Source organism: Conger conger, chromosome 3 (genome assembly GCF_963514075.1).
Source record: "Conger conger chromosome 3, fConCon1.1, whole genome shotgun sequence".
In the NCBI taxonomy this organism is placed as follows: Eukaryota; Metazoa; Chordata; class Actinopteri; order Anguilliformes; family Congridae; genus Conger; species Conger conger.
The window spans coordinates 58,705,403-58,849,581 of NC_083762.1; the positions used below are offsets into that span (position 1 = coordinate 58,705,403).

General features: G+C 46.3%; 1 protein-coding gene across 1 annotated transcript; it reads right to left on the bottom strand.

Moving 5' to 3' along the window:
* Positions 1 to 294: 294 nt before the first annotated feature.
* On the bottom strand, positions 295 to 104,222 carry gli2a (GLI family zinc finger 2a). The gene is made up of 14 exons (XM_061234887.1): positions 103,691 to 104,222; positions 81,492 to 81,637; positions 43,288 to 43,393; positions 34,097 to 34,299; positions 31,720 to 31,899; positions 22,321 to 22,522; positions 21,580 to 21,778; positions 20,327 to 20,437; positions 16,921 to 17,061; positions 10,469 to 10,618; positions 8,979 to 9,143; positions 7,533 to 7,814; positions 5,037 to 5,379; positions 295 to 4,110 (listed from the first exon to the last, which is right to left on the bottom strand). The coding sequence occupies exons 2-14, from the start codon at positions 81,604 to 81,606 to the stop codon at positions 1,973 to 1,975; spliced, it is 4,335 nt and encodes a 1,444-aa protein (XP_061090871.1). The 5' UTR covers positions 81,607 to 81,637; positions 103,691 to 104,222; the 3' UTR covers positions 295 to 1,972.
* Positions 104,223 to 144,179: the final 39,957 nt, after the last annotated feature.

Here is a 144,179-nt window from a genome sequence, read left to right on the forward strand (position 1 = left end):
AATAATAATACTAAAAATACATATGTATGTATATAGATTTCTAACAAACAGAAGTTGTAGAGTGTGTTCCGCTGTGCTCCTATATTTCTGCATAAATAAACAGTATCCAGCAATGACACCATCTGATGCTTTTTAGATCAAGATGAATGTCTTTGAGCTGGTGGTGTGACATGGATGATTTTTTTGGTTTCTTGAATGCGTTGGGGTGCAGGGGACCTAAAATAATGACGCCTGCTTCCATGCGTCCCAGGGGAGAGACGACCATGTGATTTCAAAAGAATCGGCACACAGGACTCGGTAACAAAAAACCATACTGTATTTTATAAAATGTACAAAAGCTATATACACACCCAGCACAGCAGAGGTGCATGGTAGCAGGTACAAAAGACAGCTTTAATTCCAACGAACAAAGGAAAAAGAGTGTTGTTATTACACCGTCATTGAAAAGTTCCTCTGGTTGCCAGTCTTTTGAAGGGCAGAATCTTTTTTGTAAGCATTCTCAGTTCGTCATCCACTCGTGTAATTGCCTTTCAGTCTTCACAGAGTGCATTTTGAGTACTTGCATATTCCTTTGAACATAATCTGTGTCGGGGCACAGGGCTTCCAGTTGCAGTTCCTGCTTGAATTGCCAGGCTGGTACTGAGATATGTGGCTGTTCTCTTCAGTCATCTCAGTCATGAGATATCATTTGACAGACAGGCCCAGCTGATGCGACTCACTGCAACACAGCGCATTGGCTTCTCCGAGGCTCTGTAATGCCGTGCGCTGTCACTGTGTGTGCCTGCGTGCCCTTTCGCCCCGGTGGCAGTTGCATACAAGCAACTTTGCAAAAAAACCAAAAATAAACCACTGTAATCAAGTCATAAACATAAATGACAGAACATACCATGTATATTATTAAACAGGAAGTTAATAAAGAATGTAAAGTTTTCTAAATATCTGTATATTTTTTAAATCTTTTACCTGGGTTCATATATGTTACATGTCTGCTTGAAGTGTTCATATGTTTACGCTATTATTCAGTATCTCAAGGCACTTAGTAAACTTGGTTCAGTACACTGTCTCTAAAGGGCGACTCCACACACTGAACAGTGGCCTGTTTATACCCTGCTCTAACCTTTTGCTGGAAGTATGGCTTATTTTAACAGAAAGAAAACTGCCTACTCAATCTCTTGCCTAATAATATTTCTTTACACTGTAATATACATATCGCGGGAAAACGAGTGGAAACTACACGTGTTTCAGTGTGTAGCTTCTGCCCGATTTCTCCTGAACTGAGTCCCTATAATCCTGGCTGAGGTCAGTGCTTTTATTCTGTTTGCAGAAAAGACCTGTGTTCTTCCTCATTAGAGAGAGAGAGAGAGAGAGAGGGAGAGGGAAGGAGAGGGAAAGAGAGGGAGGCAGACAGAGAGACACAGAGATAGACCGAGTGAGAGAGAGAGGGAGAGAGAGAGAGAGAGAGAGACACCGAGCATGCCATTTGATCTTAGGACCCCACACTCCAAAAAGCCTATGTTCCATGAAGCTGTTCCTGCATGTTCCACACACACACACACACACACACAAACAGATGGTGTGCAGGGTTATCGCATGCAATTGCACCATGACATAAGATTCACAAGCAAATCAAATCCAGTTTAAATCACAAAAGATGTATTTTCATAACCCAAATGAGACACCATGCCCTTTTATCTTATATGACACATGTAAGTAAACACAGGCACAAGTGCGTTGGGTTTGTCAGATCTTAAACCAAAACCGGTGGGCGAAATCAGCAGGAACACGAGGAGTTGCTCAGCGAGTCACAAATCACGTCTGATTGGACAACGGAAAAACAGTGGCATGACGGGAGCTGTGTGCGATGATCCGGCCGCATGACCGATAACCTGAACCAGATGCCGTAGAAAGGCCCGGAAGAGTCTAGCTGCTAGTGATTCAGGCCGTGTAGGAACGGCTTGCTATGACGTGGCCTCTAAGACATCAGGTTGAGAAACCTGCTCTCCTCGGCCAGAGCCGTCAGCATGGAGGTCATGTCCCCGATGGCCATGTTGCCCATCCCGGCCGGAACCGGCGGTAGCAGGGTCACCGAGTTGCGAGGGGTGGTGAGCCGGGAGGAATTCTGGGATAGGCTCTGGAGGACGCTGGGGCTGAGGGTCCCCGACATGAGGCTGGAGTGGTCCCCGTCGTCCAGCATGGAGTCGAAGTCGATCTGCGGGTGCTCGAGACGCTGGGAGGTGCTGGACACCTGCCCCGCCCCCGGGGACGCCATGGCCACGGCCGTGGGCGTGACCTCTTCTGAGGGGCAGGGGGCGCTGTGGGGCGGCTGAGGGTCAAAGCTGGGTTCGAACATGTGGATCTGCCCCGTGTAGAACATGGCGTCCTCGTCCCCGGCTGGGTGACCGGAGCCGTTCGGTCGCTTGGGGGTGGCTTCCGAGGTGCCGTAACTGGGGCTGAAGTTGGACTGGGGGAAGGCCCCCGAATGCTGCCTGCTCAGGGATTTGGGCTCCATGGGCGGCCTCGGCTGAATTAGTCCTTGGTACCCGTTTTGGACAGACCTCTGGGACGGTATGGCCGGATTTTGTTGGTTGGAGTTCATTTGGGAGTAATTATCGAAAGAGACTACATGGTTTTGATTTCCCCCAGTCTGGGGGTGGGTCCTGGACCTGTAGTTCTGTGTTTCGGGAGGTTGGACCACCCCCCTGCCACTTGGCGCAAGCACACCCATGGAGCCGTCAGCCACGCTGGTGCAGAAGGGTCGAGGGGCGACACCGCTGTTCTGGGCTTGGCCCGCTAAGCTGCCAGGGTTCTGACAGGGCTGGGCGCAGCTCCTCTGAGGCGCCAGGCCCGAGTTCCGGCTCTGCTGGGCGGCTTGCGCCAGGTTCTGACTCATGTGCGCCACCTGCTGGTTGGAGGTCGTGCCCTGGAAGGGCCCAAAGTTGTGCCTCTGCTGAACCAGGGCGAGGTTTCCCCGGGGGTAAGGCTGCTTGACCTGTGGAGGTTCCACAGATCCCGAGCTCACCTCGTTCCACTGCACCGGCATGCTGGTCCTGTTCGGGAAGCGCTGCCGGGAAGCGGGGCTCGGCTGGCAAGCCGGGGGAGCGGCAGGGACATCCGCCAAAGCCATCCTCCGCTGCCCGTAGAACTGAGCCTGCTGGGGGGTAGTGTTCCCCCGGAAACCGTGCTGCTGGTTAGCGTACGGAGGAGCGTTAGCGTCCTGGTTCTGCGACCGTAAGTACTGCACCACGTCATCCGGCAGCACCAGCTCGTCCTCCCCGCCCTGAACGCCGGCGTCGTCCGCCATGGTCTCCATGGCAACGTTCTCGGAGATGCTGGGCGGGCGGGGCGCGAAGGGATGGCAGTGCAGGCTGCCGTCGGAGCGGGCGTGGTAGCCCTGAGGAGCCAGGCCCCGCCGCTCCAGGACGGACCCGGCCGGCGGAAAGGCGGGGTTGACGCTGCCCATGCTGCCGAATCGCTGCACCCGGGGCAGGGGCGGGAGGTCGGAGGTCAGCCGGCGCACGGGGTCGCTGGCCCGCCGGGGGACGTTGGCGGGGACCTCGTGGGGCATGAGGCCGGGCGCCCCGTAGCCCAGGTCGCTGCAGCGGCGGGGGACCGCGGCCCCATTGAACGGACGCAGCAGGGAGTCCCCGAACGTGCCCACCTGCGCCCCCAGGGTCATGCGGTCCATGTTGGGCAGGGGGGTCGGCGGGGCGCCCCCCGTGGCGGCGGCGTACTTGGCTTTGAGGCGGTAGTGCTGGGCGGGGGTGAGGCTCAGGAGGCCTGGGGGCGCCCCCCACCCCCCGCCGCAGTGCGAGGCTTCGCTGGAGCGGCGCGACAGGTCGGCAGAGATGGGGTCGTACGAGTCGGCCGAGCTGACGTCGTTGGGCCGGCCGAAGTGCGAGGCCTCGCTGGACCGGCGGCTAGAGCAGCAGGGCGAGATGCCCGAGGACCGGCGGCTCAGGGTGTAGGCCGAGCTGAGCAGGCTGGTGCCGCTGTCCCTGCGCTCGTTCAGCTGGTTCAGCATGGTCACCTCCGCGGAGGGCAGCTCTCCTCCGCCAGGGCAGGGGAACGCGGTGAGGGGGGGCCCGAAACCTGAATTCTCCAGTAAGGAACCTGCGGGACAGAGAGAGGCCATTACGGAGTGGTCCTTGATTCTCTTACACACACCTGAGAGCCATTTGCAGTGTGGCACCTGATTGGGCATCCTGTGTTTGGGCACCTTCCCTATTTGTGCTGTTATCTGAATAAATGGTTGAGTGGGCGGAACCAGAGACATGTCAACAAGAGCAGGTGCAATGGATGATAGCGTAACGCCATTGAGTGGCGCTAGCGTAGCATATCGTGACATCTCTTTCACTCCGTGGCTCATGGCCTGACTCATGCCGTATGTTGTGGTCTTCTGTTGTAAAATGTTTCAGTAGCAAAAGTGGAACATCATGTCAAAAACGTTGTTTTAGCTGGATAAATATTTGTTGTCACACTACATTCACGTTATTCACCATACATTGAGGTAGAGAATTTTCTTTTCATGCATAAAGAAGAAAAAAAGGGAAAAAAGGATTGTTATTGTCAGGGTTCAATTAGAGCCTACAATGAAATTAACAATTGACTTTCATTCATTGATTTAATGCTAGCATCTGACGCATCTCAGGTGGAACTGTTCTTGGAATAAACGATTGAGTGGGTTCTCTGAATGAACGATTGACTGGGTAGAGCTATATTCTGAATAAATGGTTCAATGGGTGGAGTTTGGATGGACAGTTCGATAGGCGGGGCTGTTCTCTGAATAATAGGTTGAGTCAGTGGAGTTTTTCTCTGGGCAGACAGTGGGTAGAGCTATATTCTGAATAAATGGTTCAATGGGTGGAGTTTGGACAGACAGCTGAGTAGGCGGAGCTGTTCTCTGAATAGCAACCGATCATATGCGAATTGTTTCTTTGATTCTTATCTGACCTGTTCAGTTTGTTCTGTTTTGTTCGTTGCCCTGGATAAACACGACTGCTAAATAAAATGTAATGAGTGGGCCAAGCTGCTCTGACCTGTGGCTGGGATGGGGGGCAGCATGGGGTTCCGGGCCGGAGGTGTGTGGTTGGCCCAGGAGCAGGAGTCCCTCACTGTTTTCAGCTTCTCCCTCTTGAGGTGCTCCAGCCTGTAGGGGGCGCCGACGTTCTTGTGCAGCTGCAGGCCGAGCGCCGCCATTCCCCCGCTGCCTGGGGAGACGGTGGAGTCCACCACGGGGGCGTCGTCCAGCCCGGTCAGGTCTCCCAGGCTCCCCCCGCTGTGATTGGTCAGCTCTACTCCACTGTCGTTGTTGGTGGCGCTGCCGAGCGGAGACGGCTCACTGCTGCAGGAGGACTGCCCCCCCGGGCTGGACTGATACATCTGGGGGGGGAAGAGACAGGGTCACGCAACCGTACCACACAGCAACATAACCACCTAGGCATGCCTGGGGCCTCGTGGCTATATGAAGTATCTAATCAGCCAATCATGTGGCAGCAACTCAATGCATGGATCCATGTAGACATAGTCAAGAGGTTAAGTTGTTGACCACACCAAACATCAGAATGGGGAAGAAATGTGATCTAAGTGACACTACACTGACTGTGGAATGATTGTTTGTGCCAGATGGGCTGGTTTGTGTAACTCTTGATCTCCTGGGATTTTCACACACAACAGTCACTCGAGTTAGCTAAAAAAAAACCCAGCTCTCTGGATGAAAACATCTTACTTATGAGAGGTTAGAGGAGAATGGCCAGAGTGGTCAGCAGACAGGAAAATGACAACAACTCAAATTGGGCTGACATAAGGTGACACTCCATCTGACAGCCCTCTCTACCATTCAGCTGTTCATTTAGCATTAGTGCTAAGTGGTATATGATACCCCACTTGTGTTCTCCTCTGGGCAAGAGTGTCTCCTAAATTAACGTAAAGTGATGTGATGGGATGCTGGTCCTTAATATGACTAATTATTAAAAATGTTTTTTTTCCAAGAAACTGCTTCAATGAAAAAATGCAGGGTTAAATGGATGGCAAACCCTTGCGAGGCCACAGCCACAATGTTTGTGAAGGTAATATGTAAAGGATGGATAGGGTGAGCCGTCTGCTTGCATAACCCACAGACTAAAGGTCTCTAATGACACTAATTCATCCTGACCCAAACTGAACTAAAAAGCAAGTTTTGATCACAGTGTGATCTCTGGAAATATTTGTTCAGCATGGCGCAGTACTAGCGGTTGAATATTAATGGCCCGATGGCTTTTATCCTTGCATGATGTGGATTACTGCCAGATCTCCTGGCCACAGTGAGAGGAGGGGGGGGGGGGGGTGGGGGCGATTGAAGGTGAATGTAGTGTGTGTGTATGTGTGTGTGTAGGGGGGTTTGGGACACCCAGCTGGTATGTGGTGTTCAGAATGAAAGCTCACACGAGAGACACAAATGAATCCCAGGTGCAAGCAATTTGCAGCTCTATATGTACAATATTTTGGTGATAATATTTTTTAACTGCTATTAAACCAAACACTTGTCTTGCATAAAACACGGAGTAATGCTAATTGTGTGATAATCAGCTGTAGGCCTTACTGACAGCATTAACAGTAACAGTTACGGTGCGTCCTGTGTTCATCAAAAGTGCAGTACACTCTCAGAAAGAAAGGTTTCTTTGGCTTGTCTCCATAGAGGAACCCTTTTTAGTTATTTATGGAACCCTTTATCATAGGTGTGAACTGTGAAAGCTCCCAGACAAAGAACCATTTTGGCCAACAAAGAACCCTTGAACTAGATATGGTTCTTCAATGGAATCACAGGGTTCTTTTTAGAACCATTTTTTTTCTGAGAGTGTATCATATTAGCACCACAATATAGTGTGAAGCCTAAATATGAGTCCATTAATGTTTAATGAATAAGTCCCTGAATGTGAAACCTAAACAAAGACAGCTTCATTAACGTTTTAAAATGAATTATGGAACATTGAACATTGAAAGAATGGAGGGCTGAACTGTAGCTGTGCTCACCTCAGTAAGGTCTGTCCTTAAGGAATGTTTTAAGGAAGAGAAAGAGAGACATTCAAGCAACAAGCAAGGAAGTGTTATATAAGCAAGGAAGAGTTGAGTTACAGGATGAAGACAGATCTCTGGGCTTAACAAGCACAACATGTTAGTGTTAGTACAGAAGAGTGAACAAGGCTCATAAATATACAGAGGTGGAAAATACAGGATCCTTTCTGATATTTAGTTTCAATTGCTGTAGCATAATTCCAGCCAGGAGGTAGAACTCATTAGTGAAATCAGCTGCCTGAGTTCATGGGTGGTAGAAATATACGGTAGGACTTTTATTTCCGGATCCTTGGACTTTCCACCACTGTAAATATATCTTAATTATTCATTTGCTGTTGAATTCATGCAGCCTAAAAATACCCTGCTCTTGTATGACTGTAATGATGTTATTTTTACTCAGCATCTCTCTCAGTACATCATAATGTCCTGTATAAGAACTGATTGTAACAGCGCGTGCGGACGGATTAGCCCGCGGCACTCACCACAGAGTTCTCAGTCTTTATGGATTTGACCTGCAGACAGTCCTCCACGCCTCTGAGGGCAGCGTTGCCCTCCAGCCTGTCCTCCGAGTGCCTGCCGCCCAGCTTGGCGCTGGCCTCGTTCTCCCCATTCTCCTTGGGGCCCTGGGGCCTGGGGGGCCCGTCGTTGCGCTGCTTCTTGGTGACGTGCGCTTCGGGGCCGTGGACGGTCTTCACGTGTTTCCTGAGAGAGCTGGGGTCCGTGTAGCGCTTGGTGCAGCCGGGGATCTTGCACACGTACGGTTTCTGCGGGGGTAAACAACGACGCGGTTGGCATCAGCTCGCGAGCGATAGCGCTCAAATATATGACTTTGAATTAAAGTTTCATTTTCCCCTACTTTATTCAGATTAGCTGTGACTTGCTCGTAGTTTGTAAATATGCAATTAGAAATATAAATGATCCGCGCCAAGCGATGACACGCTGATTTCGGTTACGGTAAGCGCGGGTGATTCATGAGCCCCGGCGTCGTAATAAAGTTCGAGTTACCGCTCCGTCCGCGGGATTTTTTCTTTACGATCCTACGCTCTCTTTGTCTGCTGATGGATGGTCGGAGGATTGAAGTGGTTCCAGGTTTAATTATGTATTCACCATCTGCAGGTGGTCCGGCTCCACAGGGGACGGGCTTGATTCTCACTAATGCATTGTGGGTCGTCGTGCTCTCTCGTTAGTCCCTGCGCCTCATTATTTACATACGCGGAGCCCTCATTAATGGGACAGGGGGGTGAAGGTCTGAGAGCAATCACCACGGCGTGGACCCATCTAATTTCTGCATTAAGCTTGAAGTCTTAGGGGGTCCTGCACGCCGCCTAAAATGCACCTTAAAACTGTAGCGCTGTAAGTGCCTCTGGGGAGCAAGTTAAGTTTTCTTCACAAGTCTGTAAGTTTACTTGGGTCTCTGAGGTTAATTTTCATGAGAAACTCTCTATATGTTTAGCGGCTTCATGGGTCTCCAGACGTTGTTCTTCGCTTTAAATGCAAATTTTATGTTTTTCCTCACAAATACAGTTTGCCTGGTTAATTTTGAAGACTTGCCAAATTAAAAAAAACAAAAGAAAAACGATTTATATTAAGAACATTCACAGTCATGTTTGTGATCTTACACTTCAGCGGATCAAACTGTCAATTAAAATCAATGGAGTTCTCGACCACTGACTTAGAATTTTGAAAAAACTATCCAACATTTCAAAAAAGGGTTAAAGCACAGGTGTCAAACTCCAGTGTCTGCTGGCGTTAGTGGTTCATTGAAGTCCTTGATTGGCTAAAGAATCCACACACCTTGTCCTCAAGGCCTAATTGGTAGCTGATTGTAAGGAAACCACAAAAGCCTGCAGACACTGTGGCCCTCTGGGAATTTAGTTTGACACCCCTGAACCTTCACAGGGAGTGTAGGACCCGGTCGGTCTCCGTACCTCGTTGGAGTGAGTGCGGTTCTGGTGCTTGGCCCGGTCCGAGGCGTTGGAGAAGGCCTTGTTGCAGCCCTCGTGCTCGCACACGTAGGGCTTCTCGCCTGTGTGGGACCTCAGGTGGGTCTTCAGGTTTTCCAGACGGGAGTAGGCCTTGGAGCAGCCTTCAAACTGCAGCAGAGAGAGAGAGACGTCAGCTTTGGAAACAACCCCGACCCACACTTTCCCATAGCTCCACCGGCGTTACATACACCACGCTGCACTCCATCTCGTTCTGAAGTTTCAGTTTTCCCCGACGTTATTTGCCATAATTTGATATTCTTTTAAAAGTGGCTAATGCAGAGTCGTACCACAGATCATTAGATACGCGGAAAAAGCCAATATAAAAGCAAAGGATCCATATTCCAAAAAAAAAAATCTTGTAAAAGTTCTTAAAGGGGAAATCTGTCTGATGGTGTCCGTAAGGGATATACAGGCTATGGCTCTTAATAAGGACCCATGGACTTTGCCACCCCTTTTTCTGCCTTTAATTGCATGCCCCCTTCCTGTCCGTCACCTTTGGGAAGTCGGATCAGAAGTTATTTTAATAGAATCATAAGCCTGGTAAATTAGCTTTGAAACGGAGGCCCACAGTGCTTCTCTGGAGCATGCTATAGATCTTTCAGTGAGTAAAACCCCAAACTATGCATACTATCTCTCTGCATAGTCAATCACCACAGCACAGACTCTCATGCTAATCTGATACAAGACTGGAAACTTTTGAAAGGAAATTGATTGTATCGTATATCTCACGCCAAATGTGATTCTTGTGCCTTTGGTGTGATAATCTTATTATGATTGTGTTGTTATAGATAATTAATAACTGAACTCCTTGATTATGGTTGGCATCCATCAGTGTTTTGCTTGGTTCCCTTGCTTGGATACGATGAGAAAACAGTGTGTTCATGACCAGTGAGTGGGTGTATAATGTGTGTCTGTGGAGTTAATTTTTTTAAATGCATACACATGCTGTGTTTTGCACCAAGGTATCCAAGTAGGTGTAAAACTGTAAAATGTTCCTGTGTTAAATCAACTCTTACAACATACATACGGGCCCTATTGGACTCATATGTACTCTTTTAGTGCTGAATTAACTCCAAACATTTTACTATTTTTGTACGTTTGTGTGTACTTCTGTTCTTATCCAGAGCAACATACAACAAAGTGCATAACCATGACCAGCAACAAGTGCACTGAAGAGGGAAGTACTGTTCCTAGAGCTAGGATGTACATACATGTGTGTGTGTGTGTGTGTGTGTGTGTGTGTGTGTGTGTGTGTGAGTGCATGTGAGTGTGTGAGTGCATGTGCGTGTGTGAGTGCATGCATGCGTGTGTGTATGCGTGTGTGTGTGGTCCTGGCAGTTGACACGTACACTGCCCTGCCTGTTCAGCAGAGAGAGAGCACTCAGAAGTGTGAAGACGCACACACGGGCCGTGTACAGGCGCGAGTCACTCACGGTGCACTTGTGCGGCTTCTCCCCGGTGTGCCTCCGCATGTGCACCACCAGCATGTACTGCGCCTTGAAGGGCTTCTGCTCCCGGGAGCACTCCTCCCAGCGGCACACAAACTCCTTCTTCTCCCCGTGGATGTGCTCGTTGTTGATGTGCTGCAGAAGAAGAAGAGGCACCCGCATCCTGTCAGCGTTCAGAGTCAAGGCCTCGCAATCAGCGACCCTCCAAAAAACCACTCTCACCTCCCAGCATTCCTCTGCAGAGTGAGACATTCTCCTCGCGCACGTCTCCAAGGATATCTTCTATTTACCCCCCCACACACTTTGGGTAACAGCCCCTAGTAACAGTGTGTTTAATCTCTGATTTGCCACGCCATTCCCCCCCCCGGTGATCTTGCGTTGCGTTAAAAGAGCTTGTAAGAAGAGATCCCGAGCCTACAGGCTCCTGCTAATAAGGGCTTGTGCAAACAACCTCCTAATTCCAGGTTCTGACAGAGCAGCCATTTATCTGCGACGTGAAAAGTAACGCCATCAATCAAAGCTGCAGGTATATTTCCATTTGTCACACTTAAATAAAAGGATGTGGCCGCGCTGTTTTCTCGGTGCGTACATCAAGAGCCGCGGGCCTGTCTGCTTTGATACGGAGCTCAATTAAGTTCCCGCGCTGCAATGAAAGGGATCGGCTGATAGCTGTGGTCTGAAACCCTCCCCCCCTTCCCCCCCAGACCTCCAATCAATTGTCTGCCAAATACCTCTCTCTCTACGTTCCGTCTGCCGGAACGTGAATCGCCGGCTTATTTTTTTGACGTAACGGCTTTGTTCGCTTCAAGCGGACCATTACGCGCAAAACGGCGGGAGAAAAAAAAAAGAAAAAGTTAAATGCTTGAAAGTCGCCGTCTCTTGATTAATGTAATTCACCGTTTTCATGCGGACTGAAAAAAAAAAGAGTAATTCGGGCTTTTCACGGAGCTGAAAGGTCGGTGTCATTAGAGTGGTTGTGTGTGGGCCTGCTGGAACGCTCGGTGGAAAGAAAGCAATGGGATTACCCATAACCCACAATCTGCTGTGATCCCTTAATTAGGCCCCTGCATGTCCAACGGAGCCCGGGAAGCGCCCCGCTCAGGCCCCTGATTGGAGCCTCTCGGGTTTCGCCTCGGCGGCTGAGACCCCGCCTGCGATCGACGGCAGCAACCGTCGCGGGCCGAATCCACGGCCGGTCCGTCAGCAGCCAGGCCCGTGACCGGCGCGTCGTTCAGGCCTAGCGGCCTCGTTAGCCGTCCGTTTTCACCGTGGCTTCGCTTTTCACTTTGAAGTGCGTGTGTTTGCGTACGGCTGTGTTTGCGCTCCTGTTGTCAAACATGTACTCCTCATAGTATAGCTAAGACCATAATGGAGCGTTACTGGGAAGAGGGATCGCTTGTACAAACAACCCCAGCTGGCGGCATCGTTCGCACCGCGGAAGATGAAGAACCTGTGGATCTCGCTGCGAGACGCCGTATCCCAGAGTGCAGCAGGGGGGAACCGTGGTCTGTGTGTGTTCACCACTCATGCTTCAGTTCTCAGTTAGCATACTTAATTTGCATTAACGCTTTGGTAATGATGCATCTTTACTTGCTGGTCTGTGACTGTTATTAGGCAGGTCTGATGCTATCAGTCATATTAATCAGGTGGCTGCACTTACAGTGCAGTCCGTAAGTATTTGGACAGCGGTACAATTTCTGTTCCTTTTTTGTCCTTTGGCCAACTGTCCAATTACTTTTGGTCCCCTAAAATGGGGGAGACTATGTATAAAAAGAGCTCTACTTCCTACACGGGTTGCCCAATATAAATGTAAATACCCTCAAATTGCAGGTGACAGTCTGCACTTTAACCTCATATTCATTGTTGCATTTCAAATCCAATGTGCTGGAGTACAGAGCCACCACTGTCCAAATATTTACGGACTGCACTGTATGTTCTTTTTTACCGTTACTAAGTTGCTTAGGATAGATGTAATGTCATGTGATTATACAGCAGAGCTAACGGCATAGGCCAAAGCCTGACCTCGCTGTGTGAAAGTGTGGCTCCAGTCACAGAACCCTCATTCGTACCCCCCCCACCCCCCAGCACCTCTCTCTGCTTCACTGCCACACTGGAATGTCCCAGAACTACAGGGCTTCCAACTGAGACTCCACAAGCTGACTGCTTCGCCCCCAAACAGACCCCCAGGTAAAAAACACCGCCCCCGTCCAATCGGGTAGCAGACATCAAAAACAACACATAAAACACAGGCCTTCATTAATTGCTTGCAAAAGTTTTTCCATTACCCTCCTAAATGCACTTTTATCAGCACTTGCACTGTTCTGAACTTCCTGTACTCGCACTTTCAATGTGCCTATTCACAAAGAGCTGCTTTGTGTTCGTAATGTTATATTAAGGGCAACCACGATGTCACTTTTAATGTAAATTACGTCAATTAAATGAATGAATAAAATTAATGCTATTAGCAAAGCCCTATTTCTTTCCATACAAGGAGACCGGCAGCTGACTGGTGCACGCACGCACACATGTACAAACACATACACACACACACACACACACACACACACGCACGCACACATGTGCAAACACACACATACTGATCAGTACTCTCATTCTGGTAGCCTGCAGGTACCTCCATGCCTCCAGTGTTATGAGTTGTGAACACAGCATAAAGTACAGTCCCCCACTGCTGTGGACCCCCCATCCTAGCCAGTGTATGAAACAGCCCAGCATAAACCCGTAGGGTAGCCTAGGGTACCCCTTTATTAAGGATTTTTGATAGGTTAAAACACAAAAATAACTTTTCAGCCGGTTCGACATTCTATACCAGTGGCCTTCCTCCTAAAGGCTGGTTCTGCTGAAATTGCAGAATGTTCATGAACGTTCTAACGTCGCCTGCCATTGACTATGGTCAATGCTTAATTGAAAATATATTTAATTTATGAAGTATAAACCGAATGTCAATACAACCAGCGCTGGTTGCAGCGACGGTCACCCGATGGAGTATAAACCAGCTTTAAAAACAGACAGCTTTGGTTGTGTATATTTATTATTATGTGAATGACTTCTCTGGAGGAGGCCCTGCGTATAATGAGCCCCGTAGGATGTGTATTCCTCCCTGTTTTGGAACTTGGCGCTGAGTTGTAATCCTCTTAAGCTCTCAGAGGAGAGGCGAGGAGATGGACGGGAGATATCCGGGACGAGTCGAGTCCCGGCTTGCCCAGAAAGAGCCGGAACAGAACGAGGGTGAGGGTTTCTCCTGCGAACGTTCGCGCCCTGCCGATCATCGCCCTGAGTTACCTGGAGGGGATTGAACGGGGGCCGAGACCCGCCCTCCCCCCGACTTATCCTTGACTAACACACAGGATGGCCAGAGTGTGTGTGTGTGTGTGTGGGGTTGGGCTTTCTTATTAATCCCACTGCAGTCTAAAATAAAATCTTTAAAATGCTCAAGAGCCGAGGGAATTTAAAGCTCCCCGCATGACGACAGGTTTACTCTGGGCCTCCAGGGGTCAAAGGTCAGGCTTCTCATAGAGGCGGAGGTCAGGGGTCGGTATGGCTTCTTCCCGCACAGCTGCGATGTCAGGGTTCTTCTCTTACAGCGAGTTTCAACAGGCACAATAACCCGCATGCATCAGCGACTGGGAGATATCAGTGAGATATCAGCTCTGTATCAGTTACCCCTCCTGCTGTTGCCTCATCTCCTCTTCTGAGCTTTCAACAGAAAGAAAAATAGGGATGTACCATGGATCTAAATTGGAAGGGTATTATATTTCTGCCAAAAAGTTGTGAATTACCTCTTCTTGTCTGGTTAAAAAAAGATGGGCACGGTTTTATTAATAGACGCTAAGAAGTTGATGGAGTTTCTCTCAGGAAGTGTGTCTGTGCACAGCAGCGTAAGCACGACAGATGATTTACAAGCGTGATTCGGGATCTTTCCGTAGCCGTTTCCTGTCTCCGTAAAGCCTGCAGCAGCTGCAGATTCACGCCAGGCAGTACCTCCTTTAGCACTGCGTCACTGTCATATTTTCACCAAACACTCACTCACCTTATCATTGCCTTATCGCCCTGTCACTCACCAAATTCACCAAATCACACTGTCCTTGTAACTCCATCACTCTTTCACTGTCACTCTCACCCTGTCACTGTCAATCTCAACTGTCACTGACAGTCTTTCACCAAATCACACTGTCCCTGTCACTGCATCAATCACCATATCATTCTTTCACCCTGTCGCTCTGTCAGTCTTTCACTTTGCCTCTCTCATCTAGGCATTGTATCACTGTCATTCAGTCATTCTCACTCTTATCACTCTGTCACAGTCATAGACTGTAGTTGAAATATGGACCAAGGGCCTCTGACATCACTCACTCACTTCCCATGGGCTTGTGAAAACTGTTTTAAAACTGCGTGACATTTTTGGGTGCCGCCATGTTGTACAATTTGGAAGCAGACTTCACAGCATTGAAACAGGAAGCCCTTTTATGGACATGAAGTCCAACAAGTGGGGCTCGTCTACTAAGTGTGTGTGACAGAGGGACTCGGCATTGACGCAGACTGTCCGTGATTCATCCACTAAGTATTACTGCATTGGCGTAATAACACAATGACTTTGGCACATGGAGAGACTAGATGAAGAAAAAACATTTTCTTTGGGGAAAAAATGGCTGACTTCGTATTTTTACTGTATTGTTACCATTGACTTACATTGAAACAGTGAAACACTTATATTGGACCCAACCGCAGTGACGCAAGTAAGCAATGTCTTTCAACAAGGCCAGGAAATGAGCCTCAAAAACGGAGTACGGTTTTGGCCGCTTGGTCACAATGTAGTCCTCCTACCCAGTTACCCTGTATCACTACAGCCCCCCTTCCCATTATATTTCCCAAATGCACATGACATTTCCGAAAGTACAGTAATGTTAAATAATAAATTAGTACATTCTCCAAGCAAAAAAGGTACAAATTAATTATATATTGCTGGCTAGGTGCACAATTTCATGCACCTATAGGGCACTCCCCGGAGACGAGCATTTGTACCTTTTTAAGCACTTTTTGTACCTTTATTTCTGAGAGTGTATAAGGCTTTCGCTCTGGCAGTGTGATGTATTGTGTGTGATGTATAAGGGCTTTCACTGTGGCAGTTTGATGTAATGTGTGTGATGTATAAGGGCTTTCACTGTGGCAGTTTGATGTAATGTGTGTGATGTATAAGGGCTTTCACTGTGGCAGTGTGATGTAATGTGTGTGATGTATAAGGGCTTTCACTGTGGCAGTGTGATGTAATGTGTGTGATGTATAAGGGCTTTCACTGTGGCAGTTTGATGTAATGTGTGTGATGTATAAGGGCTTTCACTGTGGCAGTTTGATGTAATGTGTGTGATGTATAAGGGCTTTTGCAGTGGCAGTGTGATGTAATGTGTGTGATGTATAAGGGCTTTTGCAGTGGCAGTGTGATGTAATGTGTGTGATGTATAAGGGCTTTTGCAGTGGCAGTGTGATGTAATGTGTGTGATGTATAAGGGCTTTCACTGTGGCAGTATGATGTAATGTGTGTGATGTATAAGGGCTTTCACTGTGGCAGTGTGATGTAATGTGTGATGTATAAGGGCTTTTGCAGTGGCAGTGTGATGTAATGTGTGTGATGTATAAGGGCTTTCACTGTGGCAGTATGATGTAATGTGTGTGATGTATAAGGGCTTTCACTGTGGCAGTGTGATGTAATGTGGGATGTATAAGGGCTTTCACTGTGGCAGTGTGATGTAATGAGTGTGATGTATAAGGGCTTTCACTGTGGCAGTGTGATGTAATGAGTGTGATGTATAAGCGGTTTCGCAGTGGCAGTGTGATGTAATGTGTGTGATGTATAAGGACTTTTGCAGTGGCAGTGTGATGTAATGTGTGATGTATAAGGGCTTTCACAGTGGCAGTGTGATGTAATATGTATGATGTATAAGGGCTTTTGCAGTGGCAGTGTGATGTAATGTGTGATGTATAAGGGCTTTCGCAGTGGCAGTGTGATGTAATATGTATGATGTATAAGGGCTTTCGCAGTGGCAGTGTGATGTAATGTGTGTGATGTATAAGGGCTTTTGCAGTGGTAGTGTGATGTAATGTGTGTGATGTATAAGGGCTTTCACTGTGGCAGTGTGATGTAATGAGTGTGATGTATGAGGGGTCTCGCAGTGGCAGTGTGATGTAATGTGTGTGATGTATAAGGGCTTTCACTGTGGCAGTGTGATGTAATGAGTGTGATGTATAAGGGCTTTTGCAGTGGCAGTGTGATGTAATGTGGGATGTATAAGGGCTTTCGCTCTGGCAGTGTGATGTAATGTGGGATGTATAAGGGCTTTCACTGTGCCAGTGTGATGTAATGAGTGTGATGTATAAGGGCTTTCACTGTGGCAGTGTGATGTATTGTACTGTAAATGACTCACATGCACCAGCTGGTCCTGGGTGTCGTACTCCTTGCTGCAGCCCTCCCAGTGGCAGTTGGTCTCGTACACCACCTCAGGCTCCTGCTTGCCCTCGTCTTTGTCCAAGTCCTCCTTCAGATCAAGAGTCCCGCTCAGATGTGCCTGTGTGGAGACAGTGTGATGAGGAACAACCAACTGAGCACACACTGTGTGCGTGTCCAACATATTTGTACCTACTGCTTTTCATCATAAAGCAGAGAATGATTGACAGACTCTCTACATCCCATTGATCTGTGAATGTCCAGGTCACCTCAAACCGTAAATCCCTTATTATGTGGGAAGGAGTGACAGAAATTCTGCATCCATTCCGAGCTCTCCCTCTCTCTCTCTTTTTCTCCGGAAGCCTCCGATTAGAGGGAAATTAGACAGCCGGGATGTCCGTGTCACGCAGGCAGGAGTCCTGATAGAGGAGATAATGGCGGCTCTCTCTCTCCCCGGCCCCTCCGAGAGGCGAGCTGACGGAGCCCCGCTCCCGAGGCGTCTGAGAGTGCCGCCCCCAACCCCCCCCCCTCCCTGCCCGCGGCGACGGCCACGCGGCTCGACGCCCCCAACGTGCTGACTGCAGCATGTTTATCTCAGCGCGCCGCACTGTCTTCATCAATTCTGCCGGCCCCTGGACGACGGCGGCACACCGCCCCCATGCATCATACCCCAACCTGCCTCGCAATCCGGAGAGGAGCCGCAAATTTGTCAAAAGGGAGAGAGAGAGGGAGAGAGAGAGAGAGAGAGAGAGAGAAAGAGATGGGGGGATAGGAAAAAAAAATTCCCCTCAGATGACAATAACGGCCGGCCGATATTTCATTAAAATGAAGTGCTCTGGCACACTTAACAGTGCCCGGGGAAGGAGGGTGATACAGAGCTCTTATCAGCAGGAGTTTTTCTTTCAGCGGCCCACGAAAAAGGGGGTCAGGGGACTCGGTGGTTCCCACGGGTCCGGTGTCGTGCCATTGATCAGGCAGGAGTATTTCGGGGGAAAAATGATTCTTTGCGGGTAAGAGCACGACCGGATATATAAAAAGCTACAGTTTTAGCGCCGCGGGTTTTTTTTTTTTGTACGGGCGGGCGAAGGAGGGCCCTAATATGTAAGTAATGCAAGACGCACGAGAGCAGAGTTCAAAAGAGCAGGATGGCGCGGAGGTGATTGATATCCTTTTCCGTTCGGCGCTGTTCTCCGAGCTTTCCCGAACTGCTACACATTAGCCGGTCTACTGTTACTGATAACTTGTTGACGTCTGTAATTTGTAACCATTTGTCTGGAATTGAGGAGATGTATGAAAAATGCCGCTAATTAAGTTACGTAATTTCTGCACACACAATCCGTACATAAATCAGAGGTTTATCACAGAGAGCTCATACTGTACATTATAGTGCTGTTTCCATGCGTAAGTAGCAGTGTTTCTATTTTCAGTTTAGCAAAAAGTAACATGTGTGTGTGCGTGTGTGTGTGCATGCGTGTACAGTAATGTGCAAAAGTCTTCCGGAAAGCAAAGATGCTTTTCAAAATAAGTTTTAAATACAAAAAAAATACTATAAAGAGTAGTGACGTTAAAAAACGAATTCAGTTTTAATTCTTTAAAACTGCATCAATTATCTTAGGTACACTGTCCTGCAGTTTTACCAGTAAACCAGCTGGTAGATTGTACCAAACGTATTTGGAGACTTGCCACACTTCTTCTGCAGACTTTGGCTGTCTTGCTTGCTTCTGGCTACCCAGCTAATCCCAGACAGCCTTGATTAATCTGACTATTTGAAAAGTGGTCTATTACTAAATATGTAGTAACATTACTTAAAGTGCAAACATTTCACTGTAACATTAAATTTTTTCCCAAGATTAATGATTGGAAATCTCAAATTTGCTCTCTTCTCCTGACACCAATGAAGAAAACAAAATAAATATAAAGATATCTACGACCAAATTTATATTATATTCAGCTTATTAGGTACATCTGTACACCAGCTCCTTAATGCAAATATCTAATCAGCCAATCATGTGGCAGCAATAAATGCATAAAAGCACGCTGACATTGTCAAGAGGTTTAGTCGTTGTTCAGACCAAACATTGGAATGGGGAAGAAATGTGATCCATGCGATTGTGGAATGATTCTTAGCGCCAGATGGGATGGCTTGAGCATCTCAAAGCTGCTGATCTCATGGGATTTTCATGCTCAAGAAAAAGCAAAAAACAAAAAAACATCCAGTGAGTGGCAGTTATGTCGGCGAAAAAATGGCTTGTTAATGAGAGAGGTCGGAGGAGAATCGCTGTAGGAAGGTGACAGTAACTATAACCCTGCGTTACAACAGTGGTATGCAGAAGAGCACACAACACGTTGAACCTTGAAGTGGATGGGCTACAGCAGCAAAAGTCCAAAAGTCTAAGAAATACCTAATAAAGTGCTCACTAAGTGTATATCCTTTAGGAATATAAATATTCTAGCATGCAAGGTCACCTTCTGGTAGTCTGCTAAAGCAAGGCTAACCTGTTGGAAACGGCACGGAATCTGCATTTTGAATTGTAGTATTTTTATTTTAATTACCTCCTTGCCTGGTGTAGCTCTGCCTTACATAGATTCCTCATTTCTTATCTATTTCATAATGTCCTCAGATTGATCATGAGCAGCCGCCCGGACTCTCCGGATAAGACCGTGTAATAAGTCACATAACGATAAGCACACAGTTTAGCGTAACGATTTGGCACTCTGGAGGCCGATAAACGCGTGGCGCCCAGATAAACACATCGGTATTCACAGCGCTCCTCTGAAAATCAATCCGGGAAAAATTGTAGAAACTCACAGCATCCTTGAAAGATAGCATTACATTCTTTGAAGACACCTGGTTGACCCTTTCTAGAATATGTTTAGTGCTAATTCCTCTTTCCACAACTGGTCCCTAGACCATCCATCCATCCATTATGTAATCCACGTATTCCTGGTCAGGGTGCTGGTGCCTATCCCAGCATGCATTGTGTGAGAGGAGTCCAGGACAGGTTGCCAATCCATTGCATGGAACATACACTGTTCACTCACACACTCATACATAGGGGCAATTTAGACCTCAACTAACTCCTAAACGGGAGTACTGGTCCCTTGTATTCAAAACTCTCGCATGCACACGATAACCATCCAACAAGAAATCACAATGTTCAAGTTTCGCATCTCATCTGCCCTGCTTTTTCGTTTTGTTTATCCTGTTGCAGTATACAAGTCGTGTTTTATATCCTTGCAAATATAAATGCATATGTACAGTATAATGAATGATGTATTGATTCTAAATCTACTCATGTTTATGTTGCACTTTATATTGTGTTGTGTACTGTGTTGTCTGATAAAAAATTAAAGAAAATCTGTATCCAGTGAGACGGGGCGTGTACCTGTGAGCAGGGGGAAGCAGGCCGCGGACACTCCCCCTCCGTCTTCACCTTTGACCTCTTGGTGATCATGGGGTTGACGGTGCTGCTGACGGCCGAGTCCCCTCCGGCGTTCTGGGGGGGGGGGGCAGAGGAGGCGGAGTTTGAAATGGGGCCGGCGGCAGAGTTTGGCTCGACGCCATTTTGTCTCGCCGTCCTAAACCCGCAGGGAGGCGCGCACCAGACGCGAATCCACCACGGAGGATAAACGGTGCGGGGCCCTCGTGACGAACGACCGGAGGGTTTCCAAAAAAAACGAGCGCGCGAGTGTGACTCAAGAGAGGGGACTTTGATCCTCTGATGAATTCTAAGCGGAACTGGGGGAACGCTGAGGGAAGAGGAGGGGGGCACTGACTCACTCACTCACCCACCCGCCCGTTCCCCCTGCACTGCCTGCTGACAGTGACCGTGTGTGGCATGTCTGGTTTGGGAGCACATGTTTTCAGTAACCCAGAATGGCATCAGCGTTAGAGTAAATGTGTTTCTGCTCAGCACAACCGGCCTTCCACCGCACGTCAGTCTCTCTCAGGGCTGGGACACCGTGGAAATATGCACAGAGATGGTGGTGGGTGTGTGTGTGCGTGTGTGTGTGCGTGCGTGCGTGTGTGTATGTATGTATGTATGTGTGAGTGTATATGTGTGCATGTGTGGGTGGGTTGGGGGTAGTGGGGGTGAGTGTGTATGGGTTAGGGGGTGGTGAGTGTGTGTGTGTGTGTGTGTGTGTGTGGGGGCGGTGAGTGTGTGTGTGTGTGTGTGGGGGGGGGTGAGTGTGTGTGGGTTAGGGGTAATCGGGTGGTGAGTGTGTGTGGGTTGGGGGTGGGGGGGGTGAGTGTGTGTGGGTTGGTGGTAGCGGATGGGGGGGGTGAGTGTGTGATTAGTTCATCCTGTACTTCTGCCTGAGGGGTTTATCTTCAGAGGCCTGTTTGCATACGCTGTGATAATAAAAGCCAGTGGAAGAACCGCAGCAGAGGAACCCTCGCTGTAGCGGAAGGTTATTCCAAAGTCCCCAACAGACCGAAAATACGTCTACCGGGGTTACAAACTCTACAGGGAAAATGAAACCGTGGGAATTGAGACTGCGCGTAATCCGCTTTAAATGAGCATTTCGCTGTTTTAATCTCTCCCTTAACCCCCCACCTCCCTCCAACCTCCACCCAAAGATGTCACTCTCTAAACGCCCTCAGTCTATTTCCCCACAGCGCAGCGTGGGGGCTCACCTGGTGTGACTCGGCGTGGTGGTGGTTCTGGGTGGCGGTGGGCAGGCCGGAGATGCCCAGCGGGTGTGAGCGGGCGGAGAAGGCCGGGGAGGGCTGCATGAGGGGGGGCGTGTGTCCGAACGCACTCAGGCCCCTCTGCTGGGACAGGATCTGCTGGTAGGCCATGGGGTTGATGGGGTGGGGGAAGGTGAAGGAGGGACTGGGGGGGGGGGGGGATGCAGAAATAATTTCACCTTTTATTTCAGGAATATACTTTCAAACGTAGTGAAACGGGCTAGCTGTGTGTGTTTAGCTGTGTGTGTTTAACTGCTTGTATCTCAGGCTGAGTGTGTGCCTCGAGCAGTGTTTGCTTCTCTAGCTGTGTGTGTGTGTCTAACTTTGTGTGTCTTTAGCTGCTTGTGTCTCTAGCGCTGTGTGTGCCTCTAGCAGTGTGTGTGTGTGTAGCTTTGAGTATCTGGCAGTGTGTGTGTCTAACTGTGAGTATCTGGCAGTGTGTGTGTGTGTGTGTGTGTATGTGCGTGTGTGTCTAGCTGTGTGTATCTGGCAGTCAGTGTGTGTGTGTGTGTGTGTGTGTGTGTGTGTGTCTAGCTGTGTGTATCTGGCAGTGTGCGTGTGTCTAGCTGTGTGTATCTGGCAGTGTGTGTGTGTCTAGCTGTGAGTATCTGGCAGTGTGTGTGTCTAACTGTGTGTGTATTTGGCTGTGTGAGGACTCTGGCGCTGCGGTTGGGCGGGGTGCGGTACCTGATGCCCCCGACGGAGAGGTGTCCGTAGGAGCTGCTGGCGGCCGAGCTGCCGCGGGAGTTGTTGATGTAGGCCACCAGGGAGTTGGGCGAGGTGCGGATCATGGTCTGCAGGTCGATGCTGGCGTCGGAGAGGGGCGAGATGGACAGGGCTCTCTTACGACTCAGCCTGGGGGTGAGCCTGGGGCTGGGGAACCGGGACACTGTGGAGGAGGAGGGGGAACACACAGGCCCTGTTACACCATGCAGGGGGGCCCGGTCCCCACAAACCCATTCCAGTGTAAAAACGGTCCTCACTTCTTCAGCGGTTTTTCCCCCCCTCCACTCCACCCCTTTGTAATTAGTAACATCCCCACGAAACAAAGAGCAGTCATTGATTATGAACTGTTGACCCTTTCCATGCCACAACACTCCTTTCTGCTCTCCTCCTGCACATGACTGGAGATACAGGTGGGCCCGGTCCCCACAAACCCATTCCAGTGTAAAAACGGTCCTCACTTTACTGTAGTTTTTCCACCCCACTCCCCTCCACCGCCTTGTAATTAGCAATGTCCCTCCCAAACAATGAGCAGTCATTGATTATGAACCGTTAAACCTTTCCATGCCACACTTTCCCTGCTCTCCTCCTCTCTCGCTCTCTCCGCCACACGACCGCTCTCCCTAAGAGGGTCACCCACTTAGCGCCGGGATTATTGATGTCGGCAACTTAAGATATCATTTCTGAAAAAAGCAGAAGTCTATGCAGTCACTCCGAGCCGTAGCACCGCGTCAGTCCCCCTACCTGTTCCCTGCGCCGGTGAGCTATTTCTGGAGCGGAGAGGTGCTGGCGGAACGTTCCAGACGGGACCGCGTGATTGATGCTCGCACGGACCCTCCCAGACACTCAAACCCCCTGGAAACAGTGCGGCCCTATCAATAAGTGCCCAAGATTGATTCTCAGCTGATACAGTTAGCGGTTTGTAAGGGGGATTGGCGGGAGTTCTGGCTGCCGGGAGGACTGTGAGGGCGAGATGATCTCATCTCCCGGGCGCTCGGCGTGTAGCGAGCCGCGGCCGCTGCGTTTGGGAGAAAATAACTCCGCCGCAGCGTCCGTGTGGAAATGTTCTGAAAGAGCCGTCCGGTTTCTACAGAGCCCCCCTAGACACCCTAGGTAAAGAAATAAATACATACATTTCAATGTGAAAATCCAAGCTTCATGTTTGCTAATCCGTACACTCGGTTTTGCAAACCTTGGGCTTGAGCTGCAGAACTGAATGTACAGACTGCAAAACAGAGTGCAGATTTTCACATTTAAATATTATTCCTTTTGTAACCTAGGTTGTGTAGGTAAGTTTCTGTCTACTGTAGAATTTACATCCTTTTAATCGTACTTTCTTTCTTTCGGGTGCCGCTCTAGTCCAACAAAAACGTGGTCACAAAGCTCGCTAAATGTTTGAACAGTCAACGCAAGGGATGACAAACTGCTCGTCAAAAATCTTTTTGGAAGCACAATAGCGAGGTTCTGTTTAAACGGGGATACAACAGAAAGGAGTAATTTTCACAAAGTCCACAAATAAAAGGGTACAAGCCATGGTGCCACACTTTCACTCTTTACCATCTGGGGAAAAACAATATTTACTTTGCTTTGTCGTGACAATGAATCATTCTGAGGATTTACAATCGAGATCCTCTTATCTCCAGGATCTTGCACATACTGTGTCCTTGTACAGATCCACATCTTCCGATGGATAATTAATCGCTCCCAATAATTTACAGTCATTACCGAGATAAGAATCATTCCGCGGCAGCTGTATTTCACATTGTTAAATGGAAGTAATTTACAGAATTGATTTCAATTAAAATTAAGCTAATGCAAAGATGGCGTTAAGCATTCCACCCTTCATGGTGGGCCTTTTCAGTTTTTTTAAAGCAAACGGCGTAAAAATGCTTTGAATTATTCATTCATTCTGTTTTCCCACTATTCTCCCAAGACTTTATTTTTGGACACTTAGTAATGCACGCTGCATTCACGTCTGTACATGTACACTGTGCATCTCCAAGGGGATTGTGCAAGAAAATATACTGCATGCTGTTTAGCTCATTTATTTTAGTAGCATTACTTTATAGCTCCCTACTTATTTTTAATCCTGAATCGGAACACCCGATCGTATGTGAAGGCCTGCCCTGTTCCCATGGCTGCGACCCGGGTCGGTTTGAGAGCGAGCCGAGTTAACCAGGCAAACGCAAAACGTCCTCACAATGTTACTGGAATGTTTTGTCAACGTTATATAGCATTGGCACAACATGACAACAACACTGTGAGAACGTTTTGTGTTTGCTGGGATGCAGTGCACATAACAGCCATTGCTTATGTCCACTCTGCAGTCCAGCAGCTGCCTGACCACTGTGGGCTGAACTGCCAATGGAGCTGGTGCAGTCCCCTGATCATCCAGAGGGGGTGCTCTCGCTCAATGAGGCAAGGTTCTACAACATGGCCTGGATTCAATCAATATGGTCTGTAATTTGTACCATTTTTGCACTGTTTTTCTTTTGTACCATTTTTGCAGTTTTTCTTTACAACAACAGAATGTTAACTTTTTCCTCAATTTGAAGTTTTACCATTTTCCTTTACAACAACTGTATGGCACGATTAACTTTGCTCTGTTATTGAAGCAGAAAAGTAACATTGGTATTGAAGTTAAGAAAAAGGGTCAACAGAATTCAGACAGATGGCCAATGACAGAGTATGAGGAGGTGCAAAATAAACCTATTTCAGCAGCAAATTATTTAAAGGAAACGGAGCTCAAATAAGATTATTTGCAGGTATGCGAGCACTAAACCTAGCAGTCAGCTATCACCCAACAGCAAGAAGGCTGCAACACTCTCCAGCGGAAAAGGAAGGGAACTGCAGGGAAACTCAGACGAGTATAGCTGACAGATGAGCCCTGCATCAGGCACATGGAGATGCTGAAAGTGCTCAGGTTCTAATTTAAAAAGAGAGAGTGACTTGGGGGTTGGGGACTGTGACAGGCAGTAACTGGAAGGGCTCTCCAGCTGCTTCAGGCCCAACAGGTGCTGAACATTAGGGCTGGTTTTAGTGGAAGCAGGAATGGGGAGGTGATAGGGAGGTGGCAGGGGGAGGGGTGCAGGAATGGGGAGGTGATAGGGAGGTGGCAGGGGGAGGGGTGCAGGAATGGGGAGGTGGTTAGACTCAACATTGGAGGGGGTATCTCCGAACCAGAGGTGCGGGAAAACGGAAGTCCATAACGATCTCACCACGCTTTGCCAATTCAAGCAGGTTTCCAAAAACCTTCTTTCCATAAATCGAGCAAAAAGCAGCAGACAGACAGACAGACAGCCTGTGATCCCCAGACTGAGGGTTTATTGGTTAATTAGTGGCCCTCCAACCCTGCGGTCTCCTGGCCTGTTATATTTATTCAGAGCTAATAACTCACAGTGACCCCTTATGTGTTTTCGGTTGTGGATACTACCCTTTTAGTTTTATATGAACGCTCCGATGGGTCTTAAAACACAACACACGTGTGCTCGTGTACTGTTCTGAGACAACTCCAGCCCTGCAGACACATGAAAAGATGTAAAAAGATATTTAAAGTTGGCAAATTAAATGAGCAGTCCCCTGGATTTTTCCAGGCCTTGAGACTATAAATACCCTTCTCATGTATTGTGGTTGTAGTGTGTGTGTGTGTGTGTGTCTGTGAGTGAGTATAGGTGTGTATGTATGTGTGTGTCTGTGAGTGAGTAAAAGTGTGTGTGTGTCTGTGAGTAGGTATAGACGTGTGTGTATGTGCGTGGGAGGGGGGTAAATAGAACAGCTAACTAGATATGGGTTGACAGTCTCCTTGAGAAAGCTGGAGTGAATTTAGCTCAGATTTGCATGGCTTTAATGGCTCTCTTTCAGTTGACGGGGAGGAGCCAGTCAGGGCCGAAAGCCTTATTTATCTCTGTTACACCCCTAACCTCTGGGGAGACGTGTTTATTAATGTGCCACTTCCCTTGATAAATGAGCAAATGTTGAGCCAGGCCTGGGCGTCTGCCTCACCCCCCAGACACCCCCCTGGTGATTTATGTCAGCAGCCACTGCTCAGCCACTGCTAACCCCCACCTACCCCCCCCCCCCCCCACCACCACTCCCCTCCAAAGAGTGCAGGGAGCAGTCGAGTCGCCGCTGAACTGATCGGCAGACTTGGTCTGGCCAAACCTGCCAATGAGCAATGAGGCTCCTCCTGCATAAGAAGTGCATCTCTGGGATCGTTGCGTCTGGCCTGGCTGGGAGGTCGCTCGTGTGCACAGGGATCAGACACCACGCTGCTCCACATTGGCTGGTTTTTAGCGTCACCGGCTTTAGGTTTTTGGCCACGGCAGGCAGACCTGGGTCAAATACGCCCTGGTGTAAAATCCAGTTATGACCTGCTTGAAATACCAGCTACCAGCTGTTTCAAAACATAGCTTAAGCTGGTCGAACCATGTTGAGTTGGAGCTGGTCTAACCGGCCAACCAGCTACCAGCTGTTTGAAAACATAGCTTGAGCAATTTTTTTCAGCAGGGCGTAAACGTCAAATACTTTTCTGCACTCGACTGATCTTGCCTGGTGCAACTGAGCCAACCACGACGACTAGAATGCGGGGTTTGCACTTTTTGAGAGTATTTCATAGGTTCCAGTACACCAGACTCCAGTACCGTTAAAGTGTAGAAAAGTATGCAAATCCAAAACGGTTAGGTATCTGACCCACGTCTGAGGGCAGGGGAAAGGTACGCGGCGAGCACCGCTTTGTACGTCTTGCTCGTCTTTGCGTCGGCTCGGGGGGAGAGGGAGCCGGGAATTTGGCGTGACACGGCATTATAATTACAGGCGCTCAGAGGCATACACACAAAGCGCTAATTATTACCTTAGACATCTGCTTCACTGTTTTAATTGGGATGGCTTTGCAGAAAAGCTAAATAATGTTGGAGGGTATAATCTTTCTCCCCAGCCCTGACCCCCGTACTGTGTTTTTACCTCCCAGGTCTGAGCCAGGAGAGCCCATTCTGACTTTCTGATCCGTGGCGAGTAGTGACACGCGCACACACACACACACACACACACACACACACACACAGACACACACACACAGACACACACACACACACAGACACACGCACACACACACACAGACACACACAGACACACACACACACACACACACACACAGACACACACACACACACAGACACACGCACACACACACACAGACACACACACACACACACACGCACACGCACACACACACACACACACGCGCGCGCGCCCTGGGCCCTTTCTGAAAAGCTCTGGAGCTGTCCGTCAGGTGAGCAGTGACACCTTCCGGTCCCACAGAGAGTCTCTGCTGGAGGCCTTTACAGCAGCAATCTGCTGGAATTTAACTATGAGTATATACTGAGATCTTCAGTGATCGTATACTATACTGAGATCATTGGTGATCATATACTGTACTGAAATAATCTACTGAGGTCATCAGTAATCATATATTGAGATCACAATGAGATAATCTACTGAGATCATCAGTAATCACATCCTAAGATCATTTACTGTTTTCATCAGATATCAACTGAGATCATCCCATACTGTACTGAGATCATATACAACATTTTCTTACTACAGTGTATATTCACAGAAAAACTGAACTAGCACATGCTTTAAAACTGTGGAGAAGGGAAAAAAAAAAACCTAATTTAACATGAGGTATATTTTAATGGGAAGAATGCATGTTCCATGCTGTAAGGGTTTGTCTAAGATTAGTAATCTTTCAGTGGGAATAAAGTGTGTTTATTAGCCACACACCCCCTTGCTGGATCTGGGCCTGGCAGGCAGTGCGGGGCCTGTTCTCTGGGTGCTGGAACCTGCCACCGGCACACCAATGTTTATTTTCCAGAGTAAATCTAACTAATGCCATGACTGCAAATTTTATTAGTGAGAGGCTCACGCTTCACGTCTCCAAGCCCCCAGCGTCTGACTGCAGCCAACTGTGTGTGTGTGTGTGTGTGTGTGTGTGTGTGTGCGTGTGTGGGTGTGCGTGTGTGGGTGGGTGTGTGTGTGTGTGTGTGTGTGTGTGTGTGTGTGCGCGTGTGGGTGTGTGTGGCTGTGCAGGTGTGTGTGTGTGGGTGTGGGTGTGTGCGCCTGTGTGTGTCTGTGCCTGTGTGTGTATGTATGGGTGCATTTGTGTGTGCAAGTGTCTTAATGAGTGTGTGTGTTTGTGGGTCTGTGTGCCTGTGTGTGCGCGCCTGTGGGTGTGTACATGTGAGCTTGTGTATGTCTGTCTGTCTGTATCCATGCATTTATAAAGCAGGGACAACCGGAACCCCCCAGGCCTGGTCCAGCCCCACGTCCCCCCCCCCCCCCCCCCCAAAAAAAAATCCCTTTCCTCAAGACATTCTCCTGTGTCTCGCTGGCCTACAGACACTTTCTCTGACAGCGGCTGTTGCCTTGGGACTCCAGGCGATTCCCGCCAGCCGCCTGTCCTCGATTATTCCCCCATCCTCCCCCCTTACATTTTCCCCAAAGCTACTCGAACAGAGACAAGGTAGCCTTCTTTTACCTGGACCTGAAAAAGAGGCGGGAAAAAAGTAGTGCAAAAACTTATGTAAATGCTGCGGTGTCTGGGCAGCATATAATCATGGTCTACTCTGTCCAGGCTGTGATTCAGAGGAATAGGGCCTCGGTCAGCGATGGCCGCCTTTATTTATTTACTTGTCTATCCAGGCCGCTGACCTTCAAGAACTCCCTCCTTGCCGTTACCGAGTGCTGAGACCGTTCGCAAAAATAAAGCGAAACTTATCTATCAAAAGCGCACAAAGGGTTTAGATGCCCCCTCCCCTTGAGTGGAAATCCCTTTTTGGGGCGAATAACGTGTCCGTGTTGTTTCAGCGATAGCCAAGCTTCTCTCGCGCACGCGGAGATGTCAGACTCAGGCGGTGATTAACACGTAAGAGCACGCCACTGGCAGAGACGTGCGACTGGCACAGTCTAGGGGCGACGCGTGTGGGGCCGGGGAACAGCCTTTTTATCGCTGCGACGTGTTTGTTTTTCAAGGCCCCGCTGGATTGTTTGAGCACGCCATCAGACGAGAGCAAATATTTGCGCGAACGCAACGAGCTGCCGGATTTGGGGAGAGAATGCCGAGAGGGAAAGTCTGACCGACGCGGAGCGGCCTTTCGCAGCACCACGGCGGGGTTTTGTTGTGGCCTTGATCTGATTAATTATGCGCTCCTCAGAGAGAGGGGAAGCGTTAGCCTAGGGGATGCTTCCGGCAACTCAAGCCTTTAAGTACCTTTAAGAACATGAAGATCTGGGCTTTACCCACAGAATCTACTCTTGTTTTGATACGGAACCTTTATGTTGCCATTGATTGTCCAAAATACTTTCGGTTATGATTAATACTGTCTGTCAGTGGAGCAGACTAAAGGACAGTTTAAATAAATATATATGTTCCTCTGGTATCTGTGTCTACAGCAAACCTTTGGTAGCTGATGGTTTGAGAACATCAGGCCTCAACTGTGTACCCATGTTACTCCTGAAGGTGGGTTTCAAAATGTTTCTTTCTAACGCTTCTCATTTTCTCACAACGATGGCTATTCATGGTTGACCTCAGACTTCCCCGGTGCGTCTGGTAATTGGCACGCAGGAATCAATAGAGAGAGAAAAAACAGCAACACGTCGGGGTTCACTGAGGACTCTTGTCTTGTGGTAGGTCGGAGGAATTTATTAGAGCATAAATTGATTTTAAATATGCATATAAATTTATCGGCCCTCCGTTCCAAAGAAACGAAGATCGCAACGCATATTTATCACCCTCTCTGCTAAATGAAAGCTTTCATTCGGGAATTTCCCCGCTCGGCAATTAAGCGGCCGGCTCTGTCAATACGGCGTCTGTGCGAGGGCTCGCCGCTGCGTCCTCAGAGTGCTTGGGCCCAGAGCGCCCGGCGTGCCAACCGACATCAAACCCACCAACAGAGAAAACAGAAAAACACGGGGGAGGGGGGACAGGGAACGCGCTCGGCGTGTCTGTGGGCGTTTGGGTAAACGGCCTCGGTAAACAGCTGCGGGAGGGAGACGTTCGTTTTCTTTTCCAGGTCTGCTGCGGTGGCGGCGGTCTGGGGTACCGGGGTACCTGGGAATGCTCGCCACAGCCCTGCCAAGCCTGTGGGTTTGAGTTTTTTAGTTTTTTTTGGTTGGGGGGGCGCATGGGGTTAAATTGAAACTGAATGTTGTCTCCTTGTTGGCTGTAGCCTGTTGCTGTTCTCATCCTTCAGGAGGGATACCTGCTTAAACATCACCCTGGGAAACACCATGACGGGGGTGGGGGGGATGGCACTTGGCGTGGCAGTTTTTTCCAGGCGGTAAGAATAACAGGGTGAAAGCGTGTGAGGTTTTAACGGGCGAGTCAGTGCCCCCCCCGAACAACACGACCGACTTGTCGGAGCTCAGCCCTTTCTGTGAAGTTTAGCCGCAGTACGGCGAAGGGCGGGGGATTTACCAGCGAAGCGCAGGGACAGTGACATTACAACACGTCCGCCCCCCCCTCCCCAAACCCGCCTGTGAGGTCATGTACCGCGCTGGATTCCCATGGCAGCTTCCATTAAACGGGCTCTGATCGATGCTACGGCTGTGGCGTTCGTCGCAATACGATCCCCGCAGACATCCATCTCTGCCCAGACGCGCCTACCCTTTTAAGGTGACGGAGGATGTCGGAGATGAAAGTCGTCCCGCGTTACAGTAAACACGCCGCCATCCACACACGCTCCAGCGGCTCTCCTGAAAGGACCGTCACCTCATAAATGTCACATCCTTCTTGATCTGTCTCACCGCTGTTTATGGGAAGTCTGTGTACCTGGGGGCCCCTTCTCCTTTATGAAGACGCTTGAACCCGAAAGCTTAAACCTCTTTACATTTTTCTGCCATTGATCTTGGGCTCTTTTCACCTGGGGTCATTCCATCATCTTTGAGTTATTAGAAGAGGAACGTTATTGCACAGAACAGCAGAGAGGGGGGCGGAGAATGTAAGAAAGCGGGTATTTCACTTGTTGGTTTAAAACCAGCATGCACCCCTGACTTTTCAAAGGGACTGTACACTCCAAAAATATGTGTTTACATAGAAGAACCCTTGTTAAAGTGTTCTTTGTCAGGCAAAAATGGTTGATTGTCTGGGAGCATTCACACTTCACATCTATGATAGGGGAACTGGAGTTCTTCCATAAAGAACTGGAGACAGGCCAAAGAACCCTTTTATCTAAGAGTGTTTGCTGACTAACACTGCAGTGTGCACACACCACCCCAGGCAAAAGAGACAGTGTGAGGGGTAACCTGAGATAACCATTGGCTCCTGGTACCCCGGTTCTCCCTGGCACGGAGCAGGGCTGTACTCACCGTCCACAGGGCTGATGTAGTCAGGGAGGTGGGCGGTAGCGGCTGCCCCGGTTTGCATGAGCAGGTCTCCGTAAGGGTTGCGGTGGCTGGCCATCAGGTGGTAGTACTCCGCCGTGTTGGAGCCCGGAGGGGGCGGGGGCAAGCCGAACAGCCCGCGCTCCTTCAAGTGCTCGTGGGTAACTGCGGGAGGCAAGCCAGACCAGTAATCAGAAAGCGTCCGCTATTCGGCCAGGGGAGTCTTAGCGGCCGGACGGACATCCCGGAAAGCGGTCCGATTTTGGGAGAGGGAGGGTTTGAGGTCTGCGCTGGGCTGTTTCGCTGTTCGGGACAAAAGCAGAGAGAGAGAGAGAGAGAGAGAGAGAGAGAGAGAGGAATGCAAGGCCAGAGATGGTGTGGTGGGGGGAACACTGCATTCCTGAATTTCCTCTGACCTGTGAAGCCCCCCCCCCCTCCCCAAGCGGCCTCTCAAAAACGTGTCCAGCGCCTTGGGGCCGCCCGCTACAGAGCACCGGGGTAATAATGATGTAACCGTGTTAACATCTGTACCCAGTAAACCCCCTTTAAACGTGTCAGGGGCAATAGGAACGAGATATGAATTTTATAGGGGCCACGGCATCCACCTGGGTTCCCCCTTTCTGACGGGTGCAGTGGTTAGGTGGTTAGGGGGTGACGCCCGCGCTGTTTAAGGTGAGGGGCATAAACAGGGGCCGAATCCCCCCCTCCGAAGAGCTTGCTTTAAGCACATGCCGTAAGCGACCTTTCTGGAACAATTACGCCCGGCCCTGGTAAAGGAGAACAGGCGTGTGTTTGTGCTGTTTCGTGGCAGAACCAGACTTCCCCAGATCATATAACCACTTCAATTGAGTCACTTTGTGTCGGCTGAAAGAGGAACATGCTAGAGAGTCCAGGACGGAGGCCCAGTGAAACAGGCTGTTTGGCCAAAAAGTACCCCAGCGGAAGAGGCTTGGATAAGGGCAGTGCAGTGCAGAGCTCTGGCCCCTGGAGGTGCTCCGTCCCGTCATTTTGGAGTGAAATAACATTGGCAAGGGATAGCGATAGAGACGTCTCATGCTACACAATACACTCCATCTGTGGCTGTTGCCAGCAACCTTGCAAAGAATTTCCAACAATGATTTCCAGATGATCATAATTATGATATATTAAAAACTGTAATTATTGTGAAGGGGGAAAAAAAGACTGTAAAACTAATAGTGTCGCCACTGTAATCAAGAGAGCAGTCTCGATCAGTCTACACCCCTTCCACACCAATTTGCCTTTCAAAATCCAGCCCAGGCTGCAGTGTTTGGTAATGGCTAGCTCCGATAGCGCTGGACTGAGGCAGCCATTTGTAATGTCTGACAGAATCCAAGGTTAGAAACCTCTTTGCCACCTCTGCCCATTTGCATTCACTCCAGCTCAAATAGGCTCTGTTTTTTTCCCCCTCTTCCTCGCTGTTTTCCAGGGCTTTATCAGGGACGAGATCTCCTGCGAGCTGCTTATTTAACTTTAAAAGCACAGACGCATTACTGCTGACAGACTGTAAAAGGTGATTTATTCTCCATTCTGGCTCCTCGCCTCAGCCTGTTACCGCGATGTGGTCCTGAAGAAAGAGTTGTCATCACGTCTAAGTAAATTTGGGGAATTCTTCTGGGCCTGCTTTCCTTTATTAATTTCCACAGCCTCCAATAACTCCCCCCCCCTCCCCTTCCCCTGACCCCCCCCTCCAATCCCCTCCCCCAATTCCCTTTCCCTTTCCCTTCCCCCGACCACCAACCCCCAACCCAAAGAATAAATCAAAGAGACAGAAGGTTCAAAGTTTCTCACAGGCTTATATGCCGTATTAGACAATGTGGTTTGTGTGTCGAACCTTGTCCGCCTGCACACATTTTGAGTGAGCAGAATTTTGAGAATTTGAGAATCATTTCTTTTCCCCTCTCTGTGCTCCTGGTTCAGAGGACCAAGCCTGTAATGCTTATTAACGTGTAAGATCCTGCGTAGAAGGATTGCGGTCTGTGGCCATGCAATTTGATATAGTGGTTATACGGTAATATATTTTGTTCAAAGGAGCTTGAGATGAAAACTCATGTTCATACCTACAAACAACAAACAACATTTAAACTAATGTATACAATGTTGACAATTATCAAGCGCTTTCACAATTTAACCCTTTCAACCAATCAAAACGACTGTGATTCTATTGTTTTGAGCCCCTATTAAAACCCAACTAAATTTCAACCAAATCACAACCAAAGCTAAAGCCCTATGGGATTTGGGTAGAGGCTCTTCATATTGGGTTGGGCCTGAAAGGGTTAACTCAGGGTTAAAGTTAGTATTCCTGAAGTGAATGATAAAAAGGAGAGGAGAGAGGGGCACTCACGCTCGGCAGGGCTCAGGCCCCGGGCAGCGGAGATCATGGAGAGGGTGGGGCTGCTGTGGACGGACCGGAGGTACTGCTCCATGTGCGGGCTCACGTAGGGGTGCGGGGGGCTGAAGGGAGACTCCCCGGTGCCTGCGGCGTGCGGGGACAGTCTGATGAGAGAGATGTCCGAGATGACAGGGCTCCCGCCTAATCCCGGAGGCCTGAGGATCACAGAGACAGGTTGAGAGAGAAGAGGTTAAACGGCGCATTTTCAACATAAGGGAAAAACATTCATCTGGCTGTAGTCAGGCTTGGCTGGACCTGTCTGTTATCCAGTCAAACACATAATTGTTTTGGATTTAAATACTTTTTCCGTGCTTTACTGAGCATGTCTGGTGTATCTGAACCTATGGAATACTCTAAAACAAGTGCAAGCCCTGCCTTCTGGTCCTTTCGGTTGGTTCAGTTGCACCAGGAAAGATCAATCGAGCACATAAAAGCACTTGAATCCGAATTACGTATTTCATCAGGCTAGGATGAACAGTTAACTGTTAACCTGCTCCTCTTCTAATGTTTCTCCCTGCTGGTCCACAATAAGTTCCCAGAGCTTCCATGAGGCTTACTGAACCTGCTTGGCCGGACATGATCTGTGTCTATCTGAGACTGGGATAAGTTCAGCAGCCCGGTAAAGATCAGGTCTCTGCCTGAAGCGACTTATCAGTGGATTTTGATACCAACTGTTTCCTTTGCCGGCATGTTTTTTCTAGTTCAAATGACAATGAGGTAATGTCTCCTTGTGTTCTAGGACCCGATTGGCTCGGAGAACATGAGCGAGTTGAGGCAGAGGGCAACAGAGGGGCGTGGACCTCAAGCAGTGCCGTATGGGTGGGCAGAGCATCGTTCACGGATGCCGCAGTAATGAGGAGATGCGTCCGGAAGTTAAAGCCTCCAGCCTCCGCGGTTCGGCTTGTGCCTCAGTCGAAAAAAGAGACAGAATTGCGCAAATTGGCCCGCAGGTGGAAAAGAGGATAAAAACGTGCGCTCTCCTGGCTGGCAGTCGGTCTGTCCACCCACGCTGGGCGACTGCTGTAACTGTAATACCTCCTGAAGGTGAGCGTGAGGCCCTTATCAGTCCCAGCTTCTGTCGAGAGCTGGGAGAACTCCCTGGCGACAGCCTTTGAAGGCATGTATTTGATGTCAAATTCAGGCCCGTGGCGGAGAGGAACCACCCGACGAGAGGGTGGCAGGGGGTGAGGGGAAACGCTTGGTGGTGGGGGAGAAAGGGGGCGAGTGCCGTGCCACCCAGAGTAGATCAGAGGGCCGCTGTCTGTCCGTTTGTCTACGGACTCCGGACCAGCTCTGACATGGGCGGGGGGCGGGGGTTACGCGGAACTCCGGCGGAGGTTCGGGAAGCTCAGTTCCCTTTTCAAACAGCGGGAACTCCGGCAGAGAGCACATTACACCGAGCAGAGCGCTTCGCCCGTTTCTGTCCTGAGGTTCTGGGAGGAAACGACCATGAGAGTGGATCTGAGCTTGATTTTCACTGTGGTAGGGAGTGTGTGTGCACGTGTGTGTGTTTGGAGGGGGGATTCGTGTAACGCCAAAAACAAATTCCCGAAGAATGTAGTGTGTAAGTACTCTTGCTCTATACAGATCCCAGACTCTTTCAGGGTGGGAGTGTTTCCTGCAGTGCTCCATTCATCACAATGGGAAGGGCCTACAGGATCTCAGAGCCTGCTCTCCCACTGCTCTCCGCCACGCAGATACTCGCTCTGCCAGCAGCAAGCAAACATATTTACCTCTGATCCCAGTTCTTTATGCCCAAACATGAAGAACGTCCTTTCTGTTGCTCCTTTTGAAGTGAAGTGGCCTGACTGGGTGTCTTAAATTCACCCAAAATCCATTAACCTGATGAAGCCGATAGCCAGCCCACAGTGGTTCTGGGTCTGAAAGGTGGGTCTGAGATCCAGTATTCCTGGGCAGAGTCCTGAGTGACCTCAATCTCTCATTTTTCCCCCCACTGTCCCAGGGGCCAGCCCTCCTGACCCAGAGCTCCACTCGGTTTCCAGTAAATGGCTGCAGACTGCTCGCCTTGTTCCGGGGCCAACTTTCTGCCTGTAACCCCCGCCAAAAGGATGGCCATAAAGAGGTCTCTGTTCGGGAGCCGAGTGGGAACAGGCAGCCCATACACGGGACACACCACCCTCTGCTCCTGCTGCACGGCGCGGCTTGTGCACGTTCGCCACATTGCCGTTCGGCCCAAGCGACGTGCCAGTTCTCACAAGCGGGCAACACAAGCGATCTTATCTGCGTGCAAATGGGAGCCAAACGCTCTTGGTGTGGTGGGGTTTGCCCAAACCCCATCCAGCCACGCTCTCGACCCTCACAACGGCCTTCCTCAGGCCCGTTTCTGGAAGGTTGTCGGAGTAACAGCAGTGAGCTCTGTACCCAGCACAAGCGACGCACAGACCCTCTCTTGGTCCAGAGCTCATTCGCGGTACCTGTGCCAACTACTCATGCGTCCCCAGGCTTTTTACTGAATGTTTTTACTCCAATGTTTTAATGGTCATTATTCACACACCCAATATTTGCACTGCAGAATTGGACCCTTAACAAATATTTACCACAATGTATGGAAAAGAAATATTATTAAAGTGACGACTGGCCAGTGTTTTAATGAGTGGTGTAGATGCACTCCCAGAGTTTTACAGCTCCTGGCACTGTTTCAGCTTGAGTTGTGTCCAGATAAAGCATTTAAAATGAATTGAGAGTTTTGATTGTGCATCTCGACGTGAGCGGAACACAGGAAACCCTCTGTGCGAAAACACCCCGAGGCTAGAGTGCGCATTTAGGTGCCGAAACCCGGGAGATGAGCCCCCACAAGTCTGTGTAAACTGCGATAACACACACACACACACACACACCCCAAAACACACGCGTTTCAACACCATACCCACATAAAATACACTTGTAATGGTATTGAAGATGGAGAACATCAGTGAACGCAAGTTAGTTATGAATCGCATAAATATTTCCGTATTAAGACAGCCAGCAGACATACAATATGCAAACCACTTTCTCAAACAAACTCCTTTGTAGAAACTACTTAAAAAGGTCTGAGAAGAAACCTTACTAAATAAGTAATGTGATATTCAAATTTCTGAGGCCCGGCTGGAATTAATAGCAGCATTACAATGGGGGTTCATATATACATGTGCTGCCAACAAAGGAGTCTAAACCGCTCTCGGAGCAGAGAGACCGTGAGATCTTTGAAGAGTAATTCTTACCTCAGCACCCCTGCAGGGAGGAAGGTCCTTCTAGTTGTGGCATGCTGCTAATACCAGAGAGCTATTATCTGTGTGTGGTAGGCATGGGTTCCCGAGCCTGTTTGCACTGTATGTGCTCATCCTGCTCAGTGCCGCTGCTTCCCACAATTTTCAAGGCTATCCCGATTGGTTAAGATACCGTGACTTAACGAGTGTCGCCAGGTCTAAAACTCCTGTTGCCACGGCGTACGCGATTTTGGCTAGGTTTATATTTTACACGGGTTGTCTCGAATGTATTCAACGATGACAGTGGAGACAAACCTGTCTTAATTTTTCTAAGTATGACATTTGAGGTCGTAAGTAAGTGTTTTGACATGTTTAATGGCCGACAATGATTTAACTGAGTGGCGCAGCAATCTGTGGTGCTTTGAGTAACACACCACAACAGAAGCATTACTTAATTTAACCTTGCCACCACTGCTACTTGGATTACTGTGGTTTTATACATCACTTCTGTCTTGATGAAAGTACATTTGAAGTAAGACATCAGAGGAGGCTAAATGGTGATATCCTTCACCTTTCAATGAGTACTATTGACAAGTTATACAATAGATAATATGATACTGCTAAATCTCACATAGTGTGGAAAATCCGCCCCTTCTCTTAGATTTTTGGAGTTCTGTTGACTTTGTGGTGAAAAAAGAGTCTCTCCCTGTTCTGTGACTGGATTGCGTAGAACAGAAGACACCAGGCAGTCCGTTTCCATGTAAAACATTCCTCTCCTCTCCAAGGTGTCCCCCTCCACCAACCTCCCCCCCCAATTTTCCCATCGGTCCTTTTACACCGCACGCACAGACAACACAATGACAGAATAAAACTCAAGGAACTTGTCTCGTTTGAAGTCGGGAGACAATTCGGAATAATTTATCGCCGCACACTTTATAGTTTGAGACACAAATAGGAGGCCTCCTCTGACAGGTACTATTATTGAAGACTCCTCGATCCGCCCTTTCTGACAAGACGTTACTTGAGCCGCTCTTTCAGAGATCAGACTCGGGCTGCTGCAGGCCTCTGAGCTAAGGAACCGGAGGAATCTATCTCTTAATCAGCACCTGTCATTTCAGAAGGCTTCCATCACATCACCACCATGGGTGGCTCAGCCCGTGTCAGAGGTAGCTGAGAAAGAGAGATGCTGTCTTTCATCGAGATGGCAGGGTAGGGAAAGTAGGGCTCTTGTAATGCAGAGGCTAATATTGCAACAGTATCCTCTGCTGTCCGACATAGAGAGCTTGCGTCAGATGCTCAGCGGTTTAGCATAGCTTCAGACGGGGGAGGCGCTAGCTTCCTGAGACTTGTCCTGTGAGGATGATCCCCTCTACACTGTGTTCAGGAGGGGCAGCAGAGGTGGTGTGTCACCCCTCATTATGCCACACAGTCACTGAAGCCGAACTAGGGAGAAATGGGGAAACCAGAAGAAATGGCGTCCCCCAAGGGTCAAGCACAGGTCCAGTATCATGTATTGTTTGCCGGGCCAACCAACAGATTTGTTCTTGCCTTTTTACCGTGGCCCCCGCTACTCTTGCACTGCAAGGTGATGCAGTCTTGTCCGTACCTCTGCATCGCTTCTCTTCATTTCTGTAAAACTGCATCTGCGGCTGGGCCTGAAGGCACTCCTCTGCTGCTTGGTTCGGAACTTTAAGCGAATTTGCTTTCGCACCCCGTCTTACGCGATAGCAAATTATATGCATATTGATCCATTTGTTTGTTTGATACTTTATTTGAATCACCTTTTTGATGCTTATTTTTTGATACATCCATATACTACTGATTACATTACAACACAATAGACAAAACCTGTGCATGTTTTTTTGCTGCTTATCTCTGGAGCCTGTGATCTACGACGACAATACAAGCAAAAGGATAACAGGTGTGTTGAAGCGATGCGTTCATAGCCTACTATTCCACCCTTGTAGGGCAGTGGCTAAAAGTTTGTTTTTGTTATTGATAGCCACTATAAGCAGTGACCCAGAAACAAACAAGTGTGTGAAGTCTACACTCCGCCTTTCCAGTAATGCGTTTTGGGGCTTTAAAGTTCTCCATGAGCACGGAGGGTGACGAAATATACAAAGAGCGGCAGTAAAGACTCTCCTGAGAAGTTGTGTCTCAGGTTGTAAATAATGTGCATATTCACATGATTAATATTTGATTCCTGCACGTGTCTGTTCACACAAGCATTATTGTATTCCAGGTGTATTGTGTAAGAATTTTTAGATCCTTTCCATTATTGCATGAAAAGAACGTTCCGGCAGGATTTGTGCCCACGGGGCATGTGCGTCAGCTAGCGCCTTGGCAAACACAAACTGTTGACATGGAACATGTATTTAACTAGCCCACTCTTAATGCAGCCTAAACAAAACTGATTGGCTGGTAGGATGGAGCAGGTTTGTTTGTTTGAAAAAGGAATGCAGCAGGCCACAACTACACTATACAAGACTGGGAAGATCTGAATCTCATCCCAAACAAAATGAGCGCGGTCCGGATCAAAGGGAGAAGAGGAGCTCTGTTTTCCTCATCTGCTCCATCTTCGCCCAGCTTCTGAAACTGTGGGGGAGGATTCTGGGTATTAATTACTCCTCTCCAAAAACATGTCAGCGTACATCCACGGGGAATCGTTCATCTGCGTGTAAACAAAAGTTCAGGGCCCTCCTGAGTGCGGTTCACCTCACTCCAGGATTTACTGAGAGAGTATCTGTTTTCTGCTTTCCGTTTATGAGTTCTGGCTCTCGGAAAACCTCTTGGACTTCTCGCCAGGTCTTCTGTACGACGCAGAACCTTTAACACCAGAGCGCGGTGTCTTGGATTTACTGTCCAATAAAACCTATCAAACATTGTCTCCTTAAACGTGGCCACCTGCGGTCACGCTTTTTCAAAAGCTCATTTGTGTGTGAAAATGTTTGTCATCGTCTTACTCACAGGTGCAGCTGTAGGTCCGTAGCTGTCAATCATTTGGAGTGGTATACGTATGTGTAACAGAGGGGTAGACATGTATGGTATAATAGGTAGGTACAGTAGGCAGTTCTGCGGATCTGCTCCTAACAGTGCACTGAACAAACAATGACCGATTGAGGGCCGGGCAGTATCATCTGAAAGCTCAGCCAGAGAATGTGGCCTTTGTTCAACACTTAGTCACAGAGCACTGGAGGCAGAAAGCGCAGATTTAGGAATTAATGGGGCACGATCGCAGTGACTCGCCCTCAAAGCCCCAGGCTGTTTTTCAGTCCTCTCAATGAGTATACTAGAGAGAGAGAGGGGGGGGGGGGAGAGAGAAGGATGAGCGGGAGAGGGATGAGAGGGGGGTGAGAGAGAGAGCGAGAGACAGCGAGAGAGAGGGAGGAGGGGGTTCTGTGGTCAGGTTCATGGTTATGAACTCTGTATAAATACTGAATGAAGCTGCAACTCGGATGAGGAGGTGGTTTCAGTTGAAATTCTTCCTGTTGTCCTGGGTCAGGCTTTAGTCTGAGGCTGACTCGCTCCATCTCACAGGTCATTTGATGAAAAGGTCATCAGGTAGTGCTTATGATTATGTGGCCACTGGAATATACCGTGCGCATTGTTTTTATGCATTTTTCGTATTTTTATTACATATAATATTCATAAAAGTATTATTGCCACTCTAACTGGCTGTTCTGGAGATTAGTTCAGCTCTTTAAGGTGTAAGATCACAAATAGGTGATAAGAATGTTCTTACCAGAACATTCTAATGCTGATATAACAATCACCACTGGTAATTCAATGTAATTGAGTTCTAGAACACTTAGAATGTTGAAGAAACATTCCAAAACACCTCCTCTACTCTTCAGAGGTTTAAAAGTGTTAGCGGTGCCTGCGAAAGTTTGCGGCGGTATAAGAAAAAAAGAAGGCTTTTCCGAGTCCGGCGTGCTGCTTAAAGTCACGTGACACCGCGCCGCAGACGGGACGGTCCCCAGTGTGTGGAAACGCAGCGCTCGAGGCCTCCCGTCATCCCGCCGGCAGTGAAGAAGCTGTCCCGCGCACTCGCGGAAAAGGAAAAAAAAAAGAAAAGGGAAGCGTCCCACTGCTGCTCTTATGACAGCTTTGACAAAATAACCTGCGCCCTCATTATGTTATATGCAAACAATGATAAAGGGGACCGCGCGCGGATGTCATGTTAAGCAATCGAGGAGGGGACCTTTGACACGCTGCCGCGAGCGGATAACAAAGCGCCGGAGGCTACCGACAAATGACACCACACTTAATTTGCTGCGCAATGTTCGTGTAATTAGATGAATTTGGCACAGGCAGAGCAAAAGACAGCTAGATCAAGGTCTTGATGTATTAGGGGTCCACTGTCAAGATCAAATCACATTAATCAAGGTGGCCGAGAACAGAGACGGAATTTTTTCCCGACTTTCCAGCCCCGGTGATGAATAGCTCTGCTTCTCCCCGGCACCCGGCATGTATCACCATCAAATCTGTGAATTTTAATGGAACAGCACAATTTCCACAACTCTATTGATTTTCCCCCTTTTTTAAGATAGAGGTAAACTCGGACAGGGGGCCTTCGAGCGGCTCCGTTAAAACACTGCTTCGGCGACTGCGTTGTAGCACTGGCAGTCTTAACACAAAAGCGGGATGGAGCTTCCCAGAATCACCCCGCAGACGCGCGTAAGTCCGTCCACCTGAAACCGAAGTGGGTCGAACACACGCTATTCACCGAACTGGGAAATGAGCCTTAATTACAGTTTTATGGCTTAGTAGCTTATTTCCATAATTGCTATTTATGCACAAACAACTCCTTGGTAGGATATTAGACTGTTGTAACTGGATGGGTGGATGGGACTAGGGCTCTGAGCATGCCCAGTAGGTCAGGGGTCTCTCTGGCTATACAGCGGCAGAATGAAATAATAGGAGGGGAGGTGTTAGCGTTCTCTTTTACCCAGATTAAGCTGCTGTTTATCAGATTTTTGTCTCTCTCTGATATCTGTCTGGTGAGCTTATCTGGAAGGGTTCTCTCTCATTGATATGTAATGTAGTGCTAGTTGACTGGGGTAAATAAATCTTATAATTCTTTTTTTTTTTTTAAACCCCACTGCATCTGAATTGAAAAAGGCTCTTTGCCTAAAATCATCCCAAAATTAACCCCACTTCCCTCTGTATCTTCACAGCACCCGAATACATAAACCCATACGACATACAGACTATGCAGAAATACATTCACAGACTTACACACTCAGAGATACACAGACCCACAGAAATATACACTCAGACACACTCACAGACCTGCTCTCACAGTAATACACTCACAGACCTGCTCTCACAGTAATACACTCACAGACCTGCTCTCACAGTAATACACACTCACAGACCTGCTCTCACAGTAATACACACTCACAGACCTGCTCTCACAGTAATACACACTCACAGACATGCTCTCACAGTAATACACACTCACAGACATGCTCTCACAGTAATACACACTCACAGACATGCTCTCACAGTAATACACACTCACAGACCTGCTCTCACAGTAATACACACTCACAGACCTGCTCTCACAGTAATACACACTCACAGACCTGCTCTCACAGTAATACACACTCACAGACCTGCTCTCACAGTAATATACACTCACAGACATGCTCTCACAGTAATACACACTCACAGACATACAGAAAGCACAATCTTCTCAATGCCTCCTGCCTACACCGGTGTGAAAAAGAAGCCCATTCAAAAGCGCCCACCTCAAGTGCAATCCATAACCTTCCCTTGAACCAAATGCTAAATAAACACCCTCGATTGTTTAACAACTAATAAAATCATATTTACTTCAAGTACAATTTACAAACTGGCAGACTGAGCAGGTTAATATATTTACATGAACTCTCGTGTCAGTTGAGCGCACGCGGCAGTGGGCGTGGGACTTACCCGTGCATGGCGTGCAGGGCGTGCGGCTCGTAATGGTACCTCCCCTCGTGGTGACGCACGTCGATGGGGATCGGCGTGTGGAAGGTGGGGAATATGTGGTGCGGGGCTGCGGAAGAGACAGCAGGATAGAGGGAGAGAAAAAGAGAGGGGGGGCTTTTAAAAAAAAGCTGGTGTTTTCAAAAAAAAAAAAAAAAAGTTCAAAGGCAAAAGCGCTACAATAAAGCAACATGAATTTCAGAGCGACCCGAGTCGTTTCGTGTAAAATATTGGCACTATCACACAAGAGAAGTGGAATAAATAAATAATCAAAGTCATCCTAAGAAATCCTACATCTCGAACATAAAAGATACCCAACTGGGCTTTTGACAAAGACCTGCAGCTAGACTAGTCTTTGAACTGGGGGAGATGATAGGGCCGACAGCGGCCCGACGCAAACGGGGGCTGACAGCTTTGGGAAAACCCCCTTCTCTGCCCCTGCTGCAGCTGCGCATCCCTGCCATTCAAAGCAGCCCTCCACAGGGGCGTCTGCGCAGTCACCTCAGCCCTGCATGTGCCGTCATACTTACTAACCCTTTATGGAGTACGATCAGAACTACGCGATTACAATGTTCTTAACTGAACATTCTAATGCCGATGTCACAATCACAGTAATGAACGATGAACGATTCCCCGTGGATGTACGCTGACATGTTTTTGGAGAGGAGTAATTAATACCCAGATTCCTCCCCCACAGTAATTCAGTAATGGAGTTCTAGAACACTGAAATAGAATGTTAAAAAAACATTTTGAAACACCTAACCTTCAATGGATTAAGATGTAATATCACAAGTATGTAATTGGAATGTTTTTAAGTGAACATTCTAATGCTGATGTAACAATCACTTCTGGTTCTAGAACACTGAAATAGAATGTTGAAAAAGCATTAAGCATTAAAGGGTTAAGATGTAAGATCACAAATATGTGATTAGAATGTTCTTAACTGAACAATTTTCTGAACTAAATGTTCTTAACTGAACATTCTAATGCTGATGTAACAATCACTACTGGTAATTGAAAGTGATGGGAGTTCTAGAACACTGAACAAGAATGTTGACATCACATAAAAAAATACAAATAAAACTCTTCAAAGGGTTAAATCAAGAGCTAATGGCTACCAGCCCCATAGCAAGCACCCTTTCCCCCCTCCAAACAAATGGCCCCCTTTTTTTGCCTGCTATCTGAGGATCTCAAACTATGTGGGACCAGGGGCAATAATTAATACTGTTCAGGCACAGGCAGGACTTCTCATATATGTCTGAGGCCTTTAAAATAAAACAACTGCTGCATTTATTTGAAGTTACAGCAAAGTAATTGGAACCTTTTAGTCAGCTGGTCTGCAGAACCTGTCTAATTACAACCTTCCACTTCCACTTGTACTGGGAGCATTTCTTTGACATTACAGCTTTCTCGCGCGCTGCTTTTTTATTTGTGAGAACCCCCCCCCCCCCCCGCAACAATCACCGTCTTCCCGTAAGTCGTTGGCTCGGGCTGTCTTATTAAAAACAAGCCCTCGTTAATTGCTGTGATTACAAGTAACTGCAGTTAATCTTTAGTATGCTTAAGCCTCATTTTAATGGTGTATGAAGGGTGTTTTTGGTATCAAAAGCTTATTTTTTTTTTTTTTACTGAGTTTTGTTTCTCATTAAGACTTTTTTCGCTCTTGTGACGCTAAGCTTTCCTGCAGTTTCCGACAGTGCCCTCAGTTCCTTCTCCTCCCTCGTAATCAAAGTGTTTCTACTGCGTTTGCGAATGTTTCTATCTGTGCAGTTTCACACGTCCTAATTGTAAACTCATGTGACATTCTTCTGCCGGGAGAAGAGGTGGCAGCAGATCTCTGGATCGTATTAAAATTCTTCAGCCGGCAAGTAAAAGCAGAGACCAGAGGGGTCAGTGCAGATCATTATCTGTACCTGAGAACTGTGCCTGTGTGTGTACGTGTGCGTGTGTATACTTTCTGTGTGTGTGCCTGTGTGTGTGTATGTTTGTGTACATTTGTGTATGTTTGTGTGTTTGCTTGGCTTTGTGTGTGTGTGTACGTTCTTTGTGTGTGTGTATGTCTGTGCACACGTGCTTATGTGCAAACACACATGACTGTGCATGGGTGTGTGTAAATGTGCGTGTGTGTGCTTGGCTTTGTGTGTGCGTGATTTCTGTGTGTTTGTGCGTGTGTCTGTGTGTGTGCATACATGTGTGTATCTGCATGCATGCTCTATGTGTGCTTATGTGCAAACACATGACTGTATATGTGTGCACACGTGTAGATGACTGTGTGTCTGTGCTTGCATGTGTGTCTGTGCTTGCTTGCGTGTGTGTGTAGATGACTGTGTGTCTGTTTTGTGTCTATGCTGGCATGTGAGTCTGTCTGTGCCTGCGTGTTTGTATGTGTGTGAGTGTGAGTGTGTGTGTGTGTGCGTGTGTGCATGTGCGTGTGCGTGCGTGTGTGTGTGTGTGGGTCTGTTTTGTGTCTGTGCTTGCGTGTGAGTCTGTCTGTGCTTGCGTGAGTGTTTGAGTGTGTGTGTGTGTGTGTATGCGTGCATGCGTGTGTGTGAGAGTGTGTGTGTGTGAGTCTGTCTGTGCTTGCGTGCGTGTGCATGTGTGTGTGTGTGAGTGTGTGTGTGTGTGCATGTGTGTGAGTGTGAGTGTGAGTGTCTGTGTGTGCGTGTGTGTGTGTGTGTGTGTGTGTGTGTGTGTGTACCTCAGGGGTCCAGGCAGACAGGACTTGTGTGTCAGCATTCCTAGTGCATTTCTTTCACTTAGCCCTGACAGAGTGACGGACAGGCCTGTCCCAGCGGCCGGGGAGCGGCCCCCTGTGCAGGCAGTCTGAGCGTGGAGTCTGATGCACAATCCCCACAGCTCTGTCTGTAGGTGTGCTCTTAGTCTCCAGGCACTTGTGCTTAGCATTTTTCTCTACTGTCTGAGCTTTATTTAGTGTTTATTTCACAAAGGGCCACCAACTCCTGTTCTCCCACAAATAGAGGATTTAGAAAAGATTTATAGCCAAAATACTATCATAGTGACTGCAAGGACATATATAAGTAAATATAAAAATAGTAAGTTTTATTTGTAGTTGGGACAGAAAAGCCATGGTCATGCCTGTCACACCAGTGTAGTGTATAAAATCGTTTTTAGTGTGTGACTCACACACCATTTCTTGCCTCCCTGGTCCTTTGTCATGGAACTGGCTGCAGGCTGTGTTTAACGGATTTAAAACATGCAGTGAAATACGCCTGAGAGACAAAATGCACAGAGTGCAACTGCTATACACACACTAAATCAGTAAATCAGTAACTGTAAGGCACACAGCACAACTAAGTTACATAATGCAACTAATTCACAGCACAACTGTAATGCACACGGCTCAACTGTAATGCACACAGCACAACTGTAATGCACACAGCTCAACTGTAATGCACAGAGCTTAACTGTAATGCACAGCACAACTGTAATGCACACAGCCCAACTGTAATGCACACAGCACAACTGTAATGCACAGAGCTTAACTGTAATGTACAGCACAACTGTAATGCAGAGCTTAACTGTAATACGCACAGCCCAACTGTAATGCACACAGCACAACTGTAATGCACAGCACAACTATAATGCACACAGCACAACTGTAATGCACACAGCTCAACTGTAATGCACAGCACAACTGTAATGCACAGCACAACTGTAATGTACACAGCTCAACTGTAATGCACACAGCACAACTGTAATGTACGCTGCACAACTGTAATGCACACAGCACAACTGTAATGCACACAGCACAACTGCAATGCTCACAGCACAACTGTAATGCACACAGCACAACTGTAATGCTCACAGCACAACTGTAATGTACGCAGCACAACTGTAATGCACAGCACAACTAATGCACACAGCTCAACTGTAATGCACACAGCACAACTGTAATGCACACAGCAAAACTGTAATGCACACAGCACAACTGTAATGCACACAGCACAACTGTAATGCTCACAGCACAACTGTAATGCACACAGCACAACTGTAATGCTCACAGCTCAACTGTCATTCACACAGCACAACTGTAATGCACACAGCACAACTGTAATGCACACAGCACAACTGTAATGCTCACAGCATTTGGCTTGTGCCAAACCCTCCCCCACCCGGGGATAAGAGCGGCTCCGTTTCTGAAACCCGTCGGAGGATGCGTCCAGGCAAACGGGCCCCCCCATTCTGCGACAGGCAGGCGGACATCTTCCAGGGAGAGGCAGCCAGCGGCATAAAGGGCCTCTGTGTGCGCACACGGGTGGTTGAGTGGGCGCAAGCAAAACAGCTTTATTCAGAGTCCAGCCCCGAGTTAATGCTCCATTAATAATGGGGCGGGAGAGGGGTCGGGGGGAGGCCCGGGACAAAGGGCTGGAGGGAACCGGGCCGCCAAAACATGACCGAGCGGATCGGCCCAAAACACCCCTGGAATTCTCCTCCGCTGAAGTCATCGAATGCCTACTGGTGCTCCTCCTCCTGCTCCTACTGCTAGTGGTGTGAAAATTCATTTCCTCAGAGAACCCCTCACTTCCCAATAATTTCCTCCCAAAACCTGAGATGTTTCTGTACGTTTCTATATATTCTAATCCCGGAACGACTTAGAAACGCGAGTAACCCACAAGTGCGTGTGAGCAACCAACATATCAGTAACTGTATGCGTAACATACCGTATGAATAATTTAACACTGTTCTTTGTGCTTAGAATTAACAATGAACTATTAACAATTCATATTAAAAACAGACAAAACTAGCCTAAATTAAAGAGCAGAAATGGATACGGTCTAAACCGAGGCCAGCAGTTATCTCAGCACTGCCGACTAATCATCACATTAGTGTATATTATATCTGTTAGTATTAGAAGTTTAAAATTTTCACATACCAATACAGCCCCACTGCAGTCCGCAAAACACACTAATTTCCCCATAAACACACTCGCCTCCCCCTTAAGTGCCATTAAAAGCATCCTCTACAGAAAAGAGCTGAATGTGTACTTGTGTAGCGGGGGGGTTTGCGGTCGTCGTATTCGGGATGCGGGCATGTTCCCACCGGCCCCCTCCCCCCGGGGGGGAACGCGGTTGGACCATCCCGGGCCGGTCAGCTGACCGGGGGGCGTTGGGGGGATTGACCGAAGCGGAGCTTATTCCATCACCCGGACAGCCCCATTGTTCCGACTTGATGGCGAGAACAAAAGGAGAGCGCTCTGGAGAGTTCAAGGAGGCCCGTTTACCTGATTTACTGAGCCCCAAGCCCCCCTCCCCACCTCCCCCGGGGGGCTGGCAGACCAGGGGTGTCCTGCGCAGGCCCACACTTCTATTAGTCTTTGGGGTGATAACATTTGTTTTTACATCTGGAGGAAGGCTGGAGGGAGACTGGGGGCTTTTCGCAGCACTTCCTCTGCACAGGCGCACAAACGCTGGCCTTCTGCTGTGGGGAGCTTTCGCAAGCACTCAGCCAGCCGGTCGGAAAACCGCCCGAGTATGATTACGTTTGCCGCGCTAATAATCACGTTAGCATTGGACCTGGGTCGTTGTTTGGGATTCAAATACTCTTCTACACTGTACTGAGCCTGGTGTAAAATCCAGCTATGACCAGCTTGAACTGAGCAGCTACCAAAACATAGCTTGAGCTGGTTTTTTTCAGCAGGGTGGAACCAATGAAATACTCTGAAAGTGCAAACCCTGCCTTCTGGTCCTGGTGCAATTGCACCAGGCAAGATCAATCGAGCACAGAAAAAGTATTAGAATTCAAAACATTTGTGTTTGGCCCAGGTCTGATTGGCATATATTATAATTGTTATATGCCCACTCTTAAATGATTCATATGCCAATGGAGGCCCGATGCAGTATCCAAAACACACAAATTTCTCCCATAAACGCACTTGTTTCCACCTTAATTGGTGCTAAAAGCGTTTGCTACGGAAAAGAGCTGAACGCTTGTTCCGCAAGCTTGCTCCATTCGACAGTGTGACGCAGTCACCTTTCCACCTTGCGGAACACCCCTCATAAAATGTTTGCTTTATTTTTCATCCATGATTTCTGCACCCTGCAGAATCTCCCGTGAGCCAACGAGGCCACGGTGGGAATCGTCCTGCCTCTTTTGTTTCTGACTTAAGCAGGGTTTGATCTCGTTAAGACAAAGCCAGGTGCTAAACGGCAACAAAAGGTGCCCTGAGCCTCGCGGCGAAGGGGAAAACATTCACTTTTCATGTCTGAGGGGAGCCCAGATCCGCGGCAGGCTTTGTAGTGGAGGGCTTCATCCTCGACAGGAAGTGCTCATCCTCGCAGGAAGTGCTCAATAGCAATAATAATATCCTGAGAAGCGAAACCCTGGGCTGTGTAATTAAAAAGCTTTTCTGTCTCCTTCAGAAAACGAGGAGGGGAGTAAAGGGGGGGAGGGGTGGGGGGGGGGGATTTAAATTCAGACAGGAAATTCCAACAGAATAAGCTGGCTCGTGTCCTAACGACACAGCGCCATGCCAACGGCGCTGCTTTGCACCCTGGGAAACCGACAGGCCGACCCGAAGCCTGTGACGGCCGATCTTTTTGGTGGGCTGCAGTTTATTACCGACTGTACAGCGAAATAAATGAATACAAGCGTCCAAGCCAAGCACACCCCACTGACTGCAGCTGAAATCCATATATTAGGTGGGTAAGCCTGTGTTTTCTTATGCTATCCTGTAACTGAGTGAGTTACACACTGTATGACATCCTTATTTAGTCTGCAGAGATAATTTTCCCAAGACTTTGGTTAATCATGGCGACAAAAGGGATTATGGTTTTTAGATGGATGCACGTAACTGCTCAGAGCAATGAAAGCAGGCATTAAGTGAATGGGCCTTTTCTTTGAATAGCACAAGGGGGTTTGTAAAATGATACATTTTTCTCCCCCCCCCCCATTGATGTGGGTTTTCTCAACAGAGGCTAAGTAGATTAGGTTTGGGATTCCCGTCTTTTAAATGGCAGGTAGAGTCGAGATGCTTAAGTCCGCGATTTAAAGTGGCTCCAACTTCAGTCAATCAAACTACATTTGTAAATGTTTTCAGTTCTGCCTTGGATTACAGTGTTGCAACACATTCCTGTTTTTAATATTTTAGTGTTTAGTATTTTAATATTTCAGTATTTTCAAATATTTTTTAAAGATTGTTTTTTTAATACAAAGGAGCAGATGAAACGTTGAGTTGAGTTAACAAGGCTGTGCCAAACAGTCTTCCACAAACAATGCATCATTTGAACTGTCAAACATGCTAATGTTTTCTTGCTTATATGACAGGAAATAAAATGTTTAGGCCTCAGAAAGTACATTTTCCATTAACTAATATTTTATCACTCCAAAAAGTCCATTAATTGAGTCCTCCACATACCGTTGAAGAAAGAGTTTCCTTCACTGTTGTCTTGGAAAGGGATTAAAAGGTCCTAAAGGTCTTGCCATCTTAAACGTTAATATGGGTTCAATGGAGAGGGATTTTACTGATATGTAAGACAGAGAAAATGGAGGAACATCAGTATTATCGAGAGGGAAAATCTTTCCCCTGAAGATTTGATTTGTTCCCAAAAACTAGGGAGAAGCAACTCCACAGTAGGCAAAACACGTGGAGCAGATGAATATGTGCAATTGCAATTCTGAAAAGTGTGTCCACCGCCTACATTTCAGGACACAAACGGCTCTAGGAAGGAGGCCAGGATAACATCTGTTGCATGCGAGCCGGCGGGACTGGAAGGCGAAGGCCCCCGTCCTCGCGTCCGTGGCGCGTTGTCATACACGTCTGACTCCAGATGGGGTCGATCTTCGTCCAGTTCCGCATCCTGAGTGCTTTCCTGTCCATGTTTACCCAGAATGGACCTGCTGGGCTTTCTCAGCCACAATCTGTTTGGTCTAACACCATTCATAAATCTGCCATATCGCACACACACACACACGCTCGCTCGTGTACACACACGCGCACACACTGACTCACACACACACACACGCTTGCTTGTGTACACACACGCGCACACACTGACTCACACACACACAGGCGCGCTCACACACACACAAGTGCACACATGCACACACACATGCATACACTCACACACACACATGCACACACACACACACACACACACATGCACACACACACACACACACACACACAGACTCAAGCACAAACACATGCGCACACACACACATACACACACTCACACACAAACACACACATGCGCAGACACACACATACAGGCTCATACACACACAGTCTCATGCACAAACGCACACACACATACTCACGCATGAGCACACGCACAAACACACACACACGCACGCACAGACTCACACACACACACACACACACACACACACACACAGCCATTGGAGCGAGCCGTGTGTATATGTGGGTTCCAGACGCTCTGTTTTCCAGCCTGTCTGTGGCGTCTCAGCCGGTGGATGTGATTCGTCTGCTCCAGACTGGGGCGGAGACTCATTTTGTTTGGCCAGGTTCCTGGATTTTCCTAACATTAAACCCCGGGCTTAGCTATGGCACTTTCCTGCTGTTTTACTAATATACACACGCAGTCGCAGACAATGCATGCACAAGCGAACGCTGTTAAAAAAAATACAAATTTCATTTTCGCAGAACGCTTGGCAGGCTCAACAAAGCTCTTGATCATGTTCGATTCAACACTGAATTATTGAAGTGTGAACTATTTCAAGCATTGTGTGTGGTAATTTGCTTTTACATGTAGAAACAGTAGATTGTCTCATTTATTTAATTGATTAAACAATCGTCTAGTCTAGTGCTATATACTTATTAGATTCTTAGGACAAAATGCAAGGTTGTGTAGCAAGGTAAAATGTATTTATTTCTTTATTTACATATCTATACATATACATGCATGTACCTGTCCACTCTTAAAGGGGCAGTGCATACTTGTTCACTCTTAAAGGGGCAGTGCATACCTGTTCACTCTTAAAGGGGCAGCGCATACCTGTCCACTCTTAAAGGGGCAGTGCATACTTGTTCACTCTTAAAGGGGCAGTGCATACCTGTTCACGCTTAAAGGGGCAGCGCATACCTGTTCACTCTTAAAGGGGCAACATGTACCTGCCCACTCTTAAATGGGCACCGTAGGGATGTCCACTCTTAAAGGGGCAGCGTGTACCTCTTCACTCTTAAAGGGGCAACATGTACCTGCCCACTCTTAAATGGGCACCGTACAGATGTCCACTCTTAAAGGGGCAGCGCATACCTGCCCACTCTTAAAGGGGCAGCGTGTACCTGCCCACTCTTAAAGGGGCAGCGCATACCTGCCCACTCTTAAAGGGGCAGCGCATACCTATCCACTCTTAAAGGGGCAGCGTGTACCTGCCCACTCTTAAATGGGCACAGGGATGTCCACTCTTAAAGGAACGGCCAGGGTCTACAGAGGGGGTGCACAGGGGGAGTTATCAGCTCACAGCAGCTGCGGCTGGGCCACCTGCTAATAACCCCCATGCATCATTCCCCGCGCGGCGACTGGCGGGGAAGACTGAGCGCGGGGCGGGGCCGGCTGACGGGCGGCCTCCTTCGTGCGCGGCCGACAGACAAGCCGCCGTGTCGTTAGCATGCTGTTCATGTAATTTGGGCACTTAAAGACGGCGAGGGTCCCCGAGACTGATTACACACCCCCGGAGTAAATCACCCACCTGGCCCACGGCTGATTAATCGCCCGCACTCTTAATGGTCCTGCTTACCGCGCGGGCGTGTCCGGATTAAGTAATTACCTTAAACAAAAAGTTTATTATCTTTAAGGCGCGGGCGATGATGAAACGGGAGGCGGGAGCCCGGGCCTGTGCGATCGCGCGGTATGCGCGCGGTAATTAACATACGATAAATGACGCCGTCGCTGGCGAGCCTGTCACCGCGGTTACATTCATATTACCCCTCCGGCACCCCAGCCTGGGGGCGGCTGGGATTACACCCCACCGGAGGGGAATGACACCACCCCCCTCCCCACAGGCCCAGTCCCCCCCGCACGCCTCGGGGAGCTTTCACAGGAAGCGCTGTGTTTTCTCAGGAGGGAGTAAAATGGCCGCTGTGGACATTAAGAGTAAAAGCCTGTGACAGTGACAGCGCCGGGGATCCTTATCGCGCTTCCTCAGTGACGCGGGGGGAAACCGCGGGACGAGGCCTGATGCGCCGCTACGCGGGGATTTTATCTCTGTCTGCGGGGTGAGCGGAGAGACAGGGGGACCGGGGAGAGGGAAGAACAGGGGTGAGGAGAGGTAGAGAAGAGAGGGGAGAGGGGTGAGGAGAGGAGAGGTAGAGAAGAGAGGGGAGAGGGGTGAGGAGAGGAGAGGTAGAGAAGAGAGGGGTGAGGAGAGGTAAAGAAGAGGGGGGAAAGGGGTGAGGAGAGGAGAGGTAGAGAAGAGAGGGGAGAGGGGTGAGGAGAGGAGAGGTAGAGAAGAGGGGGGAAAGGGGTGAGGAGAGGAGAGGTAAAAAGAGAGGGGAAAGGGGAGAGGAGAGGTAGAGTAGAGAGGGGAAAGGGGTGAGGAGAGAAGAGGTAGACTGGAAAGGGGAGAGGAGAGGAAAAGAGAGGGAGAGAAGCGATGGAAGAAAGGGGTGAATGAGAAAAGAGGGAGACAGGACAGGAAAGAAAGGGGTGAGGAGAGGAAAGAGGGAGACAGGACAGGGAAAAAAAGGGTGAGGAGAGGTAGAGAGGAGAGGGAAAAGGTGATGACAGGAGATGGAGAGAAAAAGATGGAAGAAAGGGGTGATGTGAGAAGAGAGGAGAAGGGAAGAGGAAAAGAGGAGAGGAGTTTATAGCCCGGCCCGCTCTGAATAATGTGCCATTCTTTTCCTTCTCATTGTCCACGCTGATGTGGGAGGGGGGGTGATGGATGGTCCAGGGGCAGAAATAGCCTCCACGTCCTGTGTCACGGCTCTTCACGCCCCCACTTCCACAGGGAGGTCAGATATGCCCCTACACTGGACTGAAATAGCACAGACTGGGTCTCAGCACTTCTCAGACCTCTGGCCTGAGGGGGGGGGGAGGGTGTGCGTAATGAAATGAGTTCTGCAACATCATGCTTCTGTGACGCCATGACATGATCCCACTTCGGCTTGCCCCGGGCACCTCACGGTTTTGCAAACTCCACAAATGGAAGACAAAGGTAAAAAAAACCAGGAGGGGCTTGTGGATCAGATCTGGGTCAAGTAAGTCATTATTTGGGATTGAAATACTTTTCTGCGCTCAATTGATCTTGTCTGGTGCAACTGAACCGAACAAGAGGACCAGAAAGCGGGGTTTGCACTTTCCATCACACCAGACAAGCTCAGTAAAGTGTAGAAAAGTATTTGAATCCAAAACAAATTATGTATTTGACCCAGGGCTGAGATGCGGACCTATCATCAAACCCCTGACTTTGATACGTCTTTGATTTGATTGGTGGATAAGGACGGGTTTAATCTAGACCTTTAAAACACAGCCCCAACAGCTGATAAACCAACTACGCCCCAGACCTGGCTCAATTTCTTTGGATTCAAATAATCTTCTGCACTTCTCAGAGCTTATCTGGTGTACTGAAACTCTCAAAAAGTGCAAACCCCGCCTTTCCGGTCATCTTGGTGAGCTTAACTGCACCAGGCAAGATCAATCGAGCACAGAAAAGTATCTAAATCCAAAACAATTACGTATTTGACCCAGGTCTGCTTTGCCTTCCCCACAGCGGAGCCGTGGTCCCTCAGGGTTGTAGAAATCGATTATGGGATGTCGTTGCCGGTGCTGTCCGCGGCAGGGTCAGTCGCACAGCTCCGGGACAGCAGTGGCTTGTGTCACCACATCAAAATGGCCGCCAATAAAAAGAACAGAACCGAGTACGTGCCCTCCGCCCCCGCCCTGTCTCCAGCTAACCCGGCCAATCAAAGCAGGGCTGCGGTGTCAGGCGCTCTGAGCGTCTCCTGTAAAAGGACCTAATTAAAGCGCCTGACACGGCCGATACTTCTGAACCTCGGGGGAACGGGATGTTCCTCCGCTGTCCGTGAGCTGTGTGTTAAAGAGCGTCTAGGGCCTGCATCCTGTGTCTGCGTCTGTCCTGGTCCTCTTTGGGTCAATTCCCCAGACAAAGTTTAAGCTTAGTCCATGACTGAATTCAATTGTGAATGGAGACTTGCCACAAACTCAATTTACTCAACTAAGCTTATTCGACAGCATCACTACTCAACTCCATGTCCTGCGGGCCACAGATTCTGCAGGCATTCGCTCCTCAGAAAAAATGTGATGCCATAAAACTAAAAACTAACTGAAACTAAAATAAATTAGATTCTGCCAAATAATCAATATTCAATTATTCAGTCCCATCTCAATTAATAAGATCAGAGATCTCTCTCTCTAAGTCTCTCTCAATCTCTCCCTCTCCCTGATAAAAGGCTAAACTCCCAGCAGCTGTGGGTGCACATGCCTCCAGTGAGCTGCTTGGCTTCTGTTCCCTGTGCAGGGGTTCTGAGGAGTCTATGCCCAGCTGGAAGCGTTCTTCCGCCTGCCTGTTTGGGGCCCTCAAATTTGTCTGGAGACGCCTGGAACAGTGAACGGTACACTCTCTTCATAGAGTCAAACCACGGGCATTGTTTTTTCCCCCCAAACATTTTTCCTTTTAGATACGAGGCAAACTACCATCTCTTTTTTCCTGGGGTTTCCAGCTTTTAACTTTTTTTTTTTAATCAAAGGGCTTTTCTATCTTACAATGTCTCTCATTCTGTGACAGCCTCTTCAACCTTTTGGAACCTTTTGGTTTTTTTGGAATGTTTTTTTCTGAATTCTAAGTCAGTGTTCTAGAACTGAATTAGCAGTAGTGATTGTTACATGAGCATTAGAATGTTGAGTTAAGAACATTCTGTTAAGAACATTCTAATCACATATTTGTGATCTCAGACCTTAAAGGGTTACAGAACCACTCTGTAATTTTAGTTGATAATCGAGAAATGCTACGTGGATGGCAACTAAGTACCTCATTGATCATGGTACTCATAGTTTTTAACATCTTGCGCTGGCGTCTTGGTAACCTGGGAAACAGCTATGCTCAGCCCTCTGGGCCTTTGTTACTGTGGCAGTTTGCATTAAAGCAATTTCCAGTAGACTGAGGTAGTTCGGCATGGCTTATTTGGCAAGCTCATTTCCATGGTGATAAGTTGCACAAGGACTACAAAAAGATATAAAAAACAGAAAAAGAAGAAGACGGAAAATGAATGAAGAAGTAGTTTCGGTCCAACCCTGAACAGTTATTTTCCTTTTTGAAGTGCTTTTCGCAAGGATCTTTATCGTTATTTCTATAAGGAGAATAATTCTGTCATATACTATCATATCTTTGTCTCTTTGCTTGTTGTTAGCCATTAGCTTTTTTTCGCAATCAAATTTAATGAATGGGCCTTTCCCTGAACCTAAACCTGCTATTCAGAATGAGCACGTCAGTCATTCACCATGCCGATCTGTATACAAACATCTAGCCAGCTGGTAAACTGTTTATCTTAACATCCTGACTTAAAACAGCAGGTAAACTTGCTCTAAACCATAAAAGAATATCACATACAGAAGCAGTGAACTGCTATAAACTAGACCCATAGATAATGTAGGGTGCAGAACAGTGTCCCAGATTAAGATTACAGTCTTAATTAGTGTCCCCATGGAAACCTGTTTTCCATGGAGACAGTTGAAGGAACTGGGCGTGTCTAATGCTCAGCAAGGAGGCTTCCCAGCAGTGGGGAGAGGGGATGGGGGGACGGAAGGGGGGGACGGAGGGCCAACAGGAGCTTCGCTGGACAATAGAGGTGCATTCTCAGTGGCGGTGTGATTAACGTGAGGGGGCGGTGGACAGACCCTAACTTTCCTGGCCAGCCTGTCCCCAATAGACAAATGACGGGGGGGGGGGGGGGGGTTGTGTGGGTCATGAGGGGTGATCATTAAATCAAACGCCTCTTACAATCACCTCAGTACAGCCCCCCCTCCCCTCCTCTGCCCTCCTCAGTTCAGGAAAAATAAACAGCCCAATTCACTGTGCAGTAAAGGGGCTGTGTGTAGTGGCAGGGTGAGGGGGGTGGGGGTGCAGAGTTAACAATGTCATGAATTACAAGGCAAACTTCAGCGGCTGCCAAGCACACAGGCATGAGGACGTTACTTTGTGTCCGCGGTGGAGTGCCGTTAGTAGAGTCGCCCGCTCTTCAGGAGGAGAGAGCCCTCAAAACACACACACGCACACACAAACACAGTCAGACACACACACCTTCCACGCTCTCACTGCTGAAGTGTTCGCATTCGCCTCCTATTTGAGCCTGTAGCTGGGCTGTCGTCTCCGTCTCCGGAACCGTCCAGGGCCTGTTTTCACTTTTTTTTCCCCTCTCACGACACATCACTCCCCGTATGCTAAAGGTTTGTAAAAATCACATATGTTGATTAGTATGTTTTACTAAATGAAACAGTAAGCATATGTATTTTTACATGATCTTGGCTCCTTTTATATAGATAGTGACATATTAGAAAGGATTGTGAAGTGACTTATATGTTAAAAACTAGTGAATTAATGGAGGAATTGTATTTGCCAGTTTTTTATTTTGCTATACTCCAGATTGCACTTTTTGTCTCATGCAGGGGAGCTCACATAAGCCATAGTTTGGGTGTGTTTGGGTCACGGTGCGTAAGGGTTCCTAGTGATGTCATTAACACCTGAGGAATGCTGGGTAACCACGCTGCCAATGCGCACCACGGAAATAATATGTGCTGGTTGGTCCAACTAAAAGTACTGGAATTCATTTTAAACTCTAGTTTTTAAAATGAAAATTCAGCAAGGATAAAGAGAATGTCGTATTGTTCAAAAATGTTGAAAATTACAAGGCAAACAGAGGATAAAATCAGTTTAAAAAATCAAATATTTCGTTTGGATTTCAGACATGGCCATAAAAAGCCTCTCCATACACAGATAACAGGGCCATGAACATCCCGGTTTTCCCGACGATGTCATAAATTGCCACGGCAACCCCGTGTCTTCCTGTCATTCTTCTACTCTCAGCGGGAGTCTGTCACTCTCCCTGCTGACTCCTCCCCCTCATCTACCACACATTACCACCCCCCCCTCCACACATTACCCCACCTCATCTACTGCACATTACCAGCACAGAGCTTTAGCACACACCAGCACAGAACATCTCATAAAAGCACATAATCATACATGTTTGTACTTCTGCTGTTACTTCTGGCCCCCATAGATGAGCTCACTTTACTATAAAAGTGATCATATTGTATGCATTGTGGAAAACATCAGATCAGTATTATGCTGCTATTGCATTGAGCTCTATTGAATCAAAACAGGCTTCTACTGAGGCACTGCACTGCTATAGTTCTTCTGATTCAATGTGGACCTTTTATATGTGGAGATGAGCATAGTAACATGTAAATATAATTACTTGGTAACACTTTAGAATAACGTTACATGAATTGACATTAACTATTGTAGTTAACTAACTAACTACTGAGAAGTAAATCTGTACTGCTTTGTTTATGTATGTGTACATCATTAATTCATGTTAACAACTACTTTGTCATTCCATATGAATTTGCAATAACCAAAAACAGATAATGTATTTGTTAATTGTAAACTAATTATAAGTTTATCCTATGGTTTGCTTATGTATAAATATTCATAATATATTAGTTAGTAGTTAACTTTTCATTAGTTCATGTATTTGTTAAGTTCATGCTTAACTAATGTATTTGTATGTCAATTAATTCATGTTAACTACAGTACCAATTGGACATTATTATAAAGTGTGACCAATTATTTTTAAGCTCATTTTTCCAAACATGTAAATTGTAACAGTTGAAAATTGTGCAGAAAATCGTGGTTAGGATAAACATTTTTCTTAAAAGCTTAACTCATTGGAAAAGTGAATTGAGTATGTGTGCATATCTATATGTGTCTTTTATGTATTTCATCTAGGGCCCAAGTGACGGGGGCAACACCAGGAAGGCCCTGTAATCGTGAAGCAAGTGTCCTCTCCCTAGCAATGAGGCCGGCATCTGTTTGGTGAGTTTTTGGTGAGAGAGTGGGAGGGGGTTGGGGGTGTGACTGAAGTGTTTACTTGGCTGTTAATCAAGTATGAAACAAAAAAAGAGCTTTTTGGGTAAGACGCACTGCTTTCTCCTGGTACACACTGGCAGCGAGGTCAGACCGTTTAAATAAGACGCAGACGGCTAACGAGGGGGGGCAGGAGTTGTGTTATTCTTTATGTCTGTCCTCGTTAGCCTTTTTATTTACAAGAGGCAGCAGCCATCTTGACAGGAGCGTGTTTTCGTACACCTTCGGTGACTGAGGTTATGATATCCATTAACGCAGAGGCGTCTAATGCCTCAGCTACCGGGCGGGCTCAAAGGTAAGGTTTCTCGGGTAATCGGTTCTCCAGCGCACTTCGCATACGCTATTGCACATTAACGTTCAACCACGTGCTCATGTCCCTGTGCCCTTCCACAGCATTGTGAATAAAACTGAGTGAAGAACACATCATGAGACCACAAAGTGCAACCATGTGCGAAGCATTTATAATTACTCCGAAAAAGATTAAAAGGAAACTCTGTTCAAAAGAAAAGGGAAAATTGCGTACAGGTAATTTACAGCTGGCGGTTCGTTCATGTTGGGCGTTGAGCAAATATTTATATAACAGTGACAGCACTCAACCAGCATGGGCGGAATAAGAGAGTGTATCGCAGTGACTTCACTCTGCCTTCTTGCATAGAGAGTCAGACTAAGGCATGAAACCAAAATGGCGTCATAGAGTGAGGAATCGTAGAGTGTTTTGCAGAGAATGTCCAGTTTGATGGTTGTTTGGTATTGGTACCAAGTGCTCCTAACCCACAAAATGGAGGTGCAAAGGACTGTTGGGACTGCACAGGGACAGGAAGATGAGTTGTTTTACAGCATAGAATGTTTTTTTATTATCTTAATTTGATAATTTAATATCTTAATATTTAGAAGTGAAAATAATGAACTGAAAGTGAGCAGGAGAGGAACAGAATGGGAGAGTGACAGAAATGAAATGCTTTTAAGCTATTTGGGATAACTGTATAGAGGGCTTATTGGCAGTTTGAATTCTGGGAGTTGGAGTTTGTGCAGGAAGCAGGCACTGCTGTGAGAGCGCACATAATGACTCCGGCTTCAAGGAGAGGACCTGCTCTCTGTCAGACCTTACCCAAGAACACCGACGCGAAAGCGTCTGAGGCAAGTCCCCCCCTCCGCCACCCGCCCCCGTCAAAGGGAAGGAGAGGAGTCAATTCCCCACTCCTCCCGAGTTTTGTTCGCACACTGCTTAAAAGTCTCTTTAGCGCTCTGGCAAATATTGTCGGACAAGCCAGGGCATACCCACGCTGGCCCTCCAAGCCCCCTCAGCAAAGTGTAATATTGATCTTAGAGCAGGCTGAAGAGGCAGCCTCGGCTGGTGGAAGGTGGGTGGGTGTAGTGGGGGGGGGGAGGCTGGACAAATACTGCCGTGGTTCCCCTGGTTCACTCCACAAGAGGCTGCGATGGCCCTCGAGCGCTTCCCCCAATGGGCCACCTCCTGACCCCCACAATTCAGCCTCTGAATACCAGCGGGGGGCCCGACAAAACCAGGCAAACACTGCGCTGTTTGATGCTAAAGTGCTTACTAGGGAGAGCGCTGGGGTGGGGGGGGGAGAGAGGGGGTACACACAATGACAGCAGTGTACGGCATTACACAGCCACCCTAAACCTCACGTCACGAACCGAGGGTTAAGGGGCAGAAGGTGACGTAGAAGATGTGGGGATTTCCTTCAAAAGCAAACAATAACCCCCGGCTAGGTGTGGCTTACATTTGACTGGAATAAGAAGCGTTTCATAGAACATTCCAGAATTACAGCTTATAGCACTTAGAATGAGAACTACTTAGAGGTGATTTGTAACATTAATTTTGCGGGTTAAACCCGCTGTTATTCTAAATGAATGACAATTACTCTACAAGTACTTTGTGCCAACGCTGCTCTTTATGTGGGTTAGGTGTCAGATTTTGAAGAATATCCAGGGCTGCCCAAATTGAAATATGTTTAACGCTTAACATATTATGCGTGAAAATAAAATGACTGAAGAGAACATACAACTTTTTCGAGGTATTCTATTATGGAATATACAAATTTAAGAACACGTTGAATTGAACTAATTTGAATTTTTACCTGTGAAATTCCTAAATTTTTAAAACTGTGAATTCAATACATTTGAATTTATTTACTTAGAAATGTATAGTTTAGAATTAAATGTATTAAATGAATGAGCATTAGCTAGCTAATATCTTACTTTACTACATGTTAATTACCTAGCTAGAATACATAAATACATACATAAAGTAACAGAACCAGCTCGATGGCAGTTAGCTAACAATCTGCTGAACATGGGTCTGGTTAGCTAGTAAGCTAACTCAATTTTAGAATGGTAGGCTGTTTGCTGGCTGACTCATTATATCATTTACACACACAGTATCATTCTAGCAATTGAATGATAGACTACAATATTATAGTCTAGACTAGCTACAAAAGTGCAGGACACATGTATAGATTTCTAAGTTAATAAATTCAAATTTATTGAATGAACAGTTTAAAAATGCTAATATATACATTTTACAGCTACAAAATTGAAATCGGTTAAAGTCAATGTTTTTTCATTTTTTTATTTTTTTTATTCCAATCTTTTAGAACCTTATTTCCTTCCAAATTGTATCAAACGGTTACCAATTTCTGGAAGAAATATGTCATCACCTTCAAGGGAAAGGACATTTCAGATTTGATGAGGCGGTGACTTTTATCTTCTCAATAAAACAGTCTTTCTGAGAGCAGAATGCTGTGGTCTTTACATCGCCATGGCTTCATGTCGACATAATCCAATCATTTCTACTCTGTCCTTTTCCCAGAATGCGGGAGCAAAAGATGCATTATGGGGGATTGTACTTTTATTAAGTTGAACATGAAGCCGCAAAGGAATGTGGAGAAATGTAGGACAACACATGACTAAATTCTCCTTTAAGACACTCCGTGCTTTTCTATTGTCCCGGGGGGACAGTTCAGCCCACCTCAGGGTTTCACACACTATGAAAGCAAGGGGTCATCAAGGGTCATATCACAAGTCACGTGACTCAAAATATCCTATCAGGTGTGCTCTCGCCCATACCACACTCAATTTTTCATTCTTCTACTTTCCCTCTTATCATGTGAGATACTTGCCATTATAACCTGACACAATTCTAAGGAAAATAATGGGATGCAATTTGGATTTATAATTAACCATAATTGGGGTTGAAGTTTAAGTGGAGAATCGCCCCGAAAGAGATGTACCAGGCCGTACAATGAGAATGTAATAAAAGTATATAATACATTCTGTCTTTGTTAAGTGGAGGGTCATTAAAGCACAATACCGACAGATGTCACTTTGGACATCTTCCTTTTAGGAATGCCATTTTTAGTGACAGGTGAGATTACTTAATGGGAGAGGGAAAGATAAAAGGAAAGTGATTACAACGTGCACGGTTACGCACACGCCTGCACTCTGACTCTCTTTCATTTGTACATACGTCTCCTGGCCTCTCTCCGTGCTGTTATCTTCTTACTCAGTCAGACGCAGAACACGGCACACGCTAGCACCGCCCCCGCGAGGCCTAGCCGCAACGCTCGCGAGTAGGACGCGCCGTGCGATTAGCCGCTATCCTTTTTCAATTCATTTATTTAGCATAGAGCGCTACAGAGATGCAATGAGCAAACTTTTCCATCATCACACGAGCTGTCCAAGCGAGACCGGCCGAGGCGAAACCGAATCTAATGCGGAACGAGAAAGAAAAAAAGAAAAAGTGGGCAGATAGCGGTGCTGTCGGGGCCGAGGCTGTTTTGAAGAAGGGAAGGCGTGGGTTTTCTAATTAAGCCTCAAAGCCGAATCCCGGCTGCCTGTAATCGTAGCCGGCAGGCAGTGGGAGAGGCCGCAGTTAGGCCGAGCCGAGCCCGGTGATTACGGCGATTCGGGGAAACGGAGACCTCCCCCGGTTGCGATACTAGCGCCTCTCGGCGCGTGAGTCCTGCTGGGGGGACGTGGGGAGAGCCCCGCCCTGGCGGAGGCGCCCCCGGAGCTCTGGAGCGGCGCGTGGGCACCCTGCCCTCTTTCGGCTGTCAGACGCACGCCTCCGAGCCTCGAAAAAACGGGGCGCGCCGGTTGATGGAGTTGCGCTTTAAATGAAAAATATGTAATTAAAACCCACAGCCCCGAGTTCTGCTCTTCCCGCTTTCTCTCTTTGTGAAATTTGCACTTCTCCGGGTTTCGAAAATGTCTGGCGCGCAGAAACTTTGTTCGACGGCGGATTGATTTCTGTAAAACATGGGCGGAGATTTACTTTACCTAAATGCGTATGCTGCAGCTGAACTGAACGTCTCCGAGGGAATACGCTAACGCTCGTATGCGTTTACGTGGCTTCTGGTGCGCTTTTCAGTCCTAATGTATGGCAATAACTAACTCACTGTCTTCACTTTCTGTTAAGAATTATGCCCCGCTCGCACCTAAGTATGGAGAATTAGAGTCGATTTCTCAACTAAAGGGAGAAGAAAACTGAGATGAAAGAACGCATCTGTACAAAAAAAGCATTCATACTCTAAAAAGAGAGTGCAGTTTCTCGACCCACGGGGAGCTATTGCATTGGCGCAGGTCATTACAGACGGAACTGCCTTTCGGCTCGAGTTACAGTGAACTATACTGCTGCTTTTTTAAGGCTCTGATTAAGAGGCTTTGTTCCCCTGGAACTTGCAGAAAACCACAGGCCCAGAATGCACTGCAGTTAACGATTAGCCCGGCCTTGATAAAGACACACATGTGCCACAGATGTCGGTAATCATAACTCTTATTCTTCTTGCGGGCAACGGGCGCCACACACAGCCCTGGCCTCTAACCGACCGAGGCCGATACGTATGCAAGGCGCTCCTACACGCAGACACGCGCATGCCAGACATGCGTCAAAAACACCGAATATTAGCTAACGTTAGCTAATGTCCGGCAACACATTCAAACTTTTTTCTGTTCGGCACAAACGTCAGCTAACAGTGAAAAGGTAGTGAACAAAAATAGCTGCTGACAGGATCAATCATTTGCCTGTTATAATGCACTTTAATCAATGTAATATTAGTTAGCTTTTTAAAAAATCCCAGCTAAGCAGCTAATCAGGTAGCTAGCCTTGTTTGACCGTCGCATCCATTTGTATTAAAAAGGCGTTAGTGGTGAACTAAATGGAGTGTTCATTTGAAATCGTTCAACAGCATCTGTTTGATGCAAACACAGTCTACAACATTCGCTGTCTTGAACACACGTCAGGTCTTAGTGTGGACTTGTGGGAGAGTCGCCGGTGATGTCTAAAACAGTGTGCTAGTGAAAACAGATCACCCCCCCCCCCCCTCCCTCCAGTACCCCTTCTCTTCTATCCCACTCCTGACCCCTGGTCCCGAGGGGAGGGGGAAGGGCTGGGTGACACGGCACAAGGAGTGGTGATGGGGATATGGGTGGGGAAACCCCTTTCTGACTACACAAAGGGACTCTTTTAGAGACAAGCCTTCATAGAACTGTGCGTGGGAGACGGCTGCAGCTTGGAGCTATGCGACTCCTCAACATGCCCCCTCCCTAGGGGGTACCTTCAGCACGCTGTAGCGGGGGTGCAATTCTCCAGAGAATCCCATAATCCAGGGGTAGGCAACCCTGGTCCGGGAGTGCCAGTGATGTTTCTGGCTTTTGTTCCATCTGAGCTTGATCACAAGAGTCTGATGAATAGCTAAAAGGCTGAGCCTGAATAGCCTAAATTCAGGCTCATGTAATGTAATGGATGGAGTAAAAACCAGGACCGACTCTGACACTCTAGGAACAGGGTTGCCTACCCCTGCCCTACTTTAACACTGGAGCACAGGACCCTTTCGTAGGCTCAAACTCCCTGCAGCACGAACATGCTAAAAGAGTGCCGCTTTACAAGGTAACGCAGGTCGCAGTACTCGTTCAGCCTTGGTGGAGTGGACCTCGACATGTTTGATACTGTGAATACATCAGGGCGGAGCGCTATGACAAACAGCCATCGTTCACCGAGGGCAAAGGCATTTCCAGTCATCCAATGAAGCTGGAACGAGGAGAACAACCATTAACTCCGGTGTGTTTACGGACAAAACCCTCAGTAACTTTTATGTGGAATTGGAGAATAAGAAAACCACCTGCTCTCAAGTGATATTATTTTATGATTATTATTTATTGTATTTATTTATTTTTTGAGTGGCGCGGGTGTGTAGACGGCGGGTAGAAGGGTCTGTTTTTTAATAATGTCACAGGAATCCTGAGCACCTCAGCTTCAAACCAGCGAGCGCCACAGCCGACAGCTTGTTATGACGCCTAATAACCGCCCGGAATGCACACAGCTGTGCTTTTCAATCACAATTTAAAACGCCATGGGTAAAACTGGATATGAAGCTTCCGGTTTTTTCCCTTTGTCCAACGGTGTTTTCTTAAGCAGTTACAGGGAGATTACTCAACCTTTACATTCAACTTCCTCAGAACTGACTCAAAGAACTAAACCAGGGTGGCCCAACCCTGTTCCTGGAGGTATACCGTCCTGTCGATTTTCCCTCCAGCCCTAACAAAGCACGCCTCATTCGACAGCTGGGGATCATTCCAATCGCTCTAACTGACGTGTCTTTGAACTGACGTTTGAAGGAGCAAGGACATTCCATTTGCCTAATTCACGTTTTCTCAATTTTCCAGTTTTTTTCTTGCCGCTTTCCCTAGCCTGTCACGATGGATGGAGCAAAGAGTAGAAACAAGAGCAAGAAAAAAAAGAGAAAAATAAGCAATTGGAATGAGCCCCTGGAGATGGCGTTTAGCTGCTAATTAGTAGAATCAGGTGCTAAGTAGTAGAAACCTCTGGGATGGTAGATGTCGAGGTACAGGGTTGGGCTGTCCTGGTCTAAATAGTAGTGAGGCTGACTTAAAAGCACACACTGGGGCAGAAGCTTACGGAGACTCCTCCTTGCCGTTGCTTCCACACAACTGCGTGTGTTTTCTGACAGCGGCGTGGCTAAAAAAAGAAAGCCCAAACAGTGGTTTCAGGCGCTCCAAAAAAAGACCCTTTGCGGTTAAGTTAATTCCCTGCCTTTTGCAGTGGACCCGGCAACTGCAAATAACAAATGTCCTCAACATTTGTGGCTGCAGTAGGACCTAATTTATTGTAATATCAGATCAGCCTGTAATAACTCATTTGTTCTGATAATAAATATATAAAAAAAGACAAATTGCTACACAGGGTGTACATTTTCCTCAGAGCATGTAACCAGTGCTCCAGGGAGAAAGTTAACCAATAGCAAATCCTTTAGCAAATCATGTGTCATTATGATGGACAACTGAAGCAGAAGGTATAAAATAGATTTTGGGGTCTGAGGTCTCTCCACAGAGCAGTGCTCGGACCCCCAGTAATCACTATACACCCCCCCCCCCCCCATATCCAACACCACCCCCCCACCCCCCACCACAGCTCTCTCTGACTTTTTTTCTCTCTCAGTTGGAACACTGAATGTGAAATGGTGGCCTTGAGTTCGGGAATAATTTCTTCACCTGCTCGCTGTGCCAGTTGGCCCCATCCAGTTATTTCATGCAATTGCCCTTTATAATTTATTTATAATTTTTTTTAGAGTAACTGTCATTAGACCTGCATTACATCTGAGGGAGAGATGCTTACAGTGCTTACGGTACACAAATTAAGCTTTTAATTAGAGTTTCACACCAGAGGTCTCTGAGCATTTTCATATCATAAACTAGCGGTCTTTGTGAGCTGAGTGAATCTGTGGGCCGCTGACACACTCATCAGACCTGCTTCAAATACGTAATCGTTTTGGATTCAATATATTTCTACACATTACTCAGCTGGTCTGATGTAATGGAACCAATGAAATTACTCTCAAAAAGTGCAAGCCCCACCTCCTGGTCCTCTTGGTTGGATCAAGTGCACCAGCCAAGATTAATTGAGCATAGAAAAGTATATGAATCCAAAACAATATATTGTACCCAGATCTGACACTCATAAAGTAGCCACAGGACAGTGGGACCTGAGCAACCCTGAGAAAGTCGGGCTCACGGATTTTGACGTATAAGGGGAGGAGACTCCCTGACAAGGTCAGCCTGTAATCGGCTGCCGGACGTCGGGAGAGGGGGAGGGGGGTTGTTTGGGCTCCCGGCAGGCCTGGGCCGCGGTCCTGTCGGGCTGCAGACGGCTCGGCGTCTCCCCCAGCGAGGCGAGGCCTGTCTGACGGAAGGAAACATTACCTGGGGCACGGAGCTCCCTGGCTCAGTCCCAGCAACTAAACTTGCCTACTCTGAAAGAAAAAAAACAAAACAAAAAAAAAACACTCCACCCCAAAAATGCACAAAGCCTCTTCTCCGGGGCTTTTCGCGGTCTCCCGCCAGCCAATTGCAGTGCCCGGCGCACGCCCCTTATTATTCTTCGACCGCGCTTCATGCAAATGCGAAAAGGCGCGGCGCGGGAAAGCAGACATACATCACGGCGGAAGCCCCTGTGATTTATTAACGCTCGATAAACCTTGCGCTATTTGTGTGAGCGCGCACGCTCGACAGTGACCGCATTAATGCACGGCCTGTCCTGTTGACTGATGCCGCTCCGCTGATGACTAATGTCCCAGGGAGCCAGCAGACATGCGCTTGAGGTCGCCGGCGCGGTTCCGGCCCACGCCTGGCGGGGCGGGCCCTGAAGAACGTCCGCCGCGGCCCACGCTGTTGGTTCAGCTGCCTTGCGGTGTTGGGACCGGGCGGGTTGGGCTGGTCTGGGCGGTAACGGGGCGTTTAGCGCTGATTTAGGCCCGGGCCCAAACCCCGATCGTTACTGGAGCGTGTGTTCGGCCCCCGCTCCAGGACTGTGGGAACTTCAGCAGGCTAACCCCAGGAGCCGGCGCTAGCTGGCACGACCCCACGGCCTTCGTCCGGGAAAACGCGCGTGTCGGCGCACGGAGTCTGGAGACACGCGGTCGGGGGAGCCCGCTCCGAACTCATGAAGGGGTTTAGCCCACACAATAAAACTTAAGCCCACTGTAAAAACACAACGAACCTGAAGAGAAAATGATTGTTATTGCGCGACGAAATGAGCGGCTGCAAACACAAACACGCAACTGCGCCTTAGCTGCGAGTCTCTCCTGAAAGAGCCTGCCTGTACCGTGGGAATCGCAGCCCTGTTCCTCTGACCACAACTGCGCTGAATAAAGGGGACTTAGTGGGGCTTTCTCTCTTAAGGACTTACATGAGCGAAACATCTGTCTGCGGAGGGCAACAATCACACATGCATGTGCTGCGTCGGGGTATATTTAGAGGTTAATAATTATGATTATAATCTCTGTCACAACATGTTAAAACCACAGTTTATTACTTCATAACTTTACTGCACCTTTCGGTATTCCAGGTATTCCTTGCCTTGTCAAATCGGCCATTTTGTATCAGTCCTGCGGATTTTTGTCTGAGTGATTGTCCTTCATTTTGGAGCACTACTGCAGATTTTCTTCTGAGTGATTGTCCTTCATTTTGGAGCACTTCTCCAGACTTTCCTCTGAGTAATAGTCCTTCATTTTGGATCAGTACTTCAGACTTTCCTAGAACTCAGTGATTGACCTTCATTTGAATCAGTACTTCAGATTTTCCTGTAACTCGGTAAGTCATACATTTTGGATCAGTACTCCAAATTTTCCTGTTACTCAGTGAGTGTCATACATTTTGGATCAGTACTCCAGATTTTTCTCTGACTCACTGATAAGACATTGCTCATTTAAGATCCATTTCAGGAGGTCTCCAGGGTTTGAACATGGCCCCGAAGGTCTTTGAAGCGGCTGCCAAAAACGTGCGTGCAAGAGAGGGCCCACAGACTCATCCAGGGTCTTTTAGCTGATGACGCCATGCATCTTTTCATCTGCGGTAAAGCAAAAGCATATAAATACGCGCCTGGAAGCAGTGACGGGAAGGAATCCTCCCAGGGTGTTTAGACGTTGGCAGTCAGGGAGTCGTGTAGAGCACGTCAACCTTCCCTCGTCGTCGCTGAAAACTTTGTTGTTGTTGTTGAAAAAATGCCAGTTTGTTTTGGGCCCGCCCCCCTCTTAAAACCACAGAATGAATCTGTCAGTACAGACGCATGATGAAACTTCAAACAATGGCTGGTGCTGCGAGAAAGTTTGGCTTCCAAACTGAGAACTTGTCAGGGTGGAAAAAAACATTGCTTCCCATCTAATATTTTTGGAAGAAGAGCAGGCTTTTTGAATTTCCTTAAGGGGAAATTATTGCATTTTTGGCGTTGTCTTGGAAACCGCTCGCGGGCCACACAGAAGTTATGCAGTAAGCACATAGCAAACTGTAACATGAGGCTAGTGCAGTGGACACAATGACTCTTATGGAGCCTACTATGGGGCTCCAAATTTTCTCATAAGTTCCTGCAAGCTATGGTTTGTCATTGCCTCATAGCTATATGCAGCCTGGTTTTCTCAACCTGGGTGCTAACAGATGCTAAATCAACCCCTGGACTATGGATGGTAAGAGCTGTACTAACAGTAGTACAGACTGAAGAAGACTTAATTTACTTCAGGGGATAAATATTTAGAGCTTATTAATCACTGATTATTATTTTTGTCATTCCTATCTTATCACTCGACTATCAGAATTGGAAGGGGTTCCTCTGCAAAATCGAGCTGGACAAGCTGGTCAAAAGTTGATCTAGCTGAGTATGAGCTGGTCAATCAGCTACCAGCTGTTTCAAAACATAGCTTGAGTAGGTCAAACCATGTCAAGCAGGTCTGAACTGGTCAACCAGCTAAACCATGTCAAGCTGGGAGCTGGTGTGAACTGGTCAACCAGCTAAACCATGTCATGCTGGGAGCTGGTGTGAACTGGTCAACCAGCTAAACCATGTCAAGCTGGGACCTGGTGTGAACTGGTCAACCAGCTAAACCATGTCAAGCTGGGAGCTGGTCTGAACTGGTCAACCAGCTCTCAGCTGTTTTAAAATCTAGTTTGAACAGTTTTTTTCAGCAGGGACCGACTCTCCAGCTACAAGCCCAGTCACCTGGGACCCACAGCGAAGGGTGTTTCACCATCTATGGCAGCAGGAGCTTCAATATTTGTTATCCCTGGGTCAGCCATTTCTTTGACAGCAACACCCTTTTGCTTATTTTGTTTGGTCCCACGGTTTACTACAGCCCGTCGGAGCCTACTTCTGGAGCGTGTACAGGAAGTGCCGCCGGGGTCACGACCCCCTCCGTCTATATTTAAACACAAAACAGCCTAATTGCACACAAGCGTCCAGTCTGTGGGAAACGGCGAATTCTCTAAGCGCCCCGCTTTCCCCTCCCGCTGCGGCCGCCTCTCGCTCCGCAGACGCACGGACGTTTTACTGAAAGACATTTTGCATCATTAAGCTTCGGATCTGTCGTTCTACTGCGGGTGCATCGCGGGCGCTAGGAATGACGTTGTTGTCCTTTCGCGGTATGGATCATTCGGTTAGGCTCGCAGGTGCAGGCTATCGACCGGGCAGCACGCTGCTGCTGCTCCAGCAGCTCGATAATTACTTTAATTGCTGATAGCTAATACTGCGCCGTAGACTGTGTTACTAATACAACCTTAGATCTGTAATTACCGGCAAACTGCCTCCCAGCGGGAAAACTCCGGTGTCAGTAGAAATCAATTTCTCCGCCGAACCGAACAGCCGCTACAACACAAACAACAACTCGAGCAGGCCCGTATCGGAAGAGGTTTACGAGTTCATTCAAGCGTCTTCCAGCACAAGGTTACGTTTATTTCAAGCGCCTGCCTGCCAGGATGAACCCGTCTGGAGTGACGGGTGGCCGAAAGTCTGCCCGTTCTTCAAGACCCATGTAACTTGTCAGGAAAGATAACCGTACATGAGTTTCTGCTTTGTGTCACTGCAGGATGGTCTGTGTCAACAGTCTTTGCTTACATACCTTTCCACACAAGGAAGGACCCGCGCACTTGGGTCTATTTGTACTGAGGAGGAAATGGCTGATGTAGCACTTGGGGATTTTGTCCCTTCTATTTTGGCCGCGTTTATTCAACGCTCAGATGACTCCAGACATGCACTTCGACTCACGGCTAATCGCCCTCGCGCAAGCCGCTGCGTTACGCACTGGGATAACACGCTGCGGGCATTCGGTGTTTTTGTTACAGCGGGTGGGGGGATAGACACGCCCCGTTCTCAGCCGTGTTCCCAAAGCGGGGGGACACGTTTACATACGAGGGCGCTCCCCGGTCCAGCTGACGTTTTTGTTCTTTTGCATGTTTCTCCTACCGCCATCTGTTTATTGTAGTTTTCCTCGGTCAGCGGGCCCTGTTGTTTCAGTGTCTGACTGCAGACTAACACTGCCGGGGGGGTGGGGGGGTGGGGGGGGACTCCAACTAGGAACCGCAGCTGAGGATCTCTGGCACTCCGCTGGCCTTCCCGTCTGGGCGAGCCTGGAACTGGCTGCTACTCGGGGGGGGGGGGGCCTCCATCCAAAAACTCATTCCTCTCAAAGGCGAGGCCTAATAACGTAGCCACGAAATGCGAGGGGGTAGCGGCCATGCAGCGGAGCATGCTGGGAATGGCGTGCCGTTCCTTTGAGAAGGGAAGGAAAAGAAGGGGAGAAGGAAGGGGAGGGGAGAGAGGGGCTCGGCTAATCCCCTAAAGCATCCATATATCCGCTTCTCTCCCAGGAATGCAACATTGTTTTCGAGGCCCTGCGTCTGCAAACACCTTTTTGGCTCCGAGAGATTTACGTCCGAAGACATCGCCTAACGCTCACTTTATTGCCTCTATCTGCAGACTTTGCGGTGGGCGTGGACTGTTCGACTGCAACAAATAACATGACAGTTGTATTTTCTTTGAGAGTGACTCAAGTTTTGAATTGGGATTAGAAGTTTTTCCTCAGTCTTCATGAATGATATGTACTTTGGCAGTAAGAGAGGAACTGTTTCAGTAACATCTGAACGCTTCAGTTAAATAAGACACAAGCAGCATCTTTTCATCTTTACTGAATCATAAATTGGAGAATGAATTTCCCCCCAAATAGTTTCAATTATTTTTTCTAATATATTTTTTTTCCCCTTGCGTATGACTACAACTGCAAGAAGCAATGTTCTCAAATATTCCTTTGGAATATCCCTTTGGAGTTTTCTTCCATGCATGGCTTCTTCATTATTTTTCAGTGATTAAAAAGTAAAAATATGTTCTGCGATTTTTTTCAGCAATAACTTCAAAAATATAAAACCACTGTGATTCATTCTAAGTAAAGTCATAAAAGCACCCATCCAGCCCCCAGTTCCTGGAGTATCTAGGCCGTTACTCAGAGAAGCCAGAAGTTTCGTTAATGACTGAGCACGCAGGCAGAAGAGACGACTACTTTCACAAGGACTGCTTTTCCTCGTGTGCTTCTAGCTGATTTCATCCTGCGACCAGCTGCCTATAAATAGAGTGAAAAACTGGAATGTTCTCTGTTTTCGGTTACTGCATCTAATGCTTAAAGCCCCCTTTAGACCAGCCCGTTCTCCCCGAGTGAAACTGAATATAAAGGGAGGCGGGGATCTTGGGGAGCCATCAAACCGAATGTTTACAAAAGCTGCGTAAATTAATGTTAGCGTGAATCTCGTTAGTGCCATTACTTTACGAACGGGAGGAGCGTTTCCCCTGTGGGAGAGGCAGAAATTGAGCGCTGTCTCAGCCACCTCTGCGTTAACACGTGGCGGCTCGGTTCTAATAACTGGAAGGGGACAGAGGTTCAGTCAATAGGCCTTCCTGTAATATACTTGCATCTCAGATATCGCCTCACGCTGGACATTATTGATACGCTGACATGAAGCAGCCCGTAGTGGAGACAGAGGTCATCATCCAGCCCCATCAAATCCTGCTCTTCATCGAAAAATTGCTCTGAATCTATCCGCTGAGTGTGTCACGTCCCGTGCATTACCAGGAATTTAGGGGTTTGTCAGCGAACCGGGATACTGCATGAAGCGCTGTGTGTACTGCGGTGCAGGACGTAACACACACTGTCTGATTTATTGGCTTTTAATTATTTTTACCTTCATTTATTTTGAGTTGTTATTTTTAGGGCTGTTTAGCTGACTGCGTATGCTCACAACACAGATAAGTAAAAACAGAGCTCTGCTGTTCTTTTAGATAAAGTATCCATCTATCTACTATCTACCGGCGAGAAATTATAAGATATATGGACACCTTAATTTTCATTATTTAAAAAATGGTACTTTTTTAATTTAAGTGATAATTGCGATATTTGTCAGCCCACACATCCTGCTATGCCAATCTTTACACATTTGACAAAGAAATAAGACGCAAGAGGTCATTAGCTGGAAGCAGGTGTTTCCTGTGCGAGAAATCCCTGCTTGTGTGTAACTAGCCTTAACTAATGAGCGGGAGAGAGCGAGGGAGAGAGGAGAGAGGAGAGAGAAAGGGAGACAGAGGGAGGCAGAGGGAGAGAAAGAGAGAGAGAGAAAAAGAGACGTACCCCCCCCCCCCCCCCAGAGCCTGCAGTCTTCTTGGGGAGGGGCTCATTTAGAGAGGGGGGGAAACGAGAGGAGAGCCTCCCCCTCTCTGGAAGATTAGTGGCCATCCTTTTGGAGTCGGGTGGTGGACGGCGGGCTTTTTGGGCTACATTTTTCTCTGCCAGTGGCCTGACCCTGGGAGCGCTGCCTCTGTAGCTGGCGCGCATGCAGCCCGCGGGGGCCTGCCGTCGGGCCCCCGTCCATTACTCACTGTCGTCCGCGAAGACTTCGCCCCAGGGTGATAAAGAAACTGCCCTTATCGCTAACTCGCCGCTCTTAAGAAACTATTTACACAGCGCGGCGGCCCCGCCATCCATCTACCTCCGCCCATTGTCCAGGCCTGTGACTCCGCACAACGGCTAAACCGCGCGGTCGCTACGCTTCGTACGCGCCTCCGCTAACGCCGCTACGTAGCGGGACTCTACGTAGGGACTGGTTTGAACCCCTGGTTTGTTTCCCGTTCGGGCACGTTTCCGTCCGCTGACCGAAGTTCCGACGGTTATTACACGTGTAATATGCGTGATGAATGAGGCTTGTAAATCTGTGGCCTTGTTGTTAATCGTCAGCAGTAAAATTATTACCTGGGGGCTTGATGTGTAATTGGCCTACCCCCCCTGTGTCAGTCAGTGTGTTTGGACCAGGGGCTTGGTCCTGGGGGGCAGACAGGGAGGTGTTAAGTACCTGCCGTCGTCCCCCACGCCACCCCCCCCCCTCCCCACACCCACAAGGGACGGCCCGACCCAGAAGAAATTTGTCTTGGGGAAGCAGAGATGCTTAGCGCATAGCATCAATCTCCCCCCCTGCGTGACAAACTCACTTTCAGCAAGATATATGTGATGGGCCACCAAACATAGTTAATCAAATCATTACCAGGACTCGCTCCGATGGCCTAGTTTACGTGTAGGGGCTCGGGAAGAGGAGAGGGAGAGAGGGAGAGAGGGAGGTGGGGAAAGAGAAAGAGACAGAAAGAGGGGGGGCAGAGAGAGAGAAACAGAAAGAGGGGGGCACAGAAACAGAAAGAAAGGGGGAGGGAAAGCAACAGAAAAATAAGGAAGATTAAAAAAAAAAAAGAAATAAAGTATCATTTTAAAGATCTTTGCACACACACACAGGTTATCTGACAGGACATTTGTAATTAAGATTACATTGCGTGTAGGACATTCTCTAGTGACTGATGATGCGAGCAGAACTCTCCGGAACACCTCCGGTGTGTGAAAAACACAATCGTCATAAAAGGAATGGTTCTGAATTACAGTATAAATATATGTACATTTTTTACGACTGCAATATCACAATACCTGAGCCGGGTCCGTGCCTCTCCTAATGCTGAACACAGTACGGAAAGTGAAATAGGCCAATAAACCTGCAGACCGGGTGTCTTATCACTGTGAGCCTGTTTAAGCCCCTCCAGCCTGACAGATGCGGGCTGTCAGAAGAAATACAGGCGGCCATTTAAATTCATTAATGAGACGCGGAGTCCAATGCATATTGAGGCCGAACTGCACCCCACCCACCCCCCCCTCGAAACCCCAGCAGTGTGGGGGCTGGCTTCTACAAAGTGGGCTGTGGTTCAGGACTCATTGGCCGCCACTTTAAAAAGCCCATTACATCACCTGCAAGAACATTAAATAAACAAGCTACTGCTACTGCTAATATAAAAAAAAACATTCCTTTCACTGTGCTGAAAGCACATCTTCATATGGAGAGAGAAAGAGAGCGCGAGCGAGAGAGGGTGAGAGAGAGAGAGAGAGAGAGAGAGAGAGAGAGAGAACAAGAACAAGAAAAGGCACCTGGTCTCATTTTAATTGACTTGAGCATTGTTTTCACTTTTAAACAAAGTGACTCTTTCACTCGAGTTCATTATATGCACCTCCATTTCCATAGACCTCAGGGAACAAGACCCTGGCTGCTAACATAAAACAAATGACCAGACCATGATAAATGGTTCTATTAGCGATCCAGATTGTTAAACTCTGATATAACAGAAGAGAGGGAGAAGTGGCCCATTCATTCTCCCTCCGCAGCCGGAGATGGCTGTAAATAGCTGTTTTTTTATGTGTAAATAACATATTAAAAGTCTGCATTAGCCCCGTCCTTTGATAGAGAGGAAATTGTTCCGAATAAATAACGGGGGACAGGAATGTAAAAAGAGGGTAGGGGGGTAAATAGAGCCGCGGCTGTTCGCCGAGGTGGCCCCCGCTCAGGTGAGGAGATTTGGGCGGCCTGTCGTAAACAACGCAGCGACAGCGAAGCGGCGAGTAACGGCGCCGTATATTACAGGCCTCGCTTCCGCCCCGCTCCTCCCGCTCCGCCAGTTCAAGGGCCCGCGTCTCCCCCAGACCCCAGCCGACTCCTCTTCTTCTCGCTCTTCCTCGCCTGTGTCCGGTGACCGGGCGCGCTACAATAACGTGGCTTACGCTGTGGTGGGCGGCTGAGGACAAGGGACTCGATTCGGACCCCAAACTTTCCAAGTATCTCTAACGAAAGGCTGTGCTGTTTCTGGGATTTCCGGTTATGAGCCAGCCCCTTGCTACTTTTCATTGTAGATGAATAATAAAAAATATATATTTGTAGATATTTTGCAAGTATGGACCCTGTTGTAAAATCCAGCTATGTCAGCTTGAAAACTGAGCTGGTCAAGCTGGTCATGAGCTAGTCTAGCTGGATATGAGCTGGTCAACCAGCTAGTGCTGCTAGCTTGTCTGAGCTGGTAGCTAGTCGTCCAGCTACCAGCTGTTTCAAAGCATAGCTTGAGCTGGTCAAGCCATGGGGAGCTGGGAACTGGTCTGAACGGGTCAACCAGCTAAACCATGTTGAGCTAGGAGCTTGCCTGAACTGTCAATGGTCAACCAGCTGTTTCAAAACCTAGCTTGAGTTGTTTTTTTTCAGCAGGGGAATGAATGTAAAAATGCTGTTTTGCCTGATTGCAAAATCACCTCCAGTTTGAGGACCCTCAGTTCTTCTTCCAAACGTATTCTCCAATTCACCAATCAGATTCCAACAGTGTTGCCTGTAGTACTAAACAGCTGGTTGTCCGAATTAGAAAATGAGTTGTTAAAATGTAAACGGACACATTTGTGGGCACCAACGATTTTCCCACTTGATATCTTGATTGACGTCGATATGACATAGACGTACCTCCAGAGAGATTGGGGCGTGGACAGCAGAAAACAAATCCAACTTTAGAGGTCAGCAGAAGATGCTTTTATAACAGTTTTTTCTGTCAAAATGACATCATTGTTACGATATTCTAAATTGTTGCATAGATTAAAATGTGTCGCTATAAAGTAGGCGTGTAAACAGCAATGTTTCCAGCTAAAAAACACAATCTAGAATTTGATTACCCTTTAAGGTGTAAGATCACAAATGCGTCATTGAAAAGCAATGGAGTTTCGGAACATTCTAAAAAACCTACTCTTCAAAGGGTTAAGCGACTTGCATTTCTAATATGGCGCCAATCAACTTTTATCAAATAAACCACCATTTCACATCTGAAATATGATCTCTTGCTGAAGAAAATATTGTATTATTTTGTTTTCCAGTTGGGAAACTATTCTCAGAACTATTTTATTGGCAAATACGAGAAACTTAAATGTTCCAGAATCAATATGGATGGGATTCACTGCTTTTGGAAAGTAATGGCCTCAATGGTCAAGGTGATTTTCATTGACCAATATCATTCGGTCCTACTGCCCTGAATGGCTAGAGAAGGGCATTCTTCCTTTCTCACATAATCTCTCTTTGCCTCAGACAACTGGTTTTTATCTTGAGAAGTTCAACAACAAAATCAGCTTAACTTAAAATGCTGAAGAAAGTAAATCTAAACAATCAGGTGAAGATGATGCTTCAGCACATTATTAGACACTCCGGGAGGAAAGTGTTTATTTTTAAACTGAATTATTTATGGATTTGACAGTCTTGGAAATAAAGTTGCCTTTTTTACAACTTTCATTAAAGTCTCCATTTAAGGAAACATGCAAATATAAGCTGGAACAGAAGGCATAGATTATACTTCTATCTCACAGGATGTTATAGAAGTGTGAAGATTGCTCTACTTACATATTCACTTGCAGTTCCCCAGCTATAATGTGCATACTAATTGCAGAGCCACAAAAGAGGACACGCAGAATCTTAATTACAAAAAGTTTTTAGTAAAATAGTGTGGATGCCAATGTCCTATTTCTTTAAAGTTTCTTTAACAATTAATGATTATTACTTTATGATGGCAGGCCACCAAGCCCTTCATTAAGCGCCACAATATGATATGTCCCATTACCATTTCAAAGGTAGCCTTCAATCGCCATCTTTGTCGATCTCAGAAGGACCGTGTCGTCCACTGCTCAACCAGCCATTTTAAGTAATTCATTACTTTTATACTCTAGAGGTAAGAAGAAGGTCTTTCAACCTCATTATGCCAGACTTTCATCACACGTTCACTGACATCTTTAAAAAACATGCATTCTCTCTCTCTTCTCTCTCTCTTTCCCCCTTGCTCTCCGTTGGTTGCTCCTTCTCTCTCCTTTGCTCTTGCTCTCTCTCTCTCTCTCTCTCTCTCGCTCTCTCTCCCTCCCTCCTTCCCTTTCTGGGCCCTTTCTGAACACACGTGCCTTGGTGTCATGTCAAAGACGATCTACTTTAAAGAGTACAATCTGCGCAAGGTCTCTGACATCAGCACAAATGTACTCCGAAGGTGTAAAAACCTACTGCTGCCACCATTTTGATCTCTGCAGTCACACCTTACCAAGCCACACTTGCCATTTTACACGAAGCAGAACAGTAAACAATGAATGCACTGCTGAGCTGGACAGCGAGCCCTTTGGCTACATTCTCAGAACTATTTTAGTGGCAAATTTGAGAAACTTAAATGTTCCAGAATCAATACTATGGATGGGATTCACTGCTGTTGGAAAGTAATGCCTTCAGTGGTCAAGGTGATTTTCATTGACCAATAGAATTTAAATCAATGCCTCATTTACAGAATCTGCTGTACTGAATGGCTACAGAAGAGCATTCTTCCTCTTGAACAAGACGTAGCCGCAGTAAGGCTGTACATATGTGTGCAAACCGTACTCTCTAACAGCAGGCAAATACCACCATGGAATAACGCCACACACAGCCCAGACAGCCAGAGCTGCAGACTGTAATGTCCAGTGTTAATTCAAGACTAGTAGAGTACATATGACTCCAATAGAGAGCGTACAGTATCTACTCTGTAAGAGTCTTTTTAACACTGAACATTTTACTGTGTGATCATGGCTCTGATCAAGGCCTTCAGGGCCATGGTCTTTCCTTCAGTCTGGGGAATGTCTGACCTCTCCACTGCTAAAAGAAAACCCATCCATTACTACTGTTCATCTCTCTAATAAGAACATGGCACACAAAGAAGTGTTTTTTGGCTGAAGAATGCAATGAAACTTTTTAGCCACAGTTTGTTCTGTTGCCAATAGGGGAGCTGTCCTATTTCCCACCCAATTATTTAACAATTAATGATTATTACTTTACGATGGCAGGCCACCAAGCCCTTCATTAGGCGCTAAAGATGCCACAGTATGATATGTCCCATTACCATTTCAAAGGTAGCCTTCTTTGTCGATCTCAGAAGGACCGTGTCGTCCACTGCTCAACCAGCCATTTTAAGTAATTCATTACTTTTATACTCTAGAGGTAAGAAGAAGGTCTTTCAACCTCATTATACCAGACTTTCATCACACGTTCACTGACATCTTTAAAAAACATGCAGTCCCCCCCCCTCTCTCTCTCTTGCTCTCTATCTCTCACTCTCTCTGGCTCTCTCCCTCTCTGCCCTGTCCTGGACACACGCACTGAAGCCACGCTACCCGTCATTAATATCAGCGCATTTAAAAAGCATTAAACACCCGCGCGCTCCGCGTCGCCGTAAGCGTCCGTTCCTAATGGCAACCCGCTGCCCCGCTGTCCAAGCCAGGCCGCTTCCTGCTGCACTGCCACTGTCCGACAGCACCGCCTCCATATTAATGCGCCAAAGTTACATTACCATTCCCATCAGATCTGCACTGTAAGTCACCTCTGACTGGGGCAGGGGACACTTTGGGACTGGCTTATCGGAGGCTGATTATAACCAGGGGCGTCTCATCCCAGGTCGCTGTTTTATCTTTGCGATGTATATTTCATGCGGCCGTCCTTTCTTCTGCTCGGTCGGCCGCCGCTCCTGTGGTATGTGAGAGTGGAGTGGCAGCTACCTACCCTAGCTTTCAAAACTGGCCACCTGTCACCAAGGTGACATTGTTGTATCAGTCCCTTCCCCCGTCCCAGACGGTGTCAGACGGGTGCGTGTAAAGTTTGGTTCGGACCGAAGATTCACGACGAGCTGCGACTGCCGACTCTTGCCTAAAACTCGCCCACCTGAGATTTGGTGAGTTGAATAGCCTGCAATAGCAGGGCCCGCTTGAAAAGTTCTGAGATGGGGAGCTCACAGTCTGCAACTCTTCTCTGTGACGTTCTAAAACATCGCAAATATTTGGTCTGAACTGGGCATACAAGGTAGTGGGTCAGCTATGTGAACAATGGGTTGGAGGAAGCTTTCGCAAACCCTGCCTTTGTAAGTTAAGTGTTCCTCAACCCACTGCGCATGAAGGTTTTTGTTGCTACCCTAATAACAAGCTCTGTATTGCTCTGAGCTGCTGGTTGTTCTTAACCAAATACTTTTACAGTCGATTAAAGGAATATTTACCCACTCACAGCCACACAGAAATAGCTAGTTATGCCCGAAAACATTAATGTCCCATGTTGACAACCCTGGAATGTGAAGGCAGTCAAGTCAGTTATACCAACTTTTGCTTTCACTTCCCTTGCTATCTGTACTGTATGGCAAATAATTCAAGTTGAAAGAGGCTCCATTTTAACTGATTCAGTTGCAAATTTACAGGTGAAGTCAGTGGGGCCCTATTTCCAGAGAGTGTGGAAACCTGAAACCATCAGTGTAAAATGGAGTTCACTGACGGCAAATGGCAACAAGCCAAACCTGCATTGTGTTAAAAGATGTTTAACCACACAATTAAGGTAGAAGTTAAACAACTTTTCAGCAACCTTATTTGATTAGGAGATTGGCTTTGACAAAGACACCGTAACAAAATACACAGTGGGTCCCCAGGCCCGAGGTTGTGAAACTGTTGTAAGCAGCGCTGGTGCGTGAGCCCTGCATGGACCTGAACGCACCTTTCCTCAGGTGTTTATTCAAATACGACATTTTAAAGGAAACATGAGCATAGCTACGTTATGTCAGGGGTGAGCAAGGAAGGCTATATCTGCTCAAAGACCTCATTGCAGCTTCAGTTCTTGGGCCAATCATAAAAGTGGTCTGATATTTTGGTTACATTCACTGATGAGCTTGTCAATGAGACCTGAAGACTCTTGTCTCCACCTGAAATGCTTTACTTCAACCTAATCTAGTGAAATTGGAGTTGAGGCAGGGTAACTGAAGGGGTAAACCTCCTTGCTCTGGTTCTCCAGAAGCAAACTTCCCCACCTGTCGATAGGTTCTTCCCACCAGGCCTGACACAGGTGGGTCAGTGGGTAATGGGGCTCACCTCGTGCCAATGTGGACGGAGAGGGCTTCTTGGGGAGGTCGGAGAAGCTGGGTCCTTCTGAGGCTGACATCTTGCACTCCTTTTTCTCTGTGGCAGTCTGGGTGGACGTCTCCATGGCGAACAGCGATGACTGGGGGAGAGAAGACCTGAAAAAAACAGAAAGACTGAGTGAGTGAGTGAGTGAGTGAGTGAGTGAGTGAGTGATTATACATTATATATTTCTGCCAGTAAAGCAACTTCTCAAGACTTGAATACACACTTGTAAGGAAACCAGCAAAAGTGTGTATTCACGATGCACACTGCAGTCACAGGAAAACAGCACTTGCATGAAGTGCCTCTCTCTACAGGACGGATTCCTCATTCGCACATTCAAATCTGTACCACTGCAATGCCCCTGGCTTCCAACAGAGGGAGCACTCCGTAGTCATTATCATAACACCTGATAAAGTAAGGCAGGGTCCTAAAAAGAGAAAATTAACGAGGTAAAATTTACAGGCGAGCACCTCCACCTCTCTGACTGATAATAGCATTAACTCAGGTAATTAGATCAAGTGGAGGCATGCAACATTGTTCAGCAAAGCTATTCAACCCAGATACAATGAAACATTTGTAACGCCCTGGACAAACTGGCTAATTCATATATCTTAAAAAACATAATTATGCTAATTTTAATAAGTGAACCTGTCCTAAACTGGGTCAGTAACCTTGGAAACCACCGGCTGTTATTACCACAGAGCCACTGTTATAGAGCGAATGTATCCAGACCAAACAAATAAAAATAAAAATAAAAACAAAACCCTACACCAAAAAGGAAAACTTGATGCTTGAAAAATATTTACATTTGCTGACTGAAGAAACACACTTATGGCTGTGAAAGTTATTGTGCTTGTGTAGGTTGAACTACTTTTTAAATGCATCACAGCCACAATACTAGCAGACATTTCAACTTGTTTCAACTTCTACTATGAACAACAGATTTATGTATTCTAAGTTTTCTCCCTCGATACCCAAGGGAAGAGGTTAGTATTTTCTTGCTAGAAAGTGAAAGGTCTACATGAAGGAAAGCTTATGCTCCTGCTTATAACATCTGTTCTGCTTTCTGATTACTTTTACTTCCTTTGCATTCTCCATTTATTGTTTATAACTCGACTGTCTGTCTTCCTGGGTGACTTTTTGTTTCATGTCAGGTCCCCCTTTCAAAAGAGACTTCAATCTCAATGGGGTATTCCTGGTTAAATAAAGGTTAAATGCACACAATGGAAATAAGCTTTCAAGCTTACTTGTGTTATCCTTTGTCATTTCTAATGACAGTTCTTGGATGCTGTTCATGCTTGAAAGTTCTCCTTGTATTTTTCCTGATGATTATCAAATACAATCAATAAATCCTCTGTGAGGACGTTCAAACACTCACGTTAAGTGTAAGATGGTCAGGCAGCACACTGCTTGTTTTGCAAATACAGATATTAGTACCATTATACAGCTATTAGTACCATTTCTTCAGTCAGCAAATGTAAAAATCTGTCTGAATTTGGGCCTGGTGCTGACTAGGCCCTGTCTCGCCTGCTCCTCCACGTTCAAACACTGGAGTAAGCGGGAGATGGCCTGGCAGCGCGCCGCTTGTTTTGCTTTGAGGAAACCTACGAGATTATCCTCAGCGCAGAGCAAACACGCGGCGGTTTGGGGCTGAAAGGGCCTCATTCCGGGCCTTTCATTCGCTGATCCCAGGGAAGCGGGAGGGGTTTGCTCTTGGGCGACCGCTTGGCCTCCAACGTAACCCAGAGCCGCCGCTTTCCTCGCCTTTTTATCGCTTCTGTTTGCGCTCAACCGCATTTGTCATTGTCTAACCTGAAAAGAAAAATAAAACCTGAAATTTAAAGTGTTACAAGCTCGTGGCGGATGGGGTCTTCGCCCCCCGAGACCGTGTTTGGCTTGTACCCTCGGTTGGCGTACAGCTGACACTCTTAAAGAGCTTACGCGGTAAGCTTTATTTTCTTTTTCCTAAGTGTTTGAACCTTTGGCCACATCATCAAAGTAAATAAAAGCTTTGTGAAGGTGCCTTTTCACTCAGGGAAGTAAAGAGTACAATGACATTTTTGAAAGATTTACCGATACTTTTTCAGCAACTCGGTTTTATTTTACGAGATTTGCGTTTAGTTTGTTTTTATTTGTTTGCTCTGGAATGTTTTATGGGGTGCACTCATTTTTATTAGAACTGATTTTGAGATGATAGTGCTTTACACACTCGCTTGTTGCTTGATAAATACCTTAACTAAGGCCATAGTCAACACTTTCAGGCGTAAACATTCTCTTCAAATTCATTCGGTTAACACCTCACACCTGCCTTACAGCTGTTGCCGGGTTGTACTTACGCCTTAAATTGAGACGCTTACAACATTTAATTACTTTTATAGACGTTGGACTTGGACACCGAGTAGGTCTCTACCCGCTTTACTGTCATGACGGTTGCAAGAACAAAAGACAGAATAAAACACCGACACATTCCTCCAAAAATCTAACAACCCGATGTGTAACCGCGTTCAGTCGGATTTCAGGAGTGTGCATTGGACCCGTCCCAGCACGTGGATCCTAATTCGCAGTGCACCTGCGTCTGGAGAGAGGGCCAAGAGCAGCGCACGCCAGCAGCTGAAACGCAGGCAGCGGTAACGACCGTGGCCTCGCCCATAAGAGCGGGAGCAGGGCGTCTTTAAATGAGAGCCAAACCCAAAGTCCACAGGCCTTCATTTCAGGACAAATGTTTGTTTTCCTTTACAGATACTGAGTAGCACACCTGATTTCAGTAATGTATAACAGCATCTATTGTGGAAATGTCTCCCATAGCGGTTACTGTTTTATGGTGAACTGAGAATGTAAAAAAAGATTTAATACGCTGGCAATACGATGGTCATTAATAAGGGCAACTTAGGTTGTTACACATACGCTCAGTTGTTACATATACACTCAGAACCACTGAGTGTATATGTACATTTCTTCCCCATTCTGACGTTTGGTCTGAGCAACAGCTGAAGCATGCATCTGCATGCTTTTATTCATTTAGTTGCTGACACATGATTGGCTGATTAAATACTTGCATTAACAAGCTGGTGTACATGCCTACCTAATACCAAAAGGCTATGCGCTGCGCTGTTTGGGATTCAGTTGTAAGACTTCCATATGATTAAAAACAAAATTAAAAATAAAAGCTTCATGCTCTCAATTTTTTTTGAGCGGGATCGTCAGATGATATGTTGTGATACGGTGTAGCTGCAGTGTTCAGAGTACAGTCTGTTGAGCTGTGAACTTACAGCAGTGATCCCCCCCCCCCCCACCCCCCAGACCAGCTCTGCCAAGGTAAGCCGATTAGCAGAGAGATGCTAACAGGGGTACAAGGCATCTGTTTCTGTTTTCCTCCGCCAAAACTGAAGTCCATACCCCCCTCAACTCCCCCTCCTACAAAACCACCGCCCCCTTCCTCCATTCTGTCACGGGCACCTCCTTCACCGTCCTTACTGAAAACTTCAGCACCTCTCCCAGTTCTGTTACCGCGCTGTTACTGTTTACACGTACGACGCCCCCCAGGGCTGACCCTGTCAGCACCAGGTCACAGAAACCCCTACACAACTTAGACCTGAAAGACTCACTTTGACCGTCATCCTATTTAGAGAGAAACGCATTCGTTATGTGACGCGAAACGTTTGTATTTCTAAGTGTGAGCCATGTGTTCTTTTTCTATCATTATTCTCGGCTTTGGCACACGGTCACAGGGGCCAGTGCCCAGATATTGTTTTTCCTGCTTCTTTGCCATGTTGTTATTAGAAAACAGGGGCCATTTTAATATGCAGAACCGAGTCTGATTAAACGTGTGGCTCGGAGAAAGCAGCAGTGTTTTATTAATGTCGTCCTACTCCAGTGCCTTGTTAGTTCTAATGCGGTGCCCTCCTCCCTTTCCCAGCTCATAGCCAGTGAATAATTCAATAAAAAAGTGTGTTGAATAATTTATTCAAACAACATGGTCATTTGTGGGGGGAAAAAAATCAAGGTACTAATAGCCGTATTTGCCTGTAAAGAGCAGGAAATCGCCGAACGTGAGGTCAAAGATCTTTCAGCTCGCAGTACTGACAGTGGGAAAGAAAGTGTGTCTTTGGGAGGGAATACCCCTATTTTTTACAAAAACACTGCCCCCCTCCCCTCCTTCACACCCCTTCCTGTCTGAGTGGTAGCCCCCTCCCAGTGACAGGGGGGCCAAGGCCTGATGGGCCGGTACAGGTGTCCAGAGCCCGACAGACAGATGGCGGAAAACGCAAACAAGCAACAAGAGGGGCCCTTCTCTCCTGCCAGCCAACAGGGCTGCCAGCACAAGCAACATCCCGCGAACGGGATCAGAACCACCTCCCCCGTACGTGACAAAAGGTGGCGGTGGGGTGGGAGGATAGGGGAAAAGGGAGGAGGGGGGCACAACTGGGGATAATCCTATCCCGACCCCTTCCTAATTCACCGTCCCAAACCCCCTGGCGGAAGCACATCCATGACCGAGGCCCGGATTGGCCGAGCTCGCGGGGGTCCTCCTGTGTCGCCGGGCGGACCAGGCTGCCGGTTACGGAGGCTCTCTCTCTCTATTCGCCACCACGGTCCGAGAGACGTGGGGCTCTCTCCGGAGAGGGGGCCTCTTCAAAAGGCCGTCACAGCGTGCGCTGCAGAGAAATCCTTCCTTTTTTCTTCTTCTTCTCACTAATTTACTCATCAGAGCGCCTCGGAGGTGCTGTTCACATCGAACACTCCTCCATGTTATTGGTCTGTAGCTTAGCTTAGTTTAGCCAGGCAGTTGAGGCTAATCTCAGAGTCTTCTTAAGGACACAACTGCCTCCTTGGGGTTAGGCACCTGGCTGTTTCACTGCAAAAAAAGTCAGTCTTAATAAGACTTAAGAACTTCTTTTTTCTGTCAAATAAAAAATATCAGCTTGATCTAAGTTACTGTCTGCTTCACAAGTGAAATTTTCTCCCCATTGGCCAATCTTGAAACTGTTTCCCTCAATGGCACTATTTTTGTCTTTTTTAATTGAAATAAGATTTAAAATCTCGACGTAAGGCTAAAATATTTATTGGTATTGACGTATTTTTTGTTTTTTTGCAGTGTTACTACGTTACCACATCAATACCGGCAGTAAAAAAACAGATTTTCTCTGCGCCATGCAAATATGAAAACAAAGTTGTTCGAAAAACAACTTGTGAAGTACTGGATAAGATACTGAGGCAGAGAATACGCAATATACCCGTAAGTGTCAGCTTGCATCGTGTAGATAACATCACTAAGTGTTGATAACAGCTCAGAAAAGTCTGACCAGGTGTACGGGGCTGTTGGATAGTTCTTTAATGTTTAAAGTGAAAAGATGAAGGACGGAGAATATAAAAAACCTGGAGTCTGGCAGCTATTAAAGGAATTTGAGTTCTACCCCCTCTCACTGTGGTTCCCCCTCCTCTTTACCGAGCACTTCATCTGACTCACTTAGTTTCTTTTCTTTATGTTTCGAAGCCATAAACCCCCAGAATTATTTCCACATCAGATAATCCGAGTAAACCCATCAATTAAGCTTTGACTTTGTTTACATGAGTGCCATTTCATTCAGATTCCAGGGGAAAGACATGCAGTACCGCCTCTGTGCAGCATGGTCAATACACACACACACGCACACACACACACACACACACACACACGCAAATGCACAAATACACGCACGCACACGCAAATGCACAAATACACGCACGCACAAACTCATGCACACACACAAACTCATGCACATACACATGCATACATTCACACACACAAACACATATATATGCGCACACACACACAAACCTATGCACGCACACACAACACACACAAACTCATGCACACACACACGCATGCATTCACACACACACAAACACACATATATGCGCGCACGCACACACACACAAACCCACGCACGCACACACAACACACACAAACTCATGCACACAAACACATGCATGCATTCACACACTTCCTAGACACGACAACACAAACATATATGCGCGCACACACATACTTTCACAAGCACACACACACAACACACAAACTCATGCATACACACGCATGCATTCACACACACACACACACACAAACTCATGCACACACACACACACACAAACTCATGCACACACACACACACACAAACTCATGCACACACACACACACACACACAAACTCATGCACGCAGGCACACACACAACACGCACAAACTCATGCACAGACACATGCACACACACAAAAAACAAGCACATTGACACTCAAGCACAGACACACGTATACACACCGGCACACACACACTCACACACCTAAACTTGCCCAGAGCAGGCTAACATGACAGCCTGACTGCAGACAACCGCATTTCATTTGAATGATAAAAATCTGATCTGTGCACAGACATGAACAAGGCAGAAAAAGCCTTTCTTTTCAAGCGTTTGTTCTTCCCTCTCCTTCTCTCCCTCCGCAAGGAGAACTAAGTAATTACGCTCCACAAAATTGAAGTCAGATGCTCCAACTGCACCTTTTCCCATGCAATTTCTCCTTGAATTTCTTTATATGTAGTTAAACACCCCCGAACCTAAAATGACTCTTTCTAATCCCAACCCACCTCCTTTACTGTTTTCAGTCCGACGGAAAACAATCGCATTTTTCTCGCATTAGGTCACGACCGTGGCGCGAAACTGTGGGGAAGATGAGTTTGTTACAGCATTCGCTCTGGGTTCTGCAGCTAAAGCGCACGGAGGCCCAACGCGTGACGGACAGCTTTGTGTGTTTCTTTACAGCCGCGATCACTTTGAGGAGGCGGAACAGGTGTGAGAGCTCCTTCTCTTTGAAGGTGATAGATGCGGCAAATGAATGTAGTGTCATTCAAGAATGCGCCTACACCCACCCCCCACCCAATTCCCTGGCCTATCTGTGAGCTCGTTATTGAAGATCAGTCGTGCTAATGTGTTTGACTGTTAAATCTCTAGTTTAACGACACCTCTGAAGCCCCAGTTGGCCATTCAGAGGTTCTTGGCCTGACACAGAGGAGGGCTGCTATTCTACAGAGGTAGCTTAAAGATGAATATGTAACATAAATATGATCTACGTAAAAGGCAAAGGAGAATTACACCTGGTTCATTTTACCTCTGTCCCACTGTCTATGTTTGTGCATTTGTGCTTCAATGTCAAATTACAGACCTAAACTTCATATGTAATTATTTTGGATTAAAATACTTTTCTACGCTTTACTGAGCTTGTCTGTTGTATTGGAACCTATGAAATACTCAAACCCTTCCTGCTGGTCGATTGCGCCAGGTAAGATCAGTTGAGCTCAGAAAAGTATTTGAATCCAAAACAATTACAAATTTGACTCAGGTCTGACAGGGAGTGGATGTGTAACTATGTGATATTTATGACCAGTCAATGTATATCTTAGGTAAGGATGGAAAAGGATGGTCTTTAAAGTCTCCTTATTTCATGCTATTGAAAGCTTGCGATCTGCAGGAGAAACTAACTAACTAGCTAACACAAAACAGTCGCTGCAATGTTGCAACATTCACAAAACATTGTGAGAACATAACAGGGTGAGGACGGTCACCAAAAACAGGTGCGATGAGACCCAAAAGGTCAGGCAGCTACAACACAAACGCTCCCCCCCAATCACATTCTCTCTCTCCCTGTCGGCCATTGTTGTTTTTCGGCAAGCTGGTGAGGAATCGCCACGCTACGGCGCCCGGCCATACGGACCGAGCCCCCCGAGAAAGTTCATCAACAAGGACAACAGTTCCTCAAACTGCCCCACTTCCAGCCCACCCCCTGCATCATTGTATTGAAATCCGGCATGTGTTTGTTTTAGCACCCTGTTCTACTGAGAGTGCCCCTCCACCAAACACTCCCCACCCCACCCCACCCCGCACTATCGTTCCCCAGCTCTCCTTTCCCCGGGACAAGACAGGAATGCAGACAGATATCAGGCCTCCCTGTACTCCTGGCTCAATAACAACTCCTGCAGTTTGATGCAGGTATGACCCACCCCCCCTCCACAAACACACACCTAAAAAAAGAGTTAATGATGTCAGCACTTTCACAGAGTTCTGTGTTACTGCCTCTGTGCAGTCTTCAAACACAGAGTCTTTTTTTTTTTCTTTAATAGCGTCTCACATATCAAACGTTTGGATGTGGTGACCGAGGTGAGCTAATACACCCACACCGACGGGATACAGGTAACAATGATTTATGCCGGTAAATAACAAAAATGTCATTAATTATACAGAAAAAGTGAACAAACTGCAAATGTTGCGGTGTCCCACAGCCTTCCCACAGTTATTTTATAGCTTCTCAGAAGTCGTATTACTGACTCAGGCCTTTAGCTGTTTGGGACGTCGACCGTCTGTGGAGATTTGTCGTATTTCGTTTCACCCGAACCCTCCAGCCTTGTTTTTTCGTTGTCATTTCTTTCCCAGAAAGGCCTGATTTACAGGAAATGCATTTGAAGCTCCTTGTTTATTTCAACATTGATGTACGTTTACTGAAATTACCCTCTCGGATCAATACCCTGGCTGCTGTGTTTTTTTTTGTGGTTTGTTGGATCTTCAGACCAAGACAGGAAATGGTCGACAAAAAATGGTAACAGCAATTGGTTTGCTTTTGAAAATATGATACGCCGCAGTCCTGTACTCATTTGCCGTCACCACGGCCACCGGGGTGCCCGGCAGCATACGAGCCAATGGGGTGAAAGGAGCTCTGTCTTTCACGCTAACAGGGGGTGGAGGGGTGGAACATTCTTTTAGGAGTGGCTGGAAACAGCAACAATTAGCAAACCCACTCTCAACACATGACTGGATCACAATGAAGACCCTATACAGTGCAGGAAGCCGGTGAATAGGGTGGATTTAGTGGGAGATAAAGCCAGTGGGGGCCTTCCTCGACCCGCGCCTCTCGCATTCTGTCCCTCCACCAGCGCGTTTCCCGCCAGCTACACCGGGCTGGCGGAGTCTCTGATGCGTTCACTTCACGGCGCGGCACTCATATGTCGACGCTTAACCTGAATTACATAGGCCCAGGGAAAAACCTGCATTTTAAGAAATAATCGTACCCGTAAAATATATATAGAAGCCCACAGTATTTATAGAGCCTTACTCGAGTTCCCTCGTTCCATAGGAAAAAGTGAACACCCAATTAAAAAATTTAAACATTGCGCTTTTACTGTATTTGAAGGAGGCTCATTTGCACAGGAAACAGCCTCTTATAAACCCAGATCGCAGATAAGCCCGTAAATGGGTGCGCATGACAGGCGGTTCCGTACGTTTGCCGCGCGGAGGTTTTTCTCTGGCCTAGGGGGGAGAGGCTTGGTTTAAGAGCTATTAGTCAGTCCCCACATGGGGGGATTCTAAGGTCAGCGCTATTTAATTTGCAGGTGGACAGCTGTCGGGTGTTACGATACTCCTCGTCCCGTTCCCCCGCAGACGGGCTGCAGTGACTGAGCGCCGCTATTCGGCCTGCCCACGGTCCAGCCCATTTCCTGTGTGAAAAAAAAAAACCCCAGCCAGTTAATTCAGACAAAATGCAGCTGGTTTTTCTGCAAGGCCAGGCCTAACCGCTGCGGCTAGACCGATGTGGACTTCCTCTCAGCTTTTTAAGAGCGCCACGAAAACCTTTTCGTACGATCCTAGTTTTCACAAACCGCTATTTTTATTTATTTACTTATTTTTATTCCCAAGGACGAAACTTTGAAACCATACATCACTGTCAAGGCCTCTGTGAGGCCGTGACAAAATTATCGCATCCTCCTTCTCGGTGGAGTGCTTTGGGGAAAACGGGCGAAAGTTTTTTAGCGGAAAGCACAGAACGCACGGCACTTCTGCTTTGAAAATAAACAAGACGGCGGAGTTGTGGGCCGTGGAGATCCGGACAGCGATAGAAAAGGGGGCTTCCCTCCTCTCTGTCTCCGAAATGAATGCCTTGGCAATCCGGGTGCAGCGCTTTTCCGAAGAGCCGAACGGCTGTGTCACACGCTGAAACATCCCGCTATGAGTAATTACACGGCTACCTGTCATACGAACAAATTACTTTGAGTGAGCTCTGAAAGGTAACGTTGTGAAATCATCCGCCGCACGCAATGCAGATTCCTCAGCTCTTACTACTCTCTGATAATCCCTGCATAGTTTGTCCCCCATTAAACTAGTGTAAGTACATGTAATGCCGCATCTTATTTCGGTTTAGATTGAGGTTAAACTTCTCCTGCCAAAGAGCACAGTGTGCAACTTAGTGTTTTTATTGGAACAGTAATATCGGAAAAAAATCTAACCTGGTCTTTTGATTTGACATCATTCCCTTAAATTCTGCCATATGTGCTTTTAAAAAATGAAAACATGGAAATATGGTAAATTTTAACACCATAAAAGGGCTCAGATTTTATTTGGAAATGTGTTCTCTTCTTGTGTAAAACTAAATTATTATTCAGTTTTACTACTGTTAAAAGCCATTGTCATACATTGTGAAAGTCTGTGATTAAAGCTGCTGGTATTTCTGAATGAACGGGAGAAGAATCTGCCGTTAAGCCTCGGAATGCGTCGAGGGCATTGTCTTCAAAGTTGGCTAGCGCCTGATTAAACACAAAGCCCACGAAGGTGTCCAGGGTTCAACAAAGCTTCCTTAATGAATTTAAATACAAAGGTGGTTGGATTTCCTGGAACCCGGGCACCTCCTGTGTACATGACTCGAGTTACATGGGGGTTCTGGCAGACAACAAGTTGAGACGCAGGCAGACAAGAGTCTGAATGCGTCTCGGGCGTGAATCAGTCTTCCCATAAAAAACATCCCTCCTGTGATGCTGGCTTTCGAGGGGGCCTCAGGTTTCTGAAGGAATTCAGTTTCTGGACAAAAAAAAAATGGCCGGTCTCACGTTAGTCAACGGTTTGGCACGGACACGGAGACGTCTGAGAGGAGACACTCGCCTGCCCGAGTCACGCGTTGTCAGACGGAGTCGACCAACTGACGAACGGTGACGAGAGAACATCCGAGGTGCTCTTCCTCAGGGCTCGACCTGTGCGAAGTGAGGAGGGTGGGAGGGCAGTGTGGGTGTTTGGGGGAGTGGAGGGCCCTGTGGATAGGATCGCACCCCCTGCCTGCAAATGCAATATCCTGTGGGTGAGCTCCTCTGGGCCCCGGCGATGTCAAACAGATGTGGAGTTCAGAGCCCTCGGCCCAGAGCAGGAAAGAGCGCGCTGGCGGTAGGATTTAGCCTGTCTCTCTGAATCAGGCCGTGGAGTAATCGCCGCAGACACACGCCAAAGCTCGCCTCCCCGGGAGACTTCTGGACTTCGCTCCAGCCCAGAGTAATGCGATAACCCACAGTAATAACACAAAATATATAATTATAATAATACTCTGTAATAGTCTTCTCAAAGGACCTTACAGTGAAGGAAAAATATCAACTCAATCACCACAATGTCACACGCGTACGCCACCACCCACCCACCTACAGTCAAATTTGATACGACTGATTTAATCTTTGTCAATCTAGACCGCTAATGGAATTTACTGGAATTTCTGCATGGCAGCAAGGAAACATCGGTCAGAAATGTACGTAACACGATGTAGTCGCGGCGTAGTTATTTTACCTCTTCAGTTTACACGTTTCAGTAGTTTAAAAGGCAGTTTCCGTGGGAGAAACCTGTGCTGTTCCTGGAGGAGGAACTGGGTTCAGAAAGGGTCTCTGTGAAAGTGTGAAAAACAGCTGCCGTCTTCACCCCACACCCAGGATTCAATTTCCACTGATGCCATTTGGTTGTTCCTAGCGCCATTTGGTCAGGAGCTGGTTTATAGGTTCTCTGGTTGGTGTCATTAACACAGAGCTGCCTTTACGGTGCAGTCCCTAAGTATTTGGACAGTGGTGCATTTTCTCTTGGGTCTGTACTCCAGCACATTAGATTTGAAATGAATATGAGGTTAAAATAGAGACTGTCACTCTGATTTTAGGTTACTTACATCGATCTGCGTAGGAATTTCATCCCTTTTTATACACAATCGCCCCATTTTAGGGGACCAAAAGTAACCGGACAGTTGGCTTCTTAGCTGTTTCTCATTAGTCAAATGTATTCAATCACTTCCTTAGTGCAGGTATAATGAAGCTTTCAGTTCTGGTCTTGATTCTAGGAGTACAGAGCCACAAGTACAGAAATTGTACTACTGTCCAAATACATACGGACTGTAGACCAGCACGCTGTCCAAAAGCGCCCGTGGCTCATCCACATGATGAAGACAAGAGACGGTTCACTCTCCCATCAGTTGTTGTGTACTGGAAGAGCGCTTTAAATATGCACTTTAATGCAAAATGAATTTTTGAACACTTCCCACTGCTTCATCTGGAGTTATGTATTTGGTCAGTTACGTTAAATGTTAAAACATCGCTCAGGGCGCTGAAATGCGTGCTCTGGAAGGCGGCTGCCGATTTCCGCGCCTCTCCTTGTATTTTTTATTCAGTTTTTGCCTCTGGTTCAGTTTCCACTTTTTTTCTTTTATTACATCACTTCCTGCCTGTAAACTGTCCGGCTCACTCCTCCTCATGCTTTTGTGCTCTGATTAAAGTGCCAATTGGCTTGATGGGCGCGTGTCTTTCCAGACAACTAAAGCACTTCTTTGCTGTGGTACAGACATTTTTCGCACTACACTAAATTTTGGATCACGCTCACTGCGAAAGCGCAGTCAGAAAGTCGTAGTCCTGTCCTTCATTTGGAAACCCTTTACCCTGTCTCCATATGGAGGCTTGGTTTCTACTACTCGCTTTCAACTGTCATCTGCGCTGCAGTTGGCGGTTAATTACGTGAGCGGGCGTGACGTTGGCCCTCTTCCTCCCAGTAATGTGCGGCTGTGAGTGTGATAATGGGGAGGCCCCACCCAGCGTATCGCGCCCGTGTGAAGCAGAGCCGGGGTGTGAGGTGACGGCCGCACTCAAAAAATAACGTGGGGCAAGCCCCACTTCACCAAATTACAGATAAAAGCATGTCTCCCCCCCCACCCCATTTAGCACCAAGTTAACTCCTTAATTAAGCTCCTGTCCTGAGCACCAAGTAGTGGTGTGTGCCGGGCTAACAGCAGCTCTGTTCAGGGACACACTGCACAGGCTACAAAAACAGAACTGCCTATTGGAGGTTGGCTTAAACCACTTCTTAAGAAGTCGGGCGGAGCAATATTTGAATAGTGCTGCACGTTTCCCGTTTGAATATTTCCTTTGTAGCAATTTGATATATTTAATTTTTATTGGTAATGCTTTATTTTACCGCCAGTTAATAACCTAGTATATACTGGGTACGTACATAACTACTTGTGCAATTATTAGGTAACTACTTTGATATCAGTGGTACATACTATGAAACAAAAAAGTCAGTAAATACCATATGCAAGCACTATGTAAATACTTTTACAGCCGGTTTCATAGTGCTTACCTCTGAAATCAAAACAGTTACCTAATAAGTACCAGGTATTTATAGTAAATACTAGGTAATTAACAGGCTGTAAAATAAAGTGTTACCTTTTTATCTGGTATATATTTAATATTTAATTACTTGTACTATTGTAAGTGTATTTGAAACAGTGTGATGAATATTCAAATATTTGCCCTTCACAAGGCTATTAGACTGGGATTTTAGCCTGGCCTGCACACCCATAGCAGTAAGGCAGTTTGCACCGCTACATACAATACAGTACTGAAGCGAGGGGGTCCAGGGGGGCTGGGGGCCTGCAGTCATGATTGAGATCCTCATCCTCCTCTTTGAGGTCAGAGGGGTCTCAACTGAAACCCCTGCCTGTTCCTGACAGCACCCCAAAAAAGTCATCAGCGGGGGTTTAGTGAAGCTGAGGCCAGGACTTTGTGTCTGGGGGAAGAGGGTGCGTGTGGGGGGAGAGGCGTTTGATTGCTAAAGACTAACACATGGCTTCTTAAGTACCACATGTTAGATTGGTCGTCCTGTCTGTTAGCGAGTCTGTGTTAGGAGTCTGCGGCCTGGCAGCTTTTCAGTGCTTTTTCAGCGGTTGGCGCTGGGTGCACGCGCGCCATGAGGAACACGTCCCACGCGTGCAGGGGACAGGGCGGGGCCGGGTGCTCTGGCGCTTTGGGGGCCCGGCTTACTGTAAGTTTTCACTTCATGAGTTTGCCCGATATGAATCTGGAATTATTCTCAGATATCTGAATCCCGTTGGTGATGCTACCAAGGTCCCCACTGACTGCTTTGATTTGGGAAAACAAGTTAAAAATCAAAGCTTGAAAAAATGTGTGTGTAATTATCTGACAATTCTATTTATTTTTTATTTTTTTATATGAGTTTGTTTGCTCTGTGATTGTCTGGTTACGAAGTGCTTTTCAGGAATTAATTGACTTATGAATCGCTGCCAAACAACAGAGACTGCCACTATGAACACCGACTCTAACTCTTAACTCTTAAAGGGCCAGGCCTAATCAGTCCTTGATTCTTTTGATTCTTTTGAATCTTTTTGATTCTTGTCATTGCATATATACTTACTGAGTTCTACAGGCTGGGGACCCAGCGAATCCACCAAAACGTGCAAGTTTGCAGTCTCTCCTGCATTCTTGCAGTCTCTTCTGCACTGAGCAGAGCAGAACAACCTGGAGGCTAGGCTAACTGTTCTATGAATTAATACTTTATATACCAGAATTTGATGTCTCCCAGCAATGTAAAGTGTATGCGTGTTTGAAGAGAGAAAGAGACCAGGTTACTGTTGAGTCATGTGTGGTCAGTCTCAAGCCAAACAACTAAGCTGAATATGTGCAACCACAGACAGATAAAACGGTGAAACCCCCCTCCTCCCACGTGTCCTCACCCACCACCATTTTCCTCTTCTGTTTATTTTAGATTAGGAAATGAAATAAATTAAGAGCTCTGTCCTCAGCAAACTCTGAGGCTGACCCCTCTCTGACCCACTAAATCACTGTTTGAAGCAAAGCAGTGCGAGTCAGGCAGTGTGGAGGTGGACTGCTGATGGTATGCATTAAACAGCGCGTAAACTGTGTACGATTTCATCTGTTTAATTCTCTCTCTCTCCTCACTGGCATGGGTGTGGGTGGAGTCAAAAAGGAGACATTGTCCGTCTACCGGAGTGACTGCGAGAAACAGGGAATGCTGTTGCTCAGCCCCTGCCTGTCTCCTAGAGTAACTTTCTGGTTTATCTTCCAGGGTCACATAAAAATGTAATTATTAAATTATTTGTCCATATTCTGAAAAGTAAATGCTTCCATTTCATTAATTTAATAAATATTTATGTTTAGTTTTGGATTTACAGTACTGCACATACTTGTTAGACATAATTTTTTTAACATTAATTTTCTTGTCACCTGACAATTATCACAAACGATTGTCTTAAGCAAGCAACATTATGCTGAAGTTATGAGGTTATCCAGCACTACTTAATGCACTCCTAGCTGTATGTAGGGCAGAGAAAAATAAAGCATTGTTTAAAGACACACCCTGCTTATGAAGAGTACAGTACATGTTTGAACTGAAGCAGATGTATTTTATTTGTTGGGATGATGGGACTACATTAGGATGATATCCATCCCTATCTCACAGCCAAGCAGGATGAGTAATGCAGTTTACACAAAGGTGAAAAATGGCGGGATTAAACGCTGCCAGTTCGACGCTCGCCAAAGTTTTTTTTGCAAAGTCCACGCAGCTCTAACAGGCTTTCCCCCGCCCATTTTCACCATGTCTCTCTCTCTCTCTCTCTCTCACTCTCTCTCTCTCTTTAGTGAACTAACATCTCTCACTCCGCTCACAAGACACAAAATTAACATAATTCATTATGCCTCCTTTTGCCGTAGCAACCCGTTTGCATAACGAGTTACATTAGCACCAGCAGTCTCGTGTTAGAAGCAGCAACCCACTGGACAATTTTATCAAGCCCTGTCTGTGTGAGCTTTTTTCCTGGAAATACAAAACTGTAAATGAAATCCCCACCAGTTATTTTTTGGGTGTAAGAAGGAGAGAAAAGCCGAATAGTGTCTGAGTCAAATACATAATTGTTTTCGATTCAAATACTTTTCTACAGTTTACTATGCTTGTCTGGTGAATTGGAACCTATGTAATACTCTCAAAAAGTGCAAACCACGCCTTCTGGACCTCTTGGTTGGCTCAGTTGCACCAGGCAAGATCAACCAAGTTCAGAAAAATACTTGAATCCCAAAAGAACAATGACATATTTGACCCAGGTCTGGTCTGTAGAGCTACAGAATTCAGACCTGTTCTACTCAAGGATGAACCACACCTTCAAATCCAAACCCGGTTCTCTGTTTTTTCCAGGTAATTAACTGAACAGTTAGTGCTCCTGATTGGCCAGACTGTCCTCACTCCCAGGTAAAGCGAAGGTGAATAACCAGCAGTTCTCAGCCCTCGTGGACCATGATTTGAGTAACAGGGAGCCAGACCATGGGTATAGAGATGTGAAGTCCAGTGATGGGTTTTTAGATGCTATGATGATACCGAGGTGGGGTGGGGTCACTACCTGCTGAAGTTTCAGTAGACAGGGTGCCTCTACAGTCACATGTGCTCCTTATATATTAATATCCTAATATATTAGTGTAGAGCCCTGATAGACTAAGGCAATGTCATACTTCTTCTCTATTCTACAATTGAACTGTGGAAAATCCCTTTTCATAGGATTTTATATATTAATTTATTCATTTACTTCTTAATTCTAGCTGGCAGCAATGAAATCACATGTGACTGGTGTTCAAGTGTTGTGCCGTAATAATTACTTTGACATTTCTTTAAGTCTGCCTTTTTTTTTAATTGAATCAAGGGTTTCAAGTTTGGCAACCACCTTGCTAGAAACATTGTTAAAACTGCACCACGTCTGCTGTCTGCTGTCTGTGAACAGTGCTTGGGAAATGTTTCACACCACAAAACCTCATACAGATGCTTCTTCACTGCTGTTTATTGTAATTAGAGGCCAAAATAAATGGCAATTACTGATTCCCAAAAAAATGTTGACATGAATATTGGAATATTCTGACTCATCTCTACTTCCAGCTGGGCTAGGCCACTTCTCACAAAGTCCAGTGTCATGTCAGAAACTGACAGTGTAGACCCGGAGGTATCTCAGCATTATTTAAACACTGCATTTTCATTCTTAATATCTTCAGATTTGTCTGAATCTGGGGTTAAATAATATACACAATGAATTGTTATTAATGACACAATATTTTCCACTACAAGACAAATGAGGTGCTCAAACCTTGGGACATGCTCTCAAAGCTAGGAACTTTAGCATACTCCCAAAGCTAGGAACATTCGTATGCCCACAACTATGACAGGAACCACAGCTTTTCCACATTTTCCACAAGTTAGAGTGTGTAGGCCCAGCAGACTGTATGTTTTAACTAAATCAAACAAAAATGTACAAGCAATCCAGGAACTCCCCAGAAGACTGCTATCCTATATCCCACACAATCTCCGTTCGGTTCACGGTGGCCTTGTGAGGACAAAAAGGCACAAATAGTTCATGCTGTTCGCATGAGTTCATGCTGTTCGGCATGGGACCTATATTTAATGCGCACAGTATCAACTGAATTCAGAACAAGTTTTCCTTGCATGGTATTGGTTGAGAGTGGATGCGTGATGTGTAAAAGGTCTTGAGGTGCCCAGGGAGAAGCCCTCTCTCGCACTGAGCCTAATGATGCTCAGTGTGGGACCGTGTAGGACCGTCTGGGACCATGTAGAACTGTGTGGGACCGCTTGGGACCCTGAGCTTGGTGAATTCTCTCAGAATATGAGAAAAAAGGGTAATGGCACTCTTGTCATACAGTTGTGACTGGAGGTCTAAGCTTTGTAGATGGAAAACGCCACACAGGCAGGAGTATGGATGAACAGAGTGGGTTTCAGAACGCATTGGATCTTGCCGATTTTTAGCCGGAAACGTGGAAAAGTCGTTTCCTCCGAGAAACTGCCTCAACATATGCTACACTCTCTGTAATTGCGCACTTTTCGTTTGAAAAACTTGGACCGTTTCAAACGACTAATGAGGTCGCTCACCCCTGGCGGTTAATTCTTAGTTACTTTGGCGTATGTGACTTCAATTGCTTTTTAATTTAATATTCCGGTCTTTTTATTTTAATAGACAGGGGCTGTCTTTGATAAAAGAAGTAAAAACCCAGCCCAGTATGACATAACTCTGGATAAAAGTGCTCAGCTGTAAGACAGTTTGGCCGAGAAATAAAAACCGCGAGGTGTGTTTTTTCCCTTCTCTGATTTCTCAGATATGAAGTGCCGCTAATTACCCACAGACGCGCGGGGCCTTGTGAGGCCAGCTAGGAAAAATGCGGCCGTCCAAGTCAAGCTCAAGAGATGGGGGTTTAAAGATCGCTCTTTGAAATTGACAATGATTGTGGCAACTGCTGCTCTGAAACATCTCTCCCTGTTTTTTTTTTTTTGTTTTTTTTCCCTCTTTCCACTAGAAGACACGCGAGACAAGCTCCAAACCGCACTGCTTTTCACAGCCACTAAATGGCCATTAAATCTCAATCAATTCAAAACCTGACACAAGTGTACTTCAGCCGTCCGTGCAGTTCCCTGTGCGGGCGGAAAACCGCGAGGTCCCTGCCGGCTGACATATTGCATTGTCCCGGGCAGAAAGAGGCCTGGACACAGATCGCTGTGCTCTTTAGGGACGATGCTCTTTTTCACATGGCGCACACATCAGTGTGTAAACTGCTCAGATAAGGGTTAATTAACATAGCACTCCGCACACAGGGCAGCGCTCACGTGTCGTAGTGAACTGCAAGCCTGGGCTCTTTGCGCCCGGTCTCTTTTGCCCTCTGAAAAGTGCCTACAGTAGTGTCCTGTTAGAGCAGTTCTCTCACCAAAGTGTGGATATTAATTAGAACTATTTTTTTTGGTTGTTCACAAATCAGTCACTTGTGAGATTCTTTTGTGCAAGTGAATATAGATTATTAATTGCATGTGGTCTCTGTACAAAATAATATCAAAATGTAGCGATAAGAAATGTATTTGAGATAGAGTGGAGTAGTGTACCTTTGATATATACATTTTAAAGGCAAACTGAAATGTTTGTGTGCATCCAAAGCAATTGGATTCAGCTACATTTAGGAAACAACAAACTACACACAGTGTTTTATGGAGGTGGACAGATTTTCTTCCCGCTGGTTTACACTGCAAAGAGAATTTCCAGATTAGCTGACATCATTGCTATAACACACATTATAGAAATATGTATTGCTAGTATTTATAGCTTTAATTGCCAGATTTTTATGCACGTCCAAACTGTGAAACCAGCAGGTCAAATAAAGACAAGCAGTATTTTTGCTTCTGCTCATGTTCAAACATTGTGGAAAAAATGCAGTCTTTTCCAGTTATGCCAATGGGGACCATATTATATTCAAAAGCGTGATTTATAGCCCTTAAACATAATACACAGATGTGGCAAAAATATTATTTCAAAGTGGCCATTAACATAAAACAGATTTTTTTATTTTTTTATTTGAATGTCTATTATTGCCTTAATATCCTCAAAATAACCAGCCATCTCTTCAAATATCTGAAGTCCACATGCAGTCCTGACAATCAAGACCAACATCTAATTTTAGCAAACAATACCAGATTGTGAAACATATACTACAACCACACAAAACACACGCACTTTTGAAAAAATATGAATCGGGAACCTGATCTCTTGAAAACATGCAAATGTGAAAAGGCCACAGTGATCAGGTTGCACTTTTAATGCATGTGGCATTAGGCGGTCTGTCTCTCCTTGGGGTCAGTCTGAGAGGGGTTTATTATCTCTGGCTGGACTCTCTAAATGACACCCAGTGTTAAATAGCTTAATTGGTACAGTGTTCATGCCCGTAGGGGCAGTTTAGAATCCCGTCCTTGTCTTAACTTTTGAATCAACCCCAGCAGGGAGTATTAACTCACTTCTCTTTCAGACTTTCCCAATCCCTTCTTCTTCTTCTTCTTCTTCCCGCATACCAGGCTTCATTGGTATTACTCCGCTTTTTTCGGACACTTAAAAAAGCCGACCCCCACCCCTCCTTTTTTTTTTTTTTTTTACAGCATTTGGTTCATTAAATTTTCCACAGATTTCCAGAGAAGAAAACCCCGATCAATAAAGGCTGGCTGGAGGGGAACGTGTGAAAATGGCGGTAGAATGGCGGTTGGGGAGATGAAAGTGACATTCCCATCACGGGTCCCGGGCCTGATGACCGCAGCCCCGGCCTGCCTGAATAATCTGAATAGCCCATCATCCTCTCACATCTTTTCACTCCCTCCTCCCTGACTGCTGGAACTCTTCATCTCGCACAATGGCAAATGCACTAAAACTTTTTTTTTCTTATGCTAATGGCCACAGCCGGGCTGTCACATAAAAAAAACACACTTCCCACCAACTCTCTCCTTTTTTCCACAGGAATTGAACTGAGCTTTTCCTACATCTCCTTTTACTTCTTCCCCCCTTTTTTGTATTTTCTTATTTTTTTAAGCCATTTGCACAGTGATTAGAAGGATTTTATGCACCCAGAGATTATACAGGCCTACTTATTTTTTTCATCTCTTGTTTAAGATCTCCATATAATTAGTTGTTTAAAAAAGTAATGAAACTCTCAGAAAAAATTTTTTAACCAATGAGCTCTAAATGTATTTTACTTTTATTCATGCATTGTTCACCTTAAATAAAGATAGGGATATTCTTGCTTATGTGTCCACTAAGTTATCCTCAGTATTATTTATTAAGACGAGAAAAAGTTTTTAAATGTTTAAAATGCAGGCAGTGTTCATGATTGTATAAGCCAATGTGTGTGTACACGCGGGCGCAAATGTTACAGGCAGCTACAGGCTTTAAGATTTTCTCTCATTTCTAATTTAACTGTGGTGTCAAATATCTAGATGGGATCATTAATGTTAATTCCCGTTTATTAGGACTTTAAAGGAAACCCCTACAGTAAACATGTCAGTAGGCGCACAAAAAACGGATGGAGTATTTGTTGATTTTCGGCCTGGAAATGCAAACAGTGAACCGATGGCGAGCCCACAAACTTTCAACAATTAGCACGCTACCTTGCTGACCCAAGAGATTTAGAGCCGACCGCTTTAACGCCACTGAACTCCGGGCACTTAGGACATAATTGTTGGAATCTTTATTTACATAATGAAAGTGGCTGAGCGCCGTGTGTCGTTATGCTGGATGTGCAGGGGGTATCCTCAAGTACTCTCTAAAACCTCGATCTTAGCGCCGAGGAAGAGATGTTTCCGTTTGTTCTGTTAGTTACCACAATACTTAACATTGTTCAGGGCAGAAAAACGAGCGTGCCTTCCACAAAAGTTGCACGACAGAAGCCGTTTCCCCATTTTCAAAGAGAATCACTCACTCATTTCTGAAATTTAATTTCAGCAGTAATAAATGTTTTTGTTTTACAAAATTACAACAGCCAAGTCAGCCATGTCATCGAACACGTTATCTCCAAATGTTTGCAAACAGAATGTAACTTTATGGAACACCTGAATTGTCCTTGCGTTCCTTAAAAAGCATTTTAAAAACGACTAAATCTGTAGCCTAAACCTGACTTGACGCAAGTTTTGTGTTGCATTGGTAAATCAGAGGCGACCAAACATTTTATTCTTACAGTACATGGAAACGGCCATGTCTGTTTACCAGTAAATGGTGTCCTACGCGTGGGATTGATCACACTGTGCGGATCACAATCTGAGAATCACTGAGAAAACTTTTTGGAGCACAAGCCGTTAATGGGATTGGCGCACAAGACCTTTTTGATCAAGTCTCTTCACATATGGATCAAGTTGCATGACAGAATTTTTGAAATTCCAATGTCAAATAAGTTGAAAGTGCTAATAAGATCTGAAAAGTGACCAGAGGCTTCACCTCTACTCCAACACAATTGACCGCATAAATACATCGACTGCTTACTGGCAATAATATTCAATCAAATGTATTCTAGATTATAGCCTATTGCATAAAATCCGTAAAACGCATTCCAGTATTGCATTTTTGACGTGCAAAAAGTGATAGCTAGCCTACATATTTCCTTTAGGGTAATAACAGTTAACGTTGGCTAAGTTAGACCATCGTACTAGCTAGACAACACAATTAACATAACATTTTAAAGATAATCGTTTCGTTTATTTACCTTTGAGTAGATGTGTCCTGACGGCAGCAATTTGACTTCGATGTCTCTCAATTCCGTCCAATGAATCTTTACTCTGGATTCTTCAGGCGAACTCAAACTCTTTATTTACGGGATGTTTTCTCGATCAAAAAGCAGCAAGAAACATGTCCCCTGGAACGTGATGAGAAAATCCATCTACTTTTGAATCGAAACTAAATATAAAGAAAAAATACGATTTATGGTATACTTTTAAAACTTCGAAGCAACTTAGTGATTTTTCGGAGATCATTCATATAGTTCACAACAGCGTCTAATGCGTCTCGCGCTAACTTTTGCAATCCATCATCCCGAATTTACAAAGTTTTCTAACCGTTCATCCTCAAACAAAAAAACTCACGGGTTATACGTTTACAGACCATAAAACATGGATAAAAAGGACAGAGACTATTTTTACTGTCGGTTGCTATTTGGACGTGCAGTTGTGAGATCTTCAGGCTGATCTGTTTTCAGTCCGGTACCCCTCTCTCTTTCTCTGTGTGTCTCTCTCCCCCTCTGTCTCTCATTCCCCACTACTTCCCTGGTGAGTTCAACCATTTGCTACAGCAGATGGGCCGGGCTAGCTGAATTCAGCAGCGAGGCTGGGGGAAAAGTTAGCTAAAGTTTCATTATTCTTCCATTTCAGGGGATTTGCTGCGGCTGGAGTGGAGAGTGTAGCGTAGACTAGCCCCTTTATTTACGTACACACATAGGCTAAAAGCTATATCATTAAAGCGATATATGTGAATCGATTCCCTCCTCTCTTAACAGGTTATTGAAATACACACGTGCCGTTTAGACCGTTATGCAGTAAGGTTCTTTAAATTCGTGAATACATCCTAGGCCTGTAAACTATAGGCTCTATGTTTTATTTTAAACCGTTCTTAATACAGCCATGTCCATATATGCTATACATTAATTGCTATTAATTATATTGTATGATTATTCACCAATTCTATTGATTTGTAGCTATACCAAATCCTGATTTTGGCTAATGACTACTGTTAAATGTTGGCCTAATTTTGAGTAGGCTAATTAAGCCTGTAATTGATGGCAGTTTATTACAGTTCTGATTACAAACAGCATGAATTCGGCTAGGCTATGCTGTATAAAAAAATTTATAATAAACATGACAAAACTTTAAATTAACTCTGTTTAGGAGTAGGTTATTATAGGATATTGTTTTTATTAGTTATTAGGCCTAGTGATTTTCAAAAAGCAGTTTGAACATAGGCTACAGTTTTCCAGGAATCTATGTTTCACAACAATAAGGCAAATTCTATCGTAACTTTGACATGTTTATACTATCTGAAAAGAAAACGCAGGTAGACCTACATGACATTATGAGTGAAACTGAATAGGACTAATGATATTCTTCTGTATCCTCCGAAAATAAAATAGGCTATATTTGCTGGGACGTTTAAATAATGAAATAGTGTTATAAATACGGCGATTAGGCCTATTTAGGTTAATCAAAGTTTGAACTAGGCTATAATGTGTTATAGCCTACGGGATTGCTGCATGAGTGCATTAATTAAAAAATGACATTAGGCTAAATTATGCGCTTAGGTGCGCAAAGTTAAGAGTTTTTTTTAATGTAGCCTACAACTATGAACCTCTTTCTCTTTCCGTTTTATGTGAATATTGCTTTTCTGAAAAAATAATAGGCTTAATTACCCCATTAAATAATTGTAGCCTGATGACTTAGAACAATACATCCGCCATAACTCAGTGTTCGTGTGTCCATGAGAGAAAAGAGAGAAGACATTTGTTTTTGTATATTATAGGCTAGTTACTTCAGTAGCCTATGTTTACGCATCTTAAATGAACTATGCAAGCTCGTGGTCCACCCATGCTTAAACGTGACCATTCCATGCTGGAAAGTTGCAACGGACCGAGTTTGGGTTCTTCAAACGAACATTTTATGCAAAACAGTGACATCTAGTGGAATGACAAGGAAAGGCATTATAAAAATAAAATCGGCAAAAAAGTGTTGACGGGATTATGAATTTTCAGGTTACAGCAAGGTATATCATCTGAGAATTTTTCCTTACAAAATAGAATAAACGAATATGAAATAATTAATGAACTAATGTGGAAATGTATCCATGCCTGTATTATATGTTAATATATCATTTATTTGTCCAGGTGAGTCTCACTGAGAAGTTGAAATAAATATATGAATGATCAAATGTTTACGTGCATTGTGAAACAGATAGTATATACGATATACGCAAATATGAATATATATCAAATAAACCAATACAAAAACAAAAATGTTGTCTACATTATTTGATACGCAACGTTGTATTACACTGTAATACTAAATGTTTAGGATTTGAACACAAGTTCAAACACATCTCTGTAACACTTGAAAATCCTGTTTAAAAATCTAAATGTGTTTTAAAACTTTTTTTGTGGGATCAGGCAGAGACTGAAACTGCCCATAATTTGTACCCATAATCCAAACTACTGTTTGGATATAAAACACCTCTAAACACCTGTTTTACAGTGTAGGCTACATACATATATTTATTATAATACAGTGAGCTCCAGAATTAAGAAAAAGGCTGTATTCAGAAAACAACACAGATAATAATCTATATGTTATGTTTAAACATATAGGAAAACCATATTATTTTATTTCAATACATTTATTCTCATTACATCACTCCTAACAATTATTGTAAATGAAATCAAATACAATTGTACTTAATTTAGTTAATCTCAGTCTAAAGGAACTATATTGTGTCACTTCCTGTAGGTAACAAGCATGCAAAATCGCTTGTCTTCCATCCACATTGGAAATGCCAAAGAACTGTTAATGCAGAAGAGACAGATGGTAATTGGCTGTTACAAGTTTGGTAATAGGAACAAAAAATACATAAATGGGTTAAGAATACCACTTAGCATTGTAAGGGCAATAATAAAATGTAAACATATGGAATGGTTGCAAACTTACCAGAAAGAGGCTGCAAGTGCACTTTGTCCCCGTGGATAGTGAGGAGGAAGGTGAGGGAAGCAATAAGTAACCCACAGACCACAGTTTAAGAATTGGATATTGGTTGCATCTTGTGGGAAAGAACCATAAAATGGCACCTGTAGTTTGCCAGACATCATTGAAATTATGACTGTAAGAATGCTATGATCAGATGAGACCAACATTTTGACCATACAACCATCAACATATTTGTTAGTAAAAGAGGAATGCATACAAGGAGAAGCAGATCACACCTACTGTCAAATATGGAGGTGGGTCATTGATGGTTTGGAGATGTTTTGCAGCAAGTGGTCCGGGGCACTATTTATAATACATGGTACACTTAATTCAACAAAGTACCAAGAAATTTGGGGAGAAAATCTGGTTGTCTCTGCTATGACGCTGAGCCGTGGTACAAACATAGATCAAAATCCACACAGAAATTGTTAAGTGAAAACAACATCCATGTTCCATGTTCAGTCTCCAGACTTAAATCTCATCAGAAACCTGTGCTCTGAACTGAAGAGGGGGGCCTATAAGCATAAACCAAAGGATATCAATGATGCTGAAAAGTTCTGCATGGAGGAATGCTCAAAAGTTCTCTAACCTTATCAGAAATTATAGGAAAAGACCCATGCCTGTCATCTTTGCCATAAATTATTTATTTGAAAAATGTAAGAGTTTGGTTGATTCCATTGAATCATTAATAAAAACACACCACTTCACACATATTTTAAAATAAAGCTTCCAACATGTCAATAACTGTTTTCTTTTTAGTGTACAGTATTTTATGTGCATATTTAACAAGAGTGCCAATAACTGAAGCCCACTGTATGTTTTCATTCCTTCATTTGTTACTCATTCCTGTTATTTCCCTTATCTGCTGTTCGCTATAATGTCATTGTGAGCGGTTTCCTACAAAAGCATCTGCCAAGTCTTATTTTTCCATAATTTATAGCCCATGTACATAGCATGCATGGACATAGTCGTGCCACATACTGTATCATTTGGCTATATGAACCAGAAGCCATAGCTTATCTTCTTCAGTTGTGTAGCCTAGTTATAATAATAGCCTAGTATTTTTGCCTATATTAAATGTAAGCATATCGTGGTATGTTATATGCTTTAGGGCTGGTCTATATTAGCCTACTGATATGTGTGACTTTTCCGTTCATTTATTCATTCGTGCAAGTTTCAGGACTGTTTAATTGCCAGCGTGCCACTAGATCCATCTCGTTCAGACACTTTTTTATTCTGTGTTCATACGTTAAATGTGGTTCCGCGGTAACCAACCGCCCATTAGTTGTACTTCGGTGTCACTTCGTCTTTGCTTACTGACACATAGCAATAAAATATAAAAAGTTCGACTTTGTTAGGTTTCGCACCGAGCGAACCACAGACTATGAATGGCTTTTGTCACTTATTTATCGGCAGACGTCGCTTGAGGGCGGGGGTGACTTGAGAGCAACGACCTCGGAGTCTTCAAGAGTTCACGTGCAAGAATAGTGTGCCGAACACAGCAGGTCGGATGCGCGTACTTGTTTAAAAAGTGTTTGGTGCCCCGACGTCAGGGCATTTTCCTTGTTCTTGCGCCAGCAGACTCTAAAAGCAAGAATTTTAACGAGCGTTTTGAAGTCCTGTTCATAAAAGCACCCGGTCTTCGCCAGCGCCCGAAGGATTGTGTGTGTGCATTAGTGAATTATGTTTGCGGAGTCAAGGCCAGAGGCCTTCTATAGCCTATTGGTTTTAATTGTAAAATCATGGTGTTTTATCACATTATCTCATGCATTCGTTCAGCTGCGGGTTGACACATTTAGAATTTGTCAATCCAACTGCTGGAAGTTTAATCGTGAACGGGGAGAGAGCTGTAGGAACCGATGGTGGACCGGCCTGGGGATCTAGTCCGCAATGGATCCAGCAGCCTAAACAAGCCTACAAATGTCTAAAAAAGGGGTTTTCGGTAAGGGGGACAAAGCGAATCCTCTCGCGTAGGCTATAAATCAATATCCAACAAACAGTTAGTGTGTTGTTGTAACAGCGTGTTTCTAATTACAATTCCTTTCAGTTGCTGCTTGAGGCAAAATACAGCGCAGCACGCGGATATGCCAATCGCGCGTTCGCTCAGCGGGTGAAATGTCAATTGCTAGTTTGTCTCCCTTTCCCTTTTAAGTGCTGACGACAACGACGTATGTTTTTACCAGTGACACCTGCTTTGTCCATCGCAAGCGATAGCTGCTGTGCGGTGTAGACGCTGCAAACATTCAAACAGAGGGGAAAGCATTCATCAATGACACTTAAATCAGAGCGCAATGTACAGTGTATTTGGACAGTTGGTACAATTTATTTTCTTTTGGCTCTGTGCAGCACATTGGAAATGAAACAATAAATGTCAGGTTAAAAACTATCCCCTTTTAATTTGGAGAATATTCACATCCACATTGAGCGATGCTGTAGGAATCACATCCCTTTTATACATATTTTAGGGAAACAAAAGTAATTGGATTCTCAGCTGCTTCTGAATAGTCAAGTATATTCAATCACTTACTTAGTGCAGGTATAAGAGAGCTTTCAGTGTCTAGTCTTGATTCTAGGCTTGTGATCGCCTTTGGAGTCCCTGGAGTCTATTGAAGTTTCTCAACATGAGGCCCAGAGTAGTGCCAAATAATAGTCAAGTTAGCCATTATGAGACTAATGTTTGCTGGTTTTTCTTCATTATGGTGAGAATTCATTGATCATCAAATGAAGTCTTCCTTGGCCTACCAGCCTCTTTGCAATACTGAGCTCATGAGTACTCTCTTTCTTCATAGTAATGTTCCAAACAGTTTATTTTGGAAAGCCTATTGTTTAGCCTATGTCTTTGACTATCTTTTCTTCTTATTTCTCAGCCTCGTAATGGCTTCCTTGACTGTTATTGGCACAACTCTGCCTGAGGAAGCGATTGAATAAACCTGACTATTCAGAAGCAACTGAAAAGCCAACCGTCCAATTACTTTTGGTCCCTTAAAATGGGGGGGAACTATGTATAAGATGATGTGATTCATACATGCATCACCCAATATGGATGGAAATACCCTTAAATCAAAGGGGACAATCTGCACATTTATTGTTTCATTTAAAAAAAAATGTGCTGCCAGAGAGCCAAAAGGACATAAATTGTACCAACTGTCCAAATACATACAGACTGCACTGTATATCCCAGAAATGGCCACTCAAGCTTGTAATCAGAAGAAGCGCAATGCTTACAATCATCTAGATACAGGTCAGGAGCTTCAGTTAATGTTCACATCAACCATCAGAATGGTGGAAAATGTGATCTTAGTGACTTTGACCGTGGAATGATTGTTGGTGGCAGACAGGGTGGTTTGAGTACCTCAGAAACTGGTAAAAAAAAATCTATTGAGCAGCAGTTCTGCAATCAGAAATGCCTTGTTAATGAGAGAAGTCAGAGGAGAATGGCCAGACTGGTGAAAGCTGACAGGAAGGTGACAGTAATGCAAATAACTACACATTACAACAGTAGTATACCGAAGAGCATCTCTGAACACACATCATAACTCTTAAGTGGATAGGTTACAGCAGTATACTCACTGAGTGTATATATTAGCCAACCACAGGATAAACTTATAATTAGTTACTAGTTAGTATTAACAAATACATTAACGTTTTTTTTAATTCCAATATGTATTGACATTAACTAATGTAGTTGATAACATTAAATAATAATGCTCAAATACATTAACAAAGCTATACAGATTAACTTTTCAGTGGTTACATAGTTAAAAACTACAATAAATTAATGCCAATTCATGTAACCTTATTGTAAAGTGTTACCCTTGTTGAAACTTCCTACTTTCAAACTAAATGACTAATGATTATTAATGGTAAGAGGAAGTCCATTTGTAGGGGTTAATAAGGTTATGCACTAATACACTATCTGCATATGATATAGAGCAGCGCTACTCAACTCCATGTGCTCCACAGTGTCTGCAGGTATTTGCTTCTACCGTGCACTACACAACCTGATTTCACTAATTATTTCACCTGCTCGGTTCAAATAATAAGCTAATTAGTGAAATCAGGTGGTGTAGCATACGGTTGAAGCAAATGCCTGCAGACACTGCGGCCCTGATATACAGGATGTGGAGTTGAGTCACGCTGAGATAGAGCATCAGGCATTACTGCATGTGAATATTGGAGCATTAGAGCGAAGACAAGCAAACAGCTGTGGGAAGAAAGTAATTCATAAACTATGCGATGCTCTGCTCCATATTACACTGTATATCTGAAGCCAAGCGGGCAAATGTTCCTTTGAAGCATGATCACGCTAACATCATCTTAAAGATGTGAGGTCAAAAACACAGCAAGTTCTCACCATGCCTGTCTATTATGAAACATAGCAGTGGGCTTATAATTGCTCCATATCCTAATCTCTTTGAATTCTCTGAATTCTTGTGTATTAATCAAACTGACATGAAGGGTGAACCGAGGACCCCTCTGGGGGAGATGTCATAGATACTGCAATGTCTGTATGAACCTGTTACCTGTTAACGCTAATTATCTGTTATAGACCAAGCAGAACAAATAAGATTTAAGCGTGCATGCAAGTGCGTGTGTGTGTTTCAGTGGTAAGCAGTGTAATTCCATGAAATATACAGATTTATTCATAATATGATATTCATAAGAAGCTGTGAAATTGCATAAGAGCAATTAACTGTAACTGATAAAGAATATTTTGTTTCACTGAAAGCATATGCTCTGCTGTTTTGTTCAAGTGTTTATAATATTGCATCATGGATGCTATAATGGCATCTGTGAGGTGGTGGCCTGGTGTGGTACTGCTCTGGGCCACTGGGAGGCTCCCACACATTGGTTTCTCAGAGTGTAATTATCCCTGATAGGTTTTACCTGTGCTAGCTCAATAAAGGTCCCTGTTTCCTCAGCTTGGCACAGACTCTTTGCTATTTGCTGCAGAGCACTACCCTGTGTTGTCTCTCTAGTGTGACGGCATGCGTAAATCTGCAGAAGTTACTGTGTCACTCCTGTCTGGGAGATTTTGGCACCGTTTAGTGGGTTCTTTAGCAGACCCGTTCTTAGCTCTGTGGAGGGAAATTTGCCCTTGTCTCTTTTGTTTGTTTCATCAGAACCGCTTTGTCATTTTCTTTATCTCCCCACTTGGTTTCCCTTTTTGGCTTTTTGTTTTTCCCTTCTATTAGATATGCCGTGATGGTGTTTCCTTGGTTATTTTTAAAGGCCACTGACACTGAGTGCTTATTAAGCATTTTCTTCTATTTCTTCAATTTCTTCCCTGTCCCTTTCTATCACTTGTCGATTATGGTAGTTATCCCTCTGGGTTAACTTGTGGATTCCCTCGGCTGGCTACTGTGTCCCTATCCCCCACTCTCCTGACAGGAATCTATATATACTCACTGAGCACTTTATTAGGAACTAGTACTGGGTACTTTGCTCTCAAAACAGCCTCAATTATTTGTGGCATGGATTCCACAATATGTTGAAAACATTCCTTTGAGATTCTGTTCCATATTGACATGATTGCATCATGCAATTTATGCAGATTTGTCATCTGCACATTCATGCTGTGAATCTCCCATTCTACCACATCCCAAAGGGGTTCTATTGGATTCAGATTTGGTGAATGGGAACGCCACTGAAGAACATTGAACTCATTGTAATGTTCATGAAACCAGTCTGAGATGATTTTTGCTTTATGACATGGTGCATTATCATGCTGGAAGTAGCTATTAGAAGATGGGATTCATGCTGTTGCCACCAAATTCTTACCCTACCATCTGTATGCCTCAGCAGAAATCGAGATTCATCAGACCAGGCTATGTTTTTCCAGTCTTCAACTGTCCAGTTTTGGTGAAAGCCTGCAGCTTTCTGTTCTTGGCTGACAAAAGTGGAACCTGAAGTGGTCTTCTACTGTTGTAGCCCATTGTACTGTTGTTAAACCTGCATACATAGTGCCCCCACCAGAACAAGTTAAACCTGCATACACAGTGCCCCCACCAGAACAAGTTAAACCTGCAGATCCTGTAGCCATCCAGGACTGAAGTTAAACCTGCAGACACTGCCACCATCCAGGACTGGAGTTAGACCTGCAGACACTCCGACCACCCAGGACTGGAGTTAGACCTGCAGATACTAACTCTACAGTAGGGGAATGAACATTTCAGGTGTTTGCAGAGGGAAAAGAACAGGCAATATAATTTCTGTGCAATGCTTCCACCTAGTGGTGATGTATAGATCACACAATGATTGATTCCTCCCAGCTCTATAGCTGCCAAAATCCACTGTGAATTTCTGTCTCAAGCAGATCCTTTTGGCCGCATTAAGCTTACCAGCATAAGCTGATCAAAAGGCCAAAAACATATGAAGTTAAATCTTTGCAACTAAATGTAATTCTAACCTTTGTCAGCCTTGAGTCCTCCTACTCAACTGAAACCAATTGCTACTAAAGAAAAGTACATCTGAGCTTGATGAGGCACTTGGAGTTTTAATCACCCAAAATTACAATGTTATCTCAACACAAAGTCACACTTGTGCTGGTGTGGCTTTGAGTTAGCATGCAGAGATTTCTTTCAATGACTTGCGGGCAACATTAGCTCCCGAGCACATGCAGGATGACCTTTGACCTTTAATATCCGCAGTATTCCCGAGGCGACCCCCCCCCCCCCCCCCCCCCAACAAGTGTGAATTCAACCAGATAGGTTTTCTGCATAAATAGTACCTCATCTTAACTTACCCTGCTGACCCCTGTTATTTCTTAATAACTAATATAAACATAATTCACAGACACGTCACGCTCAGTGCTGGATTCATGTGTTATCTGAGTGAGCTGCACTGTTTAAACAGATGGTGACTCAAGATACATACCTCACTGTGACGCTTAATAGTCACAAGTGGATTTGGTGCTTTAGGACAAATGTATCATTTTGCAGGTGGGGGTGGAATGACATCATAGTAAAAACCCGAGTGGGAGGCAGTTTGGTTAGGGTTGTTTTATGGTTCAGTTTCCACTGTCACATACTGTAGGGTACAGAGATGTTTCTAATGTGGCCCTTTATGTTGTCAGATATACACTCAGTCTTCTGCTGCTGTTTGATGCATTGTGCATCCAGAGATGTTCTTCTGCATACCACTGTTGTGATGTGTGGTTATTTGCGTTACTGCCACCTTCCTGTCAGCTTCGAGCAGTCTGGCCCTTCTCCTCTGACCTCTCATTAACAATGCATTTGTGCCCGCAGAACTGCAGCTCAATGGATGTTTATTATTTTTCACACCATTCTCTGTAAACTCTACGGACTGTTGTGCGTGAAAATCCCAGGAGATCAGCAGTTTCTGAGATAATCAAACCACCCTGTCTGGCTAACAATCTAACAATCATTCCATGGTCAAAGTCACTTAGATCACATTTCTTCCCCATTATGATGGTTGATGTGAACATTAACTGAAGCTCCTGACCCATATCTGCAAGATTTTATGTATTGCGCTGCTGCCACACGATTAGCCGATTAGATGATCGCATGGATAAGTAGGTGTACAGGTGTTCCTAATAAAGTGCGTGTGTGCATTTGTGTAAGTGTGCATAAGTGTGTGTCTGTGTGTGCATTTGTGTATTCTGGCCTAAATTCCCGTGTGTGTTTGCGTATGTGTGCGTTATTGCACCTGTGTATGTTTGGGTGCGTGCGTTTGTGTATGTGTGCATAAGTGTGTGTGTTTGGGTGTGTGTCTCTGCGTACACAGGCCCCCGCTCCAGCTTATCATGTTTTTGATACGATAGTGAGGTACTGCTTCCTGAAACTCAGGCCGAGCTGTGGCATACTGACCTGCTGTAGACCTTCCCCAAGGCTCATCGTCTCAAGGAGAGGTCAGCACTGCTGGGTCACTTGGTTCATGAAGGTACGGCGGGCTCACAGCAACACCACCAAACGCAGCCTGGCCCAAACGCCTCCATTTTGACATTATTGTTTTGGCTGTTACGAGCTGAGCAGAGTTACTTTGATGTGAGCCGAGTTTATCTGGGTCAAAGGTGTATTATTGTTGGTGTATTACTCCAGTGTGGCCCGCCCCCTCATACACCAGCACAAAGTTCCTCATTAAGGTTTACCCCTGCTGATCCTGTCCACCCTCAGCAGCCCCAGAACCCCGGCCCGGCTCAGCTCTGGGAGTGCCAGTCACTCCCAAATCGCTGGAATCACTGTGCTGTTTATCCCCAAGGAGCCCGAAGCAAATAAACAGCCTATTGTGTCTTAATTATGCGACAGCAAGTGTCTGGCCTGCGTAATGACAGCCTGCGAGTAGCTGCCTAAGCTCCGGTTGTGTTCAGACAGATAGAACCGGACCTGTGATGTTTCAGCTTGAGGGGGTGTACTGTTTTGTTTGGTTTTTTGGGGGGTGGGGGTGCATTGTGTGGAGCTGCTTGGGGACTGGGGTGGGGAGGTGGGGTGGTGGAAGTGGGGATTAGGGACCCCAGTGATGAAGGCAGGTCATTGTGCAGGGTGGCATTGCCATGTGTCTCCATGTGCAGGTTCAACATTCACATGCACAGGTTCAGGGTTCAAATGTGTAGGTTCATGGTTCACATGTGCAGATTCAGGGTGCAAATGCACAAGTTCAGGGATCAAATGTGCATGTTCAGGGTTCAAATGCACAAGTTCAGAGTTCAAATGCGCAGGTTCAGGGTTCAATTTTGCAGGTTCAGGGTTCATGTGTAGAGGTACAGTGTTCCCATATGCAGCTTCAGGGTTCAAAATGAAATTTTCAGAACCTTGAAGGTAAAGTTGAAATACACCAATTTTCCATCCATCCATCCATCCATTATCTGAACCCGCTTATCCTGAACAGGGTCGCAGGGGGGCTGGAGCCTATCCCAGCATACATTTGGCGAAAGGCAGGAATACACCCTGGACAGGTCGCCAGTCCATCGCAGGGCACACTCACCATTCACTCACACACTCATACCTACAGGCAATTTGGACTCTCCAATCAGCCTAACCTGCATGTCTTTGGACTGTCGGAGGAAACCGGAGTACCCAGAGGAAACCCAGGCAGACACGGGGAGAACATGCAAACTCCACACAGAGAGGCCCCGGCCGACAGGGATTCGAACCCAGGACCTCCTTGCTGTGAGGCGGCAGTGCTACCCACTGCACCATCCGTGCCGCCTACACCAATTTTATGAAATTAAATATTTATTTCATTTCAGTTTATTTTGAGTCTTCATAAACCAATAGCCACAATGGCATTTAACAAGCTAATTTTCATATGTGCATCAAATAACCAACATTAGGCAAAATTGTAAACTTGTAAAATAGACAAATTCTCAAACAAATCCGTATGGTGACCATGGCAAAGCAACAAGGCTTTGCACTATTGTGGATGAGCACCAATGGTAAATGAAAGTCAAAGTCACCGCTTGCATTGGCATCAATGTGATGCAAATTTATGTTCCTCATTTGCGTTTTGAAGTCATTTTGAATTAACGTTATACTTCCAATTATATACCCTGTTCAACTGACTTTTCGGTTTTATGAGTATCTGATGTCTGAGGTTCTACTTTGCTGTACTTACTTACTTGTACAAAATTATATCTCAGGATGCTGACAGAATTTTCTGTAATACTTATATAACATTGTATCTAAGGATGTTGACAGAATTGTCTGTAATACTTTGGTAAAAGGGTATCTCAGGATGTTGACAGCTCTGTTTGTCCCCCTGGCTTCAGTAGAGCAGAGGCTGAAGTCATCCATGTTGAAACTTCCTTTGGTTTTGGTTTTGCGGTCAGCGGTCAGCGTTGTCAGCGAGTGGCTAGCCCAAGTCTAGACTTTCCTCCTGAAACATATTCCGGTCGATGGTATCACAAAGAGAAGCTGCGAACGCCACAGAAACCAAGACGGAAAGGGCCGGTTTGCAGGTGGCCACCAGCAAATGCGCTCGGTTTGTCATGGGAGGCTTGAGCTGCCTGAGCCAATGACCACTTCAAAAGAGGTGAGCGAGAAGGGGCGAGCGAGCCCAGCTGCAGCCTGACTAAGCGCACTGAGGCGGGGGAAGCAGACCCAGTCTGGCCGGGGGCCCGAGCCTGCAGGCTGGAGACCGGAGACCGGAGCGTGGGGAAGTCCGGGTTGTCGTCTGTGTAGCAGGTAGTCTCACATGAGGCTGTGCCACCACACACACACACACACACTCAAGCATGCACGCACACACACACACACACACACACACACTCAAGCATGCACGCACACACACACACACACACACTCAAGCATGCACGCACGCACACACACACATAAAAGAGCCACTCTGTAGAGGTTCCGGGCACCACCCCCCTCCCCCCCTTTGGTATCGTGCTAGCATGGTCTGGCTAAAAGCAGGAGACATGCCTATTTATCTTCCCACTAATGACAAACTAGCACGTTCTTAAAGACGGCTTTTGAAGCCTGCCAGTGACGCGGAAAATCTGCCCATTTCACTGCTAAACTCGGGAGTTTTTTTTGAGTAATGATACTGATAGTTTGCTGCTGGTTGTTATTTCTTCAGATCAGACCCAGGCTATGCACACAGACAAGGTTACAGTACAGTAAAGAGGACACCAGAGGGCAGTAAAGAGCCATTAGGCAAATGTGGATTTTCAGTATTCAGTATAAAAGTAAAACATGAAATTGTTTGTGGTACCAAAATGTAGTAGGTGTGCAGTCCAAAGATTCCACCAGTATGTTTAATAGAATAATTTATGTAATAAAATCTTGAGCCTTTTCATTTTTGGAGTTTGGTAGACAATAGTTAGGTAGATCTTTGCTAACCCGATAACCGCAACCCTTGCAGCAGTACTTTTTCAGAAGGAATACGAGTAAAAAACACATACAGTTCAGCCATTCATGTTTTGTTTTAGGTTGTGTATATGTTTATGACTTGACAGACAAAATGTTTAAATTTTTTGGTCAAAGTCCAAACAATCATTTTCTGTACCTTTCTTTCTAAAGCGGACACTTCACACTCATCTGCCATCCATTCCACACACACACACACACACACACAAATCTGCACCCTTTCACCTGGTTATTAGGCGATTTATTGACATTAATGCACAATGATCTTGGAATGACTGGGTCGCTCTACGATGGGGAACTCCTCAATAGGAATCATTGTGTACCTTGGGAGATGTTTTTGGGACCCCCTAGGACTAAACAGATTTCAGTGTGACCCCTGCTCCCCCCCATACTTACTTATGACAGGTGTATAAATTACAGCCCTGGCCCCCCACCCCTCCCGATTACACGGCATGCTATGTGCCTCTTTGTGAACTGTTCTCCGACATGAGAGTTTCTGACCTTTGACCCCTTCTCATGTTCTGGTCCACGCCCCCATTGGCCTATCAGGGCCCTGAACATGCCCGGCCTCGGTGGCTGAGCTATCCCTGGGAGCTCTCAGACAAAGTGGTTTGGCGACCCACCCTATTGTGACACGGAGAGGGGACACCCTGCACTCCGGGGCCGAACAAGAGCTCTGATTGGCAGAAGACGTGGCCTTTGCCTCTGGGTTCACAAAAAAAAAATGCCTCACTGAACAAGCAAACGTTTGGAGATGTAAGATGTGTTCCCTCTATGTTGTTTTAAAAGCGGGGACGGAGGGAGTTAGACAGAAAAAGCGTGAAAGAGAGAACAAGAGATGGGGATAGAGAAAGAGTGGGAGCAAGGAAGGGTTGAAGGGAAGGAGAGGGTTCTGTATGAACCGTTGCTGATTAATTTAGCCACAAAGAACAGATGGTTCACATGTGGCTGGGCTGTTCATCTAATTGATTGTATTTTAATAGTATCTCGGCTGTAATTGCTCCCATGAATTGAAGCTGTTTAATATTTTGAGTGGTTCTTGCTTTGAAGAACATGCATGCACACTACCTTCAGTGCCCTATGACATTCCCTCTCTGCCGGCGGCCCGCGTGTACGGTCTTACGTGCGAGCTGTCACACCCCCGCGGGAGGGGTGACGGGGGGAGGGAGGGGGTGTCCCATCTGTGGCAATAGTGTCCTTAGCTGGGTTCAGTTCGCCGTTGTCCCTGCCAGCCTGAGCCGGGGGGCCTCGACCCCCCCGGAGGGGCGGCTTTGTGTTGGAGTGGTGGTGGTGGGGAAGGCGGCCATCTCAATATGCACATGGGTGTCTGTGACAATGGCGAGGCAGTGCTGCCTGCCACAACCCATTAGCGCAGAGGCCCCTTCGCTCTGTCCCTGCTCTCAGTTCAGCTCCTTCAACAAAAACAATGTTTGTATTGCCAAAACATATGTATCTGTGTATATATCAGTTATATCTGTAATAACAATATGCATTATAGTGGCTGTGTAGTCTCTGTTAGGGCATCTGCTCAGTCTCCATTAGGGCAGCTTTGCAGTCTCCATTAGGGCAGTTATGCAGTCTCCATTAAAGCAGCTGTGCAGTCTTCATTGTGGCAGCTGTGCAGTCTCCATTAGGGCAGCTGTGCAGTCTTCATTAGGGCAGCTGTGCAGTCTCCATTAGGGCAGTTGTGCAGTCTGTATTAAGGCAGCTGTACAGTCTCCATTAGGGCAGCTGTGCAGTCTTCATTAGGGCAGCTGTGCAGTCTTCATTAGGGCAGCTGTGTAGTCTCCATTAGGGCAGCTGTGTAGTCATCATTAGGGAAGCTGTGCAGTCTTCATTGTGGCAGCTGTGCAGTCTTTAGGGCAGCTGTACAGTCTCCATTAGGGCAGCTGTGCAGTCTTCATTAGGGCAGCTGTACAGTCTCCATTAGGGCAGCTGTGCAGTCTTCATAAGGGCAGCTGTGCAGTCTTCATTAGGGCAGCTGTGCAGTCATCATTAGGGCAGCTGTATAGTCTCCATTGAAGCAGCTGTGCAGTCTCCATTAGGGCTCTTGTGTACTGGTGCTACTTAACTGCAAGGTGGCAAGTTACAGGTTCAAATGCTAGATCCAGTTCAATCTGCATCGTGGTGTGTGTGATACGAAAACTCAGTGCTCACAGGTGAACAGAAGTGCTGCTGCCTTCAGCCTCTCACCCTAATACCCAAGTGTAACTTCAGATACTTTCCTGTTGTTTGTTTCATAAATGTGCTGTTGTTTGTTTCACAAATTCATGTTCATTGAGGTAGTTAGTATCACCGAGTTTACCAACAAAAGAAGATGACAATGGAGTCTGCACTTCTTGCACCTGCTGTCTCTCATGGCAATATACTCTCCCCCTCGCTGTAATTCCTGCAGTTGGATCCCTGGTCTTTGCACTTATGTGTGTATTGTAGGTCTCTCTGGATATGACAGTCTACTGAGTGGCAGTAAATGGGTGCTTTTATCTCTACCCCCTCATACCATGGAAATAGACCCCAAGGTACCTTTTATTTTAGTTTGATGTCATTTTGCGGTGGCCACACAGCTACACAGACAAAGGGAAAGCACATGTTTCACAAAAATATTATTTTATTTGATGTGCAATAAATGTCCTCATTTGCAGGTGGTTTGCCCAATCGCATTTCCTTCCTGGCCACAGAAATGCCCTCCTTGGTACCGTCGTGTTAGCATGTGCATCCTGTTGTTTCTAATTCTGAACCAGCTGGGATCTGTTTAGAATTAACCACTTTGACTCATTAAGGTCATTTGTGTCTCAGGCCATGGACTACACCAAGCCTGACTGGCTCAAGTTTTCCCACATACCCCACCAATTTTATTGCAGCGACATGCTGGTAATGGCGAAGAACAAAGGCACCTTTAACCCAACACCTAGTGGTCTGTGCCTTGTGTATCCGATCCTCTGTAAAGCACATGTACACTCAGTGACCACTTTATGAGGTATTTATTAGACTTACCTTCTGCTGCTGTAGCCTATCCACTTCAAGGTTTGATGTGTTATGTGTTCAGAGATGCTCTTCTGCATATCACTGTTGTAACAAGTGGTTATTTCAGTTAATGTCACCTTCCTGTCAGCTTGAACCAGTTTGGTCATTCTCCTTATGACATCTCTCATTAACAAGGTGTTTTGCCCACAGAACTGCTGCTCACTGGATATTTTTAGTTTTTCGCACCATTCTCTGTAAACTCTAGATAATCTCTGTGGTGCATGAAAATCCCAGATCATCAGCAGTTTCTAAGATACTCAAGCCACCGCGTCCGGCACCAACAAGTCTGATCAACAACTGAGCCTCTTGATCATGTCTGCATGCTTCCACATGATTTGCTGATGAGATATATGCATTAATGTACCTATCTATTAATGATCTGTTAAAAGTGATTAATTGTGTGGGCTATTTGTATGATCTTCAATGGGAGCTTTTATCATATATTGCATACCGCAGGTGATCTGTTACCTTACCTGAAGGGTGCCTCCCTGTGATTTCTGTGATTTGCGGTATGATTATAGTGATGGAATACTAATGACATAATTATGGGCCCAAATTCTGTTAGAGTTGCTTGCTATCATGAATTTATGGGTTTAATTGCGGTTAAACAGAAAGTTAAAAGTACGGAACATGGAGCCGCGGTGGCGCAACAGGCTAAGACGCAGCAGACTTGCGGTTGCAGTTTGCTGCAGTTGCACACCGGGGACCGGGGACCGGGGACCTGGGACCGGGGACCGGGGTTCGATTCTCGGTCCTGTCAAAAGCCAAGTTTGGCTGGCTCACATGGGGCAGCAATAATTGGCTTGCTGCTCCAGAGGGAGGGACTTGGCAGGGTTATTAGATCGCCGCACAATAAGCGCCTCGGGCGCCTTGGAATCATGGCAACGGGCACGAGACGAGACGGCTTGAAGAAGGCGTGTCGCTCTCATTCGGGCCGCCGAGGGACGGGGTACGGGCGGTACATCTAATACGACTACCTCCAATTGAATCAGATGAGGTACAATTGGCTACCAAATTGGGAGAAAAAGGGGAAAATCTGGAATTTTTTTTTTAATAAAAGTACCGAACATAAAGAGCTTAATTATTTATGAAAAACACAACATCTGTTTAGTAGTTTAATCTATTCAATCTGATTTGTGCACTCTATGTGCTGCAGAGCATAGGGTGACATCATTCCTTCCTCTCTAGGTCAAAGGTCAGTAACCAAGGAGTCCTGCATTTCTAATGGCACTGTGATTGGTCTAGTTGGGTTTGCGCTGTTCAATGGATGTGTCAACAATGGCAGGCCTCTCCCTCCCTTCCTCTCTCTCAAGTTCCCAGAACTTATAATCAGTTCATTTTTATATGAGCTGTCTAGTTTGCATTACTTATATTTTCCCTTCATTTGCTGTGATTTCTGGGGTGTTTTAACTCATTTTTTTATTGTGTGAAGTGATTTCATATGGACATGTTTGCCGTGTGTGTGTCTAATTATTGCACAAACCTGTGAACATTTACAACTGACTGCTCAGATCACTGGAGTTGATTAGACAAGCCAAGGTGTGCCCCATTAGACTGCTTAACCCCCCGCACTGTTGATTGACACAGCCTCATTGACAATTCAAGTTGTCGCTGCTTGTTGACTGCTGGAAGTCTGTCACCCATAAACATCACCAGGGGCTGATATCTTTTCTGATGATGTTCTTCCTGGTCTGTACTGCAGCCATTTGGAGCAAACTATAATTGTCTTTTTGTCAATCGTACACTTGGGACAAATGACTCAGGCCTTATTGCATACCCACATGTTCATCTCACAATTACAAGGAAGCAAGGAAACATGTTTATTTTTGTGTCATAAAACTATAAAACGGACTATTTCTGAGTGTGTGATTTGCTTTTACGCGTACATTTTTATATATACGTATACTGTGAGTTATTATAATGCTTCACAGATGTGATAGGTCAAGGCATCAATCCTGGTGCCTCTTTTCTTTAGCCTGTGATTGTATAAATTGAAGGTCATTACTGCACATAGTGCATTCTCCCCAGCCTGTTGTACCAGTGCTGACCTCCTCAATAGGGGCAAATGTCAACAATACCTTTTCAGTGTCTAAGGTAATGAGACTCCAGTCTGCATCTTCCTTTGATATTTGGGGTGAAAAGGGTTATATCCTCTCATATACAGGGCAGTGTGACAACTCCACCCCCTTACCCCCGGCAGACGGGGAATGGACGCTCCAGGTAAATAAAAGCTCTGGTTGACCAAAAGAAGTCATTTGCTCCATCGAGGAGCCTTAATTCCTCTGAGGGATTTGGGTAGAGAGGGTCGGTCACGGGTCAGAGGTCATCAGGTTCCGCCCTTTCTTCCCTCTTCCTCTAACTTTGGTGATGAATTTGAATCCCCCCCTGCCCTTTTTTAAGCTGCTTTGATGTCACATGACAGGAGCCCAGGGAGACTCATCCAAAATGGATGCGTTTGATGACACTAGGCAGGCCTGTTCCACCGGTTCCCCCTCCGCACCTCACATTCCTCAAACAAGCCGTCCACTGCCAGGGTACCCTGTTCTAGACCAGCTCAAAGTAGGTTTTGAAACTGCTGGTAGCGGGTAGTTTCGAGCTGGTCATGGCTGGATTTTGCAGCTGGGTAGTTCTTGGATTATGAACCCACTGTCTGATATTATTCTGCACAGTAAAATGTTCAGTGTTAAATGGTTGGCATTTATGTAGCGCCTTTATCCAAAGCACTGTATAATTGATGCTTTTCATTCACCCATTCATACACACACTCACACACCGACGGCGATTGGCTGCCATGCAAGGCGCCGACCAGCTCGTCAGGAGCATTTGGGGGTTAGGTGTCTTGCTAAGGGACACTTCGACACAGCCCGGGCGGGGGGTCGAACCGGCAACCCTCCGACTGCCAGACGACTACTCTTACTGCCTGAGCCATGTCGCCCCAATCAACTCTAAATCAACTCTTACCAAGGCCATACCGGTCCCTATCAGACTCATAATATTGTGTACCGTGTTAGAGTTGAATTAACACTGGACATTTCACCATGTGCGGTTTAGGAGGTGGTGTCAAACTGCACCTCCTGCACACACAGCCACCTCCAGTTTGAGAGGGAAGGATCATGCATGTGTCTGTTCTTTTTTTTTTTTTTAACGGTTTTTCTTTTCATAAAACAGAGAAAAAAGGTTTATGGAAACCTGTATTTTTAGTGCTGTACACCACAATTTACTGTGTTTCAGGGATGGGTTTCAGAAAGAAAACATTCCTCGTCTCTGGTTACTCCTCCTTGCTCTCTTCTCTGCTTTATTGACGTGTGTCACCAGGCCTTTGGGGGACGAAACCAGCACAAAAGAGCTTTTATTCGCTCAACACTCTGACTAATGCTGTATTTCTTCTCTGAAAAAGATTTTAAAAAATGGTTGAGGTAGCGATATAATGTTGAGCGGTGTCAAAGCATACCACCCTGCAGACTAACAGGGACAATTTGTTACAAGAGGGAGTTGAGGCCACCTTTCTCTTCGCTTTGGCTGGGAACTGTGACACCTGCATGACCCCCACCCCCTCCTCACACAATCAAGTCCACGTCCAAGGCTGGGGAGAGGTGTTGAGTTTGGGTATGGATGCCCCCATGGGATAAGAGGAGCACCCTGACCTGGGTGGCTGGGCTGTTTCAACGGGAGGGCCGTCTGCATGCCCCCCTGACCCCGAGCAGGAGGGGTTATCAGCTCATCTCCCCCACCGGCCGCTTTCATGCCCCGCTGTTTGTTTGCGCGCTGGGAGACATATGCAGCTGTTGACGTGTTTAGGGGAAAGCTGGTGTGAGATAGCACGTCGGAGATTCCACAGCCACCATAAATTTTGTTTTTTGCCCACCCCAGCCTGACCACCCCCGCTGAACTTCCCCTGCCCCGTCCTTGACTCCGGGGTCTCCGCTCTACCCGTCGTCCACTATCCGCCATCGCCCGAGTCGTTCACCGTCTGGCCTTCCTCCCCCGTGGTGGCCATAGCCTGTCTGGCTCTTCCTCCCCTGAAGCAGATGTCTCAGAATCTTTTATTTACAGAAGATTCCGGCGTTTCCCATCGCCGCACAGGTCTTTCCCACAGTCTGACATTATAGCCTCTAACGTGACGCGATTCGCTCTTATCCAATGTCAAAACGCTGATACTAAAACAACAAATCTTCTTGACCCTGACGGAGCCGAGTTTTATCCCCCCTTTAAAGGAAAGAGGTGACGCCAATCGCGGAGGCGCGCAACGCTCCCACACAGGTACGAATGGGAAAAGAATCCGGAATATTCTAGTTATAAACCCAAACTGTAAACAGGGCCATCGGGAGCGGGAAAGCTCCGCCCCGCTGGCCAGCTGCAGGCATAACTCTCATTACTGCTCATCGCCCCGCACCTCTTAAAATGGACTGGTCACGGCTGGCCAGCACACCTGGGCCTCTCTGCAGAAACAGGCCTTCAGTGGGCAGGGGGTGGGGGCTCACTTCAAAGTCCCTTTTAAAACTTCCTGTAAGTGGTCACTGAGCGTATACAGTGCAGTCCGTAAGTGTTTGGATAGCGGTACAACTTTGGTTCTATTGGCTCTGTACTCTAGCCCATTGGACTTGAAATGAAACCTTGAACATGAGGTTAAATGAATATTATAAATATACTACTAATATACTATAAACATTAACTGTTGTCTTTACCTGTGTTTTTTGCTTGGGTATTAGGATGATACCTTTGCTAGTTTTGTTTGGCTAGGTAAGCAGTTTATTTTTGCATGTTGCGGTATTACTATTTGCATTTGTATTTTTTTTAAATAAGATGATCAAATAGGCACTGGTCCTTATCTTTGTTGTGCAGGTAGCAGTCAGTTGTACTTCCCTCTAGGGTCTCTCAGCACACTTATCCCTGGTATGGGTATGCACTTTGCACTTTGTTGTACGTTGCTCTGGATAAGAGCGTCTGCCAAATACTATTAATGTAATGTAATGTAATGTAAAAAGTGCAGACTATCCTTTTTAATTTGAGGGTGTTTACAATCATATTGGGTAATCGGGGTAGGAAATATCATCCCTTTTTAATGCCTAGTTCCCCCAAAATAATTGGACAGTAGTCAGTAGTAAATAATTGGCTTCTCAGCTGTTTATGATTAGTCAGGTGTATTCAATCGTTTTGGACAGCACTGTATAAAATGGTCTTATCCACAAGGTTTTCTCTGACTTTCTGGATACTGCAAGCCTTGTGGATAAGAGCATTTTATATACACTCAGTGCTCACTTTATTAGGTATTTATTAGAATTATCTTTTGGTCTTATCGGTCATCCGCTGCTTTAGCCCACCTACTTCAAGGTTTGACATGTTGTGTGTTCAGAGATGCTCTTCTGCATACCACTGTTGTAACGCATGGTTATTTGACTTACTGTCACCTTCCTGTCAGCTTGAACCGGTCTGGCCATTCTCCTCTGGCCTCTTTCATTAACTGGATGTTTTTTTGTTTTTTTGCACCATTCCCTGTTCACTGTTGTGTGTGAAAATCACAGGATATCAGCAGTTTCTGAACTAGTCAAACCACCCCACCTGGCATCAACAATCATTGCAGCCAAAGTCGTATTACATTTCTTCCCCATTTTGATGTTTGGTTAGAACAACAACTGAACCTCGACCATGTCAACCTTTATCTGGTGTACAGGTGTACTAAATAAAGTGGGGTATTTTTAAAATGAGACGACCACAGACCAGACCTGCATGAGGTCAACATAAGTATATATTATCACGCGGTGTTCATACCCCTCTTTGTGCTTTGGACTGTAGATACTAGGTGTCAGTGCTACCGCTAGGATATTGACACATTTATTTATTGAACAGAAGGCAATAAATGCAGTGTATCTGTCCTCAGAATGACACAAATTACCATAAAAGAAGAAAGCACAGAGGTCCAGTATCTCCCAATCTGCATAATATCAGGGTGAACGCTCGGTAACCTTCCTTTCAGCCGGGTTCAAACAAGGTAAGCCTTTTGCTGTCGCCGCGCTGCCCGGACGTATTATCATCTGGGCAGACAACACTACTGATTCCAAGGCAGGAAACCGAGGCCTTGGCAACACTAGGCAAGGTTTGTAGGGGGACAGGGCATGCACAGGGTGGGGTGGGGAGTGGGGTGCGGGGGTGTGTGTGGGGTGGAGGCGGGGGGGGGGGGGGGGCACACAGGGCTTGTATAGGGGGCACAGAGCATGCACAGGGAGCACAGGCCCAGCACGAAGGTTACTGTAGGCCAAGTTGCCCAGTTCTGACCGGCTGCCCCTATTGCGACCACAGGCTTAACAGGGCAAATCTGTAGGAATCCCATTAAAGCCCTCCTCAAGTCTAGACTGGGTGATTTTTCAGTGCTCAGGGCAAATGTGAATTAACCCAGCGCATGCACACCCGCACCTGCGTCCACCCCCGCACCCCCCAACACCCCCCCCCCCCCCCCAGTAAACACTGATTAAAGCATAATCTTCTAAAAATGTTACAGTTCATTGAAGCATAAATCATTTCCTAAGCCGTGCACAGCACATCAGTTGAGCAGTGATCCACAATCTCAAACAACAATCTCTAAATATAGCAGACTGGTGCTTGAATCAGAGTAAGCAGACAGCTATTTATATATATTTTTTGTTGTGTAGACCCTACATTTATCATGCTTTATTCCAAGCAAAGATGTGTTTTCTCTCAAATCTGTGGGACAAAGAGGAATGTTTTGGACAGACAAATGTTAAATCTTGAAAATAACCCTTTAAAATAAGGAGTGCAATACACTATCCTTGTTTTATTATAACTAATAACCAGAATTACCTTATTAATATCAGAATGAAAATTAATCAGTATGTCCAGGGTGATTTGGTATTTAGAGGTGTACTTTACCATTTGATCCTTTAAGTGTATACATGCTTGGTTTGGTTAAATAAATATATATTAAGTAGCCTTTCTGCCATGGTTTGTATGTGATAATGGTGATAAAGTGTGACTATGAGTATCAAATTTAAAGTACCTTTTTAAAATTTTGCTTAAGGTTAAAGGTTTCAAGCAATATCTGCATAAGGGTGTGAGATTAGTGTGTATGAGTATGTGTTTTCATAGTCAGTCCACATGACTGTCATCTATTATATGTAATCTTCCTTCTTCTTTATGTCACGCATATGAAATCCTAAATGATACAGGGATTTAGTTTCCCTCCAAATTAAGGGCACCTTGGGGTAATATTTAATTGGACCTAACATGCACACACAAGACAATGACCCAAAACAGGCTTATTGGTTGGTACATTCAGCCAAATCCTTATGCTGACCTCTATTTTATATAATGAGGCAAATTGAAGTAGGCTTCAGGCCCGTATTATGATTTGAACATGCAAACACTTGTCGGTTACCTGGAGTCATAATGGAGAATTTGTCAGTGAACCAAAAAATTGCAGATGTTGGGCCTTTTTCAGAATGTCTTCATTCATAAATGTGTTAATAAATGACAAATAAATATACTGAGAAAAGTAAACTGGGGTGACTGTGGTAAACTGTGGGGACTATGGTAAAGTGGAATGACTGTAGTTCTGGGGTTACTGTGGCAAACTGGGGTGTCTGCAGTAAACTTGGGTTACTGTGGCAAACTGGGGTGTCTGCAGTAAACTTGGGTTACTGTGGCAAACTTGGGTGTCTGCAGTAAACTGTAATGACTGTGGTAAACTGTGGTGACTGCAGTAAACTGGGGTTACTATGGTAAACTGGAGTAACTGCAGTAAACTGGGTTGAGTGCAGTAAGCCGGTATGACTGTGGTAAACTGGGGTGTCTGCAGTAAACTGGAGTGACTACATTTACATTTTACATTTTAATCATTTGGCAGACGCTTTTAATCCAAAGCGATTTACAAGTGCATTGGTTCTACCATAAGTCAAAGCATCACATCCATTGGGGGGGGGGGGGGGGGTTAGACAAGGATAGGGATATCAGAAAGGAGGGGCAGGGGAAATCAGGAGGGAGGACTAAGGTAGAGTTTGAAAAGGTGGGTTTTGAGTCTGCGTCAAAATAGGTGGAGGGATTCTGCTGTAGGCAAGTCATTCCACCACTGAGGAACCAGAACGGAAAACAGGCGTGAACTTGCAGCTCGACCGCCAGGTGCACGTAGAGAGGGAACCATAAGGCGACCAGAGCTGGCAGACCGGAGTGGTCTAGCTGGGGAGTAGGGAGTGATCAGGGATTGTATGTAAGGTGGGGCAGTCCCCTTAGCAGCCTGAAATGCCAACACTAGGGCCTTGAAACGGATGCGTGCGGCAATAGGAAGCCAGTGGAGGCCAATGAGAAGCGGGGTGACATGAGCCAACCTGGGCTGACTGGTGATCAGGCGGGCTGCAGCATTCTGGACCAGCTGGAGGGGCTTGATGGCACATGCTGGGAGACTGGCTAGGAGGGAGTTGCAGTAATCCAGGCGGGAAATGACGAGCGCCTGGACTAGGAGCTGGGTGGCTTTCTCAGTCAGGAGATGACGGATACGGCGTATATTATACAGAAAGAACCTGCAGGTTCTGGCAGTGGAGGATACTTGTGGAGCCAGGGTGAGGTAGTTATCAAGAGTCACCCCAAGATTCTTTGCCGTACGGGAGGAGGAAACTACAAAGTCCTCAACAGTCAATGAGAGGTCGATTGACGGAGAGGACTTAGCAGGGATGTAGAGAAGCCCAGTTTTGGCAAGGTTGAGCTTCAGGTGGTGGGAAGTCATCCGCGCAGAGATATCAGCCAAGCAGGCAGAGATCCGTGTGGTGACTTGGGTGTCGGGGGGGAAGGAAATAAAGAGTTGGGTGTCATCAGCGTAAGAATGATAAGAAAAGCCATGGGAAGAGATAACAGAACCAAGAGACATGGTGTATAGCGAGAAGAGGAGAGGCCCAAGAACTGAGCCCTGCGGGACTCCAGTTTGTAGGGGGTGAGGGTCAGAGACTGAGCCCCTCCAAGTCACCTGGTAGGAGCGACTAGAGAGGTAGGAGGAAAACCAAGCGAGTGCAGACCCTGTGACACCCATCCCAGACAGCGATGAGAGCAGAATCTCATGGTTGACTGTATCGAAGGCGGCCGACAGGTCGAGGAAGATGAGGACAGAGGAGAGGGATTTTGCTTTAGCAGAGTGGAGTGCCTCAGTGACCGCGAGCAGGGCGGTCTCAGTGGAGTGTCCACTCTTGAAGCCAGACTGGTTGGGGTCATGGACTGTGGTTTAGGCTACAACTTGTAAATTATCTTTAGTGATGAATGGGTAAGACAGTGGCAGTGAGCTGAATCCACAGTTTAGATTAGATAATTAATGTCCCTAAGAATATGTTTTTGATATATTGCTTGATTGGTATGTCAGAATGCGGCATTGATTTTGCTCCTGGAGGGAACGGTTCGATGTCATGGAGGATGTCATTCTTTATCAGCAGAGAGGACGATCCTGGAAAGATGCCAAAGGTTCTGGTTCCAATGCAGTGCTGACATTATTTATTTATTTACCAATTTAATCTCATTTATCCTTCACCTGCTCTCTATTAGCCTGACAGCGATACCAAGTTGGGTGTTTTTCGTTTAGCATCAGCCTCAGTCCCTGGAGGTGAACACAAATTAGCACGAAACATTCAGCCTCATTGTTTGTGTCTTTTCAGCTTTGCCCGATTAAGAGACTGAAAGGTTTCACACAACAAAAGAGTGTTTTGCTTTTTTCGGCTATAATATGATTTAGCCTCACATCTTATTGTGTTCCTATCATATCAGTAACAGGCGAAGCATAAAAGCGTTGTCTCATGTTTGACTCATGACGTGCTGCATATTTCAGATCTCAGTACACTGGCAGTTCCTCAGAGGGACGTGTCATGCTAATATCCATTACCTCCTGGTAGATACCGGGGTATTGTTTTACATAGAAATACCATAGTGCTGATATTGTTCGTATGTGTTGTGCTAGCCCCTCATTGTTAATGTCTGATTTATGTTTCTCACAGTTTGAGTGTCAAACTGTCTCTGAGAAAGAGAGAGAAAGGGAGAGAAAAGGAGAGAGAGGAGGGGAGAGAGATAAATAAATAGGGAGAGGCAGAAAGAAAGGCCTACACAGAAGGATCCCTTTAAAGCAGGGGTGTACAACTCCTGGTCCTGGAGGGCCGGTCTGCATGCTGGTTTTAGTTCCAACGAATTACCTTAGTTTTAGTTTTCTGGAACTTCCATAAACTATTCAAGTTCTCTCCAGTACTTGACCACGGTAAAATATTTAGGATACACTAGCAATATGCAGCTGTAGCCGTTGCTATATTCATGATCAATATATGATTGTGTTGATTTGGGCTGGATGGCTTACTAGGGTGACTGTGGTAAACTGGGGTGAGTCCAGTAAACTGGGGTGATCTGGGCTGCTGGATGGCTCATCCAGCTACGCTATGGTGCATGGATGAACCTCGTAGCCTCGAATCTGGACCGCGCCAGTGAAGACTGTGGCCAGTAGCCCCACAAGTTACATTACATTACATTATTGGCATTTGGCAGACGCTCTTATCCAGAGCGACGTACAACAAAGTGCATACCCATAACCAGAGATAAGTTCGCTGAAAGACCCTAGAGGGAAGTACAATTTCAACTGCTACCTGTACAACAAAGATAAGGACAAGGGCCATTTTATTTTTTTATTTTTTATTTTTTATTTTTATTTATTTATTTATTTTTGAACAAACAAACAAACAAAAGTGACCAAAGTTAACTATCCAAACACTGCTTACCTAGCCAACTAAAAATACCGATACACAAAGCAAGTCACAGAGACAACAATTAAGGTTCACAGGGAGGTAGGGAGGGATGGGGAGAGGTGCTGCTTGAAGAGGTGTGTCTTCAGTTTGCGCTTGAAGGTGGGGGGGGGGATTCTATAGTTCTGACTTCAACGGGGAGTTCGTTCCACCACCGTGGAGCCAGAACAGAGGTGGAGGTTCTGAGAGGGGGAGGTGCCAAGCGGCCTGTGGAGGCTGAACGAAGAGGTCTGGCAGGGGTGTAGGGTCTGATGATTTTTTGCAGATAAGCTGGGGAAGACCCTTTAACTGCTTGGAAGGCTAGCACCAATGTTTTGAATTTGATGCGAGCCATGACAGGCAGCCAGTGGAGGGAAGTAAGCAGGGGGGTGACGTGTGAGTATTTGGGAAGGTTGAAGACCAGACGAGCTGCTGCATTCTGGATGAGTTGGAGGGGTCTGATGGCGGACGCTGAGAGGCCAGCCAAGAGGGAATACACAAGTGATACACAATTGATGCCTGCATCGCCAAGGGTATGGGAGGGGTTTGGCTGGACTGGGATCCGCATTTCATAGCTCTAATGAAGGATCTTCCTCCACTCTAATGCTGTGCTGCTCAGTCTGTGACGTGCTCTTGCTGGAAGAAGCTACTGTTGGACTGCCCATCTTTCAGAAGAGAACCACCTCTCCCGAATTGGCAGGGTGGATTGCACCTGAAACACGGCTGCAGTTGTAGCAGACTGTGTCAAATATGTATTATGTATTCTTTTGGATTCAGATACTTTTCTACCAGTGGCCTCTCTACATCAGGGGCCAGTGGGGCCCTGCCCCACCACTAGTTGGCGGTATTGTTCTTATCTCTCATTGACTTTCTTATCTGCAGTTCAGACAATTTGTTTTGAATTGGTAGATATTGAATTGGTAGATATTATCTGTAATTCCTCTTTTAAAATGCACTCAAGGTAATAAAAAATGTTTGTGCAATTTGTACTGTAGCGTATGGCACTTGATGCTGGCAATTATCTCCCCCACAACCCATAGCCCTGGCCATAACCCCTTCTGCGCATGTCATAGCAAATTCTCTATGTTGGCCTGCGGGGCCTGATTGTCTCAGCCCCATGTCTGGTAACGCCCACATGCAGGGCGCAGAAATTATAGCTACTTATCAATTCGCTAGCTATCTCTAGATCTTCTCGTCATAATGGCTAGTAGTGGTCTTATTATAACTAGGAGACTTTTGTAATAGCTTAGCCTAATAAATATCAATGTTCATGAAAATATCACCAAGAACAAGGTTAAAACCTCATCCCCCAAACAGGAAAGGATAAAAACGCAATTTCAATCTGGTGTGGTTCCAGAGATGTGGTAGGCTCGACTAACTTGGTAAAATCCTTTGAAAAGATCAATTTTTACATTTTAGCTAGACAAGCGACTTGCAGTGCTTTTGTACATTTCACCGCAGAAAGATTCATTAAGGACATTTACAGAAAACACAAACAAATTAATATTTCTTGCACTGCAGGACTCATTTTCATTGAATAAATCTGAGATATAGCTTGTTGTATTAATGCTGCTACTTCTGCCCTCCCTGTGCCAAAAACTGGACCTTCCTGGATAATAATCATCTCTATTTGTATTCTGAATAATTGTTATTTGTATAATGGTTGATTTAATTATGAATTTGCTATCTGAACCCGGTTCTGCTCAAGGTTTCTTCCTGTTAGTCAGGCAGTTTTTCCTGCCACTGTTGCCCTAGGCTTGTTCTGAGGGGGTCTCAGGCAGCCCTATTTTGCAAGTGAGCAGCTAGTGATAGTGTGTTATAAAGGTTTTATCACTGGGTCAGCCTAGCCAGGTTGAGGCTCACAAAATTCACTGCTGGGCTTGACAAGCTGATTGGTGCCCCACCAGAATATCTATGCCAAAAACGTCACCGTTGTCTATGCTTACTGAGTTTGTCTGGTGCATTGGAACCTATGGAATCATCTCAAAAACCCCTAAACTTCTGGTCCTCTTGGTTGGCTCAATTGCATTAGACAAGATCAAGAAAAGTATTTGAATCAAAAACAATTACGCATTTTGCCCAGGTCTGAGTCGCAGACACTCAGACATTGCCGACTGTGGCGGGAATTGATTATATATAGCCCTGAGTTGGGTGCCAATTTAGAAAAAAGATTGAGCTAATTTAATCATTAAGAGCAGAAGTCAGCGCAAAATTCTGAAACAGATCGGCCATTGTTGCGCACCCCTGCTTTAAATCTGGAGATGGCAGGTCTCGCTTACTCCGAGAGGGAACATCCTGACGCTACATTTGCTGTTAACATCAGAGAGAACATCTTGACACTAAGTTTGCTGTTAACATCAAGGTGCGGAACGGCCAGGTTATTAGCCCTTGAACAAGTGTACTTATTCAAGGCTTTATTAGGCTAATGAAGGTTTTGTGTTTTTTCCACAAGCCATTCTTAATTACAGTTACCGGGAGGAGGAGGAGCTGCCCTTGCTTAAAGCGGATCCCAATTAAGGCTCTCGTTGGGATTAATGTTCCCTGGCGGCTGCCGCAAGATTCCTATCGCCTAATTCTGATTAAGGAGAGACCTTCTGCCTCGCTCCCAAACAGTATCCCCTGCCCCCCCCCCCCCCGAGCCCAAAAACACGGAGGGGCCCTGGATGCGATCACAACACAGCGTCTTTAATGAAACGCCTCCCTTTAACGCGTTTGTTGCCGGCCATTTCTCAACTGGGCCAACCATATGGTGTTCATTAGGCAAATTAAGAGAGGCGGAGGGGTGCTGGTTGGGGTGAGGTGGGGGGCGAGATTTGGGAGGGGGTTGGGGGGGGGGGGGTTGGGGTTCTGTGCATGTTTGGGGGGGTTTGGGGGTAGGGGTCAGAAAGGGTGGGTAGTTCATCCTGTTTCCCCAGTAACGTGTTTTGTGACAAATTCCCTTGAAAAGTCTGTTCACAGATCATACAAAATGGCCTGCTTTTGAATAGATCCTAAAATCTGTTTGAGGACATGTTTTGTCAAAATCCTCTATAAAACATACTTGTACTTGTCTGGAGGAAAGCATTTCATGTGTTTTTGCTCATTTCTTATATGACTAGCATACTGAACAAAGCATCAAAAATATGTTTACTTTCAAAGTTATCGACTCTTTATCAGATTCTGTAGGCTGAGCTATGACCCATATTCCTCCTAAATAAGTAATGAAAGCAGATTCATTTAGAGCAGTTTCATACTACTGCTGTGCTACTGTGGACAAGGTTCAGACAGCACACATCAGGCACAGAAACCTAGTGTTAGCCAGAGTGTGTGTGACACACACCTCTGAGCGAGCGTCCCCCTGTCAAACACAGGACACTTTCACATTTGGCATTTGATTGCAAACCTTTCACCTCCCTGTATATCACCCAGGCGTGAACGTTTTCATTTCCCATCACACCCTTGTTGCTCACTTTAATGATGTACCCTCCCCCCAGTTATAGGCCTATGCAGCATATTCTTGCAGCTACACCTTTGGTTTTTATTCTGCTTTATTCTATGGGCTGTTGTAAATTTCTCTTTTCCTCCATCTTGTTTTTTCTACAGGGGCTACCAAATTTTGGGACCAGACCACCCTGCCCAGTGGTTGAGATAGATTGTATCCTTTTAATGCACATAAAACAACTGTTTTACAGTGTACTATATTGTGGTTTCCACAGACATTCTCACGAATCTGATTAGCCAGTGTTCACATGCAGTGCACAAGTTACTATGTAAAATGTTTGAAATGTTTTCACTCCAAATTTGAACATGACAGGCAAATGAAACGTGGGCTCCCAAAAATGTATCTACTTATCCATATAGTACATAAATTGTAGAATTGTACATATAGGGGTATCCATTCAGCATCCTGCAATTACTCTCTGCGGTCTTTGTCTCAAAAACAAACAAACAACTAATAATAATTATTATTATAGATTGGATTGCATTATTATAGTGCTTTTCACCTTGTGAGATTGAAGCACATCACAACAAAGGGGAAAAACTCTCCTCAACCCCCCTCCTGGGTGTAGCCACCCCTGATGTGCAGCAGACATTTTGTCCCACAGTGCTCAGTGCTCATTGGTGCAGGTTGCTGGAGGCTGACAAGCCGCAGGCTGCCACTTCCTGTTTTACAGCACTTCCTTCTCCTCTGGCATTAGTGTGGGGAATGCCAATGTGCAGTTCCCATCACTATATTGTATATTTTTCAGTTTTTTATCACTTAAATTGATCAGTGTTATTTCTGGGTATTATTAGCGAACTGTGGACAATATTAAAACAGGACCAAGGAATGCTAATATATTGTATTATCTCCATTGATGGAAAAAAAACATTTCTGTTGTGTTTAGGGGACCCGCTGACCCCTCACCTCCAATTGCACACACACGCGCATGCACACACACACATTCTCTGTCTCTCACACAAACACACACACACACACTCACACACACACACAAGCACACACACACAGCACAGTGAAAATTGATCAGTGTCAAGTCTACTAGTGTCAGTTTTGGGCAGCGCCATGCATTTTAAAATATATAATTTCAGAACAGGCCTTTACCTGTCTCAAATATTACTGCAGTTTGGAACTCCCAGCTGTCCCTCAGCCGAATGTTCCCCCTGAATGACTCATGAAAACAAGTCAGGGAATAAAAAAGGGCAAAATGGAGTTGACTGGGAGTGTCAAGAGAATTGAAACATGTAAACAATTTTTAAGTCAATTTACTCTTTTATATTGCCTCCCTGAAGAATAAAAAACAACAGAAACTTACATCACATGAGCTACATTTTATAGACTTTCAGACAACTCCAATACACAACCTCAGTATATTGCCTTCAGTGATTTAACTTCAGCAGTGGTTTCAGAGAGAAATGTTGTATTAGTGCAGTGCGGCTCTGTGTTTACATTGTCGGAGTGTCACTGCAGTGGTGCACAGGGTTTAGAGTGTTTTAGTATCAGTGCTTTAGGGCTCTGGGGTTAGAGTGTTGGAATATCAGTGCAGTGGGGTTCTGACTTTAGAGTGTTGGAGTATCAGTGCAGTGGGGCTCTGGGTTTAGAGAGTGATGGAGTATCAGTGCTGTGGGTCTCTGGGTGTGGGGTGTAGGAGTATCTGTGCAGTGGGGCTCTGGGTTTAGAGTGTTGCAGTATCAGTGCAGTGGGGCTCTGGGTTTAGAGTGTTGGAGTATCAGTGCAGTGGGGCTCTGGGTTTAGAGTGTTGGAGTATCAGTGCAGTAGGGCTCTGGGTTTAGAGTGTTGGAGTATCTGTGCAGTAGGGCTCTGGGTTTAGAGTGTTGGAGTATCAGTGCTTTAGGGCTCTGGGGTTAGAGTGTTGGAATATCAGTGCAGTGGGGTTCTGACTTTAGAGTGTTGGAGTATCAGTGCAGTGGGGCTCTGGGTTTAGAGAGTGATGGAGTATCAGTGCTGTGGGTCTCTGGGTGTGGGGTGTAGGAGTATCTGTGCAGTGGGGCTCTGGGTTTAGAGTGTTGCAGTATCAGTGCAGTGGGGCTCTGGGTTTAGAGTGTTGGAGTATCAGTGCAGTGGGGCTCTGGGTTTAGAGTGTTGGAGTATCAGTGCAGTAGGGCTCTGGGTTTAGAGTGTTGGAGTATCTGTGCAGTAGGGCTCTGGGTTTAGAGTGTTGGAGTATCAGTGCTGTGGGGCTCAGGGTGTGGGGTGTTGGAGTATCGGTGCAGTAGGGCTCTGGGTTAGAGTGTTGGAGTATCAGTGCAGTGGGTCTCTGGGTTTAGAGTGTTGGAGTATCAGTGCAGTAGGGCTCTGGGTTTAGAGTGTTGGTGTATCAGTGCAGTGGGTCTCTGGGTTTAGAGTGTTGGAGTATCAGTGCAGTGGGTCTCTGGGTGTGGGGTGTTGGAGTATCGGTGCAGTAGGGCTCTGGGTTAGAGTGTTGGAGTATCAGTGCAGTGGGGCTCGGGGTGTGGGGTGTTGGAGTATCAGTGCAGTGGGGCTCTGGGTTGAGAGTGTTGGCATATCAGTGCAGTGGGTCTCTGGGTTTAGTGTGATGGAGTATCAGTGCAGTGGGTCTCTGGGTTTAGTGTGTTGGCATATCAGTGCAGTGGGGCTCTGGGTTTAGAGTGATGGAGTATCAGTGCAGTGGGTCTCTGGGTTTAGAGTGATGGAGTATCAGTGGAGTGGGGCTCTGGGTTTAGAGTGATGGAGTATCAGTGCAGTGGGGCTCTGGGTTTAGTGTGTTGGCATATCAGTGCAGTGGGTCTCTGGGTTTAGAGTGATGGAGTATCAGTGCAGTGGCTCTCTTGGATTAGAGTTTTGGAGTATCAGTGCAGTGGGTCTCTGGGTTTAGAGTGTTGGAGTATCAGTGGAGTGGGGCTCTGGGTTTAGAGTGTTGGAGTTTCAATGGAGTGGGTCTCTGGGTTTTGAGTGTTGGCGTATCAGTGCAGTGGGTCTCTGGGTTTAGAGTGATGGAGTATCAGTGCAGTGGGGCTCAGGGGTTAGAGAGTGTTGGAGTTTCAGTGCATTGGGTCTCTGGGTGTGGGGTGATGGAGTATCAATGCAGTGGGGCTCTGGGTTTAGAGTGATGGAGTATCAGTACAGTGGGGCTCTGGGTTTAGAGAGTGTTGGAGTATCAGTGCAGTGGGGCTCTGGGTTTAGAGAGTAGTGATGGAGTATCAATGCAGTGGGGCTTGGGGTTGTGAGTTTTGGAGTATCAGTGCAGTGGATCTCTGCGTTTAGAGTGTTGGAGTATCAGTACAGTGGGGCTCTGGGTTTAGAGAGTGTTGGAGTATCAGTGCAGTGGGGCTCTGGGTTTAGAGTGATGGAGTATCAGTACAGTGGGGCTCTGGGTTTAGATAGTAGTGATGGAGTATCAATGCAGTGGGGCTCTGGGTTTAGAGTTTTGGAGTATCAGTGCAGTGGGTCTCTGGGTTTAGAGTGATGGAGTATCAGTGCAGTGGGTCTCTGGGTTTAGAGTTTTGGAGTATCAGTACAGTGGGGCTCTGGGTTGAGAGTGTTGGCATATCAGTGCAGTGGAGCTCTGGGTTTCGAGTGTTGGAGTATCAGTACAGTGGGGCTCTGGGTTTAGAGAGTGTTGGAGTATCAGTGCAGTGGAGCTCTGGGTTTCGAGTGTTGGAGTATCAGTACAGTGGGGCTCTGGGTTTAGAGAGTGTTGGAGTATCAATGCAGTGGGGCTCTGGGTTTAGAGTGATGGAGTATCAGTGCAGTGGGGCTCTGGGTTTAGTGTGTTGGCATATCAGTGCAGTGGGGCTCTGGGTTTAGAGTGATGGAGTATCAGTGTAGTGGGTCTCTGGGTTTAGAGTGTTGGAGTATCAGTGGAGTGGGGCTCTGGGTTTAGAGTGATGGAGTATCAGTGCAGTGGGGCTCTGGGTTTAGTGTGTTGGCATATCAGTGCAGTGGGGCTCTGGGTTTAGAGTGTTGGAGTATCAGTGCAGTGGCTCTCTTGGTTTAGAGTTTTGGAGTATCAGTGCAGTGGGTCTCTGGGTGTGGGGTGTTGGACTATCAGTGCAGTGGGGCTCTGGGTTTAGAGAGTAGTGATGGAGTATCAATGCAGTGGGGCTTGGGGTTTTGAGTTTTGGAGTATCAGTGCAGTGGATCTCTGCGTTTAGAGTGTTGGAGTATCAGTACAGTGGGGCTCTGGGTTTAGAGAGTGTTGGAGTATCAGTGCAGTGGGGCTCTGGGTTTAGAGTGATGGAGTATCAGTACAGTGGGGCTCTGGGTTTAGATAGTAGTGATGGAGTATCAATGCAGTGGGGCTCTGGGTTTAGAGTTTTGGAGTATCAGTGCAGTGGGTCTCTGGGTTTAGAGTGATGGAGTATCAGTGCAGTGGGTCTCTGGGTTTAGAGTTTTGGAGTATCAGTACAGTGGGGCTCTGGGTTGAGAGTGTTGGCATATCAGTGCAGTGGAGCTCTGGGTTTCGAGTGTTGGAGTATCAGTACAGTGGGGCTCTGGGTTTAGAGAGTGTTGGAGTATCAGTGCAGTGGAGCTCTGGGTTTCGAGTGTTGGAGTATCAGTACAGTGGGGCTCTGGGTTTAGAGAGTGTTGGAGTATCAATGCAGTGGGGCTCTGGGTTTAGAGTGATGGAGTATCAGTGCAGTGGGGCTCTGGGTTTAGTGTGTTGGCATATCAGTGCAGTGGGGCTCTGGGTTTAGAGTGATGGAGTATCAGTGTAGTGGGTCTCTGGGTTTAGAGTGTTGGAGTATCAGTGGAGTGGGGCTCTGGGTTTAGAGTGATGGAGTATCAGTGCAGTGGGGCTCTGGGTTTAGTGTGTTGGCATATCAGTGCAGTGGGGCTCTGGGTTTAGAGTGTTGGAGTATCAGTGCAGTGGCTCTCTTGGTTTAGAGTTTTGGAGTATCAGTGCAGTGGGTCTCTGGGTGTGGGGTGTTGGACTATCAGTGCAGTGGGGCTCTGGGGTTAGAGTGATGGAGTATCAGTGCAGTGGTTCTCTGGGTGTGGAGTGATGGAGTATCAGTGCAGTCGGGCTCTGGGTTTAGAGTGTCGGAGTATCAGTGTAGTGGGTCTCTGGGTTTAGAGTTTTGAAGTATCAGTGCAGTAGGTCTCTGGGTTTTGAGTGTTGGCATATCAGTGCAGTGGGGCTCTGGGTTTAGAGTGTTGGAGTATCAGTGGAGTGGGGCTCTGGGTTTAGAGTGATGGAGTATCAGTGCAGTGGGGCTCTGGGTTTAGTGTGATGGAGTATCAGTGCAGTGGCTCTCTTGGTTTAGAGTTTTGGAGTATCAGTGCAGTGGGTCTCTGTGTTTAGAGTGTTGGAGTATCAGTGCAGTGGGTCTCTGGGTTTTGAGTGTTGGAGTATCAGTGCAGTGGGGCTCTGGGTTTAGAGTGTTGGAGTTTCAGTGCATTGGGTCTCTGGGTGTAGGGTGATAGAGTATCAATGCAGTGGGGCTCTGGGTTTAGAGTGATAGAGTATCAGTGCAGTGGGACTCTGGGTTTCGAGTGTTGGAGTATAAGTACAGTGGGGCTCTGGGTTTAGAGAGTGCTGGAGTATCAGTGGAGTGGGGCTCTGGGTTTAGAGTGATGGAGTATCAGTGCAGTGGGGTTCTGGGTTTAGTGTGTTGGCATATCAGTGCAGTGGGTCTCTGGGTTTAGAGTGATGGAGTATCAGAGCAGTGGAGCTCAGGGGTTAGAGAGTGTTGGAGTTTCAGTGCATTCGGTCTCTGGGTGTGGGGTGATGGAGTATCAATGCAGTGGGGCTCTGGGTTTAAAGTGATAGAGTATCAGTGCAGTGGGACTCTGGGTTTTGAGTGTTGGAGTATAAGTACAGTGGGGCTCTGGGTTTAGAGAGTGTTGGAGTATCAGTGGAGTGGGGCTCTGGGTTTACAGTGATGGAGTATCAGTGCAGTGGGGCTCTGGGTTTAGAGTGATGGAGTATCAGTGCAGTGGCTCTCTTGATTTAGAGTTTTGGAGTATCAGTGCAGTGGGGCTCTGGGTTTAGAGTGATGGAGTATCAGTGCAGTGGCTCTCTTGGTTTAGAGTTTTGGAGTATCAGTGCAGTGGCTCTCTGGGTTTAGAGTGTTGGAGTATCAGTGGAGTGGGGCTCTGGGTTTTGAGTGTTGGCGTATCAGTGCAGTGGGTCTCTGGGTTTAGAGTGATGGAGTATCAGTGCAGTGGGGCTCAGGGGTTAGAGAGTGTTGGAGTTTCAGTGCATTCGGTCTCTGGGTGTGGGGTGATGGAGTATCAATGCAGTGGGGCTCTGGGTTTAGAGTGATGGAGTATCAGTACAGTGGGGCTCTGGGTTTAGAGAGTGTTGGAGTATCAGTGCAGTGGGGCTCTGGGTTTAGAGAGTAGTGATGGAGTATCAGTGCAGTGGATCTCTGCGTTTAGAGTGTTGGAGTATCAGTACAGTGGGGCTCTGGGTTTAGAGAGTGTTGGAGTATCAGTGCAGTGGGGCTCTGGGTTTAGAGTGATGGAGTATCAGTACAGTGGGGCTCTGGGTTTAGATAGTAGTGATGGAGTATCAATGCAGTGGGGCTATGGGTTTAGAGTTTTGGAGTATCAGTGCAGTGGGTCTCTGGGTTTAGAGTTTTGGAGTATCAGTGCAGTGGGGCTCTGGGTTTAAAGTGATGGAGTATCAATGCAGTGGGGCTCTGGGTTTAGAGTTTTGGAGTATCAGTACAGTGGGGCTTTGGGTTGAGAGTGTTGGCATATCAGTGCAGTGGGTCTCTGGGTTTAGAGTGATGGAGTATCAGTGCAGTGGGGCTCAGGGGTTAGAGAGTGTTGGCGTATCAGTGCAGTGGAGCTCTGGGTTTCGACTGTTGGAGTATCAGTACAGTGGGGCTCTGGGTTTAGAGAGTGTTGGAGTATCAGTGCAGTGGATCTCTGGGTTTCGAGTGTTGGAGTAACAGTACAGTGGCGCTCTGGGTTTAGAGAGTGTTGGAGTATCAATGCAGTGCGGCTCTGGGTTTAGTGTGTTGGCATATCAGTGCAGTGGGTCTCTGGGTTTAGAGTGATGGAGTATCAGTGCAGTGGCTCTCTTGGTTTAGAGTTTTGGAGTATCAGTGCAGTGGGTCTCTGGGTTTAGAGTGATGGAGTATCAGTGCAGTGGGTCTCTGTGTTTAGAGTTTTGGAGTATCAGTGCAGTGGGTCTCTGGGTTTAGAGTGTTGGAGTATCAGTGCAGTGGGGCTCTGGGTTTAGAGAGTAGTGATGGAGTATCAATGCAGTGGGGCTTGGGGTTTTGAGTTTTGGAGTATCAGTGCAGTGGATCTCTGCGTTTAGAGTGTTGGAGTATCAGTACAGTGGGGCTCTGGGTTTAGAGAGTGTTGGAGTATCAGTGCCGTGGGGCTCTGGGTTTAGAGTGATGGAGTATCAGTGCAGTGGCTCTCTTGGTTTAGAGTTTTGGAGTATCAGTGCAGTGGCTCTCTGGGTTTAGAGTGTTGGAGTATCAGTGGAGTGGGGCTCTGGGTTTAGAGTGTTGGAGTTTCAATGCAGTGGGTCTCTGGGTTTTGAGTGTTGGCGTATCAGTGCAGTGGGTCTCTGGGTTTAGAGTGATGGAGTATCAGTGCAGTGGGGCTCAGGGGTTAGAGAGTGTTGGAGTTTCAGTGCATTCGGTCTCTGGGTGTGGGGTGATGGAGTATCAATGCAGTGGGGCTCTGGGTTTAGAGTGATGGAGTATCAGTACAGTGGGGCTCTGGGTTTAGAGAGTGTTGGAGTATCAGTGCAGTGGGGCTCTGGGTTTAGAGAGTAGTGATGGAGTATCAGTGCAGTGGATCTCTGGGTTTAGAGTGTTGGAGTATCAGTACAGTGGGGCTCTGGGTTTAGAGAGTGTTGGAGTATCAGTGCAGTGGGGCTCTGGGTTTAGAGTGATGGAGTATCAGTACAGTGGGGCTCTGGGTTTAGATAGTAGTGATGGAGTATCAATGCAGTGGGGCTCTGGGTTTAGAGTTTTGGAGTATCAGTGCAGTGGGTCTCTGGGTTTAGAGTGATGGAGTATCAGTGCAGTGGGTCTCTGGGTTTAGAGTTTTGGAGTATCAGTGCAGTGGGGCTCTGGGTTTAAAGTGATGGAGTATCAATGCAGTGGGGCTCTGGGTTTAGAGTTTTGGAGTATCAGTACAGTGGGGCTTTGGGTTGAGAGTGTTGGCATATCAGTGCAGTGGGTCTCTGGGTTTAGAGTGATGGAGTATCAGTGCAGTGGGGCTCAGGGGTTAGAGAGTGTTGGCGTATCAGTGCAGTGGAGCTCTGGGTTTCGACTGTTGGAGTATCAGTACAGTGGGGCTCTGGGTTTAGAGAGTGTTGGAGTATCAATGCAGTGCGGCTCTGGGTTTAGTGTGTTGGCATATCAGTGCAGTGGGTCTCTGGGTTTAGAGTGATGGAGTATCAGTGCAGTGGCTCTCTTGGTTTAGAGTTTTGTAGTATCAGTGCAGTGGGTCTCTGGGTTTAGAGTGATGGAGTATCAGTGCAGTGGGTCTCTGTGTTTAGAGTTTTGGAGTATCAGTGCAGTGGGTCTCTGGGTTTAGAGTGTTGGAGTATCAGTGCAGTGGGGCTCTGGGTTTAGAGAGTAGTGATGGAGTATCAATGCAGTGGGGCTTGGGGTTTTGAGTTTTGGAGTATCAGTGCAGTGGATCTCTGCGTTTAGAGTGTTGGAGTATCAGTACAGTGGTGCTCTGGGTTTAGAGAGTGTTGGAGTATCAGTGCCGTGGGGCTCTGGGTTTAGAGTGATGGAGTATCAGTACAGTGGGTCTCTGGGTTTAGAGTGATGGAGTATCAATGCAGTGGGGCTCTGGGTTTAGAGTTTTGGAGTATCAGTGCAGTGGGTCTCTGGGTTTAGAGTGATGGAGTATCAGTGCAGTGGGTCTCTGGGTTTAGAGTTTTGGAGTATCAGTGCAGTGGGGCTCTGGGTTTAAAGTGATGGAGTATCAATGCAGTGGGGCTCTGGGTTTAGAGTTTTGGAATATCAGTACAGTGGGGCTCTGGGTTGAGAGTGTTGGCATATCAGTGCGGTGGGTCTCTGGGTTTCGAGTGATGGAGTATCAGTGCAGTGGGGCTCAGGGGTTAGAGAGTGTTGGAGTTTCAGTGCATTAGGTCTGTGGGTGTGGGGTGATGGAGTATCAAAGCAGTGGGGCTCTGGGTTTAGAGTGATGGAGTATCAGTACAGTGGGGCTCTGGGTTTAGAGAGCAGTGATGGAGTATCAATGCAGTGGGCCTTGGGGTTTTGAGTTTTTGAGTATCAGTGCAGTGGATCTCTGCGTTTAGAGTGTTGGAGTATCAGTACAGTGGGGCTCTGGGTTTAGAGAGTGTTGGAGTATCAGTGCAGTGGGGCTCTGGGTTTAGAGTGATGGAGTATCAGTGCAGTTGGTCTCTGGGTTTAGAGTGTTGGACTATCAGTGCAGTGGGGCTCTGGGTTTAGAGTGATGGAGT

Bases quoted from the DNA above. Each gene is read 5' to 3' on its own strand.
- gli2a (XM_061234887.1), bottom strand. From the start codon at position 81,606: ATGGAGACGTCCACCCAGACTGCCACAGAGAAAAAGGAGTGCAAGATG. The intron at 10,619-16,920 runs GTGAGTCATTTA...CTTCTTCTGCAG, and splicing joins CCCAGGACCAGCTGGTGCAT to CACATCAACAACGAGCACAT. The intron at 5,380-7,532 runs GTGAGTGCCGCG...TTCCCCCCCCAG, and splicing joins TAAAGACTGAGAACTCTGTG to ATGTATCAGTCCAGCCCGGG.